Raw genomic sequence first — 143,878 nt, 5'->3', positions numbered from 1 at the left:
CCAGGTGGACATCTGAACTTCACAACATCAGAAGTTCCCGCTTCCCCTGAACATCAGAACCGAGGGGAGAACATTGGAAGGGCCTGGGCTGGATTGGCATGATGCTGTGAGAGGGTGTGATGGGCTTGGTTTTGTCTTTTCATGGACTTCAAATGCAAAGGGCAGAAGGGACATTGTAACACTCGTGTCAGTCAGAAAGCATTAGATATTAAGTTTTCCCAGGAGATTCAACAGCCAGGGGAGACTTTGGAAAACTGAGAACTAGACTTAGGGAACCACTTGGGGTGGTTGGCCTGGAGGACGGACAAGAAAATTGGAATTTTAGTTTTGGAAATTGGAGAAGAAACAGATGTCCCAGGTGATCTGGAACCTCTGACTTTGCTCTCGGAAGTCAAATCACTGTCCTGTCTCAATGTGTCTAAACATGAGTGCTGTCCTGGAGAGACTGGGACACTCCCCTCCAACTCCTGACATCCTGCCACCAAGCTGAGGCTCCTCCAGGTAAAGTGGTTCCAGCCAATCAGTCACATTTAATACAGTCAAACATTTCGGGCTCACAGAGTCCCTGGGCACAGTGTAGCCTGTCCTCAGCCTGCCTCTCCAGCCTCAGGACCATGACACCTCCACTCAGATGCTCCCCAGAGAGATGATGCCGGGCCTTCCCCAGCCACCTTGTGCTCTCGGGTCTGTGACTGTTCAGCCTCTCCACTCTCTGTCTGAGTCTTGTCTGTGTGTCATTTCCATTTCTAATAACACCTCTTCACTTCCTCCACCTAGTTATCGCAGGTGACTGCGTTCTTTCTTGTTGGCACCACTCAAGGAGAAGCCAAGGGAGAGGTGGGCTGAATACCTGGTCTCTGGCCAAGGTACTTAGATGACAGACTGGCCTGGTCCTCAGTCCAAAGGTGATCCTGTTTCTGCAGGAACTCCCCTCCCCGCAAAGCCTTCAGTAATGTTCACATCTGTTGAAATCAACACGCTCCCCTGACTGACACAGAAGCAGAAATGAAGACAGAGCCACAGATGCAGAGCAGAGACCAGGAATTCAGCTAAAGCGAGGAGCCCTGGGCAAAGGTGGAGATGAGAAGGGGCAGGGAACACCCAGTAGCCCTGGGTAAACCCTCTCGAACTTCCCACAGAGTTGGGAGTGGGATTTAGAAAGTTCTAGTGCAGTCCAGAGAGCTGAAGGCTGGGCTTACGAACACGTACTGTCACTGAGGAATGGAGAACACGGGGGATCCTATACCTTAAGCCTCCCAGGGACTGAGTCTATTTGCCGAGTCCTGAACCTCCTGTTTCTGGGAATTACCCAGGGGATTCTGTAAAATGTGTTTCTTAGAGGTTTTGGCTCACATATCTGTACTGTTAGAACATAAGCACCCCCGCGCCCCCTACCCGTGACTCTGATGCACTCATCCCAGGACCTGAGCTTCGGGGTCAGTTTCCTAGTCCAAGCCCTTCCTCCTGCAGAGCAGGGAGGGAGTTCAGAGGGTCAGCCGCCCGCACAGCCCTGGCAGCGTGGGGTGGGAGCAGGTGTCTAAGGGCACAGGTGGCACAAGGCCTTGAAGACCACGGTCATGGCCTCGGGCGTCTCCCTCAAGACACTTTGGGGACACTCGGAGGAGAGCGGAGTGTTTTAGGCGGTCAGCCCAGATACACGCAGGATTTTCACTTTGTAACTTGTTCTGAGGTTAGACTGGCTTGTATGTCCTCAGAAATCTCCCTGCCTGAGCCCAACAAGCCCGTGGGGCGTGCTTGCTGCCTTCTAAAGGGTGTGTTGGCCCCTGTGGGCGAGCGAGCAGAGCCCTTCCTTCCTTGTTGGGGAACTAGGCTAGGAAAGGACTTAGGCCCAGTAAGAGCCCGGGCAGCAGGCTGCAGGAGATGCCTGCCTGCTCCTGAACCAATGTGTGAGGCTCAGGGCGGCCTCACTCACCTGGGGGTGTGGAGTTACCCTTTCTATGTGCTGCTCCCCTTTCTGGTACCTACTAGAATGGGGGTGCTCCCTCAGCGAGCATCTTACAGACACTGGATTCTTCCCAGTCCCCACAGCTCCTGCCCCAGCCAGCTCCCTTCCCCTGCTGGGCTCACCGGTCCTGCAGAATTGGAGACAGGTCTGACGCTGGCCCCAGAAGCCCCTGACCTACTGCTGTCCTCCGGCTGTGAGTGCGGCAGGCTGTTCCTTCTAGTGCAGGGAGAAGTGTCCCGCCTCTCAGACCTCAGAGGGCAGGAATCCCAGGGAGGTGGGGCCCAGGGGTGACAACTTAAAGAGACAGAACACTCGCCACTGAGGCAGTGGGATGGGGCGTTTCCACTGAAAACCCGGCTTTGGATGATGGTGCTGTTCTCAGGAGGTCCCTGTGCCACCAACAGCTTGTCCCCTGGGGGTCTAAACCCAAAGGAGAGCATTTTAGGTTTCTGGGGCCTGTTTTCACTTCTGGCCTTGAGCACTGATCTCAATTCCTTTTGCTTTTTAGGTCTTTACCTATAAAACGGTCTCTTGAAAGCCTCCTTCCCTAGGACAGTGCCACCAAGGTGGTCCTAATGCCAGGACGTCACCTGCAAAGCCTCATCATTCTCAGAGGAAAGGGAGGCTTTTCCACTCTTAAAAATGGGACAGCAGGGAGAGCATGACACTTTCCTTCGGGGCTCACTCTGGCCATCTTTTAGGTCTCTCCCCCCAGAGGGTCACGGGAAAGGTGAGGAACATAGCCAGTTACCTCGGGAGAGGGGAGGGAGGGACAGGATGATGGTGATGGGGGCCTGGCCTGGTTAGGTCAATAACAGGGAGGTGACCGCACCTGTCACAATCTCTAGAGTTGGCTCTGCCCATACATAGGGAGGGGGTTAATTTGATCTGAAGCTAATCAGCTGAGACCAGATTTCCACCCTTTCGCACCAGTCCATTGTCTCTAAGGAAGAACCCAGCTCAGCTCCACCTAGTTCACCTGCCCCCTAGTCAGCTATACTGAGATATAACTGACAAATAACATTGTGTTGAATTGATACATTTATATATTTGCAAAAATGATCACCACCTTATAGTTTCCTAGCACCTGCACCACATCCCATACTTCCTATTTCTTTCCTGTGGTGAGGACATTTAAGATCTACTTTCTTAGCAACTTTCCAGTACATAATACACGTTACTAACTAGAATCATTCTGCTGTGCATCCCACCCTCAGGACTTACTCACCTCTCACAGGAAGTTTGCTCTGTTTCACCAACATCTCCCCATTTCCCCCACCCACCAGCCTCTGGTAACCACCTCTCTGCTCTCCATATCTTTAAGTTTGGATTTTTAAAACTTCGCATAAAAATGTGATATTATATAGTATTTATTATCCTTCAACTTTTCCTATAGTGCTGGTCTGGTGGTGATGAACTCTAGCTTTTCCTTGTCTGAGAAGCTCTTTATCTGACCTTCAATTCTAAATGATAGCTTTGCTGGGTAGAGCAATCTTGGTTGTAGTTCCATGTTTTCCATCACTTTGAATATTTCTTGCCACTCCCTTCTGGCCTGCAAAGTTTCTGTTGAGAAATCAGCTGACAGTCACATGGGAGCTCCCTTGTAGGTAACTAACTGCTTTTCTCTTGCTGCTTTTAAGATTCTCTCTTTGTCTTTAACCTTTGGCATTTTAATTATGATGTGTCTTGCTGTGGGCCTCTTTGGGTTCCCCTTGTTTGGGACCCTCTGTGCTTCCTGGACTTGTAAGTCGATTTCTTTCCCCAGGGAGGGGAAGTTTTCTGTCATTATTTTTTCAGATAGGTTTTCAATTTCTTCTTCTCTTTCTTCTCCTTCTGTCACCCCAATAATAAGAATGTTGGGCCTCTTGAAGTTGTCCCAGAGGCTCCTTATGCTATCTTCATATTTCTGGATTCTTTTTTCTTTTTGCTCTTCTTGTTGGGTGTTTTTTGTTTCTTCATGTTCCAAATTGCTGATTTGATTCTCAGCTTCCTCTACTGTTGATTGCCTGTCAATTATTCTTCCTTTCAGTTCATGTAGCCTTCACTCCAAATTGGTACTTTATTATGTTATCAATATTCTCAATTATTTTCATCATACTCTTACTAATATCCTTGAGCATCCTTATAAACAAAATTCTGAACTCTGTATTGTTAGCTTGCTTGGATCTATTTCATTTACTTCCTCTTCTAGAGATTTCTTCTGTTCTTTCCTTTGTGACATGTTTCTTTGCCTCCGCATTTTGGCTGTTTCCTGGTGTTTGTTTCTATGTATTAGGCAGAGCTGCTATGTCTCCTGGAATTGGTAGAGTGGCTTTGTGTAGTAGGTGTCCTGTAGGGTCCAGTGGCTCAGCCTCCCCAGTCACCTGAGCTGGGCCTTCTTGGTGCTCCCCTGTGTGAGCTGTGTGCACTGTCCTATTGTAGTTGAGCCTTGGTTGCTGTTGGCATCACTGGGAGGAAATGACCCCCAGGCCAATCAGCTGTGATGATCAGCTGCAACTATGGCCAGAGAGCTGCTGTGCTGGAGACGCCACTATGGAGCAGCATTTACTTCAGTGAGGCTTTGGTGTTCACCAAGTGCGCCCCTTGAGTGTGTCACTTGTGGGTGTGGTAGGGTTGTAATCCACTGTGGTCGAGTCTGACCACCAGGTGCACTGTCTCTGGGGCCTCCCTGGAGGTGCAAAGTCAGCCTGTGCCAGTGCCTTGCCCAGGGCCACCCAGCATGAGCTACACAGCAAACCGTAGTTGGCTGCTCCTTGTACTGGGCTTGGAGGTGTCCAGGAGAGGCCAAGCTATGAGCCAATTCAGACTGCAGCTAGTGTCAGGCCTGGGGCCACTTTTCAAGCCCTATGGGGCACAATGCTGCTTGTTTGAGAGATTTTAGGAAAGTCCTAAGCCTGAGGCCCGAGAGGCCACTTGCACAGAAAAGCCCCTGGAAATGGCCTGGATGAGCTGCAGGTGGGGAGGGGCGGGGCCTCCGGGAATCATGGGGCGGGGCCAAAGGCGTGAGTCAGGTGCTGGTGATTCAAATATGGTGCCTGCCTGCCAGCTGTGTGGGGAGGACTCGCCAAAGGAGCCATGGCCTCCGCCAGCCCTTCTGCCTGGGAGGAAGCCACCCTCTGCCTCTTGCCCCGATTCCAGGCAGGTTAGTTCCTCCCCGAGTGTCCCGGGTCCTTTCCAGCTGCTGCCCCGCGCTGGGCTCAGAGGGAGCGCATCTGAGTAAGTTCGTGTGTCGGCCCTTAAGAGGAGCTGCTGGGGCTCCCGCAGCCTCCAGGACCCTCAGCGACAGTCCCCGCTGGTTTCACAGCCCAAAGTTCTGGGGACGTCTCTTCCCAGTCCTGGAGCTCTGGGTTGGGGGCCCAATGTGGGGCTGGGACCCTTCACTCCACCGGGAAACCCCCACCACCGAGATTCTCTCCCCAGTTTCAACCGAGGTACCGGGTGTGGGCCCGAGGCTGTTTTTCCGCGATTCAGGCCCAATCCGCCTGCGTCTCCGCCCCTCCCACCAGTCTCGGTGCTTCCTCAGCTCCCTGGTTGTAAGGCTTCTGTTCAGCCGGATTTCAGGAGGCTCTGGGTGAGGGTGGTTCTGTGTTTCAGTTGTAATTTTGATGTGGTTGTGGGAGGCGGCTGGCGCAGCTGTTACCTGTGCCGCCATCTTGTTTCTTTCCCTGCCAAAGCTTTTTATTTGACATAGTCCCACTTATTTATTTTTGCTTTTGTGTCCTAGCTTTGGGTGTCAAGTCCAAACAATCATTGCCAAGAAAGGAGCTTACTCCCTTTGTTTTCTTCTAGGAATCTTATGGTCTCAGTCATATGTTCAAGTTTTAATCCATTTGGAATTGATTTTTGTGTACAGTGTCACATAGGAGTCCAGCCTAATTCTTTTGCAGGTGGCTATCCAGTTTCCCTAACACCATTTATGGAAGAGACTATCCTTTTTTCCATCGTATATTCTTGACTCATTTGTCTTAAATTAATTGACCATTTACTTCCGGGGGCTCTGTTTTGTTCCATTGGCATATAAGTCTGTTTCAATGCCAACACCATACTGTTTTGATTATTACAGTTTTTATATATAGTTTGAAATCAGGATGTGTGATGCCTCAATCTTTGTTATTCTTTCTTAACACTGCTTTAGCTATTCAGGACCTTTTGTGTTTCTACAAGAAATTTAGGATTTTTTTTCTATTTCTGTGAAAAATGCCATTGCAATTTTGAAAGGAATTGAATTGAATCTGTAGATAGATTTGAGTAGTATGGACATTTGAAAAATAATAATTCTTCCAATTCATAAATACAAAATAGCTTTCCATTTATTTGTGTCTTCAATTCTTTCATCAGTGTCTTATAGTTTTCAATATACAGTTCTTTCAACTCCTTGGTTAAATTTACTCCTAGGAATTTTATTTTATTGTTTATCTTGTTATTGTAGATGGGATTATTTTCTTAATTTCTCTTTCTGAGAAAACATTGTTAGTGTATAAAAATGGAACTGATTTTTTATATTTTTATATTGATTTGTGTCCTGCAAATTTACTGAATTTTCTTACTATTTCTCACAGTCTTGTGTGTGTGTGTGTGTAGTCTAGGATTTTCTGCGTATAAGATCATGTCATTTGCAAAGAGAGACAATTTTACTTTTTCCTTTCTGGTTTGGATGCTTTTTTTTTTTTTTTTTTTTAAATGCCTAAGTACTCTGGCTAGGGCTTCCAGTACTATATTGAATAAAAGTAGTAAGAGTGGGCATCCTTATATTTTTCCTGATCTTGGAGAAAAAGCTTTAGCTTCTTACTGTTGAGTGTAATCTTGGCTGCGGGCTTGTCATATATGGTATTTAATATGTTGAGGTATATATTTTTGTACCTAGTTTGTTAAGAGTTATTATCATGAAAAGATGTTGGATTTTGTCAAATGATTTTTCTTTATCCTTTGAGATCATTTTAAAAGTGATTTTTATCTTTTATTTATTTTTTATCTTTAAAATTTATCTTTATTGTTGAAAATATTACAGATATCCTCTTTTTCCCCCATTGATCCATTCAACCCTGTACCCCCCCCCACCCCAGGCCTTCACCACATTATTGTCTGTGTCCATGGGTTATGCATGTATGCATATAAATTTTTTGGTTAATCTCGCCTCACCTGTATCTTTTATATTGTTTTTTTGTTTGTTTGTTTGTTTAAAATATATCTTTATTGATTTCAGGAGAGGAAGGGAGAGGGAGAGAGAAAGACAGAAACATCAATGATGAGAAAATCATTGATTGGCTGCAGCCCGCAACCCGGGCATATGCCCTGACTGGGAATTGAACTCCGATCTCCTGGATCCTAGGTTGACGCTCAACCGCTGAGCCACACCCGACTGGGCATATATTGTTAATGTGCTATATCACATGGACTGACTTATGGATGTCGATCCATTCTCGTTTTTGAACAGTCTATTGTTGCCTAATTGCCCTAGTTAGAACCTCCTGTGCAAAGTTGAAATAAAGTGACAAGAGCAGGTATCTTTGTCTTATCACTGATCTTAGCAGGAAAGCTTTCAGTCTGTCATCATTAAGTATGGTACTAGCTGTGGGATTTTCATAGATTCCTTTTAGAAGGTTGTGGAAGTTTCTTTCTCTTCCTAAATTGTTGAATGTTTTTATTGTGAAAGGGTGTTCAATTTTGTCAAGTGCTTTTTCTATATCTAGTGAGATTATCATGTATTTTTTCTTCTTTATTCTATTGATATGGTTTATTGCACTAACTGATTTCTGAATCTTAAACCAATATTGCGTTACTGGGATAAATTCTACTTGGTCACAGTATGTACTCCTTTTTATATGTTAGTGGATTTTTAATTTTTTTAGTATTTTGTTGAGAGTTTTTTTCATCCACATGTAAAGGAGATATCTATCTGTAGTTCTCTTTTATTGTGATGTCTTTTTCTGGTTCGGTATCAGGCCAATACTGGCATCATGGTAGAGTTTGTGAAGAATTGATATTAATTTTTATTTTATTTTGATATAGTCCCATTTGTTTATTTTCTCCTTTGTTTCTCTTGCCCTAGGAGATGTATTGGCAAATACTGTTATGAGAGATGTTTGAGATTTTGTCGCCTATGGTTTCTTCTAGGATTTTTATGGTTTCATGTCTTACATTTAAATCTTTTATCCATTTTGAGTTTATTCTTGTGTATGGTGTAAACTGGTGGTCTAGTTATATATTTTTTGCATGTACCTGCCCATTTTTCCCGACACAATTTATTGAAGAGACTGTCTTTACTCCATTGTATGCTCTTGCCTCCTTTGTCAAATATTAATTGAGTGTAATGGCTTGGGTCGATTTCTGAGTTCTCTGTTGTGTTCCATTGATCGATATGTCTGTTGCTGTACCAGTACCAGGTTGTTCTGATTATAGTGGTTTTGTTGTATAATTTGATATTTGGTATTGTGATCCCTCCAACTTTGTTCTTCTTTCTCAAGATTGCTGCAGCTATTGGGAGTCTTTTTTTGGTTCCATAAAAATTTTTGGAGTATTGGTTCTAGATCTGTGAAATATGCTGTTGGTATTTTAATAGGGATTGCATTGAATCTCTAGATTACTTCGGGTAGTACAGACATTTTAATGATGTTAATTCTTCCTACCCATGACCATGGTATTTTCTTCCACTTGTTTATATCTTCCTCTATCTCTTTTTCTGACATCCTGTAGTATTCTGAGTACAGGTCTTTTACCTCCTTGGTTAAGTTCATTCCTGTTTCCTAATTTCTTTGTTGCAATGGTAAATGGGATTGTTTTTTTAGTTTCTCTTTCTGAGAGTTCATTATTGATGTATAAAAATGCCATTGATTTCCAGTTGTTAATTTTGTATCCTGCTACTTTGCTGAATTTATTTATTAAATCTGGCAGTTTTTTTGTGGATTCATTAGGGTCTTCTATGTACAACATCATGTTTTCTGTAAATAATGACAACTTTACTTCCTTCCTTCCAACTTGTATGCCTTTTATGTTTTCTTCTTGTCTGATCACTGTGGCTAGCACTTCTAGTACGATGTTGAATAAGAGTGGCGAAAGTGAATATTCCTGTCTTCTTAATGATCTTAAGGAAAATGCTTTTAGTTTTTGCCCATTGAGTATGATGCTGGCTGTAAGTTTCTCATATATGGCCTTTATTACATTGAGGTATGAACCCTCTATTTCCCCTTTGTTGAGACTTTTCATCAAAAATGGGTGCTGGATTTTGTTGAATGCTTTTTCTGCGTCTATTTATAAGACCATATGATTTTTATTCTTCATTTGTTTATGTGGTGTATCAGGTTTATTAATTTGCAAATATTGAATCATCCTTGCATCCCTGGAATAAATCCCATCTGGTTGTGATGTATGATATTTTTAATGTATTGCTGAATCCTGTTTGCTAATATTTAGTTGAGGATTTTAGCATCTATCTTCATCCAGGATGTTGGCCTGTAATTTTCTTTCTTTGTAGTATCTTTATCTGGTTTGGGGATTAGGATAATGCTAGACTTGAAAAAAGAGCTTGGAAGTCTTGCATCATCTTGAGTTTTTTGGAATACAGTGGTACCTTGGTTTTCGAACGTCTCCATTGACGAACATTTCGGTTTATGAACACTGCAAACCCAGAAATAAAAGCTTTGGTTTTTGAATATGCCTCGGAAGTCAAACATGCCACATGGCTTCCGCTGAGGGCAAGATCCTGAGGCCTAGCTGTTGACTGTTGATCCCTTGTTTTTTTGAACGTTTCAGAACTTGAACAGTCAACCATTCAACTAAAATATGGCCGAATGGATTCTCTGGTGGAACCAAAAACCAATATCTAAAACAAAGATAAAGTTCAAACAAACAACTACTCTCAAACCAAATCCTCTGGTCTTAGAATCTTAACTCACACCGACTGATACCATGAATGCGACAAATGGGACAAAACCCAAATGGCGGAGACAGAGCATCCCTGGTGTGCACACCTGTTTGACTTCACCCAGTCTTTTTAAAAAATCCTCACCCAAGGATATTTTTTCAATTGATTTTTAGAGAAACTGGAAGGGGGAGTGGGAAGGGGGGGAAGAGAAAGAAGCATTGATATGAGAGAGACATCAATTGGTTGACTTCTGCAAGTGCCCTGATGGGGGCTGGAGATTGCACCTGCAACTCTGGTATGTGCCCTTAACCAGGAATTGAACCCGAGACCCTTCAGTGCACAGGCCAACCTTCTAACCACTGAGCACACCAGCCAGGGCAAGTCTTTAGAATCTTATCTCATAACAACCAATACCAAAAATGTCTCTACAAGGTCCAAATGCCATAAATCCAAAATGGTGAAAATAGAGGATTCCCAGTGTGCACACCTGTTCAACTTTACCAAGTCTTGGAGCTTATAAACTCTCCCAATGACCATTTCCTTCTTCCAATAAAACATTTATAGTCCACTGATGCCGTGAGAGGGATCATGGGGAGTGTCCCTGAGATAAGAAACTCTTGGCAGCTTCGATCAGCAATTATCCCAGAGCCAGAATGTTTGAAGGTCAGAGTCTGCTTCTTTTGAAGTTAGTTTCTAGAATTCTTAAGCAAAGAGGCTGCTTACCTACAGTCACATTTAATTTACAGGTCAACATTTACAGAAATAATGTTAAAGGACTGTTTAGGTGGGTTACAAGATGGGTCTGGTAGCAGGGGAGACGTGTGTCCCACATTGGAATGGGCTTTTAGGCAGATATGAGCAAATAACAAAATGTCCCGGGAACGTCAGAAAGGATATTGATGGAGATGCTGAAATGAGTCACAGACAAAATATTAACAAGACTGAATAAAGCCTAAGAAAAGACTGGGGGAAGCATCGCAGACCTGCCAGAATGTGGTGCATGTCAATCTTGGAGCAGGCAAAGGTGGTAGGATGGAGAATGGAGGCAGATTCCTTTCTAAAAGTAAATTCTACACATCTTCTCCAAAATGGGACCAGGTATCATGAGAGGGTGGGCAGTATATGACTTTGGCATCTCCTTCATAGATTGTAACAAAAATCAGGTACTGAACTCAGGTTCAGCTACCTGTTGCTTTGACAGCCAGTACTGGACAGGTGCTGGTGTAAGGAAAAGTGATTTATTCAAGAGCAGGCAGCCTGAAATGATGAAGGACTCTCGTCCCAAAGACCATCTTACCAATGGGACATGGGCGGAGGTTTTTATAAGGAGGGAGACTGAAGGAAAAAAAACCCCAACCAGAACAAAGGAATCCAAAGGAGAGGATTGAGAGTTCTCCATTGAGGGCACTAAGTGCAAGCCAACACAGTCTGTTCAGATAATTGGTTGAAGGTCAGTTCATCTGCCAGAGCTGAATGCCTGAAGGTCATTGCTTCTTTTGAAATTAGTTTCTAGAATTCTTTTAGTTTTTATTTTTTTAAAATATATCTTTATTGATTTCAGAGAGAGGAAGGGAGGGCGAGAGAGACAGAAACATCAATGATGAGAGAGTCATTGATCGGCTGCCTCTGGCATGCCCCTGACTGGGGATCGAGCCTGCAACCCAGGCATGGGCCCTGACCGGGAATCAAACCTCGACCTCTTGGATCCTAGGTCAATGCTCAACCACTGAGCCATGCCCAGCTGGGCGCTAGAATTCTTAAGGCTGTTTTTCTGCAGTCACATGTTAGTTAACAGGTTGTTATTATTTACAGAAACAAGGTTAAAAGAATGATGGGGTAGGTTAAAAATCTATAAGGATCACAAAGGGAGGTCCTACCCTTTGTGAGAACTAGAAATATATTAAGGTGGGTCAGTGTCCACTGTGGTCTGAATGTTTGTGTCCACCCAAAATTCAAACGTTGAAAACCTAATGCCCAAGAGGATGGTATTAGGAGGTGTACCACTGAGAGGTCCCTCATGATCGAGATCAGTGACCTCATAAAGAGAGCTGACTGGTCCCTTCCCCTCCGTGAGGACACAGTGGCAAGTTGTTAGTCTGCAAGCCCAGTAGAGCCCTCACTGGAACCTTACTATGGGGCAACCTGGTCCTGATCTGGACTCCAACCTCCAGAATGTGAAAAACTCATTTCTCTTGTTCATAAGCCACCTTATGAACAAGGTGGTGTTTTTGTGTGTGTGTGTGTGTGTGTGTGTGTGTGTGTGTGTGTGTTTAAAGAAGCCCCAGTGGATTATGACAGTGTCTAAATTTAAAAAAAAAAGCTCAAAATAAAAATTGTTTTCCTTTTGCCACGAATCCGTTTTTTACTAGAAACTACCAGCCATTTCACTATTTTTCAAGAGAGAATGAATGCATGGAGACCACTAAAACGTTTTAAGTATGTTTTAAAGTTAGAGATATTTATTTTGAAACTGTGTACCTATAATCAAAATGGAGACTTAAAAACTTAAAAAGTGAACTTGGGGCCTTTGCAAAGTTGATAGTGTTTAGTTTTCTGTGTCATTAAAACTCTGCTTGAAACTCCAGGTTTCCTGTGGAATGATGTTTTAGTTTCTGCTCAGCTCCACTGTCCTTTCTTGCCCAAGCATGTTTTCCATTGATTCCAGAAAGAGAGAAAGGGAGAGGGAGAGAAATATCCATTGGTTGCTTCCCATAGGTGCCTGGACCTGCATTGGAGCCCCCAATCTGGGTATGTGCCCTGACGGAATGGAATCCACTTTGAGTGCAGAGGAGGACACTCTAACCAGCTGAGCCACATGGGCTAGGGCAGGTGACCTGCCTTTTTAAACCTAACTATGGGTCCTGGTCTCGGCCCAGGCCAGAGACTAGCAAGTAGCAGGCAGGACAGGGCAAAGGCACCTAGCAGCATGCCATCTACTGCCCAGCCTGTCCTGCAGCTCGAGCCCCCTTGACTCCTGTGGGCACCCCTCAACAGGTTTTGGTCACCAGGTACTGCCACTCTATGGGGTTCATGCAGGCCAGCACCAGGGCCAGGAGGTACACGTGGTGGGACTAGGGAGACCCGCCTGGTCCTACACCAGGTGCTCCACCAGTGCCAGCAGCTCCCGCACCTGGTCTTCCCGCACCCTGCCCATCACCAGGTTATTGAAGGCAGTTGCATACCCCGCCCCCACTGGGCCACCAGTTCCCAAAGCAGCCCGCAGTGGTCCGTGTTGGCACGAACTCCTGCAGCAAGTCCTCCTGGCTTATGAACAGCAGGGCCATAGGCTCCACCACCACGCTGTCCACAAACAGGTCCTTGAGTGCCCTCACCGCCTGCTGGTCCTGCTCAGTGAAGCGGCCCATCTGAGTCACCAGGAGCAGCACATGGGGGCTAGGCACAGACAGCAGGTAACAGTGGGCCGCTTCTCCCAGCCCGGGTGTGCCCTGGGGACTTGAGAGCTAAAAAGGCCTGGGGTGTCCACGACTTCTGCGTGCCACCTGTCCCACTTGTGGTTCCCCACCTCGCAGAACCTCGCAGGTTCTGGTCACTGAGGTGGCTGAGAGTCTGGAGAGGAAGTGCCTATGGCCCAGGATGCTGTTCCCTGTGGCGCTCTCTCCTTCTCCTGTCTTCCCCACAAGGACGAGCCTCAGCCTGGGCTTTTGTAGGGCCTGTGCGGAGTCTTCGGAACCTGGAGGACAGCGATCTGTGAGCTTGTGCTCTCAGGCCTGTGACCATTCAGTCTCCCCACACTCTGAGTCCTTTGACTGACATCAGATGTGTGAGTGTGTCTGTGTGGTTTGTGGGTAAAACTGGTTTCACTGTTGAAATGAGCCATGTGTCAATTTATCATCTTCTGAGATAAAACCACAGAACGGGATTAAAGACACGTGACCTCAGGAACTTGACAGCTTACTTATATCATTGTTATTTTATTATATCGTATTGCCCATATTATTTTAAAGAAGAAAAGGAGTTTTGAGGGACACAAAATAGACTTCAGACATTTGCAAATGGAAGGAATTTTATGTTTACAGCTTTCAAAAGATTTTGATCTTCACAGAATCTCAAATATTTACTGGTGTCAGGCGTACATTTTACAGAGAAGGCCCTGAGGTTCACCCACTTAGCACAGTGATGATAATTACTGATCTATAACTGTCGTCTAGGAGTCTTGCCTTCCACACCAATGGTCTTCCCAGGAATTATCATTAATTTTCTGAAGAGAAGTAACCATAAGCTACAGAACAAATTGCATATACTATAGAGTAAGCAGTAAAAAAAATGGCATATTCTGAACAATACATAAAATACCAGAAATAGCAATTTGACAAACAACTGAATACAAATGAGAATACATAGTAATATTTTGATTAGACCTCTTTTTAGGCAATTTTCTTTGGCCATGGTTGTGCGCTGTCTCTGAATTTCCATGTACTTTATAAGACTCCCTTTGAAATCCTTTGACCTTTCCTCTGACTGCTCAGGCCCACAAGCTGACCCACTCACTAGGCTGTACAGTTCATTGGTATAGTGCTCACCCCTTCTCTCCATCACCAGGCCCTCAATCAAGTCCATTAGCTCCTTCACTTGGTCATCCCGATCACTCCCTTTTGCTTGGTTATTAAAGCCACAGGCTCGCCCCCCACACGCTGCCACCAGCTTGCCCAGGGCTTTACTTGCGGAGTCGCGGATGTACTCCTTCAAGGAGTCTCCATCGAGGTCTTCTTTGTGGGTGAAGAGGACAATGGTGTGTCTCATGGCATCCTCTCCAAAGATCTCCTTGACCCTCTGTGCAGCCTGCTGGTCCTCGGTGGTGAACCGGCCCAGCTGCATCACCAGGAGTAGCACATGGGGCCCTGGGGCCGAGAGCAGGTAGCACTTCTGCACCTCTGTGTACAGGGGACCAGAGTGGTCCGTCCCGGAAAACATATCTGGCGTGTCAATAATGACCATATCTCTCTCGCCCCAGCTCCCCCGACTTTCACTGCAGGTCTTAGTGAAGGTCTGGGCGCACAGCTGGGACGCAAATGCTCGCTTCCCCAGGATGCTGTTCCCTGTGGCACTTTTGCCTGTCCCTGTTTTGCCCAGCAGGATGATTCTCAGCTCTGATCCTCTGGTGGGGTGGTTCTTCATATATGGTTCTGTTGGGAGCAAGTTTATGTGTTATTACTATACGGACCATCCAATGGAATATTTTTAATGATCAGGAGTTAGTCTCACGTTATGGGAAAAGGTACCCTCACAAAACATTGTATTTGTGAAATAGAAGGTAACTAACTCATCAAATAAAACAAATTAATCGTGGGCTTTCAACACCTGGATTTCTCTAAGACCATAGCATATTGCCATGTTGGATCCTAGGAAAACATACTAGGGGAGTTGGGGATGAGATGGATTTAGAAACAGATTCCGTCATGCAAGGCTTGCCTGAATCACTCTGTTCTGGCCTCTGAAAGACCAATTTTCCAAGGATCAGAGATGTGGAGCCAAATTGTGGATTCCACCTCCAGGTGGATTAAGTACCCTGACCTTGGCTGAGCATTTTACACTGCTCATTCCATATTTCCCTGTTCCACCGAAGAGATGGCTGGAACAGGGAAATATGGAATGAGCAGCGTAAAATGATTCTCTCTAATGAACAAACAGTCATAGCTTGTACTCTGCGTAGAGAGGATAGCTTGGTTTTTATAAAAAATAGACACAGAATATGCAAAGAGGAACACACACCGGAAGTCACTTTCTTACTCGAGCCACTGCATTCACTTTGGTCCACTGCAGCTCCTGAGGGACAGAGACCAGAGGGCAGTGAAACAGCAACACCACCCCATTATCTTTTAGTTCTGAATCTGAAAGACCCTTATGTTCCTAGAGCAGGCTCACAGCCTTGCGTCATCTGTTTACACATAGCAGACAAGGTGGATGCAGACAGAATTAGTCGGTAATTTACAGAGAAACCAAGTCACTTGCCTGGAGTCACCTGGTGAGTCTCTTGTTTGAATCTGGCAGCATATCTAAAGCGACAAGGCACAGAAAACTCAGGCCACACATTAACGCGCCCAAGTTCATCCCGGTGAGTGCCATTTATTGTCTTTATGCTAAGGAGCCTCTTTGCCAGAAACGTGTAAACTAAGTCACACGAAGTTTACATTTCCTGTGAACTGGCTCAGCCAAAGGCAGCCGCTCTAAGTCGTTTCCCTTAAAAGAGGGTGAATTCATTCTTAAAATTTGTTTCCCAGCACAGCCTGGGAACTAGAAACCAACACTGCAGAGCTTTCCAACGTGGGCTTACCTGGCCAGCTCATCAAACACAGATAGATGGCTCCGCGTTCAAACCTGGGACTTGCCAGTTCAGCATCAAGAGAAAAAGAAACGAAACAGAAACCATAGTCTGTCTCCTTCCTCTCTGTCACCTCCGCCCAATTTCCTCGCTGCAAACGAGCCTCTTCCGTGTCTGTCTGAAATGCTCCCTTACGCCACGTAAGCGAAACAAACTGTCCAAGTGGGAAATGAATCGGGAGTTATTTGCTATCACGTGGCCCGACTGTCTTTTCTCGTCAATAGAGAAAATAATGTCAACTGGAGAGGAAAGAAAGGCAGGGACCCTGGGGACGCAGGTCCATTGGATTTCTCCCCACTGGGGCTGTGTCCTCACAGGCACAAGTGTGCCTAAGCGCAAGGCACCCTGAGAAGGTACTCAAACCTCATTTACCTGGTGGCCGTGACTGTTCTAGAGGCAGTCACCTGAGGGAGGAGAGAGAACATGTGTTAGGGGACACCACTTTTAGGGGACAGTACAGGGGGAGACAGGGACAGAAGGGGAAGCCTGAGAAAAGCTGTGTTGTCCGAGTCAGCTGGAGAGTAACGGTCGCTGCCCACCCCGAGGCTGTGTAGTAACTCACTTGTGGCTTCCCTGGCACACCTGCTTTTCTTTCCTGTCCACTTCTGTCATTTCAGGGGATACACCTCTCGGGGTCAACTGTCTAGGTAGTGTCTCCAATAAAACTCTGGGGTGTGTATACTCAGGAAGATCAGTTCAAAGAGTTCAAGTGGAAATCCTTCCAATGGGCTTTTTTTCTTGCTTACATGACAATCATCACAGCAGGGGAGAGAGACTAGGACACTGAGGTGACCTGTGAATTCCTAGACTAGCAGTGACCCTGCTGCTTTCTGTCCCCAGCCATCCATGAGGAAGAATCACAGAGACCTGACCTCACTGTCAGGGGGCTGGGGACGTGCAGGGGAGCCGCGGATGTCGGTGAGCGCCACTCCTGTTCCACGCTGTTATCCCCTTCTTTTGAATCCCTCCAAGTCCTTTACTGGGCAGTCTCATAAATGTGTTTAAAGGACAATCCAATATGGCCCACTCCTACTTACTGTCAGTAATCTATTCCTAAAAACACAACCTTCTGTGTCAAAGTACTAACAAGGTCCTATTTCCTAATTTTAATACGCAAAACAAAAATAATGCACTATACATCAAACCCAAAGCTCCTCAATTTCCTATATCCTATGCAAAATTCACGAAGCACTTATTTAAAAAAATTTTTTTTAAATACAAAAACCTTAAAACATTGCTTTTCTGAATACCAAAAAATACTTTTGGTTTATTAAAAAACCCTGTTCGATGGCTAGTATCGAAAGACGAGATAAATGTTGATACAGATGGTGACTGCGGTTGTAATACTGTAGTGTGCGCTTGGACTTTGCTAAGACAGCCGGCCCTAAGGGTTCCCACACACAGAAATAAGATAATTATGTGAGGTGATGGGTGTGTTAATTAACCCGATGGTGATCATCACAAAGTACCCATGTATCAAATCATTGCATTGTACACTCTAAATATATACAGTGATTTTATTTTGGTCAATCATACCTCAGTAGAGCTGCAGGGAAAATAAAAAGACAGCAAGTGAGGCTGGGAGCAACCAGAACATTGCTGGTGAGAGTAAAATAATAGGACACTTGGGACAAGGTCTGGCAGCGTCTATGCCCTTTATTAGAGGTTTAGGTCCTTCTTCCTGGAGATACACACATTTTCTTGCCGAGTTTATTCCTGTGAATATAGCTTTTCCTAAATCAGAATTTTTCCTTTCACCCTGTTTTCTAAAGAGCTCTTATTTTTGTATGAAGGAATAAATAAATTTTAATGCATTGATTTAAAAACCATCCAATTTACCTATTTTAGTATTTCAAAAATATAGTGTTATTTCCTTTTGATAATCTTGGGGTTTTTAGGTTGATCATAGACTTGGTAACAAGTAATGATACTTTATTCCCCTATTTCCAAATATATACTTTTTATTGCTTTTTCTTGTGTAATTACATTGGCAGTTACCTTTTAAGAAGTGAGCTAATATGCTTTTATTTTAGTTTTAGGGCATCTAAAATCTTATCATTAACAGTGATGCTGGTTAGGGGGACTGGGTTTACTCTGGTGGCAGGTGGAGGAGGGCTATAGTTCCTCTATTTGTCAGCTGATCGCACACTTAAGGCTGGAGCAATGAACATGGAACAATTGCATTGCAAAGGGAGATGGAGAGAACACAATGGGCTTAGGCTCCCACATTGTGTTGGTCAATTCTCATAGTTTGATTGGTATGTTTACAAATCAAGGAAGCTCTTATAGGTGCTGGTGCTGTTTTATATTGATTATTTAACATGAAATTGATTTATAGCATTGCAGCACCAAGTTTACATAAGTGAGATCATAGGGTCTAACCTTGAACTCAGGGGGGAGTTGTCCTTTTAGCCACAGTCTGAAAGAACGCTTTGCTAGATGGACTGGTGGATCACGGCTGTTTTAAAATAAGAAAATTCAGACAACGGTCAGCAGTCTGGTAACTAGGAACCTCGTACATAGAGGGGTATGGGAAAGAGTCACCATTCGCCTCCCGCACATTTGTTGGTCCCATTTTACATGCCGGGCACTGTAGAGGGGACAAAGGTGAAAAGGTCAGAATCAGAGTGTGTGAAAAAGAAAATCACTAGAGAAATGCTATTGACCCTGAGGAAAAAACGGTTAGACCTCTCGTAATATCTGCTCCAAATTCCTGAGAGCACATTTTGAGAATCAGACTGGGGATGTCAGAGTGTCAGCAGAGAAAATGGCACCAGGAGTTGGATCTGTTTTTTCATCAGTTTATTTTGTTCATTATATTCCACATATGAGTGAGATCATGTGGTGCTTGTCTTTCTCTGAAGGGCTTATTTCACTTAACATCTCCGGTTCCATCCATGCTGTCCCAAAGGGTGCGCAATCCTTCTTCTTTATAGCTGCATAGTACTCCACGGTGTGAATGTCCCACAGCTTTTTTATCTACTCATCTGATGGGCACTTGGGCTGTTTCCAGATCTTAGCTATTGTAAGTAATGCTGCTATGAACATCGGGGTGCATATTCTGTCTGATTGGTGTTTCAGGATTCTTAGGATACATTCCTAGAAGTGGGATCACTGGGTCAAAAGGCAGCTCCATTTTTAATTTTTTGAGGAACCTCCACACTGTTTTCCATAGTGGCCGCACCCGTCTGCATTTCCACCAGCAGTGTACTAGGGTTCCCTTTCTCCACACCCTCACCAGCACTTGTTGTTTGTTGATTTATTGATGGAGCCATTCTGACAGGTGTGAGGTGATACCTCATTGTGGTTTTAATTTGCATCTCTCTGATGATTAGTGACTTTTGAGCACTTTTTCATAGGTCTCCCTGCCATCTGTATGTCCTCTTCGGAGAACTGTCTATTCAGGTCTTTAGCTGATTATGTAATTGGATTATTTGCTTTTTTGGTGTTGAGTTTTATAAATTCTTTATAAATTTTGGATATTAAACCTTTGTCAGATGTATCAGCCAATATGTTCTCCCATTCAGTGGATTGTCTTTTGATTTTGTTGACAGTTTCTATTGCTGTGCAAAATCTCTTTAGTTTGGTGTAGTCCCATTTGTTTACTGTTTCTTTTGTTTCCCTTGCCTGGGGAGATATACCAGAAAAAATACTACTAAGAGAAATGTTTGAGGTTTTACTGCCTATGTCTTCTTCTAATCATTTTATGGTTTTGAGTCTTACATTTAAGTCTTTAGTTCATTTTGAGTTTATTCTTGTATGTGGTATAAGAAGGTGGTCTAGTTTCTGTGTTGTTTTTTTTGCAGGTATCTGTTCAATTTTCTCAAAGCTGTTTATTGAATAAACTGTCTTTCGCCCATTGTATATTCTTGCCTCTTTTGTCAAATATTAATTGGCCATATAGGTGTAGGTTTATTTCTGTGCTTTCTCTTCTGTTCCATTGATCTATATGCCAGTACAATGCTGTTTTGATTACCATAGCCTTGTGCTATAGTTTGATATCATGTAGAGTGATTCCTCCAACTTTATTCTTCTTTCTCAAGATTACTGTTGTTTGCAGGGACTTTAATGGTTCCATATAAATTTTTGAAATATTTGTTCTAGTTCTATGAAATATGGCATTGGTATCTTGATAGGAATTGCATTGAATATGTAGATTGCTTTGGGTAGTATGGACATTTTAATGATGTTAATTCTTTCTATCCATGAATATTATATAGGCCTCCACTTACTTATATGTTCCTCAATTTGTTTCTTCAGTGTCATATAATTTTTTGGGCACAGATAATTTATACCCTTGGTTAAAGTTATTCCTAGGAATTTTATTCTTTTTGAAGCAATTCTGAATAGGATTCCTTTTTCAGTTTCCCTTTCTGATAGTTCATTATTATTGGTATATAAAAATGCAACTGATTTCTGGATATCTCTTCTGTGTCCTGCTACTTTACTGAATTCATTTACCAGTTCAAGTAATTTTTTGGTGGAATCTGCTGTGTACAATACCATGTCATTTGCAAATAATGACAGTTTTGGTGGACCCTCAGGTGCTTGCTAGTGATTGTACAATATGGGTTTTGAGTCTAGTCTTTCAGGAGGGTCTCAAGTTACTCCTTCAGAAATTAACAAGACTTTGGTACAAAGCCAAAGGGTCTAAACCATTGGAAGCCAAGTGAAAAAAAGGAACACGAGTCCTGGAAAAAAGTCTTCCAATGATCACATAGTCTCTCAGGATTTTTCATATGGTTCTTGCAAGACTGAAAGTCTGCATGACCTGAGCAGTAAATATGCACCTGGGGAGTAGATGCAACTTTTTCTACTAACCTTCCCACCTTCTCCGAGGTCAGGCCCAGACAGAGGCAGCTTATCCTAGATTCACCAGTGGATGCATCCAACAGGCTCTGGAAATTGTGTTAAGGTGAGAGGCAGGCTGTTAAAGCTCTCACGGTGGAAAAGATATTCTAGTTGTCTGTTGCATCACCATAAAATACTGAGTGTTTTATTATACATTTTGGTTCACTAGATTGAGAAATTGGATTAGTCCATGCTTAAGCTTGAGGGTAGGTACTAAGAGGACCAGATGTGGCAGGAAGTAGTGGACAATAGGGTGGCTACCCATGGAGGGAAGCAGCTAGGTTTGGAAATGATGGTGTTGATAATCATATCATTGAACGAATTATTGGTGTTAATGACTTGGATCACCTTCAAGGTTGTGAGGTAACAGTTTTTCAAGTTCAATAAACACGCAGTACAGGATGAGCTATGTAATTTACAAGGTCTGGCACTAAAATAAAAAAAAAAAAAAACAGGCCCTTTTTCTTTAAATTCATGAAGAATTATCAGAGGGCATTACAAACCATTAAACCACATGAGGGACCCTCTAAAAACAGGGTCCTGAGCAGCCCTACAGCTCACATACACAGGAAGCTACCTTGACAGGCTGCATATATGTGAATCAAGAGCTGAGCCAGAACCTCATCTCCTGCTCAGACTATCTCCACCACTGTTGAGTCTCACTTCACTCTCCACATCCCTTGAATGAAACCTGTCCTGCCAGAAGCTGCCATGGATGATTTCCTGGTGAACTAATTGCATCTCCAGGTACTAAGGTCAGGTACACTGTACAGTTTCCTAAAGGGAAGAAGGTGGCTGAGACAGGATCCACCGGTGCTACAGGGGATAGGACGCAGGTCTTGAGTGGTAACAGCCTTGAGGCCATTGATCATGAGGAGCATCTAGAACCCAGCTCCCACCTCTGAACCCTAAGGTAAGAGTGACCTCCCTCTAGGAGACTTGTGATAGCAGGAGAGATGCCTCGTCTCTCTCCTGCACTGTTCACCTGGCCATGCTCCTTGTCAGTAAGAACTCCTTTCCACTTCCAGCTCCGCTGTGAGCCACCTGTCTCTCTGCTGCCGGTCCCCACCTGCAAGTCCGTGAAATTGCTCTAACCCTTCCAGGATGCTGGTCCTGCACATAGTCAGAAGCAAGAGGATGGATGTTGAGAAAGACACGGCTTCCTTTTTGACATTTTCCCTTCATTCCTTTTTCCTCTTTGTTCTTTACCTCATACACACAGAGCAATGTGGATATATATGGACTTTTAAAAACATTGGGAGTTATTAAAACACATTTATTTAACTTCAATCAGAGTCTGCTGGCAGAACTTCGGGCTTTCCTGCTGCTAAGATCTGTAGAAATTCAAAGCACAAACTTATTACGACAATGCAGAAATAATACCAGGAGGTGAAAAGAACGGTTCTTGACACTGTCCTGACTCTTCTACAAACAAACAATTAACCTTGGTATTTCAGTTACTCTTGCTGCCATAACAAATTACCAAAAATTTAGTGGCCTGAGACAATACAAATTAATTCTCTTAGAGTTCTGAAGATCAGGAGCCTGAAATTAGTCTTACAGAGTTAAATAAAAGTATCATCAGAGCTAGTCATTCAGGAGGATCCAGGAGAGAATCCAGGTCTTGCCTCTTCCAGCTTCTGGAAGCTTCCAGATTATTTTAGTTGTGACCCCATCACTCCAGGCTCTCCTGCCATCATCACATTGCCTTCCTCCTTTTACCTTCTTGCCTCCCTCTTCCAATGGCCATGTAATTACCTCAGGGACCCATTCAGCAATACTGGTATAATCTCATCTCAAATTCATTTGTTTAATCACATCTGCATTAAGGTAACCCTCACAGGTTCTGAGGATTAGGACATGGCTATACTGGGGAGATGGATTTCAGTCGGCCACATGTGGATAAGTTAACCTCTTTGCAGTCACTTCCCTAATCTTGTAAAAAGATATTTGCTTCATAGGGTTGGTGTTGGTACCAGCAAGTGTGGTGCTGTTGTAAACAATAATTAAAATGAAATGTGGACGTGGCTGTGGAATTAGGTGATGGACAGACACTGGGAGAATTCTGAGCAGGCATCTGACAGAAAGGCCTACATTGCCTTGAAGAGACTGTTGCTGGGAATTTGAATATTAAAGGTGAGATCTCAGATCAAAGTGAGGACTGTGTTACTGGACACTGGAGGAAAGGTGACACTGATACACAGTTGGGAGAAGTTGCTGAGTTGTGTTGTGCTGCTGGGTGGAAAGAAGAGCTTGTAGGTGATGAACTTGAGTCTTTAGCTAAGGAGGTTTCCAAGCAGAGTGTTGGGGGTGCAGATTGGTTTCACCTTGTAAAATGCAAAAGGCAAGAAATCAGAGAGATGCATCCACCAGGCTAGAACCTCCAAGGACTGCCAGGAGCCAGGAGGAGCTGGAAGCCAGCAAGGGAGGAGCATCTCCAGCACCTTCAGAGAGAGCGGGGCTCTGCCAACCTTTTGATGCTGCACCCCTAGCACTATGGGGCCATAAGTTTCTGTGGCTCAAGCTCTGCAGTGTGTGGTGCTGTGTTTCAGCAGCCCTGGAATCTCACACAACACCTCACTCCATCCTCCACTCTTCTCCTGCCTTCCTCGCCTTCCGTCATCTCTACACCCCAGAGATTTCCCCTTCTGCAGGAGCCAGGGTTTAGAGAGCAGCTGCCCCACCCCCACCTCCACATTTGGATCAGAAGGACCATGAGGGCGTGGAAGGGTGAAGTACTGGCTTCCTCAGAAAGGCCTTGAATCTCTGCCTGATCCTGTTTCTCAGAAACTTCTCAGTGCCCAGACTCCACACCCTAGAGCTGCCCCACCCCACCCTCTTTACTTTTGCCCTCTCTGAACTCAGGCCCTTGACCGCAGAACTTTTCAGTTGTCAACGGTTAATACAACACCTAGACAGAATCAAAGCCTTGCTCCTTTTTCCAGACACAGAGGAAACGAAGGACTCCTGGACTGTTAAGGGGAACCAGCAGACTGCCAGTGGGTGTGAGCCCAGCAGGTCCTGAGACCACCTCTGCCTGAGAGCTCACTCCAGGCCCACCAGCAAGAGTCGACCTCGCCCTCCCAGAAAACAACAAATTCACACAAAAGAATAGGTTTACAAAAACTCACAGACACAGACAACAGTATGGTGGTCACACAAGGGAAGGGTGTGGGTGGGGAGTAAATGGAAAAGAGGGTCCAATATATGGCGAAGGCAGAAACTACACTTGGAGTGGTGGGCACACAATGTAATATACATAGGGCATATCATAGAACTTTATACTTGAAAGCTATCAGTGATATCACTTCTGTCTCACCAATAAAGTTAGTGGCAGCCATTTCCCCTTACAAAATAGAACGAAATGAGCTTTCATGCATTAAATACACCTGACTGAGGAGCCACCTGCCTCAGCCACAGCACAGGATGGCTAACCTGTCTGACAGGGTGTCCCTTCTATTAGCCCAATGACACTTGCTTTGTCCCATGAGCTTCAGAGCAGACTGTCATCATAGCACATCAGCGCTGGTGTCTGCCATTAACACCTGAAATGTGGTCAGGAAAAGTGAGTGGGTCTGTTTCTGCCACTATCGGGTCTATGGCTTTGGACAAACTATCACCCCTCTGACCCCGGTATCTCTACAGATGAGAAGATGGGGAAGTGTCAGGTCATCCAGGTCGGATGTCGCCCAAGGAACTACATCACACGCCAATATCTGGGCCTTGCCCATGAGAACAAGTCCAAGACTCTCCCACCAGTAAGAACCCTGAGCACTGGCCGCGTACCCACACTTCCTCACAGATTTGGGGTGATTGTGGTGATTAACCTGTGACACTGCTCAGGGTCCTCATGGAAGACCATATGCAGAGACCAGTCCTGGGACTCTTGGCCTGAGGGGTCTGGTGTGAAGGAGCAGCATCACTATGGGCCCTCTGCTCCCATGCTGTCTGTCCCCAGGTCATCAGAACGATGCACAGTTACAGACAGGGACAGACAGCAGCTCCATTTACCACGTGGAACCAACAGCCAAGAAGGCAGAGGCAGGGAAGCAGGGGTCTTTCTCCCACAGTTTTCTGTTGCTCTCAGGACACCCTCTGCTCCCTTCCTAAATCGTCTTCCAAGGCTTTTTATTCCCCTCCCTCCAAACCCCACAAGGTTGCTTGGAAACCCCCTGAATTCCAGCCCTTCCATGATGCCAGGGGCAGAAGAAGAGGCTGCTTCCAACAGGAACCGGGAAAGAATTCAGAGGCTCCTGGGTCCATCTGGGACTGTCAGTCAGTTGCCCTATGTCTGAGATTTTCAGGTTCGTTTACACAGTTTCTGCTGTTATCTGCATTTCCTCCTTTCGGTTTTAGCTTTACAGTTTTTCTTCATTCCAATCCTCCCATAAAGATGTGTTCTTAAGTGCTTTATGACTACTGAGATATGCTGTAAATAAATATTTAACAAGGGACTAAAGGACAATTCCCTTGTATATCTCAGCATATCACAAGACCGTTAAATTTTCTTGTTTCTCATAATCCCCTCCCTTTCCAAGGAATGAGGTACAGGGTGATTTAGTGTAAATTCAGCTGTAAACAGGAAAGCAGGCATCCCACCTACACCACAGCCCTTTCCTGCTTCACATTCTCTTAATTGAGTTTCACTCATCAATTCAAGTTGTGGTCACAGCACAGGCCAGAAAGGCTGGGTTACAGGGCCCATGTCCCCTTACTTGGACCTGCTGAAGTGTTCAGAGGACTGAGAGGAGAAGGCTGGGCCAAGAAGAAACCTCACCATGGAGATCGCACTGAACTGTGCTCAGGGTCTGATTTGGACCCCTCCTAGGCTGGTGCTGGCCTGAGAATGAAGTGGAGGAGTTTCCTGTGAGGCTCCAAACCCTCAGCAGTTTCTCCTCCAGGGCAGGGGCAGCTCTTAGCACTTTGACCCTGACCTGAGCCAAACAAAAGACTCATGTCTGAGCTGTGAGAGACCATAAATGACTATTTGGAATTTAAGGACACACCAGCATTTCTCCTGCCCTCTGAGTATAACGTATCTCATTGAGTGGAAAGCCAAGGACTCTAGATGAAGACAGTAACCTGAAAGCATTGGCAGCTGCCACCTCGGTTCCCATTTAGCAATATGTCATCCACCTCCACTATAGACAACAAAAAAGGAAAAGTGAACTATACAAAAGGCATGCACTTGGCAGGGAGGAAGATGAGTGGAGCTAGCAGGATAGCCAATGTTTATTCTAAAAGTACTGACAGGATTTCCACCTATAGACAGCATTGTGAGGTACTCTGCAGACTTATTACTTGTAGAACAACCATAACAGATGAATTTTAAAAATTTTAAATGTCTAAAAATTGCCTTCAGGTCATATAGCAAATGAAGAAATGCTGATTTTTTTTTTTTAAATCTACTAAGCCTTAGTAAGAAGTGTGAGAGTCTGTGTGGTACTTGAGCCATGACTTAATTCCTCCCTCCCTCACTCACCTTCAGCTCAGTTTGAAGGAAACTCCGTTCTGGGCAGATGTGGTTAAGAAGATGGGCTCCCTCTCTCCTCTGTTACCCAGCAAGTGTCTTCTATGTTACCAATAGTGGTAGGCTCACAGCCTTTCTCAAGCCCTCCAATCCTTGAGATGCAGGACAAAACCGGTGAGTGCACCAGCAACACCCTCCTGCTTCTCTATTCATAGTGCAGAAACTCAATCCCAGGTACCACAGGTTAAGAATCCTGGGAATCCAGCTGCCCACACTCCAGCCCCCTCATATGATAGAAGGTACATGCTGGGAGAGGGGGGTTGAGAAGACCAGAGGCTACCATCCCCTGCTCAGACTCTAGAACTGTGGCTCAAAGTTTTTGTGCAGGGTGAAAAGAAGTCCATAATTACAGAGAACTCCCAAGCTCTCCTCAAAGGAAATGACTTTATTGGAAGAAGAGTGTGAGAATTTCAAAGGGTTCTCTTGAAAACAGGGAAGAATTTATTAGTAAGTAATTTAGAGGAGACTGGTAACCCTATAAGAGCTACAAGAGAAACCACAGGCCAGCAAGTTTATCCAAGAGAACCAGGAAAAGGTACAGGTACAAAGGATCCTTCTAGGGCTAGAGAAAATCTGAGAGATGCCACAAAAACCACCCCTGAAATGGAAACCAAATGTAATTTTATCAGTGGAGTGATTTATGCTAAGACATTCTCAAAAACAGGAGATTGATAAGGTGGTGACTAGTAGGCCTAATAGCTGGGTGCAATACCTATAGAGACACACAGATTTACAGAAAATTTCAGGAAAGAGACAGTCAAAAGGAGCTTTACTAAAACTATTGTCATCCCAGGTGACATCCCAAGGCTGTACCTCTGAGGAGCAACATCAGAGGTTTCTCACTACAAGGGACATAGACTTCCCAGAAGAGTCCAGCCAAGTCAATAAACAAACATGCAAACAACAGTATAGAGAGTCCTAGAAAAGCAGAAGGTAAATCATTATCCATAGCTGCAACACTACATTACTTAAAATACCCAGTTTCTTAATGAAAACTGCAAGACATAGAAAGAAGCAGGAAAGTGTGACCCATACACTGAAAAAAATTCAAGCAACAGAAACTACCTGTGAGAGAGCCTAGATACTGGATTTGAAGACAGGGCTTCAAAGCAGGAATTATAAATATGTTTCAAGAAGAGAAGGAAATCACACTTAAAAAAAATAAAGAAAGCTATGATGACAATATCTCATCAAATACAGAATGTCAAGAAAGCAATAAAAGTTATTTTTTAAGAACAAAATAGAAATTCTGGAGTTGAAAAGTATAACTGAAATGAGAATTCTACTAGAGGGGCTCAGCGGTAGTTTTTTTTGTTTGTTTGTTTTTTAAGTATATCTTTTATTGATTTCAGAGAGAGGAAAGGACAGGGAGAGAGAGACAGAACCATCAATGATAAGAGAGTCATTGATCGAGCCCGGAACCCAAGCATGTGCCCTGACGGGAAATCGAACCCCGATCACCTGGATCCTAGGTCGATGCTCAACCACTGAGCCATGCCCAGCCAGGCTCAGCAGTAGGTTTTAACATCAAAAGAAAGAATCAATGACTGGCAAAAAAATAACAGAAGTAAAGGGCAAATAGACAATTCAACAATAAAAGTTGCAAATTTCAACACCCCACTTTGAATAATGTATAGAACAACTAATCAGAAGATGAACATAGATGAGAGGATGTGACCAACTAGGAACATTCTGCAGCCAAAATGAAGTAGAACATTCTGGAACATTCTGCAGCCAAAATGAAGTAGAATTAGTAATCAGTAACAGAAAAAAAATGGGGAAATTCAATAATAATCAATAGAATTCTAAATAACCAATAAATCAAAGAAGAAATCAAAAGAGAAATTATAAATATTTTGAGAGGAATGAAAGTGAAAAAAACAATGTAACAAACTTATGAGGTGTAGCTAAAGCTATGCTTAGAGGAACATTTATAGCTGGAAATATACATGTAGCTATGCTGAACAAAGGAGAAAGGCCTCAAACCAATAACCTAATAATCCACATTACGGCAGTGATTAAAGCAGAAAACTAAACCTAAAGCAACCACAAGAAGAATAAAATAGAGTGAAAATCAGTGAACAAGAGAATAGAAAAACAATACAGAAAACCAAAGCTTGATTCTTTGAAAATATCAACAAATTGACAAGTCCTTAGTTATTGTGACCAAAACAACATATAGAGAATTACTAAAATCAGGAATGAAGGAGGGGACATTATGACTGAGTTTAAGAAGATAAAATAATTATAAGGAAATATTATGAACAATTTTATGCTCCCCAAATTAGATAGCATCAATGAAGTGGGAGAATTCATAAACTACAAAAATTGACTCAAGAAAAAATAGAACATCTGGATTGACCTATAATTCATAAAGAGAATCAATTACTAATACAAACTATTACCATGAAAGAAAAACCTAGGCCCTGATGGCATCATTGGTGAATTCTACCAAACATTTAAGAATTAATATCAAATCTTCACAAACGCTTCCAAAAAATAGAAGAGGAAGAACACATTCCATCTCATTCTGTGATGCCAGTATTGTCCAAATAACAAACCAGAAAAAGACATCACAATAAAAAGAAACTACTGATCAACATCTCCTGTGAATGTGGAGGCAAAAATCCTCAACAAAATACTGACACAAAGAATCCAGCAATATATAAAAAGGTGGACACACCGTGACCAAGTGGAATTTACCCCAGTAGTGCAGTATTGTTTTCACATTCAGAAATCAGTGAGTATAATAAACCATATCAATAGAATAAAGAAAAGACACACGATAATATCACTAGATTTTGGAAAAGCACTTCACACAATTGAACACTCTTTCATAATAAAAACACTCAACAATCTAGGAAGAGAAAGAAACTTCCACAACCTGCTAAAAGGAATCTATGAAAATCCCACAGCTAGTACCATACTTAATGATCACAGACGGAAAGCTTTCCTGCTAAGATCAGGGATCAGACAGATATCTGCTCTTGTCACTTTATTTCAGCTTTGTGCAGGAGGTTCTAACTACAGGAGGGCAACTAGGCAAGAAAAGACACTGTTCAAAAATGAGAATGGGTCGACATCCATAAGTCAGTCCATGTGATACAGCACATTAACAACATAAAAGATAAACATTATTTGATCTTCTGAATCGATAAAGAAAGAGCACTTGACAAAACCCAACATGCTTTCATGATAAAAACTCTTAACAAACTGGGTACAAAGGAAACGTACCTCAACATAATAAAGGCCATATATGACAAGCCCACAGCTAAGATCAGACTCAACAGTAAGAAGCTGAAAGCTTTTCCTCTAAGATCAGGAAAGATACAAGAATGCCCGCTCTCCCACTGTCCTTCAATATAGTACAGGAAGCCCTAGGCAGAGCAACTAGGCATGAATAGAAAAGGGTCAGAATCAGAAAGGGAAACGTAAAATTGTCTCTCTTCGCAAATGACATGATCTTACCTAGAGAAAATCCTAAAGACTCCACCGAAAACAAACAAACAAAAACTGTGAGAAATGATCGGGAAGTTCAGTAAATTTGCGGGACACAAAAACAATATAAAAATATAAAAAAGCAGTTGCACTTGTAAACAGTAATGAAAATTTATTGGAAAGAGAAATTTAAAAATAATCCCATTTACAATAACATCATAAAGAATAAAATACCTGGGAGTACTTTTGACCAAGGAGTTGAAAGACCTGTATATTGAAAAGTATGAGAGACTGGTGAAAGAATTGAAGAGAACACAAGTATAAGTGGAAAGAAATTTTGGGCTTATGGATGAATTAATATTTTTGAAATGTCCATACTACTCAAATTGCTCTACAGATTCAATGCCATTCGTATCAAAATTCCAATGGAATTTATTACAGAAATTGAAGAAACTATCATAAATTGCTTATAGACACACAAAAGATCCTGAATGGCCAAAGCAGTCTCAAGAAAGAATAACAAAGCTGGAGGCATCGCACATCCTCACTTCCAACTATATTGCAAAGCTCTACTAATCAAAACAGTAGGGTATTGGCATAAACTCAGACACATAGATCAATGGAAAAACACAAAAACCCCAGAAATAATTAATTAAAAATAATTAATTTACCAAAAAAATGAATGAAGAATGTACAATGAGAAAAAGTTAGTCTCTTCAACAAATGGTGCTGGGGAAAACCGGATAGCCACCTGCAAAAGAATGAATTTGTACTCCTGTGTGACACCGTACACAAAAGTGAACTCCAAGTAGATGAAAACTTGAACAGATGACCTTAGACCATACAATTCCTAGAAGAAAACAAAGGGGGTGAGCTCCTTGACATCAGTCTTGGTAATCCTTGTTTGGATTAGATACCAAAAACAAGGAAACAAACAAAAATAAGTAAGTTAGATTATGTCAAATTAAAAAGCATTTGCACAGCAAAGGAAACCATCAACAAAATGGAAAGGCAATCTATAGAATGGGAGAAAATATCTGCAAGTCATCTATCTGATAAGTTGTTGATATCCAGAAGATATGGAGAATTCATATACCTCAGTAGCAAAAAACAAGAAATTCAATTTTAAAAAATGGGCAGAGAAACTGAAGAGATATTTTTGCAAAGGAGACACATAAATGGACAGCAAAACAAGGTGCCTGACATTGCTAATTATCAGGGAAATGCAAAGCAAAACCTCAATGAGAGATCACCTTGCTCGCACCTGTTGGAATGCCTATTATCAAAAAGACCAGATATAACCAGTGTTGGTGAGGGTGTGAGAGAAGGGGACCCTTGTGCACTGTCAGGAATGGAACTGGTGCAGCCACTATGGAAAACAGTATGCAAAGTCATCAAAAAAACATAGCACCACTTTATAATGCATGTGGGAATCTGCCCAAAGGCAACGAAAACAGGATCGAAGAGAGACCTTTGCACCCCATGTCCACTCCAGCATTACTCACAGTAGCCAAGAAATGGACACAACCCGAGGGTCCCTCTACAGAGGAACAGATATATGGGGGGGCAAAAGTAGGTTTAGAGCTGTGAGTGTGGGGAACAAACGATACAATAATAAATAATAACGCAGGAATAAACTCTGTGTTTTGAGTACTCACAACTGCAAACCTACTTTTGCCCACTGTGTGTGTGTGTGTGTGTGTGTGTGTGTGTGTGTGTGTGTCTGTCTGTCTGTGTTCTGCCATGAAAATTGGAAGGACATCTTTCCATTTGCAGATGGACCTTGAGGGCATTTGCAGTGAAATTCGACTGAGGATAATAAATACTATATAATATCACATTTTTATGTGAAGTTTTAAAAATCCAAACTTATAGAAATGGGGAGTAGAGAGGTGGTTACCAGGGGCTGGTGGGTGGGGGAAATGGGGAGATGTTGGTGAAACAGAGCAAACTTCCTGTGAGAGGTGAGTAAGTCCTGGGGTGGGATGCACAGCAGAGTGGTTCTAGTTGGTAACGCGTGTTATGTACTGGAGAGTTGCTAAGAGAGTAGATCTTAAATGTCCTCACCACAGGAAAGAAATAGGAAGTATGGATGTGGTGCTGGTGCTAGCTCTGGTGGTGACCAGTTTTCAAATATATGAATGTGTGAAATCAACACACTGTGTACTTTAAACTTACGCTATGTTATTTGTCAATTATATCTCAGTAAAGTTGACTGGGGGCAGGTGAACTAGGTGGGGCTGAGCTGGGTTCTTCCCTAGAGACAATGGCTGGCATGAATGGGTGAAAATCAGACCCCAGCTGATTAGTTTCAGATTAAATTAAACCCCTCCCTATGTATGGGCAGAGCCAACTCTAGAGATTGTGACAGGTGCAGTCACCTCCCTGTTATTGACTTGACCAGGCCAGGCCCCCATCACCATCATCCTGTCCCTCCCTCCCCCCTCCCGAGGTAACTGGCTATGTTCCTCACCTTTCCCGTGACCCTCTGGGGGGAGAGACCTAAAAGATGGCCAGAGTGAGCCCCGAAGGAAAGGGCCATCCTCTCCCTGCTGTCCCATTTTTAAGAGTGGAAAAGCCTCCCTTTCCTTTGAGAATGATGAGGCTTTGCAGGTGACGTCCTGGCATTAGGACCACCTTGGTGGCACTGTCCTAGGGAAGGAGGCTTTCAAGAGACCGTTTTATAGGTAAAGACCTAAAAAGCAAAAGGAATTGAGATCAGTGCTCAAGGCCAGAAGTGAAAACATTCCTCAAAAACCTAAAATGCTCTTCTCCTTTGAGGTTAGACCCCCAGGGGACAAGCTGTTGGTGGCACAGGGACCTCCTGAGAACAGCACCACCATCCAAAGCCAGGTTTTCAGTGGAAACGCCCCATCCCACTGCCTCAGTGGCGAGTGTTCTGTCTCTTTAAGTTGTCACCCCTGGGCCCCACCTCCCTGGGCTTCCTGCCCTCTGAGGTCTGAGAGGCGGGACACTTCTCCCTGCACTAGAAGGAACAGCCTGCCACACTCACAGCCGGAGGACAGCAGTAGGTCAGGGGCTTCTGGGGCCAGCGTCAGACTTGTCTCCAATTCTGCAGGACCGGTGAGCCCAGCAGGGGAAGGGAGCTGGCTGGGGCAGGAGCTGTGGGGACTGGGAAGAATCCAGTGCCTGTAAGATGCTCGCTGAGGGAGCACCCCCATTCTAGTAGGTACCAGAAAGGGGAGCAGCACCTAGAAAGGGTAACTCCACACCCCCAGGTGAGTGAGGCCGCCCTGAGCCTCACACATTGGTTCAGGAGCAGGGCAGGCATTGCATGCAGCCTAATGGCTATGCTCTTATTCGGGGCTGTGCACGGTGGGAAGGCACTAGGTGATCCCCAAATGTTCCACTGTATTAAATGCTGCCTGATTGGCTGGAACCACTTTACCTAGAGGAGCCTTGGCTTGGTGGCCGGATGTCAGGAGTTGGAGGGCAGTGTCCCAGTCTCTCCAGGCCACCAATCATATTTAGACACATTGAGGCAGGACCGTGATTTGACTTCCGGAGAGAAGAGTCAGAGGCTCCAGATCACCTGCGACATACATTTCTTCTCCAGTTTCCAAAACTAAAATTCCAATTTTCTTGTCCGTCTCCCAGGCCAACCACCCCAAGTGGTTCCCTAAGTCAGTGAGCAAATTTTCTAGTTCTCACAATTTTCCAAAGTCTCCCCTGGCTGTTGACCCTCCTGGGAAAACTTAATATCTACAGCTTTGGTCAGCAACAGAGAATTAGCTGGGAAAACTTAATATCTAATGCTTTCTCATTGACACAAGTGTTACAATGTCCCTTCTGCCCTTTGCATTTGACGTCCATGAAAAGACAAAACCAGGCTCATCACACCCTCTCACAGCATCATGCCAACCCAGCCCAGGCCCTTCCAATGTTCTCCCCTCGGTTCTGATGTTCAGGGGAAGCGGGAACTTCTGATGTTGTGAAGTTCAGATGTCCACCTGGTTACCACAGGGGACCACCATGACTTTGTCACTGTGGTGTCACCAGCTCCTGGGTTTGGCCTGACACGTTGTAGTGAGTTACACCTATTTGACGAATGATGAATGAACAAACTCTTTCAGGTTAGCATCGTTGGACGGAAGATGGCAAGACATGGAGAGAGTGCCTATGGTAAGAGCACGTGCACCGCGTCCTTGCCCCGGGTGTGAGCTCTGGGGAGCGAGGGGAACGGGCGACCTCAGGACTGAACAGACCACCCAAAGGGGTCTCTGGGGAGCCTGGGGTGAAACAGGAGCCCTGAGATGTGCATTTTAGCTGGGTCCCTGCCCTGCCCAGCCGGGAGGTATGAACTTCCTTGCCGAGCCTGCGCCTCCATTCCCCAAGTGCAAAAGGGGGTAATGAACCGCCCTGATCGGTGCAGAGGAGGGTTTGGAGGGCATCAGGTCACGCACTAGAGGGTGGTGACTCTCGGGGTAGAGTGTTAGAGAATCAGGGTGGGGGTTGAACTGTATCTCACCAGTAGGCAGCAGGTTTAAGAGGGAGGGAGGGAGGGAGCCAGAAGAAAAGAGGTGAGCTCCCCTGATCCTCTCAGCAACTCCAGGAGAAACAACTCTACACTGTTATTCCCATTTTTGCACAAATGTTTAACCTTAGGTAAGCAACTTCCAAGGGGGCTCAGCTGGCTGATGGGGGGCTGTGGACAAGCCCAGGGTGTCCGGTACCCCAGACAGCCCTTCACCCCCAGGCCTACTTCCCCCTCCTGCCCACCTTCCCTGGGCTGGAATCTGGGAGCAGCATGGCAGAGGCCACTGAAGCCTCAAATAGGGACGGCTCTGCACCATGTGGGCAGCCAGGGACCATGCAGGTGAGGTCATGCCTGGGATTATGAAGGGGCATCCCCTAGAGAAATGCCCACCATGTGTTGAGCATCTGCAGGTGCATGTGGTGAAGCTGGAGGTGACAGGAATAGTGTGAAGATCCCCCAGATTCTGAGAGCTCTGAGCAAGGACCTCGGTGAGGCTCCTGTGGAAAAGCAGAGCTGAGGCCCTGATGTCCTCCTGGTTCAGAGGGCTCTGGGGTCCAGGTAACCAGGATCAGCTGCTTAAAGGTTTGGATGCTCACAGATCACTGTCCTCCAGGTTCTGAAGACTCCATGCAGGCCCTGCACGGGCCCAGGCTGAGGCTCATCCTGGCCGGGAAGACAGGGACAGGGAAAAGCGCCACAGGGAACACCATCCTGGGCCACAGGCGCTTCCTCTCCAGGCTCGGGGCCACCACAGTGACCAGAACCTGCGAGGTGGGGAGTCTCAGGTGGGGCCAGTGGCACTTGGAAGTCATGGACACCCCAGACCTTTTCAGCTCCCAAGTCCCCAAGACAGACCCGGGGTGCAAGGAACGGGCCCGCTGCTACCTGCTGTCAGCGCCCGGGCCCCATGTGCTGCTCCTGGTGACTCAGCTGGGCCGCTTCACTGAGCAGGACCAGCAGGCGGTGAGAGCGCTCAAGGGCCTGTTCGGGGACCAGGTGATGGCACGCACCATTGTGCTGTTCACGCGCAAGGAGGACCTGGGGGGGGGCTCACTGCGGGAGTATGTGCGGGACACGGACAACCGTGCGCTGCGAGCACTGGTGGCTGAATGCGGGGGCCGCGTGTGCGCCTTCAACAACCGGGCGGTGGGTGGGGAGCAGGAGGCCCAGGTGCAGGAGCTGCTGGACCTGGTGGAGCGCCTGGTGCAGGACCACGGAGGTGCCCCCTACTCCAACGATGTGTACCGCCTGGTGCAGGAGCTGTTCCAGGAGGACCCTGAGGAGCGGAGGCGCAGGGTGGCCGAGAGTCTGGCAGGCCGGGCGCTGGGGTGGCAGAGGCGCTGGTGGTGGGACTGGTGGCTCCCCTGGATGTCGCTGCCAAGGATGCTGCGCTGGGCCATGCTGCTGGGCGTAGTGGTCCTGGTTTACCAGCTGGCCAGACACTGGCCTGAGGCCATTGTTGAGGTCCCTCCTGAGTGACAAACTCTAAATAGACCTCTGACCCATCAACTGAGAGTCGCATTAATCCCTGCTGTCTGTGCCTCCAGGGCTTTCTTCCAGGGCTCACCTGCCAGTCATCCACCAAGGATAAAATCCCCCCAGGGCCCCATCTCCCCCCAAACCTGCCCACGTGACCTCACCCTCCCTCAGCACTTCTCTTACTGGAGCCAAACAATTGTTGATGCTTTTGCCTGTTTCCCACTCACATCAGGCTTCCTCCTGTCATGGAATCATCCCTGGTCTCCCCAGGGGACCAAAGTTCAGAGCCAACACAAAGCCTCAGCCCAGACCTATTTGTTTCAATTGAATCTAAATTGAATGAATTAATGGAAATTAGCATTTGTAGGTATTTGTTCATCTGCCTTATGTGTCCGTCGAACAAAGACGCTGCTCTGTCATTCCTAACCCCTCCTGCAAAACCACACACCCAAGTGCAGACACACACACACACTCACACACTCACACACTCACACCCGGGGGGGGGGGGAGTGCCCATAAGACAAGGCCCTGAAGAACTCCCATCTGTCCCAGTAGGGGACATCTCCCCTTGCGTCCCCACTCAGACCCCTTAGCAGCCTGAATGCAGAGGCTTCTACAATCCAAGGAAACTTAAACTAGAGACTTGAGTCCCTAGGGGCCACCAAGACCTGCGGAAAGTCTACTTCCAAAGAGGAGTTATCTCACTCCTGACACACTCATAGGGTGGGGGTATGCTTTTCAACTCAAGGGGAAAGAAAAAAATTAGGTTTGAAAATTTTTATTTCAACCTCAAAATAAAGGGCAGGCAGGTCTCCGTGGGCTGAGAACGGGTGATACAATGGTGGGGTAGACACCCCCTCTGTCTCATGCAGATCTGGGGGAGTCGGCTCTCTGGTCCAGGTAAAATGAGGCAGGTTAGCCTGGCTCCTCTCTCCACCCACACTTGCTCCATCCCCAGCGTCTCCTCCCTCACACACAACTCCAGCTCTCCTCCTGTACTGCGGGGTCATTCCAGATCTTCCCCACAGTCTCCTCTGCCCGGTGCCCACACAGACAGAGTCCCAGGTCCCTGATGCCCTCAGATCTCTAAAGAGACATGTAAAGGGGAAAATAACCTTCAACAGCTGAGCACATATTAGAGCGAGAGGCACACAAGCCCTGCCTGGAAACCACTGGGAACTCGAAGGGGATGTCCAGTGCCAAATGCCGAGACCTGAGGGCTCCTCTGCTGCCAAGGTCACTGTGGCTCAAGGGTTGTGCACAGATCCCAGCAGAGGCACTGAGAGGGAATCTTCACTTTGGTTTTGTCCACTTGTCAGTATCCTTTTGCAAGGAGCAAACAGGAAAACTCTACCATTGTGACTTTGCTGAGAAAAGGGATGGTCACTGATGAAAGTAGATGAGAAACAAGAGTAGCAAGGTGTTCGTTGTGAGCAATGAAACATTCGATTGTTGCTCTCTGGTTGGGGAGGAATGGCCCAGACAGTCCCCTAGGGTCAGTGATTGAGCTGGTGGGAACATAGGAAGGAGCACCCAGGGGTCCCAGGGGACAGGTGTACCCCAGTAAGGCTGCAATCCAGGACACACTAGGGAAGAGAGTGTGTTTGCTTCTGTAACTTGTTTCCTGAGCCAGTTTCTTCCATGGCTCACTTCACTTCTTCTACCTGTGTGTCTCTCTAAATAAACATTTTCCTATCGTTGGAGTCTTGGGTTTGAATCCATCTTTTAGCCAGAACTCCAGCACCAAGGTTGCTGAACTGAGGTCTAACTCCTGGTGCCATTTTCACTGCTAACACTATGATGTCCCCAATCTGATTCTCAAAATGTGCTCTCAGGAATTTGGAGCAGATGTTACCAGAGGTCTTACTGTTTTTCCTCAGGGTCAATAGCATTTCTCTAGTGATTTTCTTTTTCACACACTTTGAATCAGGAAAGACCACGCTCTACTGCTAAAGTGCCTGCTGCGTAGTAGACATTCGCCGAATCCTGAATTAGGTGAAGCATCTTTTTAGTGGCATTATTTTGAAGAATGACAGAGGGAGGGTGGAGGAAAGGTGACCTCCTCCAGGCAAGTGTCTGAGCTTCCTTTAAGTCCGGCAGAGAAACAGAGCTCCTGTTTGAACACTTTCCAAGGAATTACTTTGGAGAACATTCGTGTGTGAGTAAAGGGTTAACAAGATCCTTTCCTTTTCTCTACCACGAAGTGTCCTTGGGGAACTCTCCAGCTTTACACCCTTGGAAATCGACAAAGGGGGAGTATCGTCTGGATTACCAGGTCGCACCGCTCTTGGCTCCAGTCCTGAGGGTGGCACACAGACCCTGGCCCAGCCCCGTCCCTCGTTGCACCCCTTCCCGTGTGCTGATTCCCATTCCCCCCTTGTCCATGGCCTCCCTAAGCCCAAAGTGACTCAGAGAGGCCCGGGGGTTCCCAGTAGCTCCAGCACCACCCATCCAGGGAGGCCGTGCTGAGCCCGGTGCTCTCCCTTTGGCCGATGCCCGGCCGGCCTCACAATCCTCTCTCACACCACATTTTCCTGCGCCGCCATCCATCCATCACACAGTTGTTTTGGTGCAGCAGGAACCTCACATTATTTCTCTTACATTCTGGTGCTGGGCAGTGAAGCTGACACTCGGTATTTGCGTAATAAAAATCAGAGCAGATGGACTGACCTAAGTCCAGGAACGGGGAGGCCGAGGAACTTTGGGAACAGTGCAGCAGGGAGGTGTCCTTGGTCAGAGAACTCAGGCTCCGTTTGAGGAGCTTGTGCTCAACCTTTCGTGTGGGTGCTTGGAGTCAGTGATGTGCTGCAGCTGGTCAGATGGAGGCCACACTCCTGTTACCAACAGAGATTTGGAGAATGACACCTGGGTGGCACCACTGAGCTCCTGAGACTCACCCCAGATTTAGTCATTTACTCGCCTGGTCACAGGCTGCCTGGGATGACTGCAGGTCTCCCGTACAGGGTACAAATGAGCAGAGAACCAGGCGGGGGGGAGGGGGGGAGACAGCTACCAAAAGAAGAAGGTGGGGAGGGGCCACCTGGGGACTTCACCTGACTTCCCGTTTCCACTGACTTCATGACCGCTGCTCAGATGTCACCCCGATGCCTGCCCTGGTCCTTTTGCTGCCATGGAAGTGTGGACACCATTCCTCCCCAAGCTCCAGGTATCACACACGATTGTGCTGACTTCACAGCTAAAGAGGCCACCTTACAACACAGCTCCACCAACAACAGGGGCACTCACTGTAAACCGGGTGGGCCCACATCCCCCTGCCACCAGCTAAGATGGAAGGGCTTTTATGTTTTTAAAAGGTTGAGGAAATGAAAGGACCAACAATGTTTCCTGGCCACATATGAAAGTTACATGAAACTCAAAGTCCCGTGTGCACCAAGTTCTGTGAACACAGCCTCGCCCATCACTCCCGTCTTGTCCATGCGCCATTCCCTCTGTACGTGACTGAGAGCGTGTCCTCTGCTGAGCCTAAAGGACCCACTATCTGGCTCTGCTCTATGGGATCCTAGTTCCTGTATTTCCCAGCCACTGTCCCTGCTTTCCCCAAGGCCTCACCCCATCCCACATCTGTGACCGTTTTCTCTCCTCCCCGAATATCCACGTCCCTCCCACCTTCCTCCCCAACCCCTTCACGCCTCCAGAATTCCCCCCAGAACATCCTCACCAACCTCTCCCGGGTGGGACAGTGATGGGTGTCATCCCTTACAGCCTACGATGAAATCACAGCACGTTTCTGAATGAAATAAGGAATTCTGCATTCAGCTTCTAATGTAACATTTCCTCCCTCAACGTGAAATATGGCAGGCCACTCGCCTTCCTTCCTGCAAACCCCTCCCAAGGACTCCAGGAGGCTATCCAGTTAGTCTATTATTTATCTCCACAATTTTTAACAAAACAACAACAAAATATTTTTCCTTTGGGTTTTATTTACCTAGAAGCACTTGGAGAACATGAGTGACATGTCTGATGCCAGGAAGAGAAATTAAAACTGGATCTAAATAAAAAGCAAATCGAGGGGGTTGGGGGTGGGCGGTAAAGGGGGCCTAATATATGAAGACAGAAGATGATTTGACTTTGGGCACACAGTGCACTATACCGATCTTGTATCATACAAATCCACACCTGAAACCTGTATGATCCTATGAACCAATGTCACCCCAATACAATTTATAAAAAAGAAAGAAAAAAATCAAATTGAGTATGTTACATAGACAGAGATGGTGAGTCTAAAAAAAACAACAAAAAAACTTGATTGTAGAAGCCACCTGAAAATGCTCAGCGACCATTAGTAATACACAAGTTAATTAAAATGGCAAGGAAAACCAAAATGCATATCATAAGAAAAGCAGATAACCCAATGTGAGAAAGCATCCAATTTTTGACTCTGTGGACGGCCTTGGACACCCAGTGTCTCCCAGCCTCCTGCAGGTCTCGCCTTTGCTTTTCAACGTGAGCTTGCACCTTGGCCAGGTAGCGCCTGTGCTCTTCTCCGCGGGTGCCACCCCCACATCCCAGGAGCATCTGTGCATCGAAGAAGAGGTCATTTGTGTAGTAGGCGCCCTGGTGCTCCCTCTCCAGGCTCTCCACCACAGCCATCAGCTCCTCCAGCTGCTCCCTCTGCTCCTCCCCAGTGGCCTTGTTGTTGAAGCTACAGTACCTCCTCCCGCACTCCTGGACCAGGCTCCGCAGGCTGTGGTTGTCCGTGTTGACTACATAGTCGTCCAAGGAGTCGCCCCCTAAGTCTTCCTTGTGGGTGAACAGAACCACCATATATCTCATGGCTTCTGCCCCAAAGATCTCCTTCACCCTCCTCACTGCCACCGTGTCCTGGGCAGTGAAGCGGCCCAGCTTTGTCACCAGCAGCAGCACGTGGGGCCCTGGGGCTGAGAATAGGTAGCAATCCCCAATGTCCTTGTATATCTTTTGGTCCAGGGCCTTTGCCTCAAAGATGGGGGGTGTATCAACTACCAGGATATTCTTCCCATTCCAAGTGCCTGTGGCCACCTGGCACCTCCTGGTCACAGCCTGGGCCCCCAGCTTGGACTCAAATACCCGTTGGCAGAGGATGCTGTTCCCAGTGGCACTTTTCCCACAGCCAGATGTGCCCACCAGGACCAGCCTCAGTGAGGATGCTGCTGCTAACTGGTTACCTTCTGCTATGCCTGAAAAGAAAAATTGTGTGTCTTACTAAGATAGTGATGCTCAAAATTTTTTAGTCATGGACCCTTATAGTATCTCATGAAAGCCATGGACTTCCCTCCTAGGAAACAGTCACATCTAAATACATACAAAGTTTGCTGACAAATTTAGGCTGTTTTGGGTCACAGGAAGTCCACGTAGGAAGCCCACTTTGGACCCACAGCCAAGAGTAAGAACTGCTACACTGAGGAAGATGCTCCAAGCCCTTCATCTAGACCAGGGCAGGTACCGTTTTTCTGAAGGAAAAGCGGTCCCCGTGTTTTTTTTCTAGGGATGGTGCCTAGGCCAGTTTCATGATGAACAAATTTGATTACAGGGGGGCAGAAGATGAGAAGTCACAACTGGGAAAATACTACCACCTCTTTCTCACCCACAAATTCCCAGGCACACCCATGTAGAAGTGCTCAACACATTCACCCGAACCTTGGGAGCAAAGGAAGTGTCAGCTGTGACCTCCCACCAAGGGCCAGCTGAGGGTCCCTGGTCTCTGCTCTGTGGGTGGGGAGTTGGACGCTTGGAACTGAGACGACAGGAAGGTCGTAGTTGACGTCAAGGGCAGAGTCTGGGAGATGAGTGAGGATGGGTGGCTGAAGAGGAGTGGAGGATTAGAGCACTAGAAGGACCTGTGCTGGAAAGATCATCTCCTTGGCTGATTGAATTACAGGAAGTTAAGAAAAGTGGTGTTGGGGGGGGGGGGCGACCCTGAGCCAAGAGCTAAAACCTTCAAGGGATGAAGAGGGTGAGAACCCGAGGAGTTCTGGAGTCTTATGAGCCCAAATGGATTTCAAGGTCATTGTAGCCTCCTAAAGTCTATTATTTTATTCCTTCTACTCTGTGTTGGTTCTTCCTTCCTGCAGTTTTCTGGGATGTTTTGTAGCAAAAACACGATTACTAAATCTCTCTGTGAACTTTTCCAGTTTCCAGCTGAGAGCAGACAAGGAAAGAGAAGTTTTGTCCACAATTGAGTTCAAATCCTCCAACTTCTGACTTGAAGTTTCATTTCCAGTTTTCCACACATCCTGTGCACCGAGAGCATGGCACTGTGGGGGTCGGGTGGGGGTGTGATGATGGGGGGGGGGGAGGTAAAGGACAAGGGAGCGTTGGCTTTTTCTTCCTCAGATTAAAATCACTGGGTCTGTCGCTGTGTTTGAGGTGAGGGGCTGGGGCTTCTTGAGAACTTGGAGGCTTTCTTACCTTCAGGCATAGTTCCATATCTGGTTTTTGGAGGCCCTTCCATTGTCTTCTGGAACAAAAACAGGAAGAAAATAAGCAGCAGGCGTCCACTTGGGAGTTGGCAAGGAACTCCCCTCCCCGCAAAGCCTTCAGTAATGTTCACATCTGTTGAAATCAACACACTTCCCTGACTGACACAGAAGCAGAAATGAAGACAGAGCCACAGATGCAGAGCAGAGACCAGGAGTTCAGCTAAAGCGAGGAGCCCTGGGCAAAGGTGGAGATGAGAAGGGGCAGGGAATGCCCAGTAGCCCTGGGTAAACCCTCTCGAACTTCCCACAGAGTTGGGAGTGGGATTTAGAAGGTTCTAGTGCAGTCCAGAGAGCTGAAGGCTGGGCTTACGAACACGTACTGTCACTGAGGAATGGAGAACACGGGGGATCCTATACCTTAAGCCTCCCAGGGACCGAATCTATTCGCCGAGTCCTGGGCTCCTGAACCTCCTGTTTCTGGGAATTACCCAGGGGATTCTGTAAAATGTGTTTCTTAGAGGTTTTGGCTCACATATCTGTACTGTTAGAACATAAGCACCCCCGCGCCCCCTACCCGTGACTCTGATGCACTCATCCCAGGACCTGAGCTTCGGGGTCAGTTTCCTAGTCCAAGCCCTTCCTCCTGCAGAGCAGGGAGGGAGTTCAGAGGGTCAGCCGCCCGCACAGCCCTGGCAGCGTGGGGTGGGAGCAGGTGTCTAAGGGCACAGGTGGCACAAGGCCTTGAAGACCACGGTCATGGCCTCGGGCGTCTCCCTCAAGACACTTTGGGGACACTCGGAGGAGAGCGGAGTGTTTTAGGCGGTCAGCCCAGATACACGCAGGATTTTCACTTTGTAACTTGTTCTGAGGTTAGACTGGCTTGTATGTCCTCAGAAATCTCCCTGCCTGAGCCCAACAAGCCCGTGGGGCGTGTTTGCTGCCTTCTAAAGGGTGTGTTGGCCCCTGTGGGCGAGCGAGCAGAGCCCTTCCTTCCTTGTTGGGGAACTAGGCTAGGAAAGGACTTAGGCCCAGTAAGAGCCCGGGCAGCAAGCTGCAGGAGATGCCTGCCTGCTCCTGAACCAATGTGTGAGGCTCAGGGCGGCCTCACTCACCTGGGGGTGTGGGGTTACCCTTTCTAGGTGCTGCTCCCCTTTCTGGTACCTACTAGAACGGGGGTGCTCCCTCAGCGAGCATCTTACAGGCACTGGATTCTTCCCGGTCCCCACAGCTCCTGCCCCAGCCAGCTCCCTTCCCCTGCTGGGCTCACCGGTCCTGCAGAATTGGAGACAGGTCTGACGCTGGCCCCAGAAGCCCCTGACCTACTGCTGTCCTCCGGCTGTGAGTGTGGCAGGCTGTTCCTTCTAGTGCAGGGAGAAGTGTCCCGCCTCTCAGACCTCAGAGGGCAGGAAGCCCAGGGAGGTGGGGCCCAGGGATGACAACTTAAAGAGACAGAACACTCGCCACTGAGGCAGTGGGATGGGGCGTTTCCACTGAAAACCCGGCTTTGGATGATGGTGCTGTTCTCAGGAGGTCCCTGTGCCACCAACAGCTTGTCCCCTGGGGGCCTAACCTCAAAGGAGAAGAGCATTTTAGGTTTTTGAGGAATGTTTTCACTTCTGGCCTTGAGCACTGATCTCAATTCCTTTTGCTCTTAGGCCTTTACCTATAAAATGGTCTCTTGAAAGCCTCCTTCCCTAGGACAGTGCCACCAAGGTGGTCCTAATGCCAGGACGTCACCTGCAAAGCCTCATCATTCTCAAAGGAAAGGGAGGCTTTCCCACTGTTGAAAATGGGACAGCAGGGAGAGGATGGCCCTTTCCTTCGGGGCTCACTCTGGCCATCTTTTAGGTCTCTCCCCCCAGAGGGTCACGGGAAAGGTGAGGAACATAGCCAGTTACCTCGGGAGGGGGGAGGGAGGGACAGGATGATGGTGATGGGGGCCTGGCCTGGTCAGGTCAATAACAGGAAGGTGACTGCACCTGTCACAATCTCTAGAGTTGGCTCTGCCCATACATAGGGAGGGGTTTAATTTGATCTGAAGCTAATCAGCTGGGGTCTGATTTTCACCCATTCTTGCCAGCCATTGTCTCTAGGGAAGAACCCAGCTCAATTCCACCTAGTTCACCTGCCCCCAGTCAGCTTTACTGAGATATAATTGACAAATAACATAGCGTAAGTTTAAAGTACACAGTGTGTTGATTTCACACATTCATATATTTGAAAACTGGTCACCACCAGAGCTAGCACCAGCACCACATCCATACTTCCTATTTCTTTCCTGTGGTGAGGACATTTAAGATCTACTCTCTTAGCAACTCTCCAGTACATAACACGCGTTACCAACTAGAACCACTCTGCTGTGCATCCCACCCCAGGACTTACTCACCTCTCACAGGAAGTTTGCTCTGTTTCACCAACATCTCCCCATTTCCCCCACCCACCAGCCCCTGGTAACCACCTCTCTACTCCCCATTTCTATAAGTTTGGATTTTTAAAACTTCACATAAAAATGTGATATTATATAGTATTTATTATCCTCAGTCGAATTTCACTGCAAATGCCCTCAAGGTCCATCTGCAAATGGAAAGATGTCCTTCCAATTTTCATGGCAGAACACAGACAGACACACACAGACACAGACACACACACACACACACACGGTGGGCAAAAGTAGGTTTGCAGTTGTGAGTACTCAAAACACAGAGTTTATTCCTGCATTATTATTTATTATTGTATCGTTTGTTCCCCACACTCACAGCTCTAAACCTACTTTTGCCCCCCCATATATCTGTTCCTCTGTAGAGGGACCCTCGGGTTGTGTCCATTTCTTGGCTACTGTGAGTAATGCTGGAGTGGACATGGGGTGCAAAGGTCTCTCTGAGATCCTGTTTTCGTTGCCTTTGGGCAGATTCCCACATGCATTATAAAGTGGTGCTATGTTTGATTTTTTGATGACTCTGCATACTGTTTTCCATAGTGGCTGCACCAGTTCCATTCCTGACAGTGCACAAGGGTCCCCTTCTCTCACACCCTCACCAACACTGGTTATATCTGGTCTTTTTGATAATAGGCATTCTAACAGGTGCGAGCAAGGTGATCTCTCATTGAGGTTTTGCTTTGCATTTCCCTGATAATTAGCAATGTCAGGCACCTTGTTTTGCTGTCCATTTATGTGTCTCCTTTGCAAAAATATCTCTTCAGTTTCTCTGCCCGTTTTTTAAAATTGAATTTCTTGTTTTTTGCTACTGAGGTATATGAATTCTCCATATCTTCTGGATATCAACAACTTATCAGATAGATGACTTGCAGATATTTTCTCCCATTCTATAGATTGCCTTTCCATTTTGTTGATGGTTTCCTTTGCTGTGCAGATGCTTTTTAATTTGACATAATCTAACTTACTTATTTTTGTTTCTGTTTCCTTGTTTTTGGTATCTAATCCAAACAAGGATTACCAAGACTGATGTCAAGGAGCTCACCCCCTTTGTTTTCTTCTAGGAATTGTATGGTCTAAGGTCATCTGTTCAAGTTTTCATCTACTTGGAGTTCACTTTTGTGTACGGTGTCACACAGGAGTACAAATTCATTCTTTTGCAGGTGGCTATCCGGTTTTCCCCAGCACCATTTGTTGAAGAGACTAACTTTTTCTCATTGTACATTCTTCATTCATTTTTTTGGTAAATTAATTATTTTTAATTAATTATTTCTGGGGTTTTTGTGTTTTTCCATTGATCTATGTGTCTGAGTTTATGCCAATACCCTACTGTTTTGATTAGTAGAGCTTTGCAATATAGTTGGAAGTGAGGATGTGCGATGCCTCCAGCTTTGTTATTCTTTCTTGAGACTGCTTTGGCCATTCAGGATCTTTTGTGTGTCTATAAGCAATTTATGATAGTTTCTTCAATTTCTGTAATAAATTCCATTGGAATTTTGATACGAATGGCATTGAATCTGTAGAGCAATTTGAGTAGTATGGACATTTCAAAAATATTAATTCATCCATAAGCCCAAAATTTCTTTCCACTTATACTTGTGTTCTCTTCAATTCTTTCACCAGTCTCTCATACTTTTCAATATACAGGTCTTTCAACTCCTTGGTCAAAAGTACTCCCAGGTATTTTATTCTTTATGATGTTATTGTAAATGGGATTATTTTTAAATTTCTCTTTCCAATAAATTTTCATTACTGTTTACAAGTGCAACTGCTTTTTTATATTTTTATATTGTTTTTGTGTCCCGCAAATTTACTGAACTTCCCGATCATTTCTCACAGTTTTTGTTTGTTTGTTTTCGGTGGAGTCTTTAGGATTTTCTCTAGGTAAGATCATGTCATTTGCGAAGAGAGACAATTTTACGTTTCCCTTTCTGATTCTGACCCTTTTCTATTCATGCCTAGTTGCTCTGCCTAGGGCTTCCTGTACTATATTGAAGGACAGTGGGAGAGCGGGCATTCTTGTATCTTTCCTGATCTTAGAGGAAAAGCTTTCAGCTTCTTACTGTTGAGTCTGATCTTAGCTGTGGGCTTGTCATATATGGCCTTTATTATGTTGAGGTACGTTTCCTTTGTACCCAGTTTGTTAAGAGTTTTTATCATGAAAGCATGTTGGGTTTTGTCAAGTGCTCTTTCTTTATCGATTCAGAAGATCAAATAATGTTTATCTTTTATGTTGTTAATGTGCTGTATCACATGGACTGACTTATGGATGTCGACCCATTCTCATTTTTGAACAGTGTCTTTTCTTGCCTAGTTGCCCTCCTGTAGTTAGAACCTCCTGCACAAAGCTGAAATAAAGTGACAAGAGCAGATATCTGTCTGATCCCTGATCTTAGCAGGAAAGCTTTCCGTCTGTGATCATTAAGTATGGTACTAGCTGTGGGATTTTCATAGATTCCTTTTAGCAAGTTGTGGAAGTTTCTTTCTCTTCCTAGATTGTTGAGTGTTTTTATTATGAAAGAGTGTTCAATTGTGTGAAGTGCTTTTCCAAAATCTAGTGATATTATCGTGTGTCTTTTCTTTATTCTATTGATATGGTTTATTATACTCACTGATTTCTGAATGTGAAAACAATACTGCACTACTGGGGTAAATTCCACTTGGTCACGGTGTCCACCTTTTTATATATTGCTGGATTCTTTGTGTCAGTATTTTGTTGAGGATTTTTGCCTCCACATTCACAGGAGATGTTGATCAGTAGTTTCTTTTTATTGTGATGTCTTTTTCTGGTTTGTTATTTGGACAATACCGGCATCACAGAATGAGATGGAATGTGTTCTTCCTCTTCTATTTTTTGGAAGCGTTTGTGAAGATTTGATATTAATTCTTAAATGTTTGGTAGAATTCACCAATGATGCCATCAGGGCCTAGGTTTTTCTTTCATGGTAATAGTTTGTATTAGTAATTGATTCTCTTTATGAATTATAGGTCGATCCAGATGTTCTATTTTTTTTTGAGTCAATTTTTGTAGTTTATGAATTCTCCCACTTCATCGATGCTATCTAATTTGGGGAGCATAAAATTGTTCATAATATTTCCTTATAATTATTTTATCTTCTTAAACTCAGTCATAATGTCCCCTCCTTCATTCCTGATTTTAGTAATTCTCTATATGTTGTTTTGGTCAGAATAACTAAAGACTTGTCAATTTGTTGATATTTTCAAAGAATCAAGCTTTGGTTTTCTGTATTGTTTTTCTATTCTCTTGTTCACTGATTTTCACTCTATTTTATTCTTCTTGTGGTTGCTTTAGGTTTAGTTTTCTGCTTTAATCACTGCCTTAATGTGGATTATTAGGTTATTGGTTTGAGACCTTTCTCCTTTGTTCAACATAGCTACATGTATATTTCCAGCTATAAATGTTCCTCTAAGCATAGCTTTAGCTACACCTCATAAGTTTTGTTTTGCTTTTTTTTTATTCCTCTCAAAATATTTATAATTTCCCTTTGGATATCTTCTTTGATTTATTGCTTATTTGGAATTGTATTGTTTATTATTAAATTTCCCCATTTTTTTTCTGTTACTGATTACTAATTTTACTTCATTTTGGCTGCAGAATGTACTCTGTCTGAATTAAAGCCTCTTAAACTTATTGAGGCTTATTTTATGACCTCACACATGGTCGATTTAGGAGAATGTTCCTTGTGCACTTGAAAAGAATGTGTATTCTGCTGTTGTTGGGTGGAATGTTCTGGTATTGGACCTAGTTGGTCACATCTTTTCATCTTTGTTCATCTTCTGATTAGTTGTTCTACATATTATTCAAAGTGGGGTGTTGAAATCTGCAGCTATTATTGTTGAATTGTCTATTTGCCCTTGACTTCTGTTATTTTTTTGCCAGTCATTGATTCTGTCTTTTGCTGGTTAAAACCTACCCCTGAGCCCCCTTAGTAGAATTCTCATTTCAGTTATACTTTTCAACTCCAGAATTTCTATTTTGTTCTTAAAAAATAACTTTTATTGCTTTCTTGACATTCTGTATTTGATGAGATATTGTCATGATAGCTCCCTTAATTTTTTAAAGTGTGATTTCCTTCTCTTCTTGAAACTATAATTGCCGTTGTGAAGCCCCATCTTCAAATCCAGTATCTAGGCTCTCTCACAGGTAGTTTCTGTTGCCTGAATTTTTTTCAGTGTATGGGTCACACTTTCCTGCTTCTTTCTATGTCTTGCAGTTTTCATTAAGAAACTGGGTATTTTAAGTAATGTAGTGTCGCAACTATGGATAATGATTTACCTTCTGCTTTTCTAGGACTCTATTTACTGTTGTTTGCTTGTTTGTTTATTGACTTGGCTGGACTCTTCTGGGAAGTCTATGTCCCTTGTAGTGAGAAACCTCTGATGTTGCTCCTCAGAGGTACAGCCTTGGGATGTCACCTGGGATGACAATAGTTTTAGTAAAGCTCCTTTTGACTGTCTCTTTCCTTAGTCTTTCTGTTATCCTGTGTGTCTCTATAGGTATTGCACCCAGCTATTAGGCCTACTAGTCACCACCTTATCAATCTCCTGTTTTTGAGAATGTCTTAGCATAAATCACTCCACTGATAAAATTACATTTGGTTTCCATTTCAGGGGTGGTTTTTGCGGCATCTCTCAGATTTTCTCTAGCCCTAGAAGGATCTTTGTACCTGTACCTTTTCCTGGTTCTCTTGGATAAACTTGCTGGCCTGTGGTTTCTCTTGTAGCTCTTATAGGGTTACCAGTCTCCTCTAAATTACTTACTAATAAATTCTTCCCTGCTTTCAAAAGAACCCTTTGAAATTCTCACACTCTTCTTCCAATAAAGTCATTTCCTTTGAGGAGAGCTTGGGAGTTCTCTGTAATTATGGACTTCTTTTCACCCTGCACAAAAACTTTGAGCCACAGTTCTAGAGTCTGAGCAGGGGATGGTAGCCTCTGGTCTTCTCAACCCCCCTCTCCCAGCATGTACCTTCCATCATATGAGGGGGCTGGAGTGTGGGCAGCTGGATTCCCAGGATTCTTAACCTGTGGTACCTGGGATTGAGTTTCTGCACTATGAATAGAGAAGCAGGAGGGTGTTGCTGGTGCACTCACCGGTTTTGTCCTGTAACTCAAGAGTTGGAGGGCTTGAGAAAGGCTGTGAGCCTACCACTATTGGTAACATAGAAGACTCTTGCTGGGTAACAGAGGAGAGAGGGAGCCCATCTTCTTAACCACATCTACCCAGAACGGAGTTTCCTTCAAACTGAGCTGAAGGTGAATGAGGGAGGGAGGAATTAAGTCATGGCTCAAGTACCACACAGACTCTCACACTTCTTACTAAGGCTTAGTAGATTTAAAAAAAAAAATCAGCATTTCTTCATTTGCTATATGACCTGAAGGCAATTTTTAGACATTTAAAATTTTTAAAATTCATCTGTTATGGTTGTTCTACAAGTAATAAGTCTGCAGAGTACCTCACGATGCTGTCTATAGGTGGAAATCCTGTCAGTACTTTTAGAATAAACATTGGCTATCCTGCTAGCTCCACTCACCTTCCCCCCTGCCAAGTGCATGCCATTTGTACAGTTCACTTTTCCTTTTTTGTTGTCTATAGTGGAGGTGGATGACATATCGCTAAATGGGAACCGAGGTGGCAGCTGCCAATGCTTTCAGGTTGCTGTTCATCTAGAGTCCTTGGCTTTCCACTCAATGAGATACGTTATACTCAGAGGACAGGAGAAATGCTGGTGTGTCCTTAAATTCCAAATAGTCATTTATGGTCTCTCACAGCTCAGACATGAATCTTTTTTTTTGCTTTTTAAATATGTCTTTATTGATTTCAGAGAGAGGAAGGGGGAGAGAGAAAGAGATAGAAGCATCAGTGATGAGAGAGTCATTTTTTGTCTGCCTCCTGCATACCCTCCACTGGGGACGGAGCCGGCAAGCTGGCATGTGCCCTGATTGGGAATCGAACATCGATCTCCTGGATCATAGCCCGATGCTTAACCACTGAGCCACGTTTGGCTGGGTGACATGAACCTTTTAATTGTAATTTTCAGGTGATATTTCTTCATGATCAGCAATGAGGCTCCTCAACTGTTTACTCACAAGCTAAGCTTTGAGACTGTCATTGTTAGAATGTGAAAGATGGCACTATCGATGAGCACCAGTTCCAATAGAGAGCACACTTATTTGTTTGGCTCAGGTCAGGGTCAAAGTGCTAAGAGCTGCCCCTGCCCTGGAGGAGAAACTGCTGAGGGTTTGGAGCCTCACAGGAAACTCCTCCACTTCATCCCCAGGCCAGCACCAGCCTAGGAGGGGTCCAAATCAGACCCTGAGCACAGTTCAGTGCGATCTCCATGGTGAGGTTTCTTCTTGGCCCAGCCTTCTCCTCTCAGTCCTCTGAACACTTCAGCAGGTCCAAGTAAGGGGACATGGGCCCTGTAACCCAGCCTTTCTGGCCTGTGCTGTGACCACAACTTGAATTGATGAGTGAAACTCAATTAAGAGAATGTGAAGCAGGAAAGGGCTGTGGTGTAGGTGGGATGCCTGCTTTTCTGTTTACAGCTGAATTTACACTAAATCACCCTGTACCTCATTCCTTGGAAAGGGAGGGATTATGAAAAGCAAGACGGTTTAACGGTCTTGTGATATGCTGAGATATACAAGGAAATTGTCCTTTAGTCCCTTGTTAAATATTTATTTACAGCATATCTCAGTAGTAATAAAGCACTTAAGAACATATCTTTATGGGAGGATTGGAATGAAGAAAAACTGTAAAGCTAAAACCGAAAGGAGGAAATGCAGATAACAGCAGAAACTGTGTAAACGAACCTGAAAATCTCAGACATAGGGCAACTGACTGACAGTCCCAGATGGACCCAGGAGCCTCTGAATTCTTCCCTCGGTTCCTGTTGGAAGCAGCCTCTTCTTCTGCCCCTGGCATCATGGAAGGGCTGGAATTCAGGGGGTTTCCAAGCAATCTTGTGGGGTTTGGAGGGAGGGGAATAAAAAGCCTTGGAAGACGATTTAGGAAGGGAGCAAAGGGTGTCTTGAGAGCAACAGAAAACTGTGGGAGAAAGACCCCTGCTTCTCTGCCTCTGCCTTCTTGGCTGTTGGTTCCACGTGGTAAATGGAGCTGCTGTCTGTCCCTGTCTGTAACTGTGCATCGTTCTGATGACCTGGGGACAGACAGCATGGGAGCAGAGGGCCCATAGTGATGCTGCTCCTTCACACCAGACCCCTCAGGCCAAGAGTCCCAGGACTGGTCTCTGCATATGGTCTTCCATGAGGACCCTGAGCAGTGTCACAGGTTAATCACCACAATCACCCCAAATCTGTGAGGAAGTGTGGGTACGCGGCCAGTGCTCAGGGTTCTTACTGGTGGGAGAGTCTTGGACTTGTTCTCATGGGCAAGGCCCAGATATTGGCGTGTGATGTAGTTCCTTGGGCGACATCCGACCTGCATGATCTGACACTTCCCCATCTTCTCATCTGTAGAGATACCGGGGTCAGAGGGGTGATTGTCCAAAGCCATAGACCCGATAGTGGCAGAAACAGACCCACTCACTTTTCCTGACCACATTTCAGGTGTTAATGGCAGACACCAGCGCTGATGTGCTATGATGACAGTCTGCTCTGAAGCTCATGGGACAAAGCAAGTGTCATTGGGCTAATAGAAGGGGACACCCTGTCAGACAGGTTAGCCATCCTGTGCTGTGGCTGAAGCAGGTGGCTCCTCAGTCAGGTGTATTTAATGCATGAAAGCTCATTTCGTTCTATTTTGTAAGGGGAAATGGCTGCCACTAACTTTATTGGTGAGACAGAAGTGATATCACTGATAGCTTTCAAGTGTAAAATTCTATGATATGCCCTATGTATATTACATTGTGTGCCCACCACTCCAATTGTAGTTTCCGCCTTCACCATATATTAGACCCTCTTTTCCATTTACTCCCCACCCACACCCTTCCCTTTTGTGACCACCATACTGTTATCTGTGTCTGTGAGTTTTGTAAACCTATTCTTTTGTGTGAATTTGTTGTTTTCTGGGAGGGCGAGGTCGACTCTTGCTGGTGGGCCTGGAGTGAGCTCTCAGGCAGAGGTGGTCTCAGGACCTGCTGGGCTCACACCCACTGGCAGTCTGCCAGTTCCCCTTAACAGTCCAGGAGTCCTTCGTTTCCTCTGTGTCTGTCAAAAAGGAGCAAGGCTTTGATTCTGTCTAGGTGTTGTATTAACCGTTGACAACTGATAAGTTCTGCGGTCAAGGGCCTGAGTTCAGAGAGGGCAAAAGTAAAGAGGGTGGGTTGGGGCACCTCTCGGGTGTAGAGTCCTGGGCACTGACAAGTTTCTGAGAAACAGGGTGAGGCAGATTCAAGGCCTCCAAGGAACCCAGCAATTCACCCTTCCATGACCTCCACGGTCCTTCTGGTCCACATGTGGAGGGGGGGTGGGGCAGCTACTCTCTAAACCCTGGCTCCTGCAGAAGGGGAAATCTCTGGGGTGTAGAGATGATGAAGGCGAGGAAGGCAGGAGAAGAGGTGGAGGATGGAGTGAGGTGTTGTGTGAGATTCCAGGGCTGCTGAAACACAGTACCACACACTGAGCAGCTTGAGGCCACAGAAACTTATGGTCCCATAGTTCTAGGGGTCCAGCATGAAAAGTTTGGCAGAGCCCCGCTCTCTCTGAAGGTGCTGGAGATGATCCTCCCTTGCTGGCTCCCAGCTCCTCCCTGCTCCTAGCAGTCCTTGGAGGTTCTAGCCTGGTGAATGCATCCCTCTGATTTCTTGCCTTTTGCATTTTACAAGGTGAAACCAATCTGCACCCCCAACACTCTGCTTGGAAACCTCCTCAGCTAAAGACTCAGGTTCATCACCTACAAGCTCTTCATTCCACCCAGCAGCACAACACAACTCAGCAACTTCTCCCAACTGTGTATCAGTGTCACCTTTCCTCCAGTGTCCAGTAACACAGTCCTCACTTTGATCTGAGATCTCACCTTTAATATTCAAATTCCCAGCAACAGTCTCTTCAAGGCAATGTAGGCCTTTCTGTCAGATGCCTGCTCAGAATTCTCCCAGTGTCTGTCCATCACCTAATTCCACAGCCACTTCCACATTTTAATGATTGTTTACAGCAGCACCACACTTGCTGGTACCAACACCAACCCTATGAAGCAAATATCCTTTTAAAAGATTAGGAAAGTGAGTTGCAAAGAGGTTAACTTATCCACATGTGGCCGACTGAAATCCATCTCCCCAATATAGCCATGTTCTAATCCCCAGAACCTGTTAGGGTTACCTTAATGCAGATGTGATTAAACGAATGATTTTGAGATGAGATTATACCAGTATTTCTGAATGGGTCCCAGAAGTAATTACAAAGGCCATTAGAAGAGAGAGGCAAGAAGGTAAAAGGAGGAAGGCAATGTGATGATGGCAGGAGAGCCTAGAGTGATGGGGTCACAACTAAAATAATCTGGAAGCTTCCAGAAGCTGGAAGAGGGAAGAGCTGGATTCTCTCTTGAATCTTCCTGAAAGACTAGCCCTGATGACACCTTCCTTTTATCTCCATAAGACTAATGTCAGTCTCCTGACCCTGAGAACTCTAAGAGAATTAATTTGTATTGTCTCAGTCCACTAAATTTTTAGTAACTTGTTATTGCAGCCAGAATAACTGAAATACCAAGGTTAACTGTTGTTTTGTGGAAGTGTCAGGACAGTATGAGGAGCCGTTCCATTCACCTCCTGCTATTATTTCTGCATTGTCCTAATAAGTTTGTGGTTTGAATTTATCTAGATCCTACCAGCAAAAAGAAGCAAAAAAAATAAAAAAGAAAAAAGCGCCCTGAGCTCCCCAAGGCAGACTCCTATAGAAGGTAAAGAAGTGTTTTTTAATAAGCCCCAATCTTTTGAAAAATTCATATATGTGCAGATTGCCATGTGTGTCTATGATGTGAGGAAGAAAGAGGAAAAAGGAATGAAGGGGAAATGTCAAAAAGGAAGCCGTGTCTTTCTCAACATCCATCCTCTTGCTTCTGACTATGTGCAGGACCAGCATCCTGGAAGGGTTAGAGCAACTTCACGGACTTGCAGGTGGGGACCGGCAGCAGAGAGACAGGTGGCTCACAGCAGAGCTGGAAGTGGAAAGGAGTTCTTACTGACAAGGAGCATGGCCAGGTGAACAGTGCAGGAGACAGACGAGGCATCTCTCCTCCTATCACAAGTCTTCTAGAGGGAGATCACCCCTACGGTAGGGTTCAGAGGTGGGAGCTGGGTTCTAGATGCTTCTCATGGTCAATGGCCTCAAGGCTATTACCACTCAAGACCTGGGTCCTATGCCCTGTAGCACCTGTGGATTCTGTCTCAGCCAGTTCCCTCTTCCCTTTAGGGAACTGAAGAGTGTACCTGAGCTTAATACCTGGAGAAGCCATTAGTTGACCAGAAAATCATCCAAGGCAGCTTTTGCCTGAACAAGGTTCATGCAAGGAATGTGGAGAGTGAAGTGAGATTGGCCAGTGGTGGAGATACCTTGAGCAGGAGATGAAGTTCTGGCTCACCTCTCAACTCATATATATGCAGCCTGTCAAGGTGAGCTTCCGGGGTTGGTGAACTGTAGGGCTGCTCAGGGCTCTGTGCTTAGAGTGGCCCCTCACATGGTGTAATGCTCTGTAATGTCACCTTGGAATTTTTCATGGTTTTTGAATGTGGGACCAGGTATTTTCCTTTTGTGCCAGACCTTGCAAATTAATAGCTGGTCCCGATTTCTATATTTTTTTGGAATCCAAGTGACTCTTGTATGGGCCCTTTCTAGGTGACACAAGTCATTAACAGCAGTAATTGGTCCAATGACATGGTCATCAACACCATCATTTCCAAATCCAGCTGCTTCCCTCCATGGTTAGCCACACTCCTGTCCACTACTTCCTGCTACATCTGGTCCCCTTAGCCCCTCCCCTCATGCTTAAACATTGACTAATCCAATTATTCAGTGTAGTGAGCCAAGATGTAAACTATAAAAACTCAGTATTTTTGGGCGATGGAACAGACAACTAGAACACCTTGTCAACCTTGGGAACTTTGACAGCCTGCCTCTCGCCTGAGCACAACTTCCAGAGCCTGCTGGATTCATCTCCCTGGTAAATCTAAAATAAGCTGCTTTTGTATGGCCTTGGGCTGGGAGAAGATAGCGAGGTTGAGAGGAAAAATTGTGTCTGCTCCTTAGGTGCATGTTTACTCATCAGGTCATGCAGACTTTTAATCTTTAAGAACCATATGAAATAAGCAGAGAGGCTGTGTAGCCACTGGAAGCCTTTTTTTCCAGGTCTTCTCTTCCTCTTTTTATTTTTATTTTTTGGCTCCCAGTGGTTTAGACCCTTTTGGCTTTGTACCTCAGTCTGGTGAATTTCTGAATGAGTAATTTGAGACCCTTTTGAAAGACTATATTTTACCCCATATTGTACCATCACTAGGGAGCTCCCGAGGATCCACTAAGTCCCATGCCGAACTCCCTTCCAGGATCACCCCTGTAGGCTCCCATTGCACCTGGGAAAATGACAGACACTGTGCCTGGCTTTCTGGGCATGATCTAGGTCATGTAATAAGGGCCTTTTGGATCCACTGCTATAACCCAAACACTGAGCATAGCTTTGGAAATTTGGGTGTGAGGTTGGGCAAACGGAGGAAAGGGTTTCAACTTGACAAAACTGAGGCACCGACCAAATTTTAGAGCAGTAATACTGTCTCTTTAAAGACAGACGGTTCCTCCACTGGCTCCACGCAATCTGAGCTTCCTGGTTCAGTGGGTTCAGAGGGTGTGAACACTAGATCCTCACAATTAAATCAAAAACACCAGATCCAAGAGCCTCTTTGGAGAAAACTTGGTTTCGGCTGGTTGAAAAGGTGAGGCTGGCTGAGAAGTTGCCCTGAGGATGGAGCTGTGAGGGCAGGAGCTCCAGGGGGTTCAGGGCATGGGTTCTGGTCGGAGGAGGGACCAGGTACTGTGCCAGCAGCACAGCAGGGGTAGGGAGGAGGTGCTGCCAGAGGGTAGTGGCAAAGGGTAGCCGGGGAGTCAGGAGCCAGATTAGCACAGTGTTCTGACTGGTGCCCCTTCATGCGCTTGCTGTTGGGACAGACAGTAGGGCTGCCTGTCGAGCTTCGTTTTCCTTTGAGAGGAAATGAGTGACCCCAAGGTGGGTCTTAGAGCTCGAAGGCAGTTTAGAGACCACCCAGTCTCACTCCCTCCTTTTACTGAAAAAGAAGCAGGACCCAGGGAGCGTGGGGACTCCAGGGGTTGCCCATGTCCCTAAGGGCAGAGGAAACCTAGACTGCAGTTTGCTGAATCCTTTCCATTATTCAGCAGAGACGAGCTGTGTCCCCAATAGTGTGACACATGAGGTGAGGAGGGTGCTGAGGGGAGAGGGTGGGCTGCTCTGCAGGAACAGTGTATGTGAAACCCTCCTGCTAGCTTCCCTAGTCACAGGCTCCCTGCCAGTTCTCTGTCTGGAAGGAGTGTGGCGCCTCTTCCCTGCCCTGTGTTGATGCAGCTGTGATGTGATGGGAGTTTAGAGTCATGGGCCTGAGAGGAAACCGAGAAGAGGCCATGGTGTGCAGTGTTAGGAGGGAAGGCGTAGGTCAGACAGACTTAGAATTGGATCCCTGCTCCGTCCAGAACCTGTTAGCACTGTGACCCTGGGCAAATGATGCAGCCTTTTCCAGCCACATCAATGTCCTTGTTTAAAAAGTTAGAAAAATAAAATTAGCTTTGTTCCCGGGAATTTTGGAGTAAATGAAATCATGTACATAATATTTATCAGGGTGTTTATTATACAGTGTTCAGTGGTGGTGATAACGTGTGCACGTTAAATTTTATTATGGGAAATTTTTAACTTATTCATAGATAAAGGGAATAGTACAAGGAACTTCCATGTACCTTGACCAGCTTCAAACATTATCAATGGATGTCAATCTTGTTTCATCCATATACTCACCACTCGCCACCCACCCACATTATTTTGAAGCAAATCTCAAATATTATTTCAGTTCATCAATATGTATTTAAAACCTTTTTAAAAATATTGATAATCAGACTTCAATAAGCAAGTCGAATTTTTAAAAATTACCAGTTGCATTCAGGTTTCCCTGATTGTCTCATAGTTTAAAAATTGCTGCCAGGCCGGGCTTGGCTCAGCGGTTGAGCGTCGACCTAGGATCCAGGTGATTGGGGTTCGGTTCCCGGTCAGGGCACATGCCCGGGCTGCAGGCTCTATCCCCAGGCAGGGGCGTGCAGGAGGCAGCCGATCAATGACTCTCTCATCATTGATGTTTCTAGCTCTCTCTCTCCTTCTCTCTTCCTCTCTCTGAAATCAATAAAGACATATTTTTAAAAATATTTCTTGGAGTCAGATCCAAATATGACTCAATAGTCACAATTGTTTGATTTCTCTTACATTTAACTTAATATGTAGGTTTCCAAGCTTCCCTGTTTCTCTCTGGGAAATTTCTCTATGTGACAAAGGCGAAGTCTTCTGTCTACGGAACTGGATCGGCTCTTCTAGTTCCAGGGTTGTGTGTGAAGTTATATTTAAGGAGAGGCTTCATCCTACTCAGCTTTTACTAATTTTTGGTGGGAACACTTCATAGATGCCGCTGTCACCTTCCATGAGAAGGCACAGAGTATGTGGTTGTCTCTCTTTCTGTGTCATTAATCAACATTGATGATTGCCTTCATTTCATTAAGGGTCACAAATGATAACACTCAAATTCTGTGATTCTTTCACGTAGTAGTAGGTGGAATAGTCATATTAAAAGGAAGTTCCCCTCAAACATCCTCTCGTTTCCACAAGGTGCAGTTGTATAAGAAAGACGAGTACTCGATTCTTTCCCTGTGTCAGTGTTCAGAACAAGGAGATGCCCTTCTCTCAGACTCCGAGGGAGCAACTGACTACTTTGAAGAAGATGGCATTGCTATGTGCTCATGGTTTTCAACGTATTTGATACGTTTTGCGTCATTGGCATTGTTATCGATGGTCAGATTATTTCATCTTTGTCCAGTTGGATTTTCTTGAAGTTGGCTCTTAAGACTTTCTGATAAGGTCCTAGTGACTTTTGAGGGCATCCTGGCTTTGTAGTTGACAAGAGAATGTAGACTCCACTCAAACATTTCCTGCCTAGACCTAGAATCAGTACTTTCTCCTTTGAGCCATATTTTTTTGGCGGGAAATGGTACTTGAAGACCACACTGCTGGCACTAAGGGTCCTCATTGTCACTGGGCCCATTATTTTCTCTATGCGTTTTCAACGGACTTCAAAGCCACACACACACACACACACACACACACACACTCACAACTATGAATAGAATTTCTGAAGACAATTTAAGATTTTTTTTCAGGTTTTGGATTTAGTTGTTTTTTGGTTTTAAGGTATATCCCACTGGAGATGAACAATGAACTTATTGCATTTTCAAGGCTCTTGGACGAATTCTTTATGTGGTTCATCCACCACACAAAATACAATTAGATTTGTTTCATTTCATTTTGATTCTAGTATCTTAAAACATAACTTTTGTTGTATAATTATGTAAACTACCAACATGGTTTCAAGATCAAATTTATGAAATCGAAGTGTATACAAGATGTACAGTTTCCCGCTTATGTCCCTGGCCCTTCCATCCTGCTTCTCCCATCCCCATACAAGTACCTTATTGTCGGTTTAGTTGCAGAGTATCCTGCTATTGCCTTTTCATATATATGAAATATATGTTGATTATATTTTATACATGTAGTTAATGTTCCTTCCTCCGAGAGAAATGGTAGGTAACCTCTACATGTTTTTACACCTGATGACGTATCCTGGAGATCTCTCCACACCGGTCTAGACAGACACATCTCATCCCTTTTCACAGCTGGACAGCACTTCACTGTGTGACTATACCTTAGTTTATCCAACCAGTCCCTGCTGATGGCCATTTGATAGTTTTTTGGTCTTTTGTTATTAAAATAATGATGCAATAAGTAGCATTATGTGTATTTTTTTGGTCAGTGTACTATAGGGATAAATCCTAAGATTTTGTATTGACAATTAAGGGGAAAATCTGTATGTACTTTTGCAGGAAGTGCTGACTTCTCTGTAGGGTGTGGACTGGTTTTCCTTCTCAGCTCCCCCCACCCCTTTACCAACAGATTCTGCCAGCGAACGTTTGCCCTTTTACCAATTTATTTTATTACTTGTTTTTTTGTGTTTTGATTTTTTCTCTATTAAGGGTGTAGGTTAATGTATTTTCATATATTCAAGGAACATTTAAATTCCCTTTTCTTGGAAGGTTTATTCGCAGCTCTTGCTCCATTTTCTATCGAGTTGTTGATCTTTTGTTTCTGTACATTTTAATTTTCTTTGTATAACAGAAAAATTCACCCCTTTGTTGTAAGTTGGAAAATGTTTTTCCCCCAGCTTGACATTAGTGCTTTAAGTTGAGTGTGGTTTCTTGGTCTTGCGTTAACTGGGAGATTTTTATGTAACCACACTCATTAGTCCTTTTATTCACTCTATTTCAATTCTTCCAAAAGTTTTGCCTACTCCATCGATTTGGAATTTGACTGGCAGGAGGCAATGGATGCAGCTTCACCCTTTTCTATATGGTTATAGTTACCCCAGAGCTGCCTTATTAGTCCGTCTTCCTCCCCATTGATGTGAGATGCTGCCGTCCTGAATGTAACTGTAACACAATGGAATGGAATCTAAATGAACACGGTAGGATTAATTTGGTCCGTTTCTGAAATTTCTGTTTTGTTCCACTGTCCTCTCTCTTCGGCACCAACATCACACTGCTTTAGTCATAGAAACTACGGTGCTTGGCTCCTGGGAGAGCCAGTCCTCCCTCCTTGTTTTCTGTTGTTGTGTTTGGGTTTTTTTGATGGTGCCAAATAACTTTCTCTTTTTTCCATCCATATGAACTTTATAATTCATTATTTTAACTTTATAACGCACTTTTAACTGTATAATGCACTCTTTCTCACCTGCAGGAAAAGAAAAGTGGTGACAAAAATTTCAAATTTATAGTTATATAAAATCATGTGAGAGAAGTATCTATTAATTCCAATTTTATGAAATTCATTAAACATGAGTCAGGATTGAATTCAGTCAAATGTCTTTTCTTCATCTAGGTAATTTTCCTCTTCATCTATTAATGGAATATAACAGCGAATTTTCTCACATTGAACCATCCTAATATTACTGAAATAAATCACATTTTATCATGGTGTATTAATTTTTAGTGTCTAATGGTTTATTTAGGATTTTTGTATTAACATTTCCAAATGAGACACATCTGTAGCTTTAATTATTGGTGAAATCTATGTTAGCTTTACATCAATATTACTTTCGATTGAGCCAAAGAGTTGAAATATTTCCTCTTTTTTATGTGATTGGGGATAGCTCACATAGCGTGGAGATGACCAGATCTTTGAAAGTGGAAGTGAGTTCTCCTGGGACAGCACCTGAGCCTTGGACTCTTTTGTGGGAAACTCAGCTTTATTATTTCTTCCATAGTAATTGAACTTGTCATCTCTCTGTCCTCCTGGGTTCAAAATGAGTAACAGTACACTACAAATTTTCAGGGAGCAAATAAGAAAGAAAAGAGAGTTGGGAATGATCCCCACCAGCTAAGTTGACCCTATTCCCCTCTCCTTCCCTTCACGAAGGTCCTGTGAGTATCCGCACCCCAGAGCCTCTTGATAGAACATGGATGACCTTCAGGACAACACCCTGAGAATTGTTCTGGTGGGAAAAACCGGAAGTGGGAAAAGTGCGACAGCAAACACCATCCTTGGGAGAAAGGAATTTGAATCTAAAATTGCTGCTGGTGCTGTTACCAAGAAATGTCAGACAGCATCGCGGGAATGGATGGAGAAGAAACTTCTTGTTGTGGACACCCCAGGGCTCTTTGACACCAAGGAGAAACTGCTGACCACCTGTGAGGAAATGAGCCGGTGTGTCATTGCCTCCTGCCCTGGGCCTCATGCCATCATCCTGGTTGTGCGTCTGGGCCGCTACACTGAGGAGGAGCAGAGAACAGTTGAATTCATCAAGGAGATCTTTGGGAAGTCGGCCATGAAGCACATGATCATCTTGTTCACTCGCAAAGATGATTTGGAGGACCAGACACTGGATGAGTATATAGCACAGGCAGAAGCGAAACTACAAAACATCATCAAGGAGTGTGGGGACCGCTACTGTGCCTTCGATAACAGCTCAAGTGCAAGCAAGGCTGTGAAGGAAGCTCAAGTGCAGGAGCTGGTGGAGCTGATAGAGGAAATGCTGCAGAAGAATGGAGGGGCTCACTTCTCTGATACCATCTACAAGGACGTACAGGAAAAGCTGAAACGTCAACTAGAGGAATGGAAGAAAGAACGTGCTGATCAATTACAGAAGGAAATTAAACTAGTAGAAGAGGAATATAATCAGAAAAAAATATCAGAGCAAGAAATGAAGAAAAAGAAAAAATTCCTAAAGGAAAATTACCATAAAGATGTTAAAAACAGAAAGAAAGAAATTGAAATCAATATATTTGAAGATCTTGTAAATCTGTTCAAGAAGATGCTTGAAAATACCTGGCAAAAGTTGTGGAAATGATGTTAGTTCCTTGTTTCTTAACCTATAATGATGTCTTAATGCGATTGATTGTATTTTCCAAAGATGGCTATAGCAGTATCTTCTGTCCCACCAATTGCTCTTGAAATCTTAGCTTGTTTTTCCTTCTGTGGAGTTATGGGATCTGTGTCCCCTACTTGAGATTCTATGGACTTTGGGGCTGCTTTGACAAATAGTGGATGGCTGTGACTTCTAAAGTGAGATAGGGAGAATGCCTCCTTGCTCTCTGGGGTATGTGCCCTTAGATCTTGGCGGCCATGTTGGGAGGAAACCCAAGTTGCCCATCGAGAGACCAGGTGAAGAGGACTGGAAGTCACTGGCCCACTCCCCTGGATGGTCTTTCATTTGCCAACAGAGCTAACTTGCCAGCTGCACAAGTGAGGAAACACGGAAGCAGATTCTCCAGCTGCCAACTGGGCCACCTCAGATCACGCTACAAAGAGCAAAGACGATCCATCCCCACTGTACCCTCCCCCCCACCCCCCAGATTGCATATGCATGAGAAAAATAAATGATTGTTATTGCTTTGAACCACTAGTCTTTGGGATGGTTTGTTATATAGTGATAGCTAACCAGAAGCATCCTCCCAGCTCATTTCCCACCAAACCCACAATGCCAACAAACAGAAGAAGTTACAAAATTGGCATAATCAGGCACTCATACACTACGTAGAGAATTCAAATGAGAAACCCTGCCTGCGTCCTGTGTTAGCACCACTGGTGATGTACATTATTTCAGTCCACGTCTCTGAGCACTTTGTTAGTGAAGCAGCAGGCTTCTCCAGCAAGATGGTTCTGTGGTCCCTGTGAGGCAGGATAGCAAGAAGCTAGGAAGGTTCCTGAGCAAGTGGAATGGGGAGACTGAGATAAAAAATTAAACAATGCCAAACAGTTTGGGCAGGTAGCAGCCAGTTTGTGAATAGCAAGACCTTGTCTTCCCCAACCAAGGGCACTTGCGAGCAGGGGGTTTACACCTCCTCTCTAACCAGAGAATACATAGGTTAAATAACCCTGGTCTGGGAAGCAGAACACAAAAACCCAATTAATGCCATTTGTGCCAGCTCAACGCAGAGACAGATGAAGTCAGGGAACATATCACAAAATCCCACTATAGCCAGACAGACCTAAGGTAAAAGTAAACCAGACCAAAGAACAATCCAAAACTCCTCTATATGCTTATTTTGATGCATCAGCATATTAAAAATGCACCGGGAAAGCTGATGAATATTGTACTGAAACTGTCCCCTAAGATTCTCCCCACAGGATATATTCCAAGAATCCTGAAACACTAATCAGAAAGAATATCTGCACCCCTATGTTCCTAGCAGCACAATTTACAATATTTGAGATTTGGAAACAGCCAAGTGCCCTTCCGTAGATGAGTGGGTAAAAAAGCTGTGGTATATTTAGACCATGGAATACTATGCAGCTGTAAAGAAGAAGGACTTCATATCCTTTGGGACAGCATGGAGGGACCTGGAGAATACTATGCTAAGCGAAATAAGCCAGACAGAGAAAGACAAAGATCACATGGTCTCACTTATGTGTGGAATCTAAAGAACTTAATAAACTCATGAACAACACAGGGTCAGTGACATGGAAGCATGGATCAGACTGAAGAATCTCAGAGGGAAGGTGGGACGGGGTGGGAGGAGGTGGGAGAGATTAGCCAGAAAATTTGTACGCATATATGCAAGACCCGTGGACACAGACAGTAGTGTGGTGAAGGCTTGGGGAGGGGAGTGGGTGCTGGGTAGACGGGGTCAATGGGAAAAAAAGGAGACATCTCTAATATTTTGAACAATAAATAAAGAAATTCATTACATAAAATTAAAATTTTAAAAAGATTGAAACATTAAAAAAAAACTAGAAAACTAGAAAAAAGAAAAAAATAAACACACACACAAGAATAAAAGCTCTACGGTGCTAACAGGTATTGGGCAGAGCGGGGATCCGATTCTAAGTCTGTCTGACCTCCGACTTCCCTCCTAACACTGCGCACAACGGCCTCTTCTCGGTTTCCTCTCAGGCCCATGACTCTAAACTCCCATCACATCAGAGCTGCATCAAGAGAGGAAAGGAAAGAGGGGCCACACTCTTTCAGACAGAGAACTGGTAGGAAGCCTGTGACTAGGGAAGCTAGCAGGAGGGTTTCACATACACTGTTCTTGCAGAACAGCCCACCCTCTCCCCTCAGCACCCTCCTCGCCTCATGTGTCACTTTACTGGGGACACAGCTCATCTCTGCTGAATAATGGAAAGGATTCAGCAAACTGCAGTCTAGGTTTCCTCTGCCCTTAGGGACATGGGCAACCCCTGGAGTCCCCACACTCCCTGGGTCCTGCTTCTTTTTCGGTAAAAGGAGGGGGTGAGACTGGGTGGTCTCTAAACTGCCTTCCAGCTCTAACACCTGCCTTGGGGTCAGGGAAAAGGAAGGCTCGTCAGGTAGCCCTCAGTGTCTGTCCCAACAGCAAGTGTATGAAGAGGCACCAGTCATCACACATGTCCTGTCAAATAAATGATGTGTGACATTGTGTTAATACTGCTCCTGACTCCCCCCATTACCCTCAGCGCTAGCCTCTGTCACCATCCCCACCCCTCGCTGTGCTGCTGGCATAGTCTCTGGTCTCTCCTAGGAACAGAGCCTATGCCTTGCACCCCCTGAACCTCCTGCCCTCACAGCTCCACTAGTCAGGGCCGCTTCTCAGCCAGGTTCACTCTCTTTTCAACCAGTTGATGAGTTCTCAGAATTTCTCCAAAGAAGCTCTTTGTGTTGGTGCTTTTGCTTTCACTGTGAGGATCAAGTGTTTGTGCCTTCAGAACCCACTGACCCAGGAAGCTCAAATTGACTGGAGCCAGTGGAGGAACTGCTGGCCTAAAGAAGTTAGAAATCTTGCCCCTAATTTGGTGGGTGCTTCAGTTTGTCAAGTCGAAACATTTTTCCTCCAAGTGCCCCGTCTCACACCAAAATTTCCAAAGGTATACTCAGTGTTTTGGGTTATAGAAGACCAGGAACAGTGTCTTCCATCCTCCTGGGTGCACTTGGAGCCTGTAGGGTGATTCTGGAAGAAGGGAGTTGGTCATTTGACTTGGTGGATCCTCAGGTGCTCGCTAGTGATTGTACAATATGGGTTTTGAGCCTAGTATTTAGGAGGGTCTCAAGTTACTCCTTCAAAATTAACAAGACTTTGGTACAAAGCCAAAGGGTCTAAACCATTGGAAGCCAAGTGAAATAAAGGAACACGAGTCCTGGAAAAATGTCTTCCAATGATCACATAGCCTCTCAGGATTTTTCATATGGTTCTTGCAAGACTGAAAGTCTGCATGACCTGAGCAGTAAATATGTACCTGAGGAATAGATGCAACTTTCCCTACTAAGCTTCCCACCTTCTCCCAGGTCAGGCCCAGACAGAGGCAGCTTGTCCTAGATTCACCAGTGGATGCATCCAACAGGCTCTGGAAATTGTGTTTAGGTGAGAGGCAGGCTGTTAAAGCTCTCACGGTGGACAAGATGTTCTAGTTATCTGTTGCATCACCATAAAATACTGAGTGTTTTATTATACATTTTGGTTCACTAGATTGAGAAATTGGATAAGTCCATGCTTAAGCTTGAGGGTAGGTACTAAGAGGACCAGATGTGGCAGGAAGTAGTGGACAATAGGGTGGCTACCCATGGAGGGAAGCAGCTAGATTTGGGAATGATGGTGTTGATGACCATGTCATTGGACCAATTACTGCTGTTAATGACTTGTGTCACCTAGAAAGGGCCAATAAAAGAGTCACTTGACTTCTAAAAATTTAAAGATCGGGACCAGCTATTAATTTGCAAGGTCTGGCACAAAAGGAAAATACCTGGTCCCACATTCAAAAACCATGAAAAATTCCAAGGTGACATTACAGAGCATTACACCATGTGAGGGGCCACTCTAAGCACAGAGCCCTGAGCAGCCCTACAGTTCACCAACCCCGGAAGCTCACCTTGACAGGCTGCATATATATGAGTTGAGAGGTGAGCCAGAACTTCATCTCCTGCTCAAGGTATCTCCACCACTGGCCAATCTCACTTCACTCTCCACATTCCTTGCATGAACCTTGTTCAGGCAAAAGCTGCCTTGGATGATTTTCTGGTCAACTAATGGCTTCTCCAGGTATTAAGCTCAGGTACACTCTTCAGTTCCCTAAAGGGAAGAGGGAACTGGCTGAGACAGAATCCACAGGTGCTACAGGGCATAGGACCCAGGTCTTGAGTGGTAATAGCCTTGAGGCCATTGACCATGAGAAGCATCTAGAACCCAGCTCCCACCTCTGAACCCTACCTTAGGGGTGACCTCCCTCTAGAAGACTTGTGATAGGGGGAGAGATGCCTCGTCTGTCTCCTGCACTGTTCACCTGGCCATGCTCCTTGTCAGTAAGAACTCCTTTCCACTTCCAGCTCTGCTGTGAGCCACCTGTCTCTCTGCTGCCGGTCCCCACCTGCAAGTCCGTGAAGTTGCTCTAACTCTTCCAGGATGCTGGTCCTGCACATAGTCAGAAGCAAGAGGATGGATGTTGAGAAAGACACGGCTTCCTTTTTGACATTTTCCCTTCACTCCTTTTTCCTCTTTGTTCTTTACCTCATACACACAGAGCAATGTGGATATATATGGACTTTTAAAAACATTGGGGGTTATTAAAACACATTTATTTAACTTCAATCAGAGTCTGCTGGCAGAACTTCGGGCTTTTCTGCTGCTACGATCTATAGAAATTCAAAGCACAAATTTATTACGACAATGCAGAAATAATAGCAGGAGGTGAAAAGAACGGTTCCTGACACTGTCCTGACTCATCTACAAACAAACAATTAACCTTGGTATTTCAGTTACTCTTGCTGCCATAACAAATTACTACAAATTTAGTGGCCTGAGACAATACAAATTAATTCTCTTAGAGTTCTGAAGATCAGGAGCCTGAAATTAGTCTTACGGAGGTAAAACGAAGGTGTCATCAGGGCTAGTCTTTCAGGAGGATCCAGGAGTGAATCCAACTCTTGCTCCTTCCAGCTTTTGGAAGCTTCCAGATTATTTTAGTTGTGACCCCATCACTCCAGGCTCTCCTGCCATCATCACATTGCCTTCCTCCTTTTACCTTCTTGCCTCCCTCTTCTAATGGCCTTTGTAATTACTTCTGGGACTCATTCAGAAATACTGGCATAATCTCCCCATCTCAAAATCATTCATTTAATCACATCTGCATTAAGGTAACCCTCACAGGTTCTGGGGATTAGGACATGGCTATACTGGGGAGACGGATTTTCAGTCGACCACTTGTGGATAAGTTAACCTCTTTGCAACTCACTTTTCTAATCTTTTAAAAGGATATTTGCTTCATAGGGTTGGTGTTGGTACCAGCAAGTGTGGTGCTGCTGTAAACAATCATTAAAATGAAATGTGGAAGTGGCTGTGGAATTAGGTGATGGACAGACACTGGGAGAATTCTGAGCAGGCATCTGACAGAAAGGCCTACATTGCCTTGAAGAGACTGTTGCTGGGAATTTGAATATTAAAGGTGAGATCTCAGATCAAAGTGAGGACTGTGTTACTGGACACAGGAGGAAAGTTGACACTGATACACAATTGGGAGAAGTTGCTGAGTTGTGTTGTGCTGCTGGGTGGAAAGAAGAGCTTATAGGTGATGAACTTGAGTCTTTAGCTGAGGAGGTTTCCAAGCAGAGTGTTGGGGGTGCAGATTGGTTTCACCTTGTAAAATGCAAAAGGCAAGAAATCAGAGGGATGCATCCACCAGGCTAGAACCTCCAAGGACTGCCAGGAGCCGGGAGGAGCTGGGAGCCAGCAAGGGAGGATCATCTCCAGCACCTTCAGAGAGAGCGGGGCTCTGCCAACCTTTTCATGCTGGACCCCTAGAACTATGGGACCATAAGTTTCTGTGGCCTCAAGCTGCTCAGTGTGTGGTGCGGTGTTTCAGCAGCCCTGGAATCTCACACAACACTTCACTCCATCCTCCACCTCTTCTCCTGCCTTCCTCGCCTTCCGTCATCTCTACACCCCAGAGATTTCCCCTTCTGCAGGAGCTAGGGTTTGGAGAGTAGCTGCCCCACCCCCACCTCCACATGTGGACCAGAAGGACCGTGGAGGTCATGGAAGGGTGAATTGCTGGGTTCCTTGGAGGCCTTGAATCTGCCTCACCCTGTTTCTCAGAAACTTGTCAGTGCCCAGGACTCTACACCCGAGAGGTGCCCCAACCCACCCTCTTTACTTTTGCCCTCTCTGAACTCAGGCCCTTAACCGCAGAACTTATCAGTTATCAACAATGAATACAACACCTAGACAGAATCAAAGCCTTGCTCGTTTTTGACAGACACAGAGGAAACGAAGGACTCCTGGACTGCTAAGGGGAACCGGCAGACTGCCAGTGGGTGTGAGCCCAGCAGGTCCTGAGACCACCTCTGCCTGAGAGCTCACTCCAGGCCCACCAGCAAAAGTCGACCTTGCCCTCCCAGAAAACAACAAATTCACACAAAAGAATAGGTTTACAAAAACTCACAGACACAGATAACAGTATGGTGGTCACAAAAGGGAAGGGTGTGGGTGGGGAATAAATGGAAAAGAGGGTCCAATATATGGTGAAGGCAGAAGACTACACTTGGAGTGGTGGGCACACAATGTAATATACGTAGGGCATATCATAGAATTTTACACTTGAAAGCTATCAGTGATATCACTTCTTTCTCACCAATGAAGTTAGTGGCAGCCATTTCCCCTTACAAAATAAAACGAAATGAGCTTTCATGCATTAAATACACCTGACTGAGGAGCCACCTGCCTCAGCCACAGCACAGGATGGCTAACCTGTCTGACAGGGTGTCCCCTTCTATTAGCCCAATGACACTTGCTTTGTCCCATGAGCTTCAGAGCAGACTGTCATCATAGCACATCAGCGCTGGTGTCTGCCATTAACACCTGAAATGTGGTCAGGAAAAGTGAGTGGGTCTGTCTCTGCCACTATCGGGTCTATGGCTTTGGACAAACTATCACCCCTCTGACCCCGGTATCTCTACAGATGAGAAGATGGGGAAGTGTCAGATCATGCAGGTCGGATGTCGCCCAAGGAACTACATCACACGCCAATATCTGGGCCTTGCCCATGAGAACAAGTCCAAGACTCTCCCACCAGTAAGAACCCTGAGCACTGGCCGCGTACCCACACTTCCTCACAGATTTGGGGTGATTGTGGTGATTAACCTGTGACACTGCTCAGGGTCCTCATGGAAGACCATATGCAGAGACCAGTCCTGGGACTCTTGGCCTGAGGGGTCTGGTGTGAAGGAGCAGCATCACTATGGGCCCTCTGCTCCCATGCTGTCTGTCCCCAGGTCATCAGAACGATGCACAGTTACAGACAGGGACAGACAGCAGCTCCATTTACCACGTGGAACCAACAGCCAAGAAGGCAGAGGCAGAGAAGCAGGGGTCTTTCTCCCACAGTTTTCTGTTGCTCTCAGGACACCCTCTGCTCCCTTCCTAAATCGTCTTCCAAGGCTTTTTATTCCCCTCCCTCCAAACCCCACAAGGTTGCTTGGAAACCCCCTGAATTCCAGCCCTTCCATGATGCCAGGGGCAGAAGAAGAGGCTGCTTCCAACAGGAACCGAGGGAAGAATTCAGAGGCTCCTGGGTCCATCTGGGACTGTCAGTCAGTTGCCCTATGTCTGAGATTTTCAGGTTCGTTTACACAGTTTCTGCTGTTATCTGCATTTCCTCCTTTCGGTTTTAGCTTTACAGTTTTTCTTCATTCCAATCCTCCCATAAAGATATGTTCTTAAGTGCTTTATGACTACTGAGATATGCTGTAAATAAATATTTAACAAGGGACTAAAGGACAATTCCCTTGTATATCTCAGCATATCACAAGACCGTTAAACTGTTTTGTTCCTCATAATCCCTCCCTTTCCAAGGAATGAGGTACAGGGTGGTTTAGTGTAAATTCAGCTGTAAACAGGAAAGCAGGCATCCCACCTACACCACAGCCCTTTCCTGCTTCACATTCTCTTAATTGAGTTTCACTCATCAATTCAAGTTGTGGTCACAGCACAGGCCAGAAAGGCTGGGTTACAGGGCCCATGTCCCCTTACTTGGACCTGCTGAAGTGTTCAGAGGACTGAGAGGAGAAGGCTGGGCCAAGAAGAAACCTCACCATGGAGATCGCACTGAACTGTGCTCAGGGTCTGATTTGGACCCCTCCTAGGCTGGTGCTGGCCTGAGAATGAAGTGGAGGAGTTTCCTGTGAGGCTCCAAACCGTCAGCAGTTTCTCCTCCAGGGCAGGGGCAGCTCTTAGCACTTTGACCGTGACCTGAGCCTATCAAAATAAACTCTGTCCTAAATTGGAACTGGTGCTCACAGATGTTGCCATCTTTCAAATTCTACAATGAAGTTCTGAAAGCTTCACTGGTGACTTGATAGCTGAGCAACTTCATTGTTTTTAAATATTGTTGATCATGAAGAAATATCACTTGAAAATTAGAATTAAAAGACTCATGCCTGATCTGGGAGAGACCATAAATGATTATTTGGAATTATAAGGAGACACCAGCATTTCTCCTGTCCTCTGAGTATAACATATCTCATTCAGTGGAAAGCCAAAGACTTCAGCTAAAGACAGCAACCTGAAGGCATTGGCAGCTGTCACTTGGGCCCGCATTTAGCAATTTGTCATCCACCTCCACTCAAGACAACAAAAAGGGAAAAGTGAACTATACAAAATGCATGCACTCGGCAGGGAGGAATATGAGGGAGCTAGCTGGGTAGCCACGTTGAATCCAAAATTACTGACAGAGTTTCCACCTGTTGACAGCATTGGGAGGAACCCTATAGACAGCATTGTGAGGAACCCTGCAGACTTATTACTGGTGAAACAACCCTAAGTGGTGAATTTATTTTTAATTCAAAGCTCTAAAATTTGCACTAAGGTCATATAGCAAATGAGGAAATGTTACTTATTTTTTAAATGTAGTAAATCTCAGTAAGTAGAGTGATAGTCTGTGCGGTACTTGAGCCAGCCTTCCTCTTCCCCCTTACTGACATTCTGCTCAGCATGAAGGTAACTCCATTCTGGGCAGGTGTGGTGAAATGAATGGGATCCCTCTCCCTACAGTTACCCATCAAGGGTCTGCTACCTTGCCAGTAGGAGCAGGCTGGCAGCATTTCTCATGCCTTCCAACTCTGAGTTGCAAGACTAAACTGGTGAATGCAGCCAGCTTCACCCTCCTGCTTCTCTATTCATAGTGCAGAGGCTCAATCGCAGGTACCACAGGCTCAGGATCCAGGGAGACCAGCTGCCCACACGCCAGCTCCCTCATATGATGAAGGGTCCATAGTGGGAGAGGCAGGTTGAGAAGACCAGAGGATACCATCCCCTGCTCAGAGCATAGAGCTGTGGCTCAGACATTTTGTTCAGGGAGAAAAGAAGTCCATAATTACAGAGAAACCCAAAGCTCTCCTCAAAGGAAATGACTTTATTTGAAGCAAAGTGTGGGAAGTTCAAAGCGTTTTTTTTTAAAACACTGATGATTTTAATGATAAGTAATTTAGAGGAGACTGATCATCCTACAAGAGACTTTCCAGAGAAATCACAGGCAGAAAATTTACCAGGGAGAATCAGGAAAGTAGACAGATACAAATGGTCCTTCTGGATTCAGAGAAAATGTGAAAGACTGACCACAAAAACCACCCCTTAAAAGGAAAACCCAATTGAATTATATCAAACTGTGGAGTCAATTATGCACAAAGGCATTGTCAAAGAAAACAAAAAAAAAAAACAACAAAATAAACTGAAGAACAAAATAGATCCAGTGACTGGTGAATCTCTGAGGAAAGGCAAGGGTGGGTGGAGAGAGATTAACCAAAAATTTATAAGGGTATATGCATAATTCATGGACACAGACAATAGTGTGGTGAAGGCCTGGGATTGGAGGGTGAGTGTGAGGTAGGAGTCAATGGGGGGGGGGGAGGAGGGGACATCTGTAATACTTTCAACAATAGATACACTTTTAAATAAGTAAATTAATTAATTAAAACGAGAACAATCAGCTAGTAATTACTAGCCCTAACAGCTGGGTGTAATACCAATAGAGACACACAGATTAACAAAGAGATTAAGGAAAGAGACAATCAAACAGAGCACTGCTAAAACAATTGTCATCTAGGGGACATCTCAAGGTTACACCCTCTGAAAACAATATCAGAGTTTTCCAAATGCAAGGGAAATAAAGTTCACCAGAAGAGTCCAGCTAAGTTTTTAAAGGAACATGTAAGCAACAGCAAATTGAGCTGTAGAAATACAGAAGGTAGGTCAATATCCTGATTTCCTACACTATATTATCTAAAATGCCTATATATATATACAAAGAAATACACAGAAACAGGGAGGTGTAACCCATGAAGAAAAGCAGAATGTGGACTTAGTGCTTCAGAATCACAGGTGGGCAGGGGTCCTTATGTTCTAAAAGTACAGATATGTGAACCAAAATCTTTAAGAAACATACATTTTACAGGATCCCCTAGATAATTCCCAAAGACAGGAGGTTCAGGAAACCCTGGACTCAGTGAATAGACTCAGACCCTTGGAAGACTAGGGGTGGGGATTGAACCTGCAACCCACCTATGTGTCCTTGAGCAGGAATCAAATCTGTGACCCTTCTGTGCACAGGCCAATGCTCTAACCACTGAGAACACCAGGGAGGGTTAAAGACAAGAACTTCTGAACAATATAAACACCAATTGATGTAAAATTTGAAAAAATTGCAAATATTATTCTTTAGAGCTACACGAGAAGTGTGATATATGACACTGCCCAAATAGTATTGTAGGTCTTAAAGAATTCCCAAAGCTATGAAGAAATGTTATGAACTCAGTGGGGAAATTCAAATTGGTGGTACAGATATTTTTCAATCTTTTGAACATGTCAGATAATGGAAGCATCTGCTTAATACTCCAGTCTCACTCTGTCTGCCCCAGAATTACTGGACCAAGCCTCCTCCACTCCTGGATCGTGCTTCTATTTGTCTAGATTGTCTCCAGAAACATTTCATCGACCTCCACTGATACACAGCATTTGATTCAAAAATTGAAGTCACTTTAGGTATGACAAGTCAGATAACGAGGCACGACTGTTGTCTGTTTGCAAGAGCTGTCAGACACCGGTATTCCTCTGTTGCGTATGTTTCTAATCTCGTAGGAGGGCCCTTCATTGGGGGACCCTAACCTAGGCCTGATACAGGGCAGTAAGGAGCTAGGAAAATTCCAGGGTAGGAGGCATAGGGAACTGAGATAGGGAAGTTGAAACAATGCCAAACAAAGTGGGCAATTGGCAGCCAGCTTTTCAATAACAAGCCTTATCTTCCCAGCCAAGGACACTTGAGAGCAAATGGTTAAAAGCCTCCCTAACAAGAGAATGAAGAAAAGGAAGGGAGAAGGGGAAAGTGGGAAAAGGGCAGTTTTACTCCCTAAGCAGAGAAGCCAGCAGTCTGGGGGCTTGGCAAGATAAAATTGCCAGGTGCTTCTCATGAGTCCTGGGAAGGCCACAGCAAAGTCAAAAAGGACCTTGAGAACGAATGTATACCAGAATATTCAGCAGAGGGGTTCTGAAACCTAGAGGCAGGAGGGAGTATAAGGCCTCAGACCCCCACCCAACTCACCCTTCAGTCTAGCTGAGAGCCCCTCTGTGCTTCATAAGCCACATGTATAGATTTATCCACCTTACCTCTAGAATAATGGTGCTTGCTTTAATAAAATTGGTTTCACGACAGCGCAATCATCTGGAGTTTTCTCATTGAAATTTATTTATATGAGAACACAAGAATCAATGGTGGGAACAACCTTGTCCATCCAACTTGGGGGGCTGTCCAATGACACCTCTCTGGTGTCTGTGAGAGGTGCCTCCAACAGACCTATTCGAAATGGAAGCTAGGATGTCTCCAGGCCCTTCCCTGTGATGCTGAGAACACAGCGGGACAATCCACGGAGCCCTGTTTACAAGAGAGGACTCAGCCAGCTGAATAGTCCCTGTGAGAATTCACTGGTGCCTGACCTTCCTAGGGAAACGTTTCCATCTCATCCAAGGCAGCAGTGGGACTTACACCTAAGATGCGGGGCATGCCCGGGACAGAGTATTAACTTACTGTCTTGTACTTTCATGACCTGTGGTCCAAGTGGACTAACACATGCTGTCATCAGAGTGGGTGCCAGGGGCTCCTCCCTGCTCACCGCTTTCTTTCAGATTCCCAGGGTGCGTGAGGCCCTCACTAAATATCTGTCACCCTACCGTTTGGAGATTTGCAGAAACTGGGCTCAAGGGACATTGCCACAGCATGGAGAGTCCCAAATCTCTCTTGCTCTTTGAGGGAACTTTCTGAGATCACTTCCTCAAGCTTCCCTCTACATTCTCAATCATGTGCCGCAGTCCTGTCTATTTTTCCCCAAATTCCTATAAACTTGAAATTCAGTTCTTTAGCTGGTTTCCACAGTAACAACATGTAGGAAGCGTTGTGTAGCCTTTAGCTTCTATACTGGAGATTTTGAAAGTCACAAGGAGGGTCCCACAGGCAGCCCTGGGCATTACTGCACCAAGCTGACTGGTGTCGTTCTGGAAAGAGGGAGGGCTTAACCCCCAACCCTGGAGGGAGAAGCTCTGGGTGATACTTCATAAATTACCCTCTTCTCACAAGAGGAAAGGGTGGTCTGTTTCAGGATGTGGGACCACTACCTGCTATTCTATTTACTTTTTGCAAAAAGGAAACAGACTGCCTTCTCTCCCTCTTGGCCAGTGGTGGCCACATCAGAGCTGCATTTTGGTTCCTTGTTTCATTCTCTGGGCAGACCACTGAGTTCTCTGTCAGGTGGGTCTCGCTGAGTCTGACTTGTTTGGTGTCATCTTCTCAGACTGTGACTCTTTGGTCGTCAGGTGGCCCCAGATGTGCAACTGGCTCCCTTCCATCCAGAGAGAAGAATGAAGTCCCCTAACTTTGGCCTCTGGTCCCTGCTATTGTATTTACTCATCTTGTGAACAACCTCACCATTCTTTTAACATTATTTCTGTAAGTGATGACCTGTTAACTAATGTGTGGCTGCAATTAGATAGCCTGTTTGCTCTAGAGTTCTATAAACTAACTTCAAATGCAGTCGACTCTGACCTTCAGACATTCTGGATCTGGGATTATTGCTGACTCAGCTGCCCAGAGTTTCTGATATTGGAGACTCTCCCTACGAGTCCTCTCAGGGTATCAGCAGACTATAAACACTTTATTGGAAGAAGGAAATGGTCACTGGGGGAGTTGATAAACTCCAAGCCTGGGAAAGTCAAACAGGTGTACATTCTAGGACACCTCTGTCTCCTCCATTTGGGCTTTGTGCCATTTGGACCTTGTAAAGGCCAATCCTGGTAATCTGTTGGCGTGAGATAAGTTCAAATACCAGAGGGTTGGTTTGAGAGGCCTTGTTTGTTTGAACTTAATCTTTGTTTTGGAGTTTGTTTCTGTTTTAAAATGAGCGGTTCAGGCCTGGCCAGTTTTGGCTCAGTGTTTAGAGCATCGGCCTGTGGGCCGAAGTTGTCCCAGGTTTGGTTCCAGGCAAGGGCATGATCCTCAGTTGCAGGCTTGATCCCAGGCCCTAGCTGGGGAGGGTGTGGGAGGCAACTGAAAGATGTGTCTCTCTCACATCAATGTTTCTCTTCCTCTATCTCTCTCTCCCTCTCTCCCTCCACTCTCTCTGACGAGCAATGGAAAAAACATCCTCATGTGAGGATTTGAAAAATAAATAAAATAAAATAAAATATAATATAAAATAACATAAAATAAAATAAATTAAAAAATAAAATGGGTGGCTCAGTCTCAGGTCTACCAGAGAATCCTTTAGGCCATAGTTTAGCTGACCCGTTGACTTCTATCTATAAGCCAATAACTGATTAGAAATGTTTTGCCAAAGGCCTGGTAATTGGGATGAGATCTCTTAAGTGGAAGGTTTCCCGTTGTTACATAATAAGGATTCTATTCAGAAAAGATCTAAGTGGATGGTTCAAAGAGGCAAAAAAGTTCTCACTCCTCTCCCAGACAGTAAAACTCAGGAAGAAGGAAAACACAATGAAGTGAGTCTTTTAAACACCCTAAATCTTCCTCCTGGAGGCCTGGGAGCTGCTGAAGTCCTGGGAGTAATGGGGGAACTGATGCAGGCTGTGGGAGCAGCAGGGGCGACTGCCCCTCCTCAGTGTGCAGGAGAAGCTGGCCGTCAGCCGTCCACCCTTCTGACCTTACACTTTCTATTACAACGAGTTTTGCAGTTTTGCACACCTTTCAAATGTCATTAACTGTGAGAAGATTTTACTTGAATACCAAATACATATAATGTTTATATTTAAAAAGGCCTGATTTGTGTTCAAGAGGAAATCAGGGTTGTAGTAAATTTCAACACTGCACAAATAATAAAGCATTCACTCTTTCAATAGAAATTGTCCCACATAATGCTTTTAATAATTTGCTATTGAAAGAATAGATGTTTTTCTTTTTAATGTGCAGAGTGAATTATTTCTTCATAGTACTAGAGTTAGGACTAGGGCTTCTTTATCGCTTCTTAAATATCATATATTTGATATGCCCAGGCTGCATACAATTTTAAGCAGAGTAAAACTACCATTGTAAAGCTGTGAAAATACTATTAGTAAGAACTTTTTCCCCCAGAAATTTGGTGTCTTTCAAATAATACATTGACCTTAAAACATTTGAATATCCAGCCAATTTATTCCTTAATGAGGTAAATTCTCATTTTCAATAACTTACTGGTGCTGAAATGGCTCACTAGCTGTGGTCTGACCCAGTTAATTTACAAATACAGATTACATAGCACGTATTAAAGCTGCATTTAGAGAGTCTATGGTACATTGACTAGGCAGAACTCATCTAAAATATTCTCAGAAATATCATATATTTGATATTTCTATATATTTTCTATACCTCATCAGTTTCATTCAACAAATAAAGTTTTAAATTTTTACAAAGCTACTAGGATTTACACATTTCTATTTAAACATTGACATATAGAGAATTGATTGACTGCTCATAATTGAATTGGTAAGGTTAGAAACAACTGTTCCTAAGATCTCACCATGAAATAATCAGGTTCAATAAAAATTGATTATGGAACGGAATGAACTGAGTATAATTATAATTTTTACGACTTTGTTCAAAATATTACTGATTTTTAAATCTTTTTGTTCCTTTCCAGATGTAAGGAAACTTGATTTTTAGAGCAATTTGGTGGATTATACCTTGATAAGTAATATCAAAGAATTTGTGTTCTTCTCCCTACTTGATTCCTCCAGAATTTGAAAACTCTTATTGCGTGACTATTATTACTTTCTTAACAACATGTCTGTTTGCATGAATCCAATAAGAATCTGTTCTCTTTATAACAGGTCATGAGTGGAAACTTTTTATTAACTGAGCCTTTGACTGCAATGTCATATATGAGAGAGACATGCCTAGACTCTGAATGTCACCAGAAAGCTTTAAAGAATTAAGATTTGGGGTGGAACGGGTCGTTGGGGAGAAAAAGGGACATCTGTTACATTTTAAACAACAACAACAACAAAATTAAGATTGACTATGGAAGCTGATAAAACCCCTTGGAAAAACCGCCTGGTACCTTGATTATTTACATGGTCCATGGCAGTCTTTCCAGGTCAGAACGAAGGTTGCTTTCCTGGGAGATGGCAAAGAAAGAACCTCAAGACATTTTTGGGTAGGGAACCTCAATAACTTTAGAAATTTATCATTTTTATGAGTATTCCAGGAAAATTCTGACGACAACTATGTGGCTTGGCTTCTTTGTCCTGAGAGGCTTGGGTCAATTTCTGGGTTCACTGTTTGTTCCATTGATCAATATGCCTGTTCTTGTGCCAGTGGTCGGCTGTGTTGATTACAGTGGCTTTGTAGTATAACTTGATATGTGATATTGTGATCCCTCTAAATTTGCTTTTCTTTCTCAAGATTGCTGAAGCTATTCGAGATCTTTTTTGGTTCCATATAAATTTTTGGAGTATTAGTTCTAGATCTGTGAAATATGCCATTGGTATTTTAATAGGGATTGCATTGAATTTATAGATTGCTTTGGGTAGTATGGACATTTTAATGAGGATAATTCTTCCAATCCATAAACACGGTATTTTCTTCCACTTGTTTATATCCTCCTCTGTCTCTTTTTCATCATTCTGTAATTTTCCTAGTAGAGGTCTTTTACCTCCTTGGATGTTTATTCTTAAGTATCTTAGTTTTTTTGTTGCAATGGTAAATGGGATTGTTTTTTAGTTTCTCTTTCTGAGAGTTCATTATTGGTGCATAAAAATGCCACTAATTTCCGGATGTTCATTTCGTATCCTGCTACCTTGCCAAATTCATTTATTAAATCTAGTAGTCCTTTGGTGGAGTCTTTACGGTTCTCCATATAAAATATCATGTCCACTATGAATAATGACAGTTTTCCTTCCTACTTTCCAATTTGGTTGCCTTTTATGTTTTCTTCTTGTCTGATCGCTGTGGCAAGGACTTCCAGTACTATGTTGAATAAGAGTAGTGAAAGAGGATACCCCTGTCTTGTTCCTGTTCTTAGGTGAAATTGTTTTATTTTTGCCCATTGATTATGATGTTGGATGTAGGTTTGTCATATATGTCCTTTATTATGTTTAGGTATGATGCCTCTATTCCCACTTTACTGAGAGTTTTTATCAAAAATGGGTGTTGGATTTTGTCAAATGCTTCTTCTGCATCTGTTGATATGATCATGTGATTTTTGATTTTCAATTTGTTTATGTGATGTATCACGTTTACTGATTTGTGAATATTATACCAGCCTTACATCCCTGGAATAAATCCCACTTGGTCATGGCGTATGATCATTTTAATATATTGCCAGATCTGGGTTTTTTAAATATTTTATTGATTTTTTTTTTTAGAGGGAGGAAGGGAGAGAGAGAAGCAACAATTTGTTGTTCTCCATGTTCATGCATTCATTGGTTGATAGTTGTCTGTCTCCTGACCAGGAATCAAACCCATAACCTTTGTAGTGCTCGAATCCACTGAGCTCCCAGGAGAGGGCTCCATATGGTTTTGGTCAAACTAGCTAAATATTTATCAATTTGTTGATATTTTCAGTGAACTAATTTTGGTTTGGTTAGTATCTTATATTTTTTCTATTTCTAGTTTATTGATTTCCACCTACTCTTTATTGTATTCTTCTTGTGATTGCTGTAGGTTTAGTTTGCTGCCTTAATCACTGCCTTAATGTGGAACATTAGGTTATTGGATTGAGGTCAACAGCAATACTGTCATAGCAGAGGACGTTAACAACCCACTGACTTTACTGGATAGATCTTCCAGACCAAAATCAACAAGGAAACAGTGATTCTAAATGACACACAAGATCAGATGGATTTAACTGACATTTACAGAATATTTCACCCCAAAGTTGCACCATATGCATTCTCCTCAAGTGCACATGGGACATTCTCAAAGATAGACCACATGTTAGGACACAAAACAAGTCTCTACAAGTTCAGGAAGAGTGAGTGAAATCCATATCAAACATCTTCTTGGGCATTGAGACCATGGACTACTAGGCAGCTGTAAAAATGAAGGATCCCTTACCCTTTGAGACAGCATGGTGGGACCCAGAGAATATTATGCTAAGGGAAATAAACCAGTCAGAGAAAGACAAGTATCACATGATCTTGCTCACATGTGGAATCTAATGAACAAAAATACACCAATAAATAAATTAGATCCAGAGACACAGAAGCAAGAAAAAGACTGAAGAATCTAAGAGGGAAGGCAGGGGTGTGTGGGAGGGTGGGGAGAAATTAACCTAAGAACAGACAATAGTGTGATGAAGGCCTGAGGGGAGGTGTACGCCTGGGGGGGGGGAACGACAGGAATCAACGAGGAGGAAAAGGGAACATTTTATTACTTTCAACACTGAAGATAAATTTTTTAAAAAACAACAACAATGAGGCTGCTCAGCTGTTTATTCACCAGTGAAGCTTTGAAAATGTCATTGTTTGAATTTGAAAGATGCCACCGTCCATGAGCACCAGTCCCAACAGAGAGAAGAGTTTATTTCGTTTGGCTCAGGTCAGGGTCATAGTGCTCAGTGTTGTGCCTGCTCAGGAACTGCTGAGGGTTTGGAGACACAGGAAGCTCCTCCACTTCATCCTCAGGCCAGCACCAGCCTAGGAAGGATCTGAACTAAACCCTGAGCATAGTTCAGTGTGATATCCATGGTGAGGTTTCTTCTTGGCCCAGCCTTCTCCTCTCAGTCCTCTGAACACTTCAGCAGGTACAAGTAAGGGGATGTGGGCCCTGTAACCCAGCCTTTCTGGCCTGTGCTGTGACCACAACTTTAAGTGATGAGTAAGCTGGGTGTGAGGCAGGAGAGCACTGTGGCTGAGGGAGGAGCCATACTTTCCTACGAACAACTGAATTGTAACCCTGTACAATAAGTAACCCTGTAACTCATTCCTTGGAAATGGAGGGGACTATGAAGAACAAAACAGTTTAACGGTCCTGTGATATGCTGAGATACACATGGGAGTTGTATCTTAGTTCCTTGTTAAGGATGTATTTACAGAATTTGCCAGTTATAACAAAGCAGTTAAGAACATATCTTTATGGGGGGATTGGAATGAAGCAAGAGATTTCTAACTAAAACCAAAAGGGAAAAACAGCAGAAGCTGTACAAACCAAACTGAAAATCCCAGAAAGAGGGCAACTGACTGAAAAGACCAGATGGACCCAACAGCCTCTGAATTCTTTCCTGGTTCCTGTCCTAAGCAGCCTCTTCTTCTGCCTCTGGCGTCATGAAATAGCTGGAATTCAGGGGTTTTCTAAGCAGCTGTGTGGGGTTTTAGAGGGGGGGATAAGATACTTTGGAAAAGGAGTCAGGAAGGGAGCATGGACTAATCCAGTTTCTCAATCTATTGAACCAAAATGTATAATTAAAAAACTCAGTGTTTTACAGTGATGCAACAGACAACTAGAACATCTTGTCCATCGTGAGAGCTTTGACAGCCTGCGCCACTTACTTGAACACAATTTCCAAAGCCTGTTGGATGCATCCACTGGTGAATCTAGGATAAGCTGCCTCTGCCTGGGCCTGGCCGGCGAGAAGGTGGGAAGGCTGGGAGGGAAAGTTGCATCTACTCCCCAGGTGCATGTTTACTTGTCAGGTCCTGCAGATTTTCAACCTTGCAGGAACCATAGGAAAAAAAAAAAACAGGCTGTGTGTTCACTTGAAGTCTTTTACAGGCCTTTTCTTCTTCCTTTTACTTTGGCTCCCAATGGTCTAGACCCCTTTGGCTTTGTACCCAAGTCCTAATTTCTGAAGGAGTAACTTCAGAGCTTCCTGAAATACTAGACTCAAAACTCATATTGTACAATGACCAGGGAGCACCTGAAGATCCACCAAGTCACATGCCAGACTTCCTTCTTCCAGAATCACCCCACAGGCTCCCACTGCACCCTGGAAATTGACAGGCACAGTGCCTCACTCTCTGGGCAAGATTCAGGTCATTTAATAAGGGCCTTGTGGATCCATCAATATAAGTCAAAATACTGAATATAGTTTTGGAAATTTGGGTGTGAGATTGGGTACATGGAGGAAAGGGTTTCAACTTGGCAAAACGGAGGCCCCCACAAAATAAGGGACAATATTGCCGTGTCATAAAGGCAATGTTTCTCCTCTGGCTCCTCCCAATCTGAGCTTCCTGGTTTAATGGGTCCAGAGGGCACACTTTATCCTCACAGTTAAAAGCACCAGCTCTAAGGTCTTCTTGGAGAGATCTTGAGAACTCACCAACTGGTCCAAAAGAAGGTGAGTATGGCTGAGAGTCGGCCCCAGTTAGTAAAGCTGTGATGGCGGGAGGTCCAGGGGGTGCAGGGTGTGGGTTATGGTCTGAGTAGGGACCAGGGACTGTGCCAGCAGCACAGTGCCAGGTGGGGAGGGTGCTGTCGGAGGCTAGTATGGAGGATAGTCGAGGGAGTCAGGAGTGTTATTAGCACAATGCCACACGTCTCCTATTTGCAGGACACGTGTACTGACTGGTGCCCCTTCATGCACTTGCTGTTGGGACAGACATTGAGAACTGCCTGATGAGCCTTCCTTTGCCCTGGAGTGGAAGTTAGTATCCCCAAGGCAGGTGTTAGAGCTGGTTTGTTGGTTGTTTTTAAAAAATATATCTTTATTGATTTCAGAGAGAGGAAAGGAGAGGGAGAGAGAGAGAGACAGAAACATCAATGATGAGAGAGTTATTGATCGAGCCCGCAACCAGGCATGTGCCCTGACCAGGAATCGAACCTCAGCCTCTTGGATCCTAGGCTGATGCTCAACCACTGAACCACGCCCGGCCGGGCTGTTAGAGACCACACGGGTGGTTTAGAGACCACCCACTCTAACTCCCTCCTTTTACTGAAATAGAAGCATGATCCCAGGGAGTGTGGGGACTCCAGGGGTTGCCCATGTCCCTAAGGGCAGAGGAAACCTAGGCTGCAGTTTGCTGAATCCTTTCCATTGTTCAGCAGAGACGAGATGTGTCCCCAGTAAAGTGACACATGAGGTGAGGAGGGTGCTGTGGGGAGGAGGTGGGCTGCTCTGCAGGAACAGTGTATGTGAAACCCTCCTGCTAGCTTCCCTAGTCACAGGCTCCCTGCCAGTTCCCTGTCTGGAAGGAGTGTGGCCCCTCTTCCCTGCCCTGTGTTGATGCAGCTGTGATGTGATAGGAGTTTAGAGTCATGGGCCTGAGAGGAAACCGAGAAGAGGCCATGGTGTGCAGCGTTAGGAGGGAAGGCGTAGGTCAGACAGACTTAGAATTGGATCCCTGCTCTGCCCAGAACCTGTTAGCACCGTGACCTTGGGCAAGAGTCTCAACATTTTCCAGCCACATCAATATTCCTGCTTAAAAGGTTAGAAAAGTAAAATTAGCATTTTCGCAGGCTATTTGGGGGAGTAAATGAGATCATGTACAAAACATTAATCAGGGTGCTCGGTATAGAGTATTCAGTAGTCATTTTATTACACACAAAGAGAATAGTACAAGGAACTATGGGGGCCGGTTTGAGATTACTTCCAGGAGGTTTCCAACCAACATAAGCTTTTAAAAGAGCAGTCTCATCTATATTTATAAACAAATATAAAAAAATGGAGTGTCTTAGGCAATCAATGATTCTCAAGCTCTTTCTTCCTGTTAAAAAGCATCTTGATTTTCTAAAATTCTTCCTAAGTTGGGATTTAGAATCAGCAAATTGCCATGTTGCTGAACACCATCATCATCTCCTCCACAGAAGTGGAAGATGTCAGCTCTGAGTCTGGGCCTCAGCCCCTCACATGTTCACACCATGGAATGATTGCCAGGCCTATCTGCTCATAGCACACAAGTGGTTGCTGGATGGGGGGGCTGGGGAGGTGGCAGGGTAAGTGGGGTGGGCAGGGATTACTGTAGGGCATGAGGAAACCCATAGGCTCATAATCTTGTTTGTGGTGATGGTTTCACTGGTCTATACATATGCAAAAATTCAACCAATTCTTTGTTCTAATTACATACGGTATATTTTATGTCAAAAGTGCTTATTCATATCTTTTCCCCATTTTAAATTGGGTTATCTTGTCTTTTTATTAATGGATTGTAGGAATTCTTTGTATAATCTTCTCTTTGCCAGTCCTTTATCAAATATATTTACAAGTTCTTTATAAGATGTGTGAATTGCACTTTCTCCCAGTTCTTAGGCTGCTCTTATTTTTATTATTTCCTTATTGCTTAAGATATATTTGCTGATTATTTTTCATACTTTTGAATAATATATATCCCTTTTCATTTCCAAGGTAGTAATTTTATTTCTTTTATTATTTTTTTATTTCATTAAATTTCTTGAGGTGACATTCGTTAATAAAATTACATCGGTATCAACTGTACAATTCTATTATACATCATCTGTGTATTGTATTGTATGTTTACTAGCCAAAATCAGGTCTCCTTCCACCACCATATATTTAATCCTGTTTAACCTTTTCTATCTCTCCCTACAACCTCCTTTCCACCTGGTAACCACCATACTGTTGTCTGTGTCTATGAGTTTCTGTTTGTCTGTTTGTCTTGTTCATTTGTTGCTTTCTGTTTTTATGTCCCACATACAAGTGCAATCATATGGCTCTTCTCCTTTGTCCATCGGGCTTATTTCACTTAGCGTGATACACTCCAATGGCAATATTTCATGCTTTTTATAGCTGAGTAGATTGCATTATATATCCACCTAGCACCACACATAGATATTACAATATAATTGACTATATTCTCTATGCTGTACTTTGCATATTATGACTATTTTGTATCTACCCATCTGTACTTCTTAATCCCTTTACCTTTTTTCACCAAGGCCCCCAAACCTGCTCCCTTCTGGCAACCATTACTCTGTTATCTGAATCTAAAAGTCTGTTTCGGCTTTGTTTTGGTTTAATTTCTATTGTCATTTAGATTCCACATAATTGAAATCACAGGGTGTTTGTTTTCTCCTGACTGACTTATTTCACTGAGTATAAGACTCTCCAGGCCCATTCAAGCTGTCTCAAATGGTAAAATTTTCTTTTTTTTTTATGGCCGAGTAATATTACACAGTATATTGGTACCAGAGTTTTTATCCGCTGGTCAATCGATGGGCACTTAGGTTGCTTCCGTATCTTGTCTACTATAACGTTGCAATGAACATAGGGGTGCACATAATGGCGATGGCACCTACTGAAATGGGGACAGAGTCATTTATATGATCTGGAGGCAGGACAGGCTGGGGCTGGGGGAGGTCAAGGGTTACATTTTGGCCCAGTTCTGTTTGAGATGCCCACAACTTGCCCAATGGAGAAGCTGGATGGGATATAAAAGTTCAGAATTCCAAGGAAGGTCTAGGCTACAGAGGACTTACAAAGGGCATTCAAAGCAATAGTTCCCTGAATGAAGGGGGGAAGGGTGCCTAGTACCAGAGCTGAGGAAGCACTTGAAACATTCATATTTGTGTGGAAAAAAACAACACTCGAGAATGAAACTGACAATGGGGAGTTGAGGAGAAGTGCTGGGAAATAGGGGAGGTGAAATCAAGTAGCAAGTTTATAGGAAAGAAGGAACTGTTGGCTGCATGAGGGTTTAATTTCAAATTACTCTCCCTTTCCCTCAAACGAGTTATGTTTCTTATCTACAGGAATTCAAACTACAATGGCAGCTGAATCCCACAGTACCAGTGTCAACGTCAGTGAATCCAATACCAGCTATGGTGAGAGAGACTCAGGCTCCCCAGGCCAGGCTGAATACTGGGGACCTGGCAGGGAGTTCTTCTGTCCTGCCTCTCAGTTCCCATCTGAGCAACAACAAAGTATTTCCAACTCCATTTCTTACTTTCTTGTCATTGACTTGTCTCTTTCTTTACTCTCAATCTTCTGCACTGTCTCCTTACTGTTAGAGTTTAGCCAATGTGGTCTGTGAAAGAATTCACACCTGAAAAAAGAGATAGATGCGGGGAGGGAGTTTATTTTACTTTCCTGCCCCTGAAGGAGGGAAAGGGCTAATGCATGCTAATCAATACAAGGGCAAAAAATAAAGGGTGGCCTAGGGTTTTAAGCAGGTACTGTTGCTAGGTGACAAGGAAAGGAGGGGTTTGGGTTGCCTTGAAGTTGGGCAGATACTAGGGAGGTTTTCTTGAAAAGTGCTTTGTTTGCTTTCCAGGCCACAGTCTGTCAGGTACCCTAGGAAGGTGTCCCATCAGTATTTTACCTAGGCCTATAAAACATGCTCAGAGCAAAAGTTATGAAGAGTGTAAAAGAAGCCTGTTGAATGGGGGGGCAGGGGGGGCTTTATAACTCAGACTCCGTGGTGTGAATTATCCCTGAGCTGTGGAAACAGAAGGGAGGGGGGGATGCAAGAATGTAGCCTTGAGAGTAGCTTATCTTGTCTGTGGTTTGAACAGAAGGGCTGTTTGAATCAGCGGAGCCAACAATCTTGGGGTTTAATTACCAGGTGCTTCTCATCATTGTGGAAGGCCACTGCAAAGAAAAAGAGAGGCTTTTTTTCCTTCTATCATTACACTCATGATGTAGAGTAACCTCTGAGAGGAAGAGAGGTTAAAGTGTCCCGACTGAGCCCAAACTGCCAAGGTTTCTGATTTCCTACTTCCTACAATGTGGACACAGCAGAAGGGCCAGCTGTAGCCTCTCTGGGTGTTTCTCTGCCCCTCTCTTCAGCCTGACAGAGGACTGGGAAGGAGGAACGTGAGAGGAATTGAGTCTTTATTCAGGTCCTTCATTTCCCTGCTCAGGTGGCCTCATATGACCAACAAAGTCAACAGACTGGCTCACTCAGTCTCTCACATAACCCTTCTTTTCGCTTATCTCTAGAAATCTACAATATCAGTTTAACTTTTGCTGGTTTGGCACCACACCCCACCAAATCACAATTTAGTCACCTAACACCTAAGCCATTTCTTTGGCTCTGGATTTGGCAGGTCACTGGGCAGTTCTTGGGTCTGGGCCAACTGGGTTCATCTCAGCCAGATTCACTCATGCACAGGTGGTTAGCTGGGGGTCCAGCACACAACTGGATAATCTTTTTATTTTATTAAATTCGTTGGGGTGACCCTGATTAATAATATTGTATAAGTTTCAGGTGTACAATTCTATAATACATCATCTATGTGTTACATTGTACAAAGCCTTGTCTCCTTCCATCAACATATATTTCACCACCTTTACCCTCTCCAACCTCCTCACAACCCCTTTCACTGTGGTCACCACCATATTGATGCCTATGACTATGAGTTTGTTTATTGTTTTGTTTATTTCCTTGTTGCTTTCTATTTTATACCCCATATGTGATTGAAATCATATGGTTCTTGACCTTTTGTCATCTGACTTCTTTCATTTAGCATGATACTTTCAAGATCCAGCAAAAGGACAATTTTGAATTGGATAGCCCCACGGCCATGTCTGGTAGTTAGCAGGCTCTTGGGCAGGACAGGGTGACAGGGATAAAGGGGCTTTGTGTCCCTCATCAAGCAGGCTAGTCCCAGCCTCTTCATAAAGCAGTTACAGGGTTCTGAAGAGCAGAATACAGCAAGCCACACAGAGCATGAGCACTTTCAGAGTCTACTTGCATCATGCTTCCACTGCCCTGTTGTCCAGAGCAAGTCATAAGGCCCACCCAGCTGCAAGGGGCAGAGAAACAGACTTAGCACCTTGTGGGAGGAGGTACAGAAACACATCCCAAAGAGGCATGTGCACAGAGATGGGAAGAATTGATGGCCAAATCTCCAATCTGTCAGGAAAACTTGCGTATTCTGTTAGCATTGGGAATTGTTGCAGTGTTGGAGCTGGCCTTTGGTGAATTTTCATTTCACCTCCCATGATTTTCCTACTCCTTCCCTAATTGTAACTAATGCCCTAAGATATCTTTAGGTTGGAGTCTTCCATTGTGAAGCTAACTAAATAATAATCTGAACTTTTACCTGCAGTTTCCCTTAATCTTAGCCATCCTGTAGCCAGTGCTCTCAGCTTCTAGAAATTTACTTCTCTCATCCCAGGATTCTGCTTTTCAAATGTGCAAACTCAGCCTTAGGGATGGTTTTTCTCATCCCTGGATTAGGAACAGATTCACCATAAAGTAGGTGGGAGATGGGGAATAACTACTGATTTTATGGAAACCAGAGTGGGAGGTTCTGCTAAATCTCTCTTCTGTTTGATGTTTTAAAAATCATTCCAATTTACAGAATAGAAGAGGGCATGATGGAACTAGAGGTCAGTTAGGGGACTGCTGAGGCATGGGTGGTGATGGTAGCTTTGGTTACTAGGATGGTCTTCAAAATGGAGAGAAGTGGTCAGATTTGTGGATGGAGCCAGGAGAACTTGCCCATGGGTGGGATCTGGAAAGTAAGGGGAAGACAGGAATCAAGGGAGAATGGTGATGATATCTCTGAATAATAAAATGGAGTTTATAATCATGTCTGCAGTATTGTCAGGGTGGTGGTGTTTGCATCAACTGAAAGCAGAGACAGATGGTGGTCATACAGGACTCCTCCTGCAGGAATCAGTCTTTGTCACGGGCTGTGCTGACAGGCTCTTCCTTCTGGGAGAAACAGGCTCTCAGATGTGGTTGTCAGTTGTCTTCCATGGTCCCAGTCTGTGCCTCACAAATCCTGAAGACTTTAGCTTCATAGACACATTAGAGATAAGCAGAAAATTACTGAATAGAAACAGGGAAGGAGCTATTTAGATGATTTGGTGTTAACTTAAGACACAGTTACCTTTGAAACATCAGTCAGGTGATAGGCTCTGCTGTTTTGTTCTTAACTTCCCATTGTCCTAGGAAGTGGACATGCCTATCCAAGGAACACTAAGAAAGTGTAACTCTACTGATGCTACTCTGCATGAGTTATTATTATTGATGTTGTTGATTTATCAAGGGGTTTTATAGTAACCCCAGGGATCTGGTAATACTGGCTATACCTCTTCAACATATTAACTTAAAATAGGAAAACTTCATTCGATTTCTATGATAAGGTGGTAACTTTAAATGTATTTTGTTTCCCATGGGTCAGAATTCCTGAGGAGATGGCTATACATGAAATTTAAAGGAACACTTTGTCTTTCTGCCTGTGTGCCCCTTCCTCCCCTCCAAGGGTGAGATGGCTTGAATCACCGCCTACCTGGCTTCTTAATGGGGAGAAAAATCTTCCATTTTGAATATAAATTGGGGGAGGGGGATCTTCCACTGTGATGCCCTGAAGTCAGACTTTGTGTTACTTCGGTCATTAGTTTATAAGGAACAGGCACCAGCAGGGGTTCAGTTTTCTCACTTGAAGCATTTTGCGCCCTAATCTGGGGGCTCTTAGTTTCCAGAGGTCAGAGTGAGCAGCCCAAGGGACTCCTGAGAAGTGCCCAGCATTACCTGCGTCCTGCAGGAGAGAGGCCAGGCCCAGGGGTTCTACAGACCTCCTATGAGTGCAGAGGTTGCTCATGGGATAGGGCCCGAGTGGGCAATAGAGAAGGGCAATGAGGGGCGGGGAACTTAAAGAGGAAAGGGTTGGAGGTCAGTCCTAACCCTGTGACTTTTGTTTATTGATGTCCCAGGGCTTGGAAACCAACACCCTAGAGATTCACAACTGAGACTTGTCTTAGTGGGTAAGACTGGAGCAGGAAAAAGTGCCACAGGGAACAGCATCCTTGGAAAGAAAGCGTTTTATTCCAGCACTGCAGCAAAATCCGTGACCAAGGTCTGTGAGAAAGGGAGCACCATGTGGAATGGGAGTGAAATTGTCGTAGTGGACACACCTGGCATTTTCGACACCGAAACACCGGATGCTCACACAGAAAAGGAGATTATTAATTGCATCATCCTGACCTCCCCGGGGCCTCATGCTGTGATCATGGTGGTTCCCCTGGGCCGGCACACAAAGGAAGAGAAACAGGCCATTGAGAAGGTACTGACAATGTTTGGACCCAAAGCCAGGAAATACATGATTCTCTTATTCACCCGGAAAGATGACTTGGATGGCATGAAGTTCGAAGATTACTTAAAGGAAGCTCCAGAAGGCATTCAGGATCTGATGAAGAAGTTCAGGGATCGCCACTGTGTGTTCAACAATAAGGCGACAGGGGCTGAGCAGGAGGCTCAGAGGGCGCAGCTGCTGGACCTGGTCCAGCGCATGGTGAAGGAGAACCAGGGGGGATTCTACACTAATAAGATGTACCAAAGGGCTGAGGAGGAGATTCAGAAACAGATCCAAGTGATACAAGAACAATACAGAGCAGAGCTGGAGAGAGCGCAGAGTAAGTTAAGGGCTGAGTATGAGGAGAAAATCAGGAAACTAGAGGATGAATTGGAGAAGGAAAAGGGAAAGGCAGAAATGGCGAGGGAATTGGCAGAAAGGGAGAAAGACTATGATTTCAAGAAACAAAATGCCAGAGCTGAAGTTGAGAAGGAGAACAAGATAATTGAGAATATCCTGAAAATTTTGCAATATGCTGGCTTCATTCTTGCAACCATATTCAAATTACTTTAAGCTTAATTTTTAAAAATGTCTATATTTCTTGCAAATTTTCATGTGTCCCTGCCCCGTATAACTCATTTCTAAAGTCAGAGCTCTCTGTTTCTGTCTCTCAGGCTCTCAGAACTAGGGAGTTAAGTCAAGTTCCCTGTTGGCAGTAGGTAGCGGTTTGGTTGACTGACGAGGGAAGGGACACATTCCCAATTTCTAAAAGTCCAAAGCAGAAAGTACGGATGCTCCCTATCTTCTGAACACTTTCTCAGACGCACAGAGAAAAGGAATGCAGGAACCAAGAACCATGACCCCAAGCTTTCTCTGTGTCTTCCCAGTACCTGTTTCTCCTCTGGATTCTGTCTAGATTGGCAGATAAGCTCCTCCTGTGGCTTCTACTCCTCATTGTTGCCTTTAGGACCATGCTGCTCATTTTACCCATGTGGTCAGAGAAGTCAGTTCTTTGCCTTAGATAATCTATAGCTAGAGAGGCTTACCGAATTCTTCCTGGATGAACGCAAATTCATTGAATTACATTTTTATGGAAGGACTAAAATTGTTCCCTGTCATCTGCCCACTGAAGAACAAAGAATTGTCTGGAAAACAGATCTCTCAGAACCCAACTAAGTGAAATGCCAGGAAGAGCCAGGAACAGAGATTCAACAGACAAGAGAACCATGTTTGGTATATTCAGATGTTCCTGTAGAAGGTGCTTGACCAACCTCAACATAACCACTTAGCTGAAGAACTAGTTCTCTCCTTTTCATGGGAAACGAGCTGTTGCCACCGCACCTCCATCACCTCACACCTTGATTACTTACTGCTGGGGGGTCATCCCCACACTGCTGCCCCGCCCACTTGAATTGTTTACTTATTTTTGCTGTAATAAAACTTTTCTATTCTCTCATATTTGTGCAGAAGTGGAATTTCTTTTATCTTGGGAAATACCACTAATACTTCTAAGAGCACAGGGATGAATTTCACTTTTTGGTAGAATGTCAAGATGATTTCCAAGCTTGGCTTGGTCTACCCCTAAGACATCTTCCAGTCATTTCCCCTGAATGTTTGAACCCTGTTCTTGTCTTCTCTGTGCACATTCTCCTTGGATTCATTCATCACGTGCTGATAAAAGTTATCTGTAACCAAGTTTTCTGAGACCTTTTGTGGGTTTTTTTGGGGAAAATGCCTTTAATATGTGAATAAAGAGTTGAAGTCTATCCCTTTTCTACCGGGTCCTCCTACCATAATAAGTTTTAGGATTTCCAAAACCACATGTCCATGTTCTACCAGTGTGTCCTGGTGGTCACATGCTACTGTCCTTGCTCTGCCATTTTGAAATTGGCTTCTCCATGCCTCACCCCGTTTTGCCCCAAATAGGACATATACCTCTCCCTTACTTCCCCAAACACACATTAGTTGAGCTTTTACATAGAATGAAAGTCAGCAAACGTTCAGGAATAAGAGAAGTATCACAGAAAGTTCATGATTCTTACGTGAATCATGAGAGCTGTGCTATCCATTTGTCTCCCAGGGCAGAAGGCAGACAGAAGGTCTTTGATTAATACCATGCATTGTGATCAATACAATAGAAGGATGAGCCATGTTCCCTTCTCTGAAGAGTGTTGGGGATTCATGCTATGCATCCCTTCCATAACAGTCAGTGATGGTTTGAACCTGATGGAAGATTTTATCCCGGACACTGAGAATCTAGAGAAAGTAAAACGAAGTCCCCTTTGAGACTGGCTTCCTTCACTTAGTATAATGACTGAGAATCACACAAGTTGCTTGTATCAATAGCTGGACTCTTTTGCTGATGTGTAAGTCGTATTCCACCTTATGGATGTACCACAGTTTCTGTATCACTTCCTTTTTTATTTCCTCTTATGCCCCTAATTGACTCCTCTTGCCTAATTGCTCTGATGTATGCCCGTGCCTCAAGCTCATAGGTATTTTTCTCTTGTTATCTCCTTGGTTTAGCTGTAGAATGAAAAAGTTGATACTTATATGAAACTTTGGGTTAGGAGACTGTCGCCAAGGCCGAGCCCCGGGCAAGTGGGAGGAGCTCCCCAAGAGGACCTTTCAGCGGCAGTCGAGGCTCACGGAGCACCTCGGGGTGCACACCAAGGGGTGTGCAGCCGGAGTGTGCAAAGTGCAGCCGGACCTTCCGCCGACACTCTCACCTCTCCGAGCACGAGCCTTCCCAGCGCCCCGGCTGCGGCAGGGGCGCCCTCTGGAAGGCCTCCGAGGGGGTGCACCAGCGCGGGCACCAGGCCCAGAGGCCCTTCGCCTGCGCCCCGCGGCGCCAGCTCGCCGAGCGCGGGAGAACCCACGGCGGCGGGAGGCCCTGCCGGTGCCCCGAGTGCGACAAGAGTCTCTCGGCTCAAAGGGAATTTGAAAAGCCACTTGCTCCAATCCCTCGTGTCGAGCGGCAAAAGCTTCAGGGCGTACATCAATGCTCTGTCTTTGTAGCACGACGTGAGGTCCCAGACTACCCGAATCCATCAGCTGGGATTAAGGGCGCTCCAGGAATCATAGTGTCTAAACAGAAAGGAGAGGTGCCACCTCTGTCTGGTACGTTCCCGTAGGTGTTAGTCTCTCGGTGAGTCCGTGGTTCCTTTGCGCCACGGGAAAGACCCTGTCCTCTAACCTGCGCTCAAGTGCGTGGGCTGGACGTCCGTGCAGGTTCGCGCTCCTCGGGCGGCTCCCGCAGGCGGCGTTCGCTCCTCCCGGCCGCTGGGGGCGCTGTGGCGGGTGAAGCGTCGGCCGGCCGCGGGTCCCAGCGTGCACCGCGCCAGGGCTGGGCCTGAGCGTCGGGGCGGAGCCGCGAAGGGTCATGGCCGAGCTAGTTCCGGCAAAAGGGGCGCCCCCTACCCCCGCGCGGACGCCCAGGGTCGGGGCGGGTCTTCTGTTCCGGGTTTGGGGGGCGGGTGGGGTGGCGCGAGGCTCTGAGGGCGTGTTCGGCCGCGGCCTGACAGCCGAGCGCGCGCCGGTCCCAGGCTGGGGGATCGGGGGGCTCGGGGGCGCCGGGGGCGGGCTCGGGGAGGCCCGGGGCGGCGAGCGGGCCGCAGCTGCGCCAGCTTCCGAGGCTGGACTGAGACGGAGCGTTTTCGAAGGTTGAGGAGCCTGCGCGGCGCGGCGGCCGCAGGGTTGCGGCGTCGGGGCGGAGGGAGGAGGCGGCGGGCGCGCCCGGCGGAGAGACCCGCGCGGCGTCGCGTTAGCGGTCGGTGGAGACCGCGGTTCAGAGGGGTGGCCGTTGTGTTTACTGCGTTTCTCTTGGTGCGCTTTCACGTTGAGCGTTTCCGCTGCCTCCGAAACGAGGTCCTGAGGCCATTCGTCTGAAAGCGCCGTCAACCGTCTCCAGGAAAGATGTAGTTCCGGGGTTAAAGGTGGAAGAGACGAGGCGCATGCGCAGAGGGAGTGACGAGTAGACTGGGGACGCGCCGGCCCCACCGACGGGAAGACTGAGCGGCAGGGGCGATGCTCTTCTTCCAAGTTCAGGTGTGAGTTTTAACTGCGGTTTCACCAAAACGGCGGCGAGGTGTCTAGGGATTTAGATGAACAGAGTCTGAATTTCATTTGGAAAAAGGTGAAACGTGATTCTTTTAAAAAAAAAAAAAGCAAAGGAGGAGGAATTAGCCCAGAAGGTAGTCGGATTTACTCTACATCTGTAGGATTCATACTGTGCTGTTTTGTGTGGAGAGAGACAGACACAGAGCGGTGGGAACCGGAAGCGAACTGTAAGGGATTGAGCGTCTCCCTACCCCCCCCCCGCCCCCCGCCAATTCAAGCCTCTGCTGGGACCTCAGACGGTGACCCTGCTTAGAAAGGAGGGTGTTTGCAGATGTAACAGGATGAGATCATTCTGCAGTGGGGTCGGTTCTCAGGCCAGCATGACTTTATAAGAAGAGACGCAGGGACCAGACACACCGGGGGGAAGGCCATGCGCCGGCAGAGAGGGGAGCGATGCAGCCCTAAGCCAACCTGCACCAAGGATGCACAGCCACCACCGCAAACGAGGGGAAAGGCCAGGAACAGAGCCTCCCTTAGAGCCTGCAGACAGAGCATGGCCCTGCTGACACCCTAGTTTCAGGCTAGCCCCCAGAACTGAGAGAGAATAAGTTTTCATTGTTTTAAGCCATCCAGCTGGTGGTACTTTGTTACAGCAGCCCTAGGAAACTAATACAGAGACCTTCAAAAGCAGTGCTTGGGAACAGTTGACTTTTCCATTTGGGAAAAAAGAAAAATTGAGGTAATCACTACTATATACCATTTAAAAAATTAACATTCGGTGTAAATTAAAAATATAAATGTAAAAAGTGAAACTACAACCTTTTGGAAGAAAATGTGGAATATCTTTGTAACCTCAGTGTAGAAGAAGATTTCTTAAAACACAGACAGCAAAATAACCTAAGAAAAGATTGCTATATTTACATCACAATAAAAAATTTATGTATAAGACAGCATAAGTAAAATTAAAAGATTTAGGCACACTAGGAGAAAGCATTTGCAACCTAATGTAGTCAACAATGTACAGATTATATAAACAAATCCTAAAAATGGAAGAACAGGTGACCCAGTAAAAATACGGGCAAAGGATATGCACAGGCAATTCGCAGAACTGAAAGCAGTGAGTGGGCAATGGTTAAAAGAATGGGTAAAAAATTGTGACATTCAGACAGTGAAACTCTGTACAAATAGAAAATAAATCAGTTCTCTAAATATCCACAGAGCTCAGAATATTGAATGAAAAATACAAGTTGCAGTATCATAAAGCATTTTTGCATAAAAGACAAAGCAGTAGTATATATTATTTATAGATATGTATGAGTATTAAAACATGAACTGAAAAGTTAACACATTCATCATACTGTTTGTGTCTTGGAAAGGGGGAGAATAGGACTGAGTGTAAGAACAAGACTTAAGGAGGGACGAAGGGGACTTGAGCTTCATCTGTCGCTCCATTTGATTAAAGGGAAATTTGAAGGAAAAAATGTTAAAATCAATGGTAAATACAAGGATGCTTGTTATGATCTGTGATTTTCTGGATCTTGTAAACGTCTGAAGAAGTCATAAACAATGAAGGCTTTTTGAGCATTTTTGAAAAACATTTATTTAAAAGTAAGGAATTTGCCCGGCCAGTGTGGTTCAGTGGTTGAGCATTGACCTAGGATCCAGGAGGTCACCAGTTCGATTCCCGTCAGGGCACATGCTCAGGTTGCAGGCTGATCCCCACTAGGGGACGTGCAGGAGGCATCCTATCAATGACTCTCTCATCATTGATGTTTCTCTCCCTCTCCCTCTCCCTCTCCCCCTCCCTCTCTCTCTCAGAAGTCAATAAAAACATTAAAAAATAAAAGTAAAGAATTTACCACCAAGAAGAGGAGAATAAGTATTTAACACAGAAATAAAAACATACATTCAGTTCTGCTGTAGTACATCATACACATTTCTAAACAGCGCCAGGCAGAACCATGCAATGGAAACCACTTAAGCACACAACACTCAAAAAGTTTGTCAGTGGTAGCCCTGGCCTGGTGGCTCAGTTGGCTGGAGTGTCGACCCGATATGCCAGGGTTGTGGGTTCCATCCCCTTTCAAGGCACATTGAACAGTCAGCCAGTGGATACATGAATGGGTGTAGCAACAAATCAGTGTTTGTCTCTCCTTCTCTCTCTAAAGTCAATAACTTAAAAAAAAAAAAATTGCCAATGAGTTGCTAAAAAGAAAAGATAGGAGCCCTGGCTGGTAGCTCAGTTGGTTAGAGCATCCTCCTCTGGTCAGGGCACGTACAAGAAGCAGCCGATGAATGTATAAGTAAGTGGAACAACAAATCAATGTTTTCCTCTCTCTCCCTCCCATTTTCCCTCTCAAACTTTAAAAGCCCTGGCTGGTACGGCTCAGTTTCTTGGGTGTCACCCACCACTGAAAGGTCGCCAGTTCCATTCTTGGTTAGGTGACATGCCCGGGTTTCGGACTTGATCCTCAGCGTGGGGCGTGCAGGAGGCAGCCAATCAGTGACTCTCATCATTGATGTTTTTATCTCTCTCTCCTCCTCTTGTCTCTCTGAAGTCAATAAAAAAATATTTTTTTAAAAAGTTACAATAGCTCTGGCCGATTTGGCTCAGTGGTTAGAGTGTTAGCCCATGGAGTGAAGGGTCTTGAATTTGATTCCAGTCAAGGGCATGTACCACTGTTGCAGTCTCAATCCCTGGGCCCCAGTCAGGGCAGATACCGAGGCAACCAATTGATGTGTCTCTCTCACATCAGTACTTCTCTCTCCCTCTGTCTCCCTTCCACTCCCTCTGTAAAGCAATAGAAAAAATGTCTTTGGTGAGGGTTAAAAAATAATAGTTATAATAATAAAGTTAGCTTCCTTGCAGGCTAATATGGTTGAATAAATGAGATGTACAAAAAATTTATCAGGTGTTTGGTCAGGAATACTTGTAGTGGTTATAGTACATAGAGATTAAATTTTTTTATTGCAGAAAAATTTTAACTTATTCAAAGATAAAGAGAATAGTACAAGAAACTTAGAGCAGCTTCCACAATTACCAACTGATGCCAACCTTCTCTCACCTGTATACTCGCCCTCCCCACCTGCCCACATTATTTTGAAGCAAATTGGACATTGTTTCAGTTTATCAGTAAATATTTGAAACAATTTTTTAAATATTAACAATAATCAAACTTCACAAAGCAAGTAGAATTTTTTAAAAAGTTACCAGTTGTGTCCATATTTTACTGATTTTCTCATAAAATTTTAAAAATGTTTGAATTCAGATCCAAATATGACCCATAAATCAGATTGTTTGATTTCTTTTAAATTTAACTTAATATATAGGTTTCCACCTTCCCTGTTTCTCTCTGGGAAGTTTCTCTATAGGACAAAGGGCAAGTCTTATGTCCACAGAACGGAAAGTGTACACTGTGTCCATTCCATCCTCATGGCATCATTTCACCTGCTCTTCTAGCTCCAGGGTTTGGTGTGAAGTTATATTTAAGGAGTGGCTTCATCAGACTCAGGTTTAACTGGTTTTTAGTGGGAACACTTCATAGGCACAGTGGTCACCTTCCATCAGAAGGCACATGATGTTTGGTTGTCTGTGACATTAATTGACATTAATGATTGCCTTAGCTTCATTAAGGGTCACAAATGATAATACTCAAATATAAAAAGGAAAACAAGATAAATGCTCGATTCTTTCCCTGTGTTTGTCAATGTTCAGAACAAGGAGATGCTCTCCTAGCAGACTCCAAGGGATCAATTGACTACTTTTAAGAAGGCAACAGGGTAGAAGGGGTCAATGGGGAAAAAGGGGTACATCTGCAATTCTTTCAACAATAAAGATAAATTTTTAAAAAAGGGCATTGTTGTGAACTCATGGATTTCAGCATATTTGATACATCTTGATTCACTGGAATTATGATTGATGTTCAAATTGGCCCATTGTTATCCATTTAGATTTGAAGTTAGCTTTTAAGTCTTTTTGATAAGATCCTAGTGATTATTGAGAGCATCCTGGCTTTGTAGTTGATGAGAGTGTAGGCTCCACTCAAACATTTCCTGCCTAGACCTAAAATCAGTACTTTAATCTTAGAGCCCTAATTTTTGGTGGGAAGTGGCATTTGAAGACCATACTTGGACACTAAGGGTACTTATTCACTGAGTTTATTATCTCTGTGCGTTTTCAATGGACTTCAAAACCACCACACACACACAGCCCTAAGATTATGATTTTTGAAAACAGTTTGAGATTTTTTTTCAGGTTTTGGATTTTTTTCTTTTTTGACCTTAAGATATATCCCTCTAGAGATGGACAGTGAAATTACTGCGTTTTCAAGTCTCTGGTACCAATTTCTTATGTGGTTCATCCATCACACAAAATACAATTAGATTTGTTTATTGGCTTTTGATTTTAGCATCCTAAAACATAACTTTTGTTGTATAATTATTTCAATTACCTACCTGGTTTCAAGATCAAATCTATGAAATCTAAGTGTATCCAAGACGTCCAGTTTCCAGCTTCTGTCCCTGTGACCTTCGCCCTGCTTCTCCCATCCCCATACCATTACCTTTTCGTTGGTTTAGTTTCCAGAGTATTCTGCTATTGCCTTTTCATATATATAAAAAATATATGTACAGTGTTATATATGTAGTTCATATTCATTCTTATTAGAGAAATGGTAAGTAAACTCTATTTTCTTCATTTTGTCTTTTTTTCACCTGATGACATATCCTGGAGATCTCTCCACACTGGTCTAGACAGACACATCTCATCCCTTTTCACAGCTGGACAGCACTTCACTGTGTGACTATACCTTAGTTTATCCAACCAGTCCCTGCTGATAGCCATTTGATAGGTTTTTGGTCTTTTGCTATTAAGATGATGATGCAGTAAATAAGTAGCCTCATGCGTCATATTTTTTGTACTTTTCAGTGTAATTTAGGGATAAATCCTGACACTGGGGACAGACAATCAAGGGGAAAATGTGTAGGTACTTTTGCAGGAAGCGCTGACTTCCTTGTAGGGTGTGGACTGGTTTTCCTTCTCAGCAGCCACGCAGGAGAGGACCTGCTCCCCCCACCCCTTTACCAACAGATTCTGCCAGCGAACATTTACCCTTTTGCCTAACCTGGAGAAGAGAAATAGTATCTCACTCAGAAATAGAGCTGTAGTTTTAATTTATTTTACTTATTTTATTTTGTGTGTTTTGATTTCTTTTTTTCTATTATGAGTGTATGTTAATGCCTTTTCATATATTCAGGGCACATTTAAATTTCGTTTTCTCAATGTTTATTCCCATCTCTTGCTCCATTTTCTATCCAGTTGTTGGCCTTTTGTTTTTTTTTTAATAACAGGAAAATTCACTCCCTTTATGCAAGTTGGAAAATGCTTCTTTCCCTAGTTTCACATTTGTGCATTAATTTGTGTATGGTGGCTTTGTCCCATATTACCTGTGAGATTTTTATGTAATCACACCCTATTTCAAATCTTAGAAGTATTTTCCCTACACCCCGCTTACAAAGAATTTATCCATGTTTGTTCTATTTATATGGATAAGATTTTTACATTTAAACTTGTAATCCATTTGGAATTTGAATGGCATGAGGCAATGGATGCAGCTTCACCCTTTTCTATATGGTTTTATTTATCTCAGAGCTGCTTTATTAGTCCATCTTTCTCCCCATTGATGTGAGATGGTGCCGTCCTGAATGTAACTGTAACACAATGGAATGGAATATAAATGAACACGGTAGGATTAATTTGGTCTGTTTCTAAATTTTCCATTTTTGTTTCACTGGTCTCTCTATTCTGCACAAACATCACACTGCTTTTTTTTTTTTTTTTTTTTAATATTGATTTCAGAGAGAGGAAGGGGGGAGAGAGAGAGAGAGAGAGAAAGAAACATCAATGATGAGTCATTGATAGGCTGCCTCTCCTACGCCTCCTGCTGGGGATCGAGCTTAACAGCTGGGGCGTGTGTCCTGACCAGGAATCAAACCAGTATCTCCTGGATCCTAGGTCAGTACTCAAGCTCTGAGCCACACTGGCCAGACCACACTGCTTTAGTTATAGAAACTACGATGCTTGGCTCCTGGGAGAGCCACCCTCCCTCCTTGTTCTTTTTCTTGCTGGTGCCGAACAACTTTCTTTTTTCTTCATTCAAATGAACTTTATAACCCGTTACAGTTTATAACCCACTATTTAACTGTATAACCCACTATTTGTCACCTGCATAAAAACAAAGATGGTAACAAAAATTTGACTTTATAGTTATATAAAATCATGTGAGAGAAGTATCTATTAATTCCAATTTTATGAAATTCTTTAAACCTGAGTCAGGATTGAATTTGGTCAAATGTCTTTTCTTCATCTAGGTAAGTTTCCTCTCCATCTATTAATGGGATGTAACAACCAATTTTCTCATATCGAAACATCCTAGTACTTCTGAAATATATCACACAATCATGGTGTATTATTTTTTAGTGTCTAATAATTTATTTAGGATTTTTGTATTAATATTTCCAAATGAGACACATATGTAGCTTGATATTGGTAAAATCTATGTTAGCTTTACATCAATATTACATTTGATTCCTATAAAAAATGAAAGCTTTCATCTTTTTTATTGCATCAGGAATAGCTCACATAGCATGGAGATGACCAGATCTTTAAAGGTTGAAGTGAGTTCCCCTGGGACAGCACCTCGGCCTTGGACTCTTTTGTAGGAAACTCAACTTTATTATCATCTCTCTGCCCTTCCGGGGATCAGCATGAATAATAGACCATTACAAATTTCCAGGGAGGAAAATAATAAAAGAGGGTTGGGAATGGTCCCCAATTAGCTAAGTTTGCCCTTTCCCCCTCTCCTTCCCTTCACTAAGGTCCTGTGAGTACCTGCACCCCAGAGCCTCTTGATAGAACATGGATGGCCTTGAGGACAACACCCTGAGGATTGTTCCGGTGGGAAAAACTGGAAGTGGGGAAAGTGCGACAGCAAACACCATCCTTGGGAGAAAACAATTTGAGTCTAAAATTGCTCCCCATGCTGTTACCAAGAAATGTCAGGCAGCATTGCAGGATTGGAAGGGGAAGAAGATTCTTGTTGTGGACACCCCAGGGCTCTTTGACACCAAAGAGAAACTGCTGACCACCTGTGAGGAAATGAGCCAGTGTGTCATTGCCTCCTGCCCTGGGCCTCATGCCATCATCCTGGTTCTGCAGCTAGGCCGCTACACTGAGGAGGAGCAGAGAACAGTTGCATTGATCAAGGCCACCTTTGGGGAGCCGGCCATGAAACACATGATCATCTTGTTCACTTGCAAAGATAATTTGGAGGACCAGACAGTGAGTATCTAGCAGAGGCAGAAGCGAACCTACAAAACATCATCAAGGAGTGTGGGAACCGCTGCTGTGCCTTCAATAACAGGAAAAATGCAGGCGAAGCTGTGAAGGAAGCTCAAGTGCAGGAGCTGGTGGAGCTGATAGAGGAAATGGTGCTGAAGAACAGAGGGGTTCACTTCTCTGATCCCATCTACAAGGACACACAGGAAAGGCTGAAACATCAGGCGGAGGAATTGAAGAAACAGTATGCTGATAAATTACAGAGGGAAGTTAAAGTAATAGAAGGAATATGATCAGGGAAAAATATCGCAGCAACAAAAGGAGGGGAAGATAAAATTCCTAAGGGCAAATTATGATAAAAATGTTAAAAAAATAAAGGAAGAAACTGAGAGAAATATATTTGAAGATGGTGTACATCACATTCGGAAGATCCTTTCTAACATATGGCTTAGCTTTTGGAAATGATGTAAGTTATGTTGTTGTTTCTTAACCTACAATGGTGTGTTAATGCGAATGATTGTATTTTCCAAAGATGGCTATAGTAGTATCTTCTGTCCCACCCATTGTTCTTGCATTCTGAACTTGTTTTTCCTTCTGTAGAGTTATGGGACCTGTGTCTCCTACCTTGAGACTCGATGGACTTTGGGACTGCCTTGACAAATAGTGGATGGTTGTGACTTCTAACGTGAGATAGGGAGAATGCCTCCTTGCTCTCTGGGGTACATGCCCTTGGAAATTGGCCACCATGTTGGGAGGAAGCCCAAGTTGCCCATCGAGAGGCCACGTGAAGAGGACTGGAAGTCACTGGCCCACTCCCCTGGCTGGTATTTCATCTGCCAGAAGAACCAACTTGGCAGCCACACAAATGAGATAAAACAGAAGCCAATTCTCCAGCTGCCTGCCTAGCCACCTCAGATGAAGCTGCAGACAGCAAATATGAGCCTTCCCCACTGTGCTCCCCAACCCCCAGATTGCAGGTTGATGAGAAAAATAAATGATTGTTGCTGCTTTAAACCACTAGTCTTTGAGATGTTTTGTTATGTAGTGATAGCTAACCAGAAGCATCCTCCCAGCTCATTTCCCATCACACCCACAATGCCAACAAACAGAAGAAATTACAAAATTGGCATAATCAGGCAATGACATATTATGTATAGTTCAATTAAGGAAAATTTGAATGAGAAACACTGCCTGCGTCCTGTGTTAGCACCACTGGTGATGTATGTTATTTCAGTCCACATCTCTGAGCACTTTGTTAGTGAAGCAGCAGACTTCTCCAGCATGATGGTTCTGTGGTCCCTATGAAGCAGGATAGCGAGAAGCTAAGAAGGTTCCAGGGCAAGTGGAATGGGGAGACTGAGATAAAAAATTAAACAATGCCAAACAGTTTGGGCAGGTAGCAGCCAGTTTGTGAATAGCAAGACCTTGTCTTCCCCAACCAAGGGCACTTGCGAGCAGGGGGTTTACACCTCCTCTCTAACCAGAGAATACATAGGTTAAATCACCCTGGTCTGGGAAGCAGAACACAAAAACCCAATTAATGCCATTTGTGCCAGCTCAACCCAGAGACAGATGAAGTCAGGGAACATATCACAAAATCCCACTATAGCCAGACAGACCTAAGGTAAAAGTAAAACAGACCAAAGAACAATCCAAAACTCCTCTATATGCTTATTTTGATGCATCAGCATATTAAAAATGCACCGGGAAAGCTGATGAATATTGTACTGAAACTGTCCCCTAAGATTCTCCCCACAGGATATATTCCAAGAATCCTGAAACACTAATCAGAAAGAATATCTGCACCCCTATGTTCCTAGCAGCATAATTTACAATATTTAAGATTTGGAAACAGCCAAGTGCCCTTCCGTAGATGAGTGGGTAAAAAAGCTGTGGTATATTTAGACCATGGAATACTATGCAGCTGTAAAGAAGAAGGACTTCATATCCTTTGGGACAGCATGGAGGGACCTGGAGAATACTATGCTAAGCGAAATAAGCCAGACAGAGAAAGACAAAGATCACATGGTCTCACTTATGTGTGGAATCTAAAGAACTTAATAAACTCATGAACAATACAGGTTCAGTGACATGGAAGCATGGATCAGACTGAAGAATCTCAGAGGGAAGGTGGGACGGGGTGGGAGGAGGTGGGAGAGATTAGCCAGAAAATTTGTACGCATATATGCAAGACCCGTGGACACAGACAGTAGTGTGGTGAAGGCTTGGGGGGGGGAGTGGGTGCTGGGTAGACGGGATCAATGGGAAAAAAAGGAGACATCTCTAATATTTTGAACAATAAATAAATAAATAAATTCATTACATAAAATTAAAATTTTAAAAAGATTGAAACATTAAAAAAAAACTAGAAAAAAGAAAAAAGAAAAAAAATAAACACACACACAAGAATAAAATCTCTACGGTGCTAACAGGTATTGGGCAGAGCGGGGATCCGATTCTAAGTCTGTCTGACCTCCGACTTCCCTCCTAACACTGCGCACAACGGCCTCTTCTCGGTTTCCTCTCAGGCCCATGACTCTAAACTCCCATCACATCAGAGCTGCATCAAGAGAGGAAAGGAAAGAGGGGCCACACTCTTTCAGACAGAGAACTGGTAGGAAGCCTGTGACTAGGGAAGCTAGCAGGAGGGTTTCACATACACTGTTCTTGCAGAACAGCCCACCCTCTCCCCTCAGCACCCTCCTCGCCTCATGTGTCACTTTACTGGGGACACAGTTCATCTCTGCTGAATAATGGAAAGGATTCAGCAAACTGCAGTCTAGGTTTCCTCTGCCCTTAGGGACATGGGCAACCCCTGGAGTCCCCACACTCCCTGGGTCCTGCTTCTTTTTTGGTAAAAGGAGGGGGTGAGACTGGGTGGTCTCTAAACTGCCTTCCAGCTCTAACACCTGCCTTGGGGTCAGGGAAAAGGAAGGCTCGCCAGGTAGCCCTCAGTGTCTGTCCCAACAGCAAGTGTATGAAGAGGCACCAGTCATCACACATGTCCTGTCAAATAAATGATGTGTGACATTGTGTTAATACTGCTCCTGACTCCCCCCATTACCCTCAGCGCTAGCCTCTGTCACCATCCCCACCCCTCGCTGTGCTGCTGGCATAGTCTCTGGTCTCTCCTAGGAACAGAGCCTATGCCTTGCACCCCCTGAACCTCCTGCCCTCACAGCTCCACTAGTCAGGGCCGCTTCTCAGCCAGGTTCACTCTCTTTTCAACCAGTTGATGAGTTCTCAGAATTTCTCCAAAGAAGCTCTTTGTGTTGGTGCTTTTGCTTTCACTGTGAGGATCAAGTGTTTGTGCCTTCAGAACCCACTGACCCAGGAAGCTCAAATTGACTGGAGCCAGTGGGGGAACTGCTGGCCTAAAGAAGTTAGAAATCTTGCCCCTAATTTGGTGGGTGCTTCAGTTTGTCAAGTCGAAACATTTTTCCTCCAAGTGCCCCATCTCACACCAAAATTTCCAAAGGTATACTCAGTGTTTTGGGTTATAGAAGACCAGGAACAGTGTCTTCCATCCTCCTGGGTGCACTTGGAGCCTGTAGGGTGATTCTGGAAGAAGGGAGATGGTCATTTGACTTGGTGGATCCTCAGGTGCTCGCTAGTGATTGTACAATATGGGTTTTGAGCCTAGTATTTAGGAGGGTCTCAAGTTACTCCTTCAAAATTAACAAGACTTTGGTACAAAGCCAAAGGGTCTAAACCATTGGAAGCCAAGTGAAATAAAGGAACACGAGTCCTGGAAAAATGTCTTCCAATGATCACATAGCCTCTCAGGATTTTTCATATGGTTCTTGCAAGACTGAAAGTCTGCATGACCTGAGCAGTAAATATGTACCTGAGGAATAGATGCAACTTTCCCTACTAAGCTTCCCACCTTCTCCCAGGTCAGGCCCAGACAGAGGCAGCTTGTCCTAGATTCACCAGTGGATGCATCCAACAGGCTCTGGAAATTGTGTTTAGGTGAGAGGCAGGCTGTTAAAGCTCTCACGGTGGACAAGATGTTCTAGTTATCTGTTGCATCACCATAAAATACTGAGTGTTTTATTATACATTTTGGTTCACTAGATTGAGAAACTGGATAAATCCATGCTTAAGCTTGAGGGTAGGTACTAAGAGGACCAGATGTGGCAGGAAGTAGTGGACAATAGGGTGGCTACCCATGGAGGGAAGCAGCTAGATTTGGGAATGATGGTGTTGATGACCATGTCATTGGACCAATTAGTGCTGTTAATGACTTGTGTCACCTAGAAAGGGCCAATAAAAGAGTCACTTGACTTCTAAAAATTTAAAGATCGGGACCAGCTATTAATTTGCAAGGTCTGGCACAAAAGGAAAATACCTGGTCCCACATTCAAAAACCTGAAAAATTCCAAGGTGACATTACAGAGCATTACACCATGTGAGGGGCCACTCTAAGCACAGAGCCCTGAGCAGCCCTACAGTTCACCAACCCCGGAAGCTCACCTTGACAGGCTGCATATATATGAATTGAGAGGTGAGCCAGAACTTCATCTCCTGCTCAAGGTATCTCCACCACTGGCCAATCTCACTTCACTCTCCACATTCCTTGCATGAACCTTGTTCAGGCAAAAGCTGCCTTGGATGATTTTCTGGTCAACTAATGGCTTCTCCAGGTATTAAGCTCAGGTACACTCTTCAGTTCCCTAAAGGGAAGAGGGAACTGGCTGAGACAGAATCCACAGATGCTACAGGGCATAGGACCCAGGTCTTGAGTGGTAATAGCCTTGAGGCCATTGACCATGAGGAGCATCTAGAACCCAGCTCCCACCTCTGAACCCTACCTTAGGGGTGACCTCCCTCTAGAAGACTTGTGATAGGAGGAGAGATGCCTCGTCTGTCTCCTGCACTGTTCACCTGGCCATGCTCCTTGTCAGTAAGAACTCCTTTCCACTTCCAGCTCTGCTGTGAGCCACCTGTCTCTCTGCTGCCGGTCCCCACCTGCAAGTCCGTGAAGTTGCTCTAACCCTTCCAGGATGCTGGTCCTGCACATAGTCAGAAGCAAGAGGATGGATGTTGAGAAAGACACGGCTTCCTTTTTGACATTTTCCCTTCATTCCTTTTTCTTCTTTGTTCTTTACCTCATACACACAGAGCAATGTGGATATATATGGACTTTTAAAAACATTGGGGGTTATTAAAACACATTTATTTAACTTCAATCAGAGTCTGCTGGCAGAACTTCGGGCTTTTCTGCTGCTACGATCTATAGAAATTCAAAGCACAAATTTATTACGACAATGCAGAAATAATAGCAGGAGGTGAAAAGAACGGTTCCTGACACTGTCCTGACTCATCTACAAACAAACAATTAACCTTGGTATTTCAGTTACTCTTGCTGCCATAACAAATTACTACAAATTTAGTGGCCTGAGACAATACAAATTAATTCTCTTAGAGTTCTGAAGATCAGGAGCCTGAAATTAGTCTTACGGAAGTAAAACGAAGGTGTCATCAGGGCTAGTCTTTCAGGAGGATCCAGGAGTGAATCCAACTCTTGCTTCTTCCAGCTTTTGGAAGCTTCCAGATTATTTTAGTTGTGACCCCATCACTCCAGGCTCTCCTGCCATCATCACATTGCCTTCCTCCTTTTACCTTCTTGCCTCCCTCTTCTATTGGACTTTGTAATTACTTCTGGGACTCATTCAGAAATACTGGCATAATCTCCCCATCTCAAAATCATTCGTTTAATCACATCTGCATTAAGGTAACCCTCACAGGTTCTGGGGATTAGGACATGGCTATACTGGGGAGATGGATTTTCAGTCGACCACTTGTGGATAAGTTAACCTCTTTGCAACTCACTTTCCTAATCTTTTAAAAGGATATTTGCTTCATAGGGTTGGTGTTGGTACCAGCAAGTGTGGTGCTGCTGTAAACAATCATTAAAATTAAATGTGGAAGTGGCTGTGGAATTAGGTGATGGACAGACACTGGGAGAATTCTGAGCAGGCATCTGACAGAAAGGCCTACATTGCCTTGAAGAGACTGTTGCTGGGAATTTGAATATTAAAGGTGAGATCTCAGATCAAAGTGAGGACTGTGTTACTGGACACAGGAGGAAAGTTGACACTGATACACAGTTGGGAGAAGTTGCTGAGTTGTGTTGAGCTGCTGGGTGGAAAGAAGAGCTTATAGGTGATGAACTTGAGTCTTTAGCTGAGGAGGTTTCCAAGCAGAGTGTTGGGGGTGCAGATTGGTTTCACCTTGTAAAATGCAAACGGCAAGAAATCAGAGGGATGCATCCACCAGGCTAGAACCTCCAAGGACTGCCAGGAGCCGGGAGGAGCTGGGAGCCAGCAAGGGAGGATCATCTCCAGCACCTTCAGAGAGAGCGGGGCTCTGCCAACCTTTTCATGCTGGACCCCTAGAACTATGGGACCATAAGTTTCTGTGGCCTCAAGCTGCTCAGTGTGTGGTGCTGTGTTTCAGCAGCCCTGGAATCTCACACAACACTTCACTCCATCCTCCACCTCTTCTCCTGCCTTTCTCGCCTTCCGTCATCTCTACACCCCAGAGATTTCCCCTTCTGCAGGAGCTAGGGTTTAGAGAGTAGCTGCCCCACCCCCACCTCCACATGTGGACCAGAAGGACCGTGGAGGTCATGGAAGGGTGAATTGCTGGATTCGTTGGAGGCCTTGAATCTGCCTCACCCTGTTTCTCAGAAACTTCTCAGTGCCCAGGACTCTACACCCGAGAGGTGCCCCAACCCACCCTCTTTACTTTTGCCCTCTCTGAACTCAGGCCCTTAACCGCAGAACTTATCAGTTATCAACAATGAATACAACACCTAGACAGAATCAAAGCCTTGCTCCTTTTTGACAGACACAGAGGAAACGAAGGACTCCTGGACTGTTAAGGGGAACCGGCAGACTGCCAGTGGGTGTGAGCCCAGCAGGTCCTGAGACCACCTCTGCCTGAGAGCTCACTCCAGGCCCACCAGCAAGAGTCGACCTTGCCCTCCCAGAAAACAACAAATTCACACAAAAGAATAGGTTTACAAAAACTCACAGACACAGACAACAGTATGGTGGTCACAAAAGGGAAGGGTGTGGGTGGGGAGTAAATGGAAAAGAGGGTCCAATATATGGTGAAGGCAGAAGACTACACTTGGAGTGGTGGGCACACAATGTAATATACATAGGGCATATCATAGAATTTTACACTTGAAAGCTATCAGTGATATCACTTCTGTCTCACCAATGAAGTTAGTGGCAGCCATTTCCCCTTACAAAATAGAACGAAATGAGCTTTCATGCATTAAATACACCTGACTGAGGAGCCACCTGCCTCAGCCACAGCACAGGATGGCTAACCTGTCTGACAGGGTGTCCCCTTCTATTAGCCCAATGACACTTGCTTTGTCCCATGAGCTTCAGAGCAGATTGTCATCATAGCACATCAGCGCTGGTGTCTGCCATTAACACCTGAAATGTGGTCAGGAAAAGTGAGTGGGTCTGTTTCTGCCACTATCGGGTCTATGGCTTTGGACAAACTATCACCCCTCTGACCCCGGTATCTCTACAGATGAGAAGATGGGGAAGTGTCAGATCATGCAGGTCGGATGTCGCCCAAGGAACTACATCACACGCCAATATCTGGGCCTTGCCCATGAGAACAAGTCCAAGACTCTCCCACCAGTAAGAACCCTGAGCGCTGGCTGCGTACCCACACTTCCTCACAGATTTGGGGTGATTGTGGTGATTAACCTGTGACACTGCTCAGGGTCCTCATGGAAGACCATATGCAGAGACCAGTCCTGGGACTCTTGGCCTGAGGGGTCTGGTGTGAAGGAGCAGCATCACTATGGGCCCTCTGCTCCCATGCTGTCTGTCCCCAGGTCATCAGAACGATGCACAGTTACAGACAGGGACAGACAGCAGCTCCATTTACCACGTGGAACCAACAGCCAAGAAGGCAGAGGCAGAGAAGCAGGGGTCTTTCTCCCACAGTTTTCTGTTGCTCTCAGGACACCCTCTGCTCCCTTCCTAAATCGTCTTCCAAGGCTTTTTATTCCCCTCCCTCCAAACCCCACAAGGTTGCTTGGAAACCCCCTGAATTCCAGCCCTTCCATGATACCAGGGGCAGAAGAAGAGGCTGCTTCCAACAGGAACCGAGGGAAGAATTCAGAGGCTCCTGGGTCCATCTGGGACTGTCAGTCAGTTGCCCTATGTCTGAGATTTTCAGGTTCGTTTACACAGTTTCTGCTGTTATCTGCATTTCCTCCTTTCGGTTTTAGCTTTACAGTTTTTCTTCATTCCAATCCTCCCATAAAGATATGTTCTTAAGTGCTTTATGACTACTGAGATATGCTGTAAATAAATATTTAACAAGGGACTAAAGGACAATTCCCTTGTATATCTCAGCATATCACAAGACCGTTAAACTGTTTTGTTCCTCATAATCCCTCCCTTTCCAAGGAATGAGGTACAGGGTGGTTTAGTGTAAATTCAGCTGTAAACAGGAAAGCAGGCATCCCACCTACACCACAGCCCTTTCCTGCTTCACATTCTCTTAATTGAGTTTCACTCATCAATTCAAGTTGTGGTCACAGCACAGGCCAGAAAGGCTGGGTTACAGGGCCCATGTCCCCTTACTTGGACCTGCTGAAGTGTTCAGAGGACTGAGAGGAGAAGGCTGGGCCAAGAAGAAACCTCACCATGGAGATCGCACTGAACTGTGCTCAGGGTCTGATTTGGACCCCTCCTAGGCTGGTGCTGGCCTGGGGATGAAGTGGAGGAGTTTCCTGTGAGGCTCCAAACCCTCAGCAGTTTCTCCTCCAGGGCAGGGGCAGCTCTTAGCACTTTGACGCTGACCTGAGCCTATCAAAATAAACTCTGTCCTAAATTGGAACTGGTGCTCACAGATGTTGCCATCTTTCAAATTCTACAATGAAGTTCTGAAAGCTTCACTGGTGACTTGATAGCTGAGCAACTTCATTGTTTTTAAATATTGTTGATCATGAAGAAATATCACTTGAAAATTAGAATTAAAAGACTCATGCCTGATCTGGGAGAGACCATAAATGATTATTTGGAATTATAAGGAGACACCAGCATTTCTCCTGTCCTCTGAGTATAACATATCTCATTCAGTGGAAAGCCAAAGACTCCAGCTAAAGACAGCAACCTGAAGGCATTGGCAGCTGTCACTTGGGCCCGCATTTAGCAATTTGTCATCCACCTCCACTCAAGACAACAAAAAGGGAAAAGTGAACTATACAAAATGCATGCACTCGGCAGGGAGGAATATGAGGGAGCTAGCTGGGTAGCCACGTTGAATCCAAAATTACTGACAGAGTTTCCACCTGTTGACAGCATTGGGAGGAACCCTATAGACAGCATTGTGAGGAACCCTGCAGACTTATTACTGGTGAAACAACCCTAAGTGGTGAATTTATTTTTAATTCAAAGCTCTAAAATTTGCACTAAGGTCATATAGCAAATGAGGAAATGTTACTTATTTTTTAAATGTAGTAAATCTCAGTAAGTAGAGTGATAGTCTGTGCGGTACTTGAGCCAGCCTTCCTCTTCCCCCTTACTGACATTCTGCTCAGCATGAAGGTAACTCCATTCTGGGCAGGTGTGGTGAAATGAATGGGATCCCTCTCCCTACAGTTACCCATCAAGGGTCTGCTACCTTGCCAGTAGGAGCAGGCTGGCAGCATTTCTCATGCCTTCCAACTCTGAGTTGCAAGACTAAACTGGTGAATGCAGCCAGCTTCACCCTCCTGCTTCTCTATTCATAGTGCAGAGGCTCAATCGCAGGTACCACAGGCTCAGGATCCAGGGAGACCAGCTGCCCACACGCCAGCTCCCTCATATGATGAAGGGTCCATAGTGGGAGAGGCAGGTTGAGAAGACCAGAGGATACCATCCCCTGCTCAGAGCATAGAGCTGTGGCTCAGACATTTTGTTCAGGGAGAAAAGAAGTCCATAATTACAGAGAAACCCAAAGCTCTCCTCAAAGGAAATGACTTTATTTGAAGCAAAGTGTGGGAAGTTCAAAGCGTTTTTTTTTAAAACACTGATGATTTTAATGATAAGTAATTTAGAGGAGACTGATCATCCTACAAGAGACTTTCCAGAGAAATCACAGGCAGAAAATTTACCAGGGAGAATCAGGAAAGTAGACAGGTACAAATGGTCCTTCTGGATTCAGAGAAAATGTGAAAGACTGACCACAAAAACCACCCCTTAAAAGGAAAACCCAATTGAATTATATCAAACTGTGGAGTCAATTATGCACAAAGGCATTGTCAAAGAAAACAAAAAAAAAAAACAACAAAATAAACTGAAGAACAAAATAGATCCAGTGACTGGTGAATCTCTGAGGAAAGGCAAGGGTGGGTGGAGAGAGATTAACCAAAAATTTATAAGGGTATATGCATAATTCATGGACACAGACAATAGTGTGGTGAAGGCCTGGGATTGGAGGGTGAGTGTGAGGTAGGAGTCAATGGGGGGGGGGGGAGGAGGGGACATCTGTAATACTTTCAACAATAGATACACTTTTAAATAAGTAAATTAATTAATTAAAACGAGAACAATCAGCTAGTAATTACTAGCCCTAACAGCTGGGTGTAATACCAATAGAGACACACAGATTAACAAAGAGATTAAGGAAAGAGACAATCAAACAGAGCACTGCTAAAACAATTGTCATCTAGGGGACATCTCAAGGTTACACCCTCTGAAAACAATATCAGAGTTTTCCAAATGCAAGGGAAATAAAGTTCACCAGAAGAGTCCAGCTAAGTTTTTAAAGGAACATGTAAGCAACAGCAAATTGAGCTGTAGAAATACAGAAGGTAGGTCAATATCCTGATTTCCTACACTATATTATCTAAAATGCCTATATATATATACAAAGAAATACACAGAAACAGGGAGGTGTAACCCATGAAGAAAAGCAGAATGTGGACTTAGTGCTTCAGAATCACAGGTGGGCAGGGGTCCTTATGTTCTAAAAGTACAGATATGTGAACCAAAATCTTTAAGAAACATACATTTTACAGGATCCCCTAGATAATTCCCAAAGACAGGAGGTTCAGGAAACCCTGGACTCAGTGAATAGACTCAGACCCTTGGAAGACTAGGGGTGGGGATTGAACCTGCAACCCACCTATGTGTCCTTGAGCAGGAATCAAATCTGTGACCCTTCTGTGCACAGGCCAATGCTCTAACCACTGAGAACACCAGGGAGGGTTAAAGACAAGAACTTCTGAACAATATAAACACCAATTGATGTAAAATTTGAAAAAATTGCAAATATTATTCTTTAGAGCTACACGAGAAGTGTGATATATGACACTGCCCAAATAGTATTGTAGGTCTTAAAGAATTCCCAAAGCTATGAAGAAATGTTATGAACTCAGTGGGGAAATTCAAATTGGTGGTACAGATATTTTTCAATCTTTTGAACATGTCAGATAATGGAAGCATCTGCTTAATACTCCAGTCTCACTCTGTCTGCCCCAGAATTACTGGACCAAGCCTCCTCCACTCCTGGATCGTGCTTCTATTTGTCTAGATTGTCTCCAGAAACATTTCATCGACCTCCACTGATACACAGCATTTGATTCAAAAATTGAAGTCACTTTAGGTATGACAAGTCAGATAACGAGGCACGACTGTTGTCTGTTTGCAAGAGCTGTCAGACACCGGTATTCCTCTGTTGCGTATGTTTCTAATCTCGTAGGAGGGCCCTTCATTGGGGGACCCTAACCTAGGCCTGATACAGGGCAGTAAGGAGCTAGGAAAATTCCAGGGTAGGAGGCATAGGGAACTGAGATAGGGAAGTTGAAACAATGCCAAACAAAGTGGGCAATTGGCAGCCAGCTTTTCAATAACAAGCCTTATCTTCCCAGCCAAGGACACTTGAGAGCAAATGGTTAAAAGCCTCCCTAACAAGAGAATGAAGAAAAGGAAGGGAGAAGGGGAAAGTGGGAAAAGGGCAGTTTTACTCCCTAAGCAGAGAAGCCAGCAGTCTGGGGGCTTGGCAAGATAAAATTGCCAGGTGCTTCTCATGAGTCCTGGGAAGGCCACAGCAAAGTCAAAAAGGACCTTGAGAACGAATGTATACCAGAATATTCAGCAGAGGGGTTCTGAAACCTAGAGGCAGGAGGGAGTATAAGGCCTCAGACCCCCACCCAACTCACCCTTCAGTCTAGCTGAGAGCCCCTCTGTGCTTCATAAGCCACATGTATAGATTTATCCACCTTACCTCTAGAATAATGGTGCTTGCTTTAATAAAATTGGTTTCACGACAGCGCAATCATCTGGAGTTTTCTCATTGAAATTTATTTATATGAGAACACAAGAATCAATGGTGGGAACAACCTTGTCCATCCAACTTGGGGGGCTGTCCAATGACACCTCTCTGGTGTCTGTGAGAGGTGCCTCCAACAGACCTATTCGAAATGGAAGCTAGGATGTCTCCAGGCCCTTCCCTGTGATGCTGAGAACACAGCGGGACAATCCACGGAGCCCTGTTTACAAGAGAGGACTCAGCCAGCTGAATAGTCCCTGTGAGAATTCACTGGTGCCTGACCTTCCTAGGGAAACGTTTCCATCTCATCCAAGGCAGCAGTGGGACTTACACCTAAGATGCGGGGCATGCCCGGGACAGAGTATTAACTTACTGTCTTGTACTTTCATGACCTGTGGTCCAAGTGGACTAACACATGCTGTCATCAGAGTGGGTGCCAGGGGCTCCTCCCTGCTCACCGCTTTCTTTCAGATTCCCAGGGTGCATGAGGCCCTCACTAAATATCTGTCACCCTACCGTTTGGAGATTTGCAGAAACTGGGCTCAAGGGACATTGCCACAGCATGGAGAGTCCCAAATCTCTCTTGCTCTTTGAGGGAACTTTCTGAGATCACTTCCTCAAGCTTCCCTCTACATTCTCAATCATGTGCCGCAGTCCTGTCTATTTTTCCCCAAATTCCTATAAACTTGAAATTCAGTTCTTTAGCTGGTTTCCACAGTAACAACATGTAGGAAGCGTTGTGTAGCCTTTAGCTTCTATACTGGAGATTTTGAAAGTCACAAGGAGGGTCCCACAGGCAGCCCTGGGCATTACTGCACCAAGCTGACTGGTGTCGTTCTGGAAAGAGGGAGAGCTTAACCCCCAACCCTGGAGGGAGAAGCTCTGGGTAATACTTCATAAATTACCCTCTTCTCACAAGAGGAAAGGGTGGTCTGTTTCAGGATGTGGGACCACTACCTGCTATTCTATTTACTTTTTGCAAAAAGGAAACAGACTGCCTTCTCTCCCTCTTGGCCAGTGGTGGCCACATCAGAGCTGCATTTTGGTTCCTTGTTTCATTCTCTGGGCAGACCACTGAGTTCTCTGTCAGGTGGGTCTCGCTGAGTCTGACTTGTTTGGTGTCATCTTCTCAGACTGTGACTCTTTGGTCGTCAGGTGGCCCCAGATGTGCAACTGGCTCCCTTCCATCCAGAGAGAAGAATGAAGTCCCCTAACTTTGGCCTCTGGTCCCTGCTATTGTATTTACTCATCTTGTGAACAACCTCACCATTCTTTTAACATTATTTCTGTAAGTGATGACCTGTTAACTAATGTGTGGCTGCAATTAGATAGCCTGTTTGCTCTAGAGTTCTATAAACTAACTTAAAATGCAGTCGACTCTGACCTTCAGACATTCTGGATCTGGGTTTATTGCTGACCCAGCTGCCCAGAGTTTCTGATATTGGAGACTCTCCCTACGAGTCCTCTCAGGGTATCAGCAGACTATAAACACTTTATTGGAAGAAGGAAACGGTCACTGGGGGAGTTGATAAACTCCAAGCCTGGGAAAGTCAAACAGGTGTACATTCTAGGACACCTCTGTCTCCTCCATTTGGGCTTTGTGCCATTTGGACCTTGTAAAGGCCATTCCTGGTAATCTGTTGGCATGAGATAAGTTCAAATACCAGAGGGTTGGTTTGAGAGGCCTTGTTTGTTTGAACTTAATCTTTGTTTTGGAGTTTGTTTCTGTTTTAAAATGAGCGGTTCAGGCCTGGCCAGTTTTGGCTCAGTGTTTAGAGCATCGGCCTGTGGGCCGAAGTTGTCCCAGGTTTGGTTCCAGGCAAGGGCATGATCCTCAGTTGCAGGCTTGATCCCAGGCCCTAGCTGGGGAGGGTGTGGGAGGCAACTGAAAGATGTGTCTCTCTCACATCAATGTTTCTCTTCCTCTATCTCTCTCTCCCTCTCTCCCTCCACTCTCTCTGACGAGCAATGGAAAAAACATCCTCATGTGAGGATTTGAAAAATAAATAAAATATAATAAAATATAATATAAAATAACATAAAATAAAATAAATTAAAAAATAAAATGGGTGGCTCAGTCTCAGGTCTACCAGAGAATCCTTTAGGCCATAGTTTAGCTGACCCGTTGACTTCTATCTATAAGCCAATAACTGATTAGAAATGTTTTGCCAAAGGCCTGGTAATTGGGATGAGATCTCTTAAGTGGAAGGTTTCCCGTTGTTACATAATAAGGATTCTATTCAGAAAAGATCTAAGTGGATGGTTCAAAGAGGCAAAAAAGTTCTCACTCCTCTCCCAGACAGTAAAACTCAGGAAGAAGGAAAACACAATGAAGTGAGTCTTTTAAACACCCTAAATCTTCCTCCTGGAGGCCTGGGAGCTGCTGAAGTCCTGGGAGTAATGGGGGAACTGATGCAGGCTGTGGGAGCAGCAGGGGCGACTGCCCCTCCTCAGTGTGCAGGAGAAGCTGGCCGTCAGCCGTCCACCCTTCTGACCTTACACTTTCTATTACAACGAGTTTTGCAGTTTTGCACACCTTTCAAATGTCATTAACTGTGAGAAGATTTTACTTGAATACCAAATACATATAATGTTTATATTTAAAAGGGCCTGATTTGTGTTCAAGAGGAAATCAGGGTTGTAGTAAATTTCAACACTGCACAAATAATAAAGCATTCACTCTTTCAATAGAAATTGTCCCACATAATGCTTTTAATAATTTGCTATTGAAAGAATAGATGTTTTTCTTTTTAATGTGCAGAGTGAATTATTTCTTCATAGTACTAGAGTTAGGACTAGGGCTTCTTTATCGCTTCTTAAATATCATATATTTGATATGCCCAGGCTGCATACAATTTTAAGCAGAGTAAAACTACCATTGTAAAGCTGTGAAAATACTATTAGTAAGAACTTGTTCCCCCAGAAATTTGGTGTCTTTCAAATAATACATTGACCTTAAAACATTTGAATATCCAGCCAATTTATTCCTTAATGAGGTAAATTCTCATTTTCAATAACTTACTGGTGCTGAAATGGCTCACTAGCTGTGGTCTGACCCAGTTAATTTACAAATACAGATTACATAGCACCTATTAAAGCTGCATTTAGAGAGTCTATGGTACATTGACTAGGCAGAACTCATCTAAAATATTCTCAGAAATATCATATATTTGATATTTCTATATATTTTCTATACCTCATCAGTTTCATTCAACAAATAAAGTTTTAAATTTTTACAAAGCTACTAGGATTTACACATTTCTATTTAAACATTGACATATAGAGAATTGATTGACTGCTCATAATTGAATTGGTAAGGTTAGAAACAACTGTTCCTAAGATCTCACCATGAAATAATCAGGCTCAATAAAAATTGATTATGGAACGGAATGAACTGAGTATAATTATAATTTTTACGACTTTGTTCAAAATATTACTGATTTTTAAATCTTTTTGTTCCTTTCCAGATGTAAGGAAACTTGATTTTTAGAGCAATTTGGTGGATTATACCTTGATAAGTAATATCAAAGAATTTGTGTTCTTCTCCCTACTTGATTCCTCCAGAATTTGAAAACTCTTATTGCGTGACTATTATTACTTTCTTAACAACATGTCTGTTTGCATGAATCCAATAAGAATCTGTTCTCTTTATAACAGGTCATGAGTGGAAACTTTTTATTAACTGAGCCTTTGACTGCAATGTCATATATGAGAGAGACATGCCTAGACTCTGAATGTCACCAGAAAGCTTTAAAGAATTAAGATTTGGGGTGGAACGGGTCGTTGGGGAGAAAAAGGGACATCTGTTACATTTTAAACAACAACAACAACAACATTAAGATTGACTATGGAAGCTGATAAAACCCCTTGGAAAAACCGCCTGGTACCTTGATTATTTACATGGTCCATGGCAGTCTTTCCAGGTCAGAACGAAGGTTGCTTTCCTGGGAGATGGCAAAGAAAGAACCTCAAGACATTTTTGGGTAGGGAACCTCAATAACTTTAGAAATTTATCATTTTTATGAGTATTCCAGGAAAATTCTGACGACAACTATGTGGCTTGGCTTCTTTGTCCTGAGAGGCTTGGGTCAATTTCTGGGTTCACTGTTTGTTCCATTGATCAATATGCCTGTTCTTGTGCCAGTGGTCGGCTGTGTTGATTACAGTGGCTTTGTAGTATAACTTGATATGTGATATTGTGATCCCTCTAAATTTGCTTTTCTTTCTCAAGATTGCTGAAGCTATTCGAGATCTTTTTTGGTTCCATATAAATTTTTGGAGTATTAGTTCTAGATCTGTGAAATATGCCATTGGTATTTTAATAGGGATTGCATTGAATTTATAGATTGCTTTGGGTAGTATGGACATTTTAATGAGGATAATTCTTCCAATCCATAAACACGGTATTTTCTTCCACTTGTTTATATCCTCCTCTGTCTCTTTTTCATCATTCTGTAATTTTCCTAGTAGAGGTCTTTTACCTCCTTGGATGTTTATTCCTAAGTATCTTAGTTTTTTTGTTGCAATGGTAAATGGGATTGTTTTTTAGTTTCTCTTTCTGAGAGTTCATTATTGGTGCATAAAAATGCCACTAATTTCCGGATGTTCATTTCCTATCCTGCTACCTTGCCAAATTCATTTATTAAATCTAGTAGTCCTTTGGTGGAGTCTTTACGGTTCTCCATATAAAATATCATGTCCACTATGAATAATGACAGTTTTCCTTCCTACTTTCCAATTTGGTTGCCTTTTATGTTTTCTTCTTGTCTGATCGCTGTGGCAAGGACTTCCAGTACTATGTTGAATAAGAGTAGTGAAAGAGGATACCCCTGTCTTGTTCCTGTTCTTAGGTGAAATTGTTTTATTTTTGCCCATTGATTATGATGTTGGATGTAGGTTTGTCATATATGTCCTTTATTATGTTTAGGTATGATGCCTCTATTCCCACTTTACTGAGAGTTTTTATCAAAAATGGGTGTTGGATTTTGTCAAATGCTTCTTCTGCATCTGTTGATATGATCATGTGATTTTTGATTTTCAATTTGTTTATGTGATGTATCACGTTTACTGATTTGTGAATATTATACCAGCCTTACATCCCTGGAATAAATCCCACTTGGTCATGGCGTATGATCATTTTAATATATTGCCAGATCTGGGTTTTTAAAATATTTTATTGATTTTTTTTTTTTAGAGGGAGGAAGGGAGAGAGAGAAGCAACAATTTGTTGTTCTCCATGTTCATGCATTCATTGGTTGATAGTTGTCTGTCTCCTGACCAGGAATCAAACCCATAACCTTTGTAGTGCTCGAATCCACTGAGCTCCCAGGAGAGGGCTCCATATGGTTTTGGTCAAACTAGCTAAATATTTATCAATTTGTTGATATTTTCAGTGAACTAATTTTGGTTTGGTTAGTATCTTATATTTTTTCTATTTCTAGTTTATTGATTTCCACCTACTCTTTATTGTATTCTTCTTGTGATTGCTGTAGGTTTAGTTTGCTGCCTTAATCACTGCCTTAATGTGGAACATTAGGTTATTGGATTGAGGTCAACAGCAATACTGTCATAGCAGAGGACATTAACAACCCACTGACTTTACTGGATAGATCTTCCAGACCAAAATCAACAAGGAAACAGTGATTCTAAATGACACACAAGATCAGATGGATTTAACTGACATTTACAGAATATTTCACCCCAAAGTTGCACCATATGCATTCTCCTCAAGTGCACATGGGACATTCTCAAAGATAGACCACATGTTAGGACACAAAACAAGTCTCTACAAGTTCAGGAAGAGTGAGTGAAATCCATATCAAACATCTTCTTGGGCATTGAGACCATGGACTACTAGGCAGCTGTAAAAATGAAGGATCCCTTACCCTTTGAGACAGCATGGTGGGACCCAGAGAATATTATGCTAAGGGAAATAAACCAGTCAGAGAAAGACAAGTATCACATGATCTTGCTCACATGTGGAATCTAATGAATAAAAATACACCAATAAATAAATTAGATCCAGAGACACAGAAGCAAGAAAAAGACTGAAGAATCTAAGAGGGAAGGCAGGGGTGCGTGGGAGGGTGGGGAGAAATTAACCTAAGAACAGACAATAGTGTGATGAAGGCCTGGGGGGAGGTGTACGCCTGGGGGGGGGGGGGGGAACGACAGGAATCAACGAGGAGGAAAAGGGAACATTTTATTACTTTCAACACTGAAGATAAATTTTTTAAAAAACAACAACAATGAGGCTGCTCAGCTGTTTATTCACCAGTGAAGCTTTGAAAATGTCATTGTTTGAATTTGAAAGATGCCACCGTCCATGAGCACCAGTCCCAACAGAGAGAAGAGTTTATTTCGTTTGGCTCAGGTCAGGGTCAAAGTGCTCAGTGTTGTGCCTGCTCAGGAACTGCTGAGGGTTTGGAGACACAGGAAACTCCTCCACTTCATCCTCAGGCCAGCACCAGCCTAGGAAGGATCTGAACTAAACCCTGAGCATAGTTCAGTGTGATATCCATGGTGAGGTTTCTTCTTGGCCCAGCCTTCTCCTCTCAGTCCTCTGAACACTTCAGCAGGTACAAGTAAGGGGATGTGGGCCCTGTAACCCAGCCTTTCTGGCCTGTGCTGTGACCACAACTTTAAGTGATGAGTAAGCTGGGTGTGAGGCAGGAGAGCACTGTGGCTGAGGGAGGAGCCATACTTTCCTACGAACAACTGAATTGTAACCCTGTACAATAAGTAACCCTGTAACTCATTCCTTGGAAATGGAGGGGACTATGAAGAACAAAACAGTTTAACGGTCCTGTGATATGCTGAGATACACATGGGAGTTGTATCTTAGTTCCTTGTTAAGGATGTATTTACAGAATTTGCCAGTTATAACAAAGCAGTTAAGAACATATCTTTATGGGGGGATTGGAATGAAGCAAGAGATTTCTAACTAAAACCAAAAGGGAAAAACAGCAGAAGCTGTACAAACCAAACTGAAAATCCCAGAAAGAGGGCAACTGACTGAAAAGACCAGATGGACCCAACAGCCTCTGAATTCTTTCCTGGTTCCTGTCCTAAGCAGCCTCTTCTTCTGTCTCTGGCGTCATGAAATAGCTGGAATTCAGGGGTTTTCTAAGCAGCTGTGTGGGGTTTTAGAAGGGGGATAAGATACTTTGGAAAAGGAGTCAGGAAGGGAGCATGGACTAATCCAATTTCTCAATCTATTGAACCAAAATGTATAATTAAAAAACTCAGTGTTTTACAGTGATGCAACAGACAACTAGAACATCTTGTCCATCGTGAGAGCTTTGACAGCCTGCGCCACTTACTTGAATACAATTTCCAAAGCCTGTTGGATGCATCCACTGGTGAATCTAGGATAAGCTGCCTCTGCCTGGGCCTGGCCTGGGAGAAGGTGGGAAAGCTGGGAGGGAAAGTTGCATCTACTCCCCAGGTGCATGTTTACTTGTCAGGTCATGCAGATTTTCAACCTTGCAGGAACCATAGGAAAAAAAAAAAAAACAGGCTGTGTGTTCACTTGAAGTCTTTTACAGGCCTTTTCTTCTTCCTTTTACTTTGGCTCCCAATGGTCTAGACCCCTTTGGCTTTGTACCTAAGTCCTAATTTCTGAAGGAGTAACTTCAGAGCTTCCTGAAATACTAGACTCAAAACTCATATTGTACAATGACCAGGGAGCACCTGAAGATCCACCAAGTCACATGCCAGACTTCCTTCTTCCAGAATCACCCCACAGGCTCCCACTGCACCCTGGAAATTGACAGGCACAGTGCCTCACTCTCTGGGCAAGATTCAGGTCATTTAATAAGGGCCTTGTGGATCCACCAATATAAGCCAAAATACTGAATATAGTTTTGGAAATTTGGGTGTGAGATTGGGTACATGGAGGAAAGGGTTTCAACTTGGCAAAACGGAGGCCCCCACAAAATAAGGGACAATATTGCTATCTCATGAAGGCAATGTTTCTCCTCTGGCTCTTCCCAATCTCAGCTTCCTGGTTTAATGGGTCCAGAGGGCACACTTTATCCTCACAGTTAAAAGCACCAGCTCTAAGGTCTTCTTGGAGAGATCTTGAGAACTCACCAACTGGTCCAAAAGAAGGTGAGTATGGCTGAGAATCGGCCCCAGTTAGTAAAGCTGTGATGGCGGGAGGTCCAGGGGGTGCAGGGTGTGGGTTATGGTCTGAGTAGGGACCAGGGACTGTGCCAGCAGCACAGTGCCAGGTGGGGAGGGTGCTGTCGGAGGCTAGTATGGAGGATAGTCGAGGGAGTCAGGAGTGTTATTAGCACAATGCCACACGTCTCCTATTTGCAGGACACGTGTACTGACTGGTGCCCCTTCATGCACTTGCTGTTGGGACAGACATTGAGAACTGCCTGATGAGCCTTCCTTTTCCCTGGAGTGGAAGTTAGTATCCCCAAGGCAGGTGTTAGAGCTGGTTTGTTGGTTGTTTTTAAAAAATATATCTTTATTGATTTCAGAGAGAGGAAAGGAGAGGGAGAGAGAGAGAGACAGAAACATCAATGATGAGAGAGTTATTGATCGAGCCCGCAACCAGGCATGTGCCCTGACCGGGAATCGAACCTCAACCTCTTGGATCCTAGGCTGATGCTCAACCACTGAACCACGCCCGGCCGGGCTGTTAGAGACCACACGGGTGGTTTAGAGACCACCCACTCTAACTCCCTCCTTTTACTGAAATAGAAGCATGATCCCAGGGAGTGTGGGGACTCCAGGGGTTGCCCATGTCCCTAAGGGCAGAGGAAACCTAGGCTGCAGTTTGCTGAATCCTTTCCATTGTTCAGCAGAGACGAGATGTGTCCCCAGTAAAGTGACACATGAGGTGAGGAGGGTGCTGTGGGGAGAGGGTGGGCTGCTCTGCAGGAACAGTGTATGTGAAACCCTCCTGCTAGCTTCCCTAGTCACAGGCTCCCTGCCAGTTCTCTGTCTGCAAGGAGTGTGGCCCCTCTTCCCTGCCCTGTGTTGATGCAGCTGTGATGTGATGGGAGTTTAGAGTCATGGGCCTGAGAGGAAACCGAGAAGAGGCCATGGTGTGCAGCGTTAGGAGGGAAGGCGTAGGTCAGACAGACTTAGAATTGGATCCCTGCTCCGTCCAGAACCTGTTAGCACTGTGACCCTGGGCAAATGATGCAGCCTTTTCCAGCCACATCAATGTCCTTGTTTAAAAAGTTAGAAAAATAAAATTAACTTTGTTCCCGGGAATTTTGGAGTAAATGAGATCATGTACATAATATTTATTAGGGTGTTTATTATACAGTGTTCAGTGGTGGTGATAACGTGTGCACGTTAAATTTTATTATGGGAAATTTTTAACTTATTCATAGATAAAGGGAATAGTACAAGGAACTTCCATGTACCTTGACCAGCTTCAAACATTATCAATGGATGTCAATCTTGTTTCACCACTCGCCACCCACCCACATTATTTTGAAGCAAATCTCAAATATTATTTCAGTTCATCAATATGTATTTAAAACCTTTTTAAAAATATTGATAATCAGACTTCAATAAGCAAGTCGAATTTTTAAAAATTACCAGTTGCATTCAGGTTTCCCTGATTGTCTCATAGTTTAAAAATTGCTGCCAGGCCGGGCTTGGCTCAGCGGTTGAGCGTCGACCTAGGATCCAGGTGATTGGGGTTCGGTTCCCGGTCAGGGCACATGCCCGGGCTGCAGGCTCTATCCCCAGGCGGGGGCGTGCAGGAGGCAGCCGATCAATGACTCTCTCATCATTGATGTTTCTAGCTCTCTCTCTCCTTCTCTCTTCCTCTCTCTGAAATCAATAAAGACATATTTTTAAAAATATTTCTTGGAGTCAGATCCAAATATGACTCAATAGTCACAATTGTTTGATTTCTCTTACATTTAACTTAATATGTAGGTTTCCAAGCTTCCCTGTTTCTCTCTGGGAAATTTCTCTATGTGACAAAGACGAAGTCTTCTGTCTACGGAACTGGATCGGCTCTTCTAGTTCCAGGGTTGTGTGTGAAGTTATATTTAAGGAGAGGCTTCATCCTACTCAGCTTTTACTAATTTTTGGTGGGAACACTTCATAGATGCCGCTGTCACCTTCCATGAGAAGGCACAGAGTATGTGGTTGTCTCTCTTTCTGTGTCATTAATCAACATTGATGATTGCCTTCATTTCATTAAGGGTCACAAATGATAATACTCAAATTCTGTGATTCTTTCACGTAGTAGTAGGTGGAATAGTCATGTTAAAAGGAAGTTCCCCTCAAACATCCTCTCGTTTCCACAAGGTGCAGTTGTATAAGAAAGACGAGTACTCGATTCTTTCCCTGTGTCAGTGTTCAGAACAAGGAGATGCCCTTCTCTCAGACTCCGAGGGAGCAACTGACTACTTTGAAGAAGATGGCATTGCTATGTGCTCATGGTTTTCAACCTATTTGATACGTTTTGCGTCATTGGCATTGTTATCGATGGTCAGATTATTTCATCTTTGTCCAGTTGGATTTTCTTGAAGTTGGCTCTTAAGACTTTCTGATAAGGTCCTAGTGACTTTTGAGGGCATCCTGGCTTTGTAGTTGACAAGAGAGTGTAGACTCCACTCAAACATTTCGTGCCTAGACCTAGAATCAGTACTTTCTCCTTTGAGCCATATTTTTTTGGTGGGAAATGGTACTTGAAGACCACACTGCTGGCACTAAGGGTCCTCATTGTCACTGGGCCCATCATTTTCTCTATGCGTTTTCAACGGACTTCAAAGCCACACACACACACACACACACACACACACACACTCACAACTATGAATAGAATTTCTGAAGACAATTTAAGATTTTTTTTCAGGTTTTGGATTTAGTTGTTTTTTGGTTTTAAGTTATATCCCACTGGAGATGGACAATGAACTTACTGCATTTTCAAGGCTCTTGGACGAATTCTTTATGTGGTTCATCCACCACACAAAATACAATTAGATTTGTTTCATTTCATTTTGATTCTAGTATCTTAAAACATAACTTTTGTTGTATAATTATGTAAACTACCAACATGGTTTCAAGATCAAATTTATGAAATCGAAGTGTATACAAGATGTACAGTTTCCCGCTTATGTCCCTGGCCCTTCCATCCTGCTTCTCCCATCCCCATACAAGTACCTTATTGTCGGTTTAGTTGCAGAGTATCCTGCTATTGCCTTTTCATATATATGAAATATATGTTGATTATATTTTATACATGTAGTTAATGTTCCTTCCTCCGAGAGAAATGGTAGGTAACCTCTACATGTTTTTACACCTGATGACGTATCCTGGAGATCTCTCCACACCGGTCTAGACAGACACATCTCATCCCTTTTCACAGCTGGACAGCACTTCACTGTGTGACTATACCTTAGTTTATCCAACCAGTCCCTGCTGATGGCCATTTGATAGTTTTTTGGTCCTTTGTTATTAAAATAATGATGCAATAAGTAGCATTATGTGTATTTTTTTGGTCAGTGTACTATAGGGATAAATCCTAAGATTTTGTATTGACAATTAAGGGGAAAATCTGTATGTACTTTTGCAGGAAGTGCTGACTTCTCTGTAGGGTGTGGACTGGTTTTCCTTCTCAGCTCCCCCCACCCCTTTACCAACAGATTCTGCCAGCGAACGTTTGCCCTTTTACCAATTTATTTTATTAATTGTTTTTTTGTGTTTTGATTTTTTCTCTATTAAGGGTGTATGTTAATGTATTTTCATATATTCAAGGAACATTTAAATTCCCTTTTCTTGGAAGGTTTATTCGCAGCTCTTGCTCCATTTTCTATCGAGTTGTTGATCTTTTGTTTCTGTACATTTTAATTTTCTTTGTATAACAGAAAAATTCACCCCTTTGTTGTAAGTTGGAAAATGTTTTTCCCCCAGCTTGACATTAGTGCTTTAAGTTGAGTGTGGTTTCTTGGTCTTGCGTTAACTGGGAGATTTTTATGTAACCACACTCATTAGTCCTTTTATTCACTCTATTTCAATTCTTCCAAAAGTTTTGCCTACTCCATCGATTTGGAATTTGACTGGCAGGAGGCAATGAATGCAGCTTCACCCTTTTCTATATGGTTATAGTTACCCCAGAGCTGCCTTATTAGTCCGTCTTCCTCCCCATTGATGTGAGATGCTGCCGTCCTGAATGTAACTGTAACACAATGGAATGGAATCTAAATGAACACGGTAGGATTAATTTGGTCTGTTTCTGAAATTTCTGTTTTGTTCCACTGTCCTCTCTCTTCGGCACCAACATCACACTGCTTTAGTCATAGAAACTACGGTGCTTGGCTCCTGGGAGAGCCAGTCCTCCCTCCTTGTTTTCTGTTGTTGTGTTTGGGTTTTTTTGATGGTGCCAAATAACTTTCTCTTTTTTCCATCCATATGAACTTTATAATTCATTATTTTAACTTTATAACGCACTATTTAACTGTATAATGCACTCTTTCTCACCTGCAGGAAAAGAAAAGTGGTGACAAAAATTTCAAATTTATAGTTATATAAAATCATGTGAGAGAAGTATCTATTAATTCCAATTTTATGAAATTCATTAAACATGAGTCAGGATTGAATTCAGTCAAATGTCTTTTCTTCATCTAGGTAATTTTCCTCTTCATCTATTAATGGAATATAACAGCGAATTTTCTCACATTGAACCATCCTAATATTACTGAAATAAATCACATTTTATCATGGTGTATTAATTTTTAGTGTCTAATGGTTTATTTAGGATTTTTGTATTAACATTTCCAAATGAGACACATCTGTAGCTTTAATTATTGGTGAAATCTATGTTAGCTTTACATCAATATTACTTTCGATTGAGCCAAAGAGTTGAAATATTTCCTCTTTTTTATGTGATTGGGGATAGCTCACATAGCATGGAGATGACCAGATCTTTGAAAGTGGAAGTGAGTTCTCCTGGGACAGCACCTGAGCCTTGGACTCTTTTGTGGGAAACTCAGCTTTATTATTTCTTCCATAGTAATTGAACTTGTCATCTCTCTGTCCTCCTGGGTTCAAAATGAGTAACAGTACACTACAAATTTTCAGGGAGCAAATAAGAAAGAAAAGAGAGTTGGGAATGATCCCCACCAGCTAAGTTGACCCTATTCCCCTCTCCTTCCCTTCACGAAGGTCCTGTGAGTACCCGCACCCCAGAGCCTCTTGATAGAACATGGATGGCCTTCAGGACAACACCCTGAGAATTGTTCTGGTGGGAAAAACCGGAAGTGGGAAAAGTGCGACAGCAAACACCATCCTTGGGAGAAAGGAATTTGAATCTAAAATTGCTGCTGGTGCTGTTACCAAGAAATGTCAGGCAGCATCGCGGGAATGGATGGAGAAGAAACTTCTTGTTGTGGACACCCCAGGGCTCTTTGACACCAAGGAGAAACTGCTGACCACCTGTAAGGAAATGAGCCGGTGTGTCATTGCCTCCTGCCCTGGGCCTCATGCCATCATCCTGGTTGTGCGTCTGGGCCGCTACACTGAGGAGGAGCAGAGAACAGTTGAATTCATCAAGGAGATCTTTGGGAAGTCGGCCATGAAGCACATGATCATCTTGTTCACTCGCAAAGATGATTTGGAGGACCAGACACTGGATGAGTATATAGCACAGGCAGAAGCGAAACTACAAGACATCATCAAGGAGTGTGGGGACCGCTACTGTGCCTTCGATAACAGCTCAAGTGCAAGCAAGGCTGTGAAGGAAGCTCAAGTGCAGGAGCTGGTGGAGCTGATAGAGGAAATGCTGCAGAAGAATGGAGGGGCTCACTTCTCTGATGCCATCTACAAGGACACACAGGAAAAGCTGAAACGTCAACTAGAGGAATGGAAGAAAGAACGTGCTGATGAATTACAGAAGGAAATTAAACTAGTAGAAGAGGAATATAATCAGAAAAAAATATCAGAGCAAGAAATGAAGAAAAAGAAAAAATTCCTAAAGGAAAATTACGAGAAAGATGTTAAAAAAAGAAAGGAAGAAATTGAAATCAATATATTTGAAGATCTTGTAAATAAGATTCAGAAGATCCTTGAAAATATCTGGCAAAAGATTTGGAAATGATGTTAGTTCTTTGTTTCTTAACCTACAATGATGTCTTAATGCGATTGATTGTATTTTCCAAAGATGGCTATAGCAGTATCTTCTGTCCCACCAATTGCTCTTGAAATCTTAGCTTGTTTTTCCTTCTGTTGAGTTATGGGATCTGTGTCCCCTACTTGAGATTCTATGGACTTTGGGGCTGCTTTGACAAATAGTGGATGGCTGTGACTTCTAAAGTGAGATAGGGAGAATGCCTCCTTGCTCTCTGGGGTATGTGCCCTTAGATCTTGGCGGCCATGTTGGGAGGAAACCCAAGTTGCCCATCGAGAGACCAGGTGAAGAGGACTGGAAGTCACTGGCCCACTCCCCTGGATGGTCTTTCATTTGCCAACAGAGCTAACTTGCCAGCTGCACAAGTGAGGAAACACGGAAGCAGATTCTCCAGCTGCCAACTGGGCCACCTCAGATCACGCTACAAAGAGCAAAGACGATCCATCCCCACTGTACCTTCCCCCCCACCCCCCAGATTGCATATGCATGAGAAAAATAAATGATTGTTATTGCTTTGAACCACTAGTCTTTGGGATTGTTTGTTATATAGTGATAGCTAACCAGAAGCATCCTCCCAGCTCATTTCCCACCAAACCCACAATGCCAACAAACAGAAGAAGTTACAAAATTGGCATAATCAGGCACTCATACACTACATAGAGAATTCAAATGAGAAACCCTGCCTGCGTCCTGTGTTAGCACCACTGGTGATGTACATTATTTCAGTCCACGTCTCTGAGCACTTTGTTAGTGAAGCAGCAGGCTTCTCCAGCAAGATGGTTCTGTGGTCCCTGTGAGGCAGGATAGCGAGAAGCTAGGAAGGTTCCTGAGCAAGTGGAATGGGGAGACTGAGATAAAAAATTCAACAATGCCAATCAGTTTGGGCAGGTAGCAGCCAGTTTGTGAATAGCAAGACCTTGTCTTCCCCAACCAAGGGCACTTGCGAGCAGGGGGTTTACACCTCCTCTCTAACCAGAGAATACATAGGTTAAATCACCCTGGTCTGGGAAGCAGAACACAAAAACCCAATTAATGCCGTTTGTGCCAGCTCAACCCAGAGACAGATGAAGTCAGGGAACATATCACAAAATCCCACTATAGCCAGACAGACCTAAGGTAAAAGTAAACCAGACCAAAGAACAATCCAAAACTCCTCTATATGCTTATTTTGATGCATCAGCATATTAAAAATGCACCGGGAAAGCTGATGAATATTGTACTGAAACTGTCCCCTAAGATTCTCCCCACAGGATATATTCCAAGAATCCTGAAACACTAATCAGAAAGAATATCTGCACCCCTATGTTCCTAGCAGCATAATTTACAATATTTAAGATTTGGAAACAGCCAAGTGCCCTTCCGTAGATGAGTGGGTAAAAAAGCTGTGGTATATTTAGACCATGGAATACTATGCAGCTGTAAAGAAGAAGGACTTCATATCCTTTGGGACAGCATGGAGGGACCTGGAGAATACTATGCTAAGCGAAATAAGCCAGACAGAGAAAGACAAAGATCACATGGTCTCACTTATGTGTGGAATCTAAAGAACTTAATAAACTCATGAACAACACAGGTTCAGTGACATGGAAGCATGGATCAGACTGAAGAATCTCAGAGGGAAGGTGGGACGGGGTGGGAGGAGGTGGGAGAGATTAGCCAGAAAATTTGTACGCATATATGCAAGACCCGTGGACACAGACAGTAGTGTGGTGAAGGCTTGGAGAGGGGAGTGGGTGCTGGGTAGACGGGATCAATGGGAAAAAAAGGAGACATCTCTAATATTTTGAACAATAAATAAATAAATAAATTCATTACATAAAATTAAAATTTTAAAAAGATTGAAACATTAAAAATAAACTAGAAAACTAGAAAAAAGAAAAAAAATAAACACACACACAAGAATAAAAGCTCTACGGTGCTAACAGGTATTGGGCAGAGCGGGGATCCGATTCTAAGTCTGTCTGACCTCCGACTTCCCTCCTAACACTGCGCACAACGGCCTCTTCTCGGTTTCCTCTCAGGCCCATGACTCTAAACTCCCATCACATCAGAGCTGCATCAAGAGAGGAAAGGAAAGAGGGGCCACACTCTTTCAGACAGAGAACTGGTAGGAAGCCTGTGACTAGGGAAGCTAGCAGGAGGGTTTCACATACACTGTTCTTGCAGAACAGCCCACCCTCTCCCCTCAGCACCCTCCTCGCCTCATGTGTCACTTTACTGGGGACACAGCTCATCTCTGCTGAATAATGGAAAGGATTCAGCAAACTGCAGTCTAGGTTTCCTCTGCCCTTAGGGACATGGGCAACCCCTGGAGTCCCCACACTCCCTGGGTCCTGCTTCTTTTTCGGTAAAAGGAGGGGGTGAGACTGGGTGGTCTCTAAACTGCCTTCCAGCTCTAACACCTGCCTTGGGGTCAGGGAAAAGGAAGGCTCGTCAGGTAGCCCTCAGTGTCTGTCCCAACAGCAAGTGTATGAAGAGGCACCAGTCATCACACATGTCCTGTCAAATAAATGATGTGTGACATTGTGTTAATACTGCTCCTGACTCCCCCCATTACCCTCAGCGCTAGCCTCTGTCACCATCCCCACCCCTCGCTGTGCTGCTGGCATAGTCTCTGGTCTCTCCTAGGAACAGAGCCTATGCCTTGCACCCCCTGAACCTCCTGCCCTCACAGCTCCACTAGTCAGGGCCGCTTCTCAGCCAGGTTCACTCTCTTTTCAACCAGTTGATGAGTTCTCAGAATTTCTCCAAAGAAGCTCTTTGTGTTGGTGCTTTTGCTTTCACTGTGAGGATCAAGTGTTTGTGCCTTCAGAACCCACTGACCCAGGAAGCTCAAGTTGACTGGAGCCAGTGGAGGAACTGCTGGCCTAAAGAAGTTAGAAATCTTGCCCCTAATTTGGTGGGTGCTTCAGTTTGTCAAGTCAAAACATTTTTCCTCCAAGTGCCCCATCTCACACCAAAATTTCCAAAAGTATACTCAGTGTTTTGGGTTATAGAAGACCAGGAACAGTGTCTTCCATCCTCCTGGGTGCACTTGGAGCCTGTAGGGTGATCCTGGAAGAAGGGAGTTGGTCATTTGACTTGGTGGATCCTCAGGTGCTCGCTAGTGATTGTACAATATGGGTTTTGAGCCTAGTATTTAGGAGGGTCTCGAGTTACTCCTTCAAAATTAACAAGACTTTGGTACAAAGCCAAAGGGTCTAAACCATTGGAAGCCAAGTGAAATAAAGGAACACGAGTCCTGGAAAAATGTCTTCCAATGATCACATAGCCTCTCAGGATTTTTCATATGGTTCTTGCAAGACTGAAAGTCTGCATGACCTGAGCAGTAAATATGTACCTGAGGAATAGATGCAACTTTCCCTACTAAGCTTCCCACCTTCTCCCAGGTCAGGCCCAGACAGAGACAGCTTGTCCTAGATTCACCAGTGGATGCATCCAACAGGCTCTGGAAATTGTGTTTAGGTGAGAGGCAGGCTGTTAAAGCTCTCACGGTGGACAAGATGTTCTAGTTATCTGTTGCATCACCATAAAATACTGAGTGTTTTATTATACATTTTGGTTCACTAGATTGAGAAATTGGATAAGTCCATGCTTAAGCTTGAAGGTAGGTACTAAGAGGACCAGATGTGGCAGGAAGTAGTGGACAATAGGGTGGCTACCCATGGAGGGAAGCAGCTAGATTTGGGAATGATGGTGTTGATGACCATGTCATTGGACCAATTAGTGCTGTTAATGACTTGTGTCACCTAGAAAGGGCCAATAAAAGAGTCACTTGACTTCTAAAAATTTAAAGATCGGGACCAGCTATTAATTTGCAAGGTCTGGCACAAAAGGAAAATACCTGGTCCCACATTCAAAAACCATGAAAAATTCCAAGGTGACATTACAGAGCATTACACCATGTGAGGGGCCACTCTAAGCACAGAGCCCTGAGCAGCCCTACAGTTCACCCACCCAGGAAGCTCACCTTGACAGGCTGCATATATATGAGTTGAGAGGTGAGCCAGAACTTCATCTCCTGCTCAAGGTATCTCCACCACTGGCCAATCTCACTTCACTCTCCACATTCCTTGCATGAACCTTGTTCAGGCAAAAGCTGCCTTGGATGATTTTCTGGTCAACTAATGGCTTCTCCAGGTATTAAGCTCAGGTACACTCTTCAGTTCCCTAAAGGGAAGAGGGAACTGGCTGAGACAGAATCCACAGGTGCTACAGGGCATAGGACCCAGGTCTTGAGTGGTAATAGCCTTGAGGCCATTGACCATGAGGAGCATCTAGAACCCAGCTCCCACCTCTGAACCCTACCTTAGGGGTGACCTCCCTCTAGAAGACTTGTGATAGGAGGAGAGATGCCTCGTCTGTCTCCTGCACTGTTCACCTGGCCATGCTCCTTGTCAGTAAGAACTCCTTTCCACTTCCAGCTCTGCTGTGAGCCACCTGTCTCTCTGCTGCCGGTCCCCACCTGCAAGTCCGTGAAGTTGCTCTAACCCTTCCAGGATGCTGGTCCTGCACATAGTCAGAAGCAAGAGGATGGATGTTGAGAAAGACACGGCTTCCTTTTTGACATTTTCCCTTCATTCCTTTTTCCTCTTTGTTCTTTACCTCATACACACAGAGCAATGTGGATATATATGGACTTTTAAAAACATTGGGGGTTATTAAAACACATTTATTTAACTTCAATCAGAGTCTGCTGGCAGAACTTCGGGCTTTTCTGCTGCTATGATCTATAGAAATTCAAAGCACAAATTTATTACGACAATGCAGAAATAATAGCAGGAGGTGAAAAGAACGGTTCCTGACACTGTCCTGACTCATCTACAAACAAACAATTAACCTTGGTATTTCAGTTACTCTTGCTGCCATAACAAATTACTAAAAATTTAGTGGCCTGAGACCATACAAATTAATTCTCTTAGAGTTCTGAAGATCAGGAGCCTGAAATTAGTCTTACGGAGGTAAAACGAAGGTGTCATCAGGGCTAGTCTTTCAGGAGGATCCAGGAGTGAATCCAACTCTTGCTTCTTCCAGCTTTTGGAAGCTTCCAGATTATTTTAGTTGTGACCCCATCACTCCAAGCTCTCCTGCCATCATCACATTGCCTTCCTCCTTTTACCTTCTTGCCTCCCTCTTCTAATGGCCTTTGTAATTACTTCTGGGACTCATTCAGAAATACTGGCATAATCTCCCCATCTCAAAATCATTCGTTTAATCACATCTGCATTAAGGTAACCCTCACAGGTTCTGGGGATTAGGACATGGCTATACTGGGGAGATGGATTTTCAGTCGACCACTTGTGGATAAGTTAACCTCTTTGCAACTCACTTTCCTAATCTTTTAAAAGGATATTTGCTTCATAGGGTTGGTGTTGGTACCAGCAAGTGTGGTGCTGCTGTAAACAATCATTAAAATGTGGAAGTGGCTGTGGAATTAGGTGATGGACAGACACTGGGAGAATTCTGAGCAGGCATCTGACAGAAAGGCCTACATTGCCTTGAAGAGACTGTTGCTGGGAATTTGAATATTAAAGGTGAGATCTCAGATCAAAGTGAGGACTGTGTTACTGGACACAGGAGGAAAGGTGACACTGATACACAATTGGGAGAAGTTGCTGAGTTGTGTTGTGCTGCTGGGTGGAAAGAAGAGCTTATAGGTGATGAACTTGAGTCTTTAGCTGAGGAGGTTTCCAAGCAGAGTGTTGGGGGTGCAGATTGGTTTCACCTTGTAAAATGCAAAAGGCAAGAAATCAGAGGGATGCATCCACCAGGCTAGAACCTCCAAGGACTGCCAGGAGCCGGGAGGAGCTGGGAGCCAGCAAGGGAGGATCATCTCCAGCACCTTCAGAGAGAGCGGGGCTCTGCCAACCTTTTCATGCTGGACCCCTAGAACTATGGGACCATAAGTTTCTGTGGCCTCAAGCTGCTCAGTGTGTGGTGCGGTGTTTCAGCAGCCCTGGAATCTCACACAACACTTCACTCCGTTCTCCACCTCTTCTCCTGCCTTTCTCGCCTTCCGTCATCTCTACACCCCAGAGTTTTCCCCTTCTGTAGGAGCTAGGGTTTAGAGAGTAGCTGCCCCACCCCCCCTCCACATGTGGACCAGAAGGACCGTGGAGGTCATGGAAGGGTGAATTGCTGGGTTCCTTGGAGGCCTTGAATCTGCCTCACCCTGTTTCTCAGAAACTTCTCAGTGCCCAGGACTCTACACCCGAGAGGTGCCCCAACCCACCCTCTTTACTTTTGCCCTCTCTGAACTCAGGCCCTTAACCGCAGAACTTATCAGTTATCAACAATGAATACAACACCTAGACAGAATCAAAGCCTTGCTCCTTTTTGACAGACACAGAGGAAACGAAGGACTCCTGGACTGTTAAGGGGAACCGGCAGACTGACAGTGGGTATGAGCCCAGCAGGTCCTGAGACCACCTCTGCCTGAGAGCTCACTCCAGGCCCACCAGCAAGAGTCGACCTCGCCCTCCCAGAAAACAACCAATTCACACAAAAGAATAGGTTTACAAAAACTCACAGACACAGACAACAGTATGGTGGTCACAAAAGGGAAGGGTGTGGGTGGGGAGTAAATGGAAAAGAGGGTCCAATATATGGTGAAGGCAGAAGACTACACTTGGAGTGGTGGGCACACAATGTAATATACATAGGGCATATCATAGAATTTTACACTTGAAAGCTATCAGTGATATCACTTCTGTCTCACCAATGAAGTTAGTGGCAGCCATTTCCCCTTACAAAATAAAACGAAATGAGCTTTCATGCATTAAATACACCTGACTGAGGAGCCACCTGCCTCAGCCACAGCACAGGATGGCTAACCTGTCTGACAGGGTGTCCCCTTCTATTAGCCCAATGACACTTGCTTTGTCCCATGAGCTTCAGAGCAGACTGTCATCATAGCACATCAGCGCTGGTGTCTGCCATTAACACCTGAAATGTGGTCAGGAAAAGTGAGTGGGTCTGTTTCTGCCACTATCGGGTTATGGCTTTGGACAAACTATCACCCCTCTGACCCCGGTATCTCTACAGATGAGAAGATGGGGAAGTGTCAGATCATGCAGGTCGGATGTCGCCCAAGGAACTACATCACACGCCAATATCTGGGCCTTGCCCATGAGAACAAGTCCAAGACTCTCCCACCAGTAAGAACCCTGAGCACTGGCCGCGTACCCACACTTCCTCACAGATTTGGGGTGATTGTGGTGATTAACCTGTGACACTGCTCAGGGTCCTCATGGAAGACCATATGCAGAGACCAGTCCTGGGACTCTTGGCCTGAGGGGTCTGGTGTGAAGGAGCAGCATCACTATGGGCCCTCTGCTCCCATGCTGTCTGTCCCCAGGTCATCAGAACGATGCACAGTTACAGACAGGGACAGACAGCAGCTCCATTTACCACGTGGAACCAACAGCCAAGAAGGCAGAGGCAGAGAAGCAGGGGTCTTTCTCCCACAGTTTTCTGTTGCTCTCAGGACACCCTCTGCTCCCTTCCTAAATCGTCTTCCAAGACTTTTTATTCCCCTCCCTCCAAACCCCACAAGGTTGCTTGGAAACCCCCTGAATTCCAGCCCTTCCATGATGCCAGGGGCAGAAGAAGAGGCTGCTTCCAACAGGAACCGAGGGAAGAATTCAGAGGCTCCTGGGTCCATCTGGGACTGTCAGTCAGTTGCCCTATGTCTGAGATTTTCAGGTTCGTTTACACAGTTTCTGCTGTTATCTGCATTTCCTCCTTTCGGTTTTAGCTTTACAGTTTTTCTTCATTCCAATCCTCCCATAAAGATATGTTCTTAAGTGCTTTATTACTACTGAGATATGCTGTAAATAAATATTTAACAAGGGACTAAAGGACAATTCCCTTGTATATCTCAGCATATCACAAGACCGTTAAACTGTTTTGTTCCTCATAATCCCTCCCTTTCCAAGGAATGAGGTACAGGGTGGTTTAGTGTAAATTCAGCTGTAAACAGGAAAGCAAGCATCCCACCTACACCACAGCCCTTTCCTGCTTCACATTCTCTTAATTGAGTTTCACTCATCAATTCAAGTTGTGGTCACAGCACAGGCCAGAAAGGCTGGGTTACAGGGCCCATGTCCCCTTACTTGGACCTGCTGAAGTGTTCAGAGGACTGAGAGGAGAAGGCTGGGCCAAGAAGAAACCTCACCATGGAGATCGCACTGAACTGTGCTCAGGGACTGATTTGGACCCCTCCTAGGCTGGTGCTGGCCTGGGGATGAAGTGGAGGAGTTTCCTGTGAGGCTCCAAACCCTCAGCAGTTTCTCCTCCAGGGCAGGGGCAGCTCTTAGCACTTTGACGCTGACCTGAGCCTATCAAAATAAACTCTGTCCTAAATTGGAACTGGTGCTCACAGATGTTGCCATCTTTCAAATTCTACAATGAAGTTCTGAAAGCTTCACTGGTGACTTGATAGCTGAGCAACTTCATTGTTTTTAAATATTGTTGATCATGAAGAAATATCACTTGAAAATTAGAATTAAAAGACTCATGCCTGATCTGGGAGAGACCATAAATGATTATTTGGAATTATAAGGAGACACCAGCATTTCTCCTGTCCTCTGAGTATAACATATCTCATTCAGTGGAAAGCCAAAGACTCCAGCTAAAGACAGCAACCTGAAGGCATTGGCAGCTGTCACTTGGGCCCGCATTTAGCAATTTGTCATCCACCTCCACTCAAGACAACAAAAAGGGAAAAGTGAACTATACAAAATGCATGCACTCGGCAGGGAGGAATATGAGGGAGCTAGCTGGGTAGCCACGTTGAATCCAAAATTACTGACAGAGTTTCCACCTGTTGACAGCATTGGGAGGAACCCTATAGACAGCATTGTGAGGAACCCTGCAGACTTATTACTGGTGAAACAACCCTAAGTGGTGAATTTATTTTTAATTCAAAGCTCTAAAATTTGCACTAAGGTCATATAGCAAATGAGGAAATGTTACTTATTTTTTAAATGTAGTAAATCTCAGTAAGTAGAGTGATAGTCTGTGCGGTACTTGAGCCAGCCTTCCTCTTCCCCCTTACTGACATTCTGCTCAGCATGAAGGTAACTCCATTCTGGGCAGGTGTGGTGAAATGAATGGGATCCCTCTCCCTACAGTTACCCATCAAGGGTCTGCTACCTTGCCAGTAGGAGCAGGCTGGCAGCATTTCTCATGCCTTCCAACTCTGAGTTGCAAGACTAAACTGGTGAATGCAGCCAGCTTCACCCTCCTGCTTCTCTATTCATAGTGCAGAGGCTCAATCGCAGGTACCACAGGCTCAGGATCCAGGGAGACCAGCTGCCCACACGCCAGCTCCCTCATATGATGAAGGGTCCATAGTGGGAGAGGCAGGTTGAGAAGACCAGAGGATACCATCCCCTGCTCAGAGCCTAGAGCTGTGGCTCAGACATTTTGTTCAGGGAGAAAAGAAGTCCATAATTACAGAGAAACCCAAAGCTCTCCTCAAAGGAAATGACTTTATTTGAAGCAAAGTGTGGGAAGTTCAAAGCGTTTTTTTTTAAAACACTGATGATTTTAATGATAAGTAATTTAGAGGAGACTGATCATCCTACAAGAGACTTTCCAGAGAAATCACAGGCAGAAAATTTACCAGGGAGAATCAGGAAAGTAGACAGGTACAAATGGTCCTTCTGGATTCAGAGAAAATGTGAAAGACTGACCACAAAAACCACCCCTTAAAAGGAAAACCCAATTGAATTATATCAAACTGTGGAGTCAATTATGCACAAAGGCATTGTCAAAGAAAACAAAAAAAAAAACAACAAAATAAACTGAAGAACAAAATAGATCCAGTGACTGGTGAATCTCTGAGGAAAGGCAAGGGTGGGTGGAGAGAGATTAACCAAAAATTTATAAGGGTATATGCATAATTCATGGACACAGACAATAGTGTGGTTAAGGCCTGGGATTGGAGGGTGAGTGTGAGGTAGGAGTCAATGGGGGGGCGGGGGGGACATCTGTAATACTTTCAACAATAGATACACTTTTAAATAAGTAAATTAATTAATTAAAACGAGAACAATCAGCTGGTGATTACTAGCCCTAACAGCTGGGTGTAATACCAATAGAGACACACAGATTAACAAAGAGATTAAGGAAAGAGACAATCAAACAGAGCACTGCTAAAACAATTGTCATCTAGGGGACATCTCAAGGTTACACCCTCTGAAAACAATATCAGAGTTTTCACAATGCAAGGGAAATAAAGTTCACCAGAAGAGTCCAGCTAAGTTTTTAAACGAACATGTAAGCAACAGCAAATTGAGCTGTAGAAATACAGAAGGTAGGTCAATATCCTGATTTCCTACACTATATTATCTAAAATGCCTATATATATATATACAAAGAAATATACAGAAACAGGGAGGTGTAACCCATGAAGAAAAGCAGAATGTGGACTTAGTACTTCAGAATCACAGGTGGGCAGGGGTCCTTATGTTCTAAAAGTACAGATATGTGAACCAAAATCTTTAAGAAACATACATTTTACAGGATCCCCTAGATAATTCCCAAAGACAGGAGGTTCAGGAAACCCTGGACTCAGTGAATAGACTCAGACCCTTGGAAGACCGGGGGTGGGGATCGAACCTGCAACCCACCTATGTGTCCTTGAGCAGGAATCAAATCTGTGACCCTTCTGTGCACAGGCCAATGCTCTAACCACTGAGAACACCAGGGAGGGTTAAAGACAAGAACTTCTGAACAATATAAAAACCAATTGATGTAAAATTTGAAAAAATTGCAAATATTATTCTTTAGAGCTACACGAGAAGTGTGATATATGACACTGCCCAAATAGTATTGTAGGTCTTAAAGAATTCCCAAAGCTATGAAGAAATGTTATGAACTCAGTGGGGAAATTCAAATTGGTGGTACAGATATTTTTCAATCTTTTGAACATGTCAGATAATGGAAGCATCTGCTTAATACTCCAGTCTCACTCTGTCTGCCCCAGAATTACTGGACCAAGCCTCCTCCACTCCTGGATCATGCTTCTATTTGTCTAGATTGTCTCCAGAAACATTTCATCGACCTCCACTGATACACAGTATTTGATTCAAAAATTGAAGTCACTTTAGGTATGACAAGTCAGACGACGAGGCACGACTGTTGTCTGTTTGCAAGAGCTGTCAGACACCGGTATTCCTCTGTTGCGTATGTTTCTAATCTCGTAGGAGGGCCCTTCATTGGGGGACCCTAACCTAGGCCTGATACAGGGCAGTAAGGAGCTAGGAAAATTCCAGGGTAGGAGGCATAGGGAACTGAGATAGGGAAGTTGAAGCAACGCCAAACAAAGTGGGCAATTGGCAGCCAGCTTTTCAATAACAAGCCTTATCTTCCCAGCCAAGGACACTTGAGAGCAAATGGTTAAAAGCCTCCCTAACAAGAGAATGAAGAAAAGGAAGGGAGAAGGGGAAAGTGGGAAAAGGGCAGTTTTACTCCCTAAGCAGAGAAGCCAGCAGTCTGGGGGCTTGGCAAGATAAAATTGCCAGGTGCTTCTCATGAGTCCTGGGAAGGCCACAGCAAAGTCAAAAAGGACCTTGAGAACGAATGTATACCAGAATATTCAGCAGAGGGGTTCTGAAACCTAGAGGCAGGAGGGAGTATAAGGCCTCAGACCCCCACCCAACTCACCCTTCAGTCTAGCTGAGAGCCCCTCTGTGCTTCATAAGCCACATGTATAGATTTATCCACCTTACCTCTAGAATAATGGTGCTTGCTTTAATAAAATTGGTTTCACGACAGCGCAATCATCTGGAGTTTTCTCATTGAAATTTATTTATATGAGAACACAAGAATCAATGGTGGGAACAACCTTGTCCATCCAACTTGGGGGGCTGTCCAATGACACCTCTCTGGTGTCTGTGAGAGGTGCCTCCAACAGACCTGTTCGAAATGGAAGATAGGATGTCTCCAGGCCCTTCCCTGTGATGCTGAGAACACAGCGGGACAATCCACGGAGCCCTGTTTACAACAGAGGACTCAGCCAGCTGAATAGTCCCTGTGAGAATTCACTGGTGCCTGACCTTCCTAGGGAAACGTTTCCATCTCATCCAAGGCAGCAGTAGGACTTACACCTAAGATGCAGGGCATGCCCGGGACAGAGTATTAACTTACTGTCTTGTACTTTCATGACCTGTGGTCCAAGTGGACTAACACATGCTGTCATCAGAGTGGGTGCCAGGGGCTCCTCCCTGCTCACCGCTTTCTTTCAGATTCCCAGGGTGCATGAGGCCCTCACTAAAGATCTGTCACCCTACCGTTAGGAGATTTGCAGAAACTGGGCTCAAGGGACATTGCCACAGCATGGAGAGTCCCAAATCTCTCTTGCTCTTTGAGGGAACTTTCTGAGATCACTTCCTCAAGCTTCCCTCTACATTCTCAATCATGTGCCGCAGTCCTGTCTATTTTTCCCCAAATTCCTATAAACTTGAAATTCAGTTCTTTAGCTGGTTTCCACAGTAACAACATGTAGGAAGCGTTGTGTAGCCTTTAGCTTCTATACTGGAGATTTTGAAAGTCACAAGGAGGGTCCCACAGGCAGCCCTGGGCATTACTGCACCAAGCTGACTGGTGTCGTTCTGGAAAGAGGGAGAGCTTAACCCCCAACCCTGGAGGGAGAAGCTCTGGGTGATACTTCATAAATTACCCTCTTCTCACAAGAGGAAAGGGTGGTCTGTTTCAGGATGTGGGACCACTACCTGCTATTCTATTTACTTTTCGCAAAAAGGAAACAGACTGCCTTCTCTCCCTCTTGGCCAGTGGTGGCCACATCAGAGCTGCATTTGGGTTCCTTGTTTCATTCTCTGGGCAGACCACTGAGTTCTCTGTCAGGTGGGTCTCGCTGAGTCTGACTTGTTTGGTGTCATCTTCTCAGACTGTGACTCTTTGGTCGTCAGGTGGCCCCAGATGTGCAACTGGCTCCCTTCCATCCTGAGAGAAGAATGAAGTCCCCTAACTTTGGCCTCTGGTCCCTGCTACTGTATTTACTCATCTTGTGAACAACCTCACCATTCTTTTAACATTATTTCTGTAAGTGATGACCTGTTAACTAATGTGTGGCTGCAATTAGATAGCCTGTTTGCTCTAGAATTCTATAAACTAACTTCAAATGCAGTCGACTCTGACCTTCAGACATTCTGGATCTGGGATTATTGCTGACCCAGCTGCCCAGAGTTTCTGATATTGGAGACTCTCCCTACGAGTCCTCTCAGGGTATCAGCAGACTATAAACACTTTATTGGAAGAAGGAAATGGTCACTGGGGGAGTTGATAAACTCCAAGCCTGGGAAAGTCAAACAGGTGTACATTCTAGGACACCTCTGTCTCCTCCATTTGGGCTTTGTGCCATTTGGACCTTGTAAAGGCCATTCCTGGTAATCTGTTGGCGTGAGATAAGTTCAAATACCAGAGGGTTGGTTTGAGAGGCCTTGTTTGTTTGAACTTAATCTTTACTTTGGAGTTTGTTTCTGTTTTAAAATGAGCGGTTCAGGCCTGGCCAGTTTTGGCTCAGTGTTTAGAGCATCGGCCTGTGGGCCGAAGTTGTCCCAGGTTTGGTTCCAGGCAAGGGCATGATCCTCAGTTGCAGGCTTGATCCCAGGCCCTAGCTGGGGAGGGTGTGGGAGGCAACTGAAAGATGTGTCTCTCTCACATCAATGTTTCTCTTCCTCTATCTCTCTCTCCCTCTCTCCCTCCACTCTCTCTGACGAGCAATGGAAAAAACATCCTCATGTGAGGATTTGAAAAATAAATAAAATAAAATAAAATATAATATAAAATAACATAAAATAAAATAAATTAAAAAATAAAATGGGTGGCTCAGTCTCAGGTCTACCAGAGAATCCTTTAGGCCATAGTTTAGCTGACCCGTTGACTTCTATCTATAAGCCAATAACTGATTAGAAATGTTTTGCCAAAGGCCTGGTAATTGGGATGAGATCTCTTAAGTGGAAGGTTTCCCGTTGTTACATAATAAGGATTCTATTCAGAAAAGATCTAAGTAGATGGTTCAAAGAGGCAAAAAAGTTCTCACTCCTCTCCCAGACAGTAAAACTCAGGAAGAAGGAAAACACAATGAAGTGAGTCTTTTAAACACCCTAAATCTTCCTCTTGGAGGCCTGGGAGCTGCTGAAGTCCTGGGAGTAATGGGGGAACTGATGCAGGCTGTGGGAGCAGCAGGGGCGACTGCCCCTCCTCAGTGTGCAGGAGAAGCTGGCCGTCAGCCGTCCACCCTTCTGACCTTACACTTTCTATTACAATGAGTTTTGCAGTTTTGCACACCTTTCAAATGTCATTAACTGTGAGAAGATTTTACTTGAATACCAAATACATATAATGTTTATATTTAAAAGGGCCTGATTTGTGTTCAAGAGGAAATCAGGGTTGTAGTAAATTTCAACACTGCACAAATAATAAAGCATTCACTCTTTCAATAGAAATTGTCCCACATAATGCTTTTAATAATTTGCTATTGAAAGAATAGATGTTTTTTTTTTTTAATGTGCAGAGTGAATTATTTCTTCATAGTACTAGAGTTAGGACTAGGGCTTCTTTATTGCTTCTTAAATATCATATATTTGATATGCCCAGGCTGCATACAATTTTAAGCAGAGTAAAACTACTATTGTAAAGCTGTGAAAATACTATTAGTAAGAACTTGTTCCCCCAGAAATTTGGTGTCTTTCAAATAATACATTGACCTTAAAACATTTGAATATCCAGCCAATTTATTCCTTAATGAGGTAAATTCTCATTTTCAATAACTTACTGGTGCTGAAATGGCTCACTAGCTGTGGTCTGACCCAGTTAATTTACAAATACAGATTACATAGCACCTATTAAAGCTGCATTTAGAGAGTCTATGGTACATTGACTAGGCAGAACTCATCTAAAATATTCTCAGAAATATCATATATTTGATATTTCTATATATTTTCTATACCTCATCAGTTTCATTCAACAAATAAAGTTTTAAATTTTTACAAAGCTACTAGGATTTACACATTTCTATTTAAACATTGACATATAGAGAATTGATTGACTGCTCATAATTGAATTGGTAAGGTTAGAAACAACTGTTCCTAAGATCTCACCATCAAATAATCAGGTTCAATAAAAATTGATTATGGGATGGAATGAACTGAGTATAAGTATAATTTTTATGACTTTGTTCAAAATATTACTGATTTTTAAATCTTTTTGTTCCTTTCCAGATGTAAGGAAACTTGATTTTTAGAGCAATTTGGTGGATTATACCTTGATAAGTAATATCAAAGACTTTATATTCTTCTCCCTACTGATTCCTCCAGAATTTGAAAACTCTTATTGCGTGACTATTATTACTTTCTTAACAACATGTCTGTTTGCATGAATCCAACAAGAATCTGTTCTCTTTATAACAGGTCATGAGTGGAAACTTTTTATTAACTGAGCCTTTGACTGCAATGTCATATATGAGAGAGACATGCCTAGACTCTGAATGTCACCAGAAAGCTTTAAAGAATTAAGATTTGGGGTGGAACGTGTCATTGGGGAGCAAAAGGGACATCTGTAACATTTTAAACAACAACAACAACAAAATTAAGATTGACTATGGAAGCTGATAAAACCCCTTGGAAAAACCGCCTGGTACCTTGATTATTTACATGGTCCATGGCAGTCTTTCCAGGTCAGAACGAAGGTTGCTTTCCTGGGAGATGGCAAAGAAAGAACCTCAAGACATTTTTGGGTAGGGAACCTCAATAACTTTAGAAATTTATCATTTTTATGAGTATTCCAGGAAAATTCTGACGACAACTATGTGGCTTGGCTTCTTTGTCCTGAGAGGCTTGGGTCAATTTCTGGGTTCACTGTTTGTTCCATTGATCAATATGCCTGTTCTTGTGCCAGTGGTCGGCTGTGTTGATTACAGTGGCTTTGTAGTATAACTTGATATGTGATATTGTGATCCCTCTAAGTTTGCTTTTTTTTCTCAAGATTGCTGAAGCTATTCGAGATCTTTTTTGGTTCCATATAAATTT

General features: G+C 44.3%; 4 protein-coding genes and 4 pseudogenes across 6 annotated transcripts; 5 read left to right on the top strand and 3 right to left on the bottom strand.

The window, feature by feature from the left end:
- Positions 1–12,898: 12,898 nt before the first annotated feature.
- LOC107546050 (GTPase IMAP family member 1 pseudogene) lies at positions 12,899–13,665 on the bottom strand (annotated as a pseudogene).
- Positions 13,666–13,979: 314 nt separating this feature from the next.
- GIMAP2 (GTPase, IMAP family member 2) lies at positions 13,980–16,132 on the bottom strand. The gene is made up of 3 exons (XM_087821314.1): positions 16,120–16,132; positions 15,558–15,611; positions 13,980–14,971 (listed from the first exon to the last, which is right to left on the bottom strand). The coding sequence occupies exons 1-3, from the start codon at positions 16,130–16,132 to the stop codon at positions 13,980–13,982; spliced, it is 1,059 nt and encodes a 352-aa protein (XP_087677440.1).
- Positions 16,133–34,077: 17,945 nt separating this feature from the next.
- LOC107546397 (GTPase IMAP family member 1-like) lies at positions 34,078–36,081 on the top strand. 3 transcript variants are annotated; one of them, XM_087821356.1, is made up of 3 exons: positions 34,078–34,148; positions 34,510–34,527; positions 35,135–36,081. In XM_087821356.1, exons 1-3 carry the CDS (start codon positions 34,102–34,104, stop codon positions 35,961–35,963), a joined length of 894 nt encoding a protein of 297 aa, XP_087677482.1. In that variant the 5' UTR covers positions 34,078–34,101; the 3' UTR covers positions 35,964–36,081. The 3 variants fall into 3 exon arrangements, with proteins under 3 accessions (XP_087677482.1, XP_016080276.2, XP_087677481.1); XM_087821355.1 differs by lacking the exon at positions 34,510–34,527 and adding an exon at position 34,385 and having other exon boundaries at positions 34,087–34,161; positions 35,098–36,081; XM_016224790.2 differs by lacking the exon at positions 34,510–34,527 and having other exon boundaries at positions 34,078–34,129; positions 35,098–36,081.
- Positions 36,082–39,884: 3,803 nt separating this feature from the next.
- LOC148092153 (GTPase IMAP family member 5 pseudogene) lies at positions 39,885–42,381 on the bottom strand (annotated as a pseudogene).
- A 19,177-nt stretch (positions 42,382–61,558) lies between these two features.
- On the top strand, positions 61,559–62,449 carry LOC148092152 (GTPase IMAP family member 7-like). The gene has a single exon (XM_087821313.1). It carries the CDS (start codon positions 61,559–61,561, stop codon positions 62,447–62,449), a length of 891 nt encoding a protein of 296 aa, XP_087677439.1.
- Positions 62,450–85,754: 23,305 nt separating this feature from the next.
- LOC148092151 (GTPase IMAP family member 4-like) lies at positions 85,755–93,992 on the top strand (annotated as a pseudogene).
- Positions 93,993–100,990: 6,998 nt separating this feature from the next.
- On the top strand, positions 100,991–101,875 carry LOC148092150 (GTPase IMAP family member 7-like; annotated as a pseudogene).
- A 25,024-nt stretch (positions 101,876–126,899) lies between these two features.
- Positions 126,900–127,790, top strand: LOC148092149 (GTPase IMAP family member 7-like). The gene has a single exon (XM_087821354.1). It carries the CDS (start codon positions 126,900–126,902, stop codon positions 127,788–127,790), a length of 891 nt encoding a protein of 296 aa, XP_087677480.1.
- The last annotated feature ends 16,088 nt before the right edge of the window (positions 127,791–143,878 follow it).

Source organism: Miniopterus natalensis, chromosome 10 (assembly GCF_054644295.1).
Source record: "Miniopterus natalensis isolate mMinNat1 chromosome 10, mMinNat1.hap1, whole genome shotgun sequence".
Classification (NCBI taxonomy): domain Eukaryota; kingdom Metazoa; phylum Chordata; class Mammalia; order Chiroptera; family Miniopteridae; genus Miniopterus; species Miniopterus natalensis.
The sequence above is the reverse complement of the archived record's forward strand: the minus strand, read 5'-3'. Positions and strand labels throughout refer to the sequence as shown.

Excerpts from the sequence above, each read along its gene's own strand:
- LOC148092152 (XM_087821313.1), top strand. The coding sequence starts at position 61,559 with ATGGATGACCTTCAGGACAACACCCTGAGAATTGTTCTGGTGGGAAAA.
- GIMAP2 (XM_087821314.1), bottom strand. Across the intron at positions 14,972-15,557 it reads GAGTAAGAAAGTGACTTCCG|AACCATATATGAAGAACCAC; the intron begins GTGTGTGTTCCT and ends TGCTCCCAACAG.
- LOC148092149 (XM_087821354.1), top strand. The coding sequence starts at position 126,900 with ATGGATGGCCTTCAGGACAACACCCTGAGAATTGTTCTGGTGGGAAAA.
- LOC107546397 (XM_087821355.1), top strand. The coding sequence starts at position 34,102 with ATGGCAAGACATGGAGAGAGTGCCTATGGTAAGAGCACGTGCACCGCG.